The sequence below is a fragment of the Xenia sp. Carnegie-2017 genome, unplaced genomic scaffold, assembly GCF_021976095.1.
Source record: "Xenia sp. Carnegie-2017 unplaced genomic scaffold, XeniaSp_v1 HiC_scaffold_5, whole genome shotgun sequence".
In the NCBI taxonomy this organism is placed as follows: Eukaryota; Metazoa; Cnidaria; class Anthozoa; order Malacalcyonacea; family Xeniidae; genus Xenia; species Xenia sp. Carnegie-2017.
The window spans coordinates 375,616-494,847 of record NW_025813515.1 but is presented as its reverse complement, the minus strand read 5'-3'; the positions used below and the strand labels follow the sequence as shown (position 1 = coordinate 494,847).

Here is a 119,232-nt window from a genome sequence, read left to right as displayed (position 1 = left end):
TCCAGATATGTTAAAACCTAGTGATCTGTTTGCTAACGTGATATTTACATAAGATTTCAGATATAAAACAGAATTTTGACAATGAAATTCAAACGATTATACATCAGAAATTTAATGATCGCAAAAAATTTTAATCGTTAAATTTGATAAGTAATTTCTGAACTATAAACATCGCGAGACTGATTTGACATACCCTAGATCCGCCCCTGATTTAAATAATGTTAGAATGACATTAAAAATCAGACAAGTTATATGATACGTTTCAGAAATGAGCAGAAAATACATTGTACACAATGATATACTCACACTCCCTTGCAATGTGCGAAAATCGTCAGAAATTTAGTATTTTCAAAATATTATTAAAAAAATAACAAAAGTACACTACCGTTTCTCCAAAAATAGAAATACCAATGACGCTTCCATGTAAAATCATTACAAGTCATGTGCGTTTAGATTTATCTGTCGAGTGACAAAGGACCTGAGTTTCTATGATTTGAGCACGCGACCTTTAACGTGACAAGCAAAGTGTTGACATTCGGCAAGTGTATGATTCGTGCTACAGCAAACAGTGAGCATGAAGCACATTTTTGAAAACTTAAGCAGTTTTTAAAGTTTGATGTAAATTACTTAAATATGTATTACTTTTTGAATTATGTTCATTTTGTGACAACACATTTACCACGCTACCCACATGTACACACCGTACCTCCTTTTATAGTTTTAAATTTCATTTAGCAACACTTATTTTAGATCGAAAATATAGTTAGAGTTTATGGAATGAAAAATATTGCCGAAAAATACTCATAAAAAATCGCAGCAGGCAACAATTGTTCCTCACCCAAATCAAGGAAGTGCAACCAATGGTGCTCAAATTTCGTCGAACATTCGCTTTTGGAACAATCCACATGAAATATGGATATTATTCATTTCAAACGAGAACCAGCGAGGTTGCATTCTAATCTCTACAGTGTAGATAAGCTAGAGAACATTCGAGAACATTCGCCGTCTTCCATGAACTGTGTATAGTAAACAGATCAATAAGTCGCATAATCCACTAAGATTTACACAAATTGTTCGTGATTTTTCCTCCACCCTTTGTATCAAATATTTTAAACAAATATCGGAATTAATATGCCCTTTTTTATTGCAGGCTAATAAACAAGACAATGAAAATTGGTGGTTGACATTTACTATGTTTTGAAAGTTTAGCTATAATATTCAAACAAAATGTTTTCTTGCATATTAAACACGCCATTTCAATACTTTTATGAAATATATTATGAAATGGAGTCTTCAGAATTTTCTACTCTCATGCTTGAAGTTTCATGACATGCCCAATCCCCGTGGATAGGCAGCTGCTGCGAAATTTTCATTCACCATCACCAACCTGTATTACCTACTGCAGGAATAGTAGACTTTGAAAATTATATCAACCATCGTGCTTTTCAAAGTGCCTAATTATTGTAAGTATTATATTATGGGCAATTAGCATAATACAAATGAAAGTTGCGAATACTGTGATCATCATATTACATCATCTGTACTGGGGTGCACCAGTGGAAATAGATTTATCTTTGAGCAGAGACCAATACAAAACATTGCCTAGGAATATAACTTTGTCCAACTGATTATGTGAATAAAACAAACAGCAAACATTAAATGAAGCATACCAGGTACTGCATTCAATAGAGACATAATGCAATAGAGCATCAACGAACAAACCAGAAATTGTGGTTCAGAAGATACAAGTATCTTCAATACAAGGGCAGCCAAAGCTTGATAAATAAGGGCGCTATATTTATATATTAATATTGTACAATTCGTAATAATGATTGATTTCAATACAAAACAATACAGAAGTATGCGCATATATGAATATTATTAGCCCTAATATTCAAAATTATGTCAAAAGACTTGACATAATTTTTTCTGTGAGTTGCAACAATGCAAAGATGGAGCATAAATGAAGCTTTCTCTGTCCAGAGATATCCAAAGAAGAGAACTATTTTTCACAATAAAAATGAAAACTGATAAAAGTTCATGAATTCATTTATTGAGCCTAGGTACGGCCAAGATTTTTCTAAATAAAACCTTCAAAATGCAGACAATATCTCTGCCAAGAGTCGAAACTTCAAATACTATCTGGGGTAGTACCAAATACTATCTTTGGTACTACGCATGTCCCAAAACAACCCATTATAGTGGCTCACACATTCAGGACTCAAAATTCCAAAGTCAGATAAGGAAGTGGATCCGCCCTGGTTAGCTATAAGGTTAGGGTTGGGTTCAAGGAAAGCAAAAATTGGGTTTTAAAACAGGGTAGGAAAAAATTTGGGTTTTAGAAGTTTAGGAATGCATACACTAAGGATGGAACTAATAAAATGGATGAATTGAGATAAACAAAGAAAAAACAAAAGATGCACTGCATCACTTACCTTTTTGAGCTGACAAATTTCCACGAATTAGGGAAACTGCTGATAAAACTTGTTCCTGTAAGTAAAGCAGGAAAAAATATTTTATTGAATATTCAATAACAGAAAATGCCCTCAGCCATATTAGTTAGTCCCACAATCCTGTCAAAATCATATGAAGCAATGAAAAGGCCAGATTCAGCATTTAATTTTGTCAAAATTTAAGAACCACAGCTGATGTTTCTTTCAAATCCCTTAACACAAGGCAATCCATGTATTCTTGTTAATGTATTACTATTAGACATATTTTCTGTTGTCACATAACCTAGTTTTGCATTTTCACAAATATGTTATAACTTATCAAAGATTAGTGATTGGTTTCTCCAAAGAAAGCAAATTGCAATGACTCGTCAAAGTTAGAAAAATATTTGACCATATACAGGATGCACTCTTCAGAGCACACGTCTGAGCACTCCTGCATCAACTATGCTGCTGTGTCTGAATTCCATGTCTATTGACATTTCATGGAACCCAATGGCTAGGTCACATGACTTGACTCAAAGATTTTCTTACTTTTTGGTTACGTCGACTAATCCTTAAAATGAACAATTTTTATAAAATAGACATGTTTCAACTTTCAACTGACTTATGGCTACAGATATTTTGCCCATTGAAACATATTTGCAGGAATGTAGGATTTCGCTCCCATATAACGGCCAAGATTCCCCAAGCACCAAAGAAATCATAGCTAAAAGTCCTTCGGCAACAATTGTAGAAGCATCAATCTGCTTACCATACACCATATTAACATAAATCGCATCACACACTCGCATAATATGACTTTGATATATTACATTCATGCATACACTTCAGTTGTCCTTTACTTACGATTTTGGATATAAATTTCTGCTGATAAAACTCAAAACAATGTTGGCTTGCTTTTGAACATCAATGACTGAAATGTCGCTCGCGAGATCGTCTTTGCCAAGCATTTACAATTTATCCGTTATTTATACACCCTCTTGAAAAAATTCACAGTTTGGACAGCAGCATTCATGTCAATGTATGAATTTGTAAAAGATTTCCATAAATTCCATCTGATTGTAGTTTAGTTTCTATCATGCTTTAGAAAATTACTATGAAACCATCAAACATTCAATTCAGACAGAGAGCTTTACTATGTTAGTTCAGTTGGCTATCAGTCGAAATCGGTCAAACCAATCACAGTAAGACAAATATTTAAACGAATCAATTCCATATCGGTCCGGCCTCCCCGCTTATCAGTCGAGATTATTCCAGATCATCCACTGATCTGGCTATTGACCAGTAGAATGGCTTAAATAAGCATTCTTAAAATCCGTTATTAGTCGAACCAGTCGAGCCACCCCGCTTATCAGTCAGCCAGTTAATATAATTCTAGATATGTTTTTATCTACTGATCTGTTTACTAAGGTGGTATTTGTATTAGTTTTCATACATAAAACAGAATTTTGACGATGAAATCCAAACGATTACAGAGCGAAAATTTAAGAGTAAAAAAAATTGTAATCATTAAATTTGATAAACAATTTTTGAACTATAAACATATGTCGCGTGACTGATTTGACATACCCTAGATCCGCCCCTGATTGCGTTTATGGACAAGAACATCGAAAAACGCTAACTGACAATTTGATTCATGTTCAGACATTTAATTTAAAGAAAGGTGAAAAGAACAGAGTTTATGTAAAAATAATTGCCGATTTTTGTCGTTACGAAAAAGGCAAAAAGGTGACGTCAACGTAACGTTATACCAAAGCACATCTGGAGGATCCGAAGAGGCAAACATCTTACACTCATCATAGCCTACGAAAATATTAGAAAGTACTGGTCCAAGAGGAGAACCCATAGCCACCCCATCAATTTGTTTGTACATGATATCACTAAAACTAAATTTAACTCCTTTAGTAGCCGCTATCATTAATTCATTAAAAGCCTCCTTGGACATGTGTGGTGCAGCCATGTCCGTGTGAAAAAGATTATCAATACAGATTTCGATGATTTTGATGGTTTATTATTATCAATACAGATTTCCATTCTTTTTCATGAATTTATATGCGTAATCTGCAATCTCCAAGTCTGCAACTAAAAAATGTTAATACTTCAGTTTTACAATGATTTTTTTTCTTAGGAACTAATGTGATGACATAATAAGCAGAACTTTGAACATTAAGACGACAGTGTCTCCTAAAGAAAATTGGATGATCAAGAGTTTAAAAAACAAAACTCAATGGCGGATGATCAATATAGATGCTTAGTCGTTGAAAACCACTCCAACGTTATAATCACTGTAAACTATTACAAAGGTCGGTCTCCTTTTTGCAAGTTTCCGACTTCTTTAAAAACCCTCCAACCAACAGAGAATCATCGCTATCATCATAACGAATCATTCAAGTTTGAAATTTTTGCGCATATAGACAATAGAAATGAAAAGAAGCTTCTTGGACCCAAGAATTGCAACGATATTGAAGTGATAACTATAAATGAATCATTAACTTGTCAACGAAATACTGTAAACGAAAATGGCAGGCAAACAATCGGTCGCCACATAAATCGAGAAAACGAATTGCCCTCTGGAGACTTGTATGAACAACTAGGATTAAACATGAAAGAAGTTCGTAAAATGAATGTAAATGACTTTAAAAAAGCGGTAAAAACAGGATTTCTTAAAATGATGCTTATATGGCATCCCGACAAGCCTAATGGCAATAAGGAAATAGCAGAAAAGATAATTCACGCAAAGGAAATTTTGTTAAATGATGGATATCGAGCTCAATATCACAACCACTTTGACTATCAACAAGGATGGTTTTCTTTAAAACGGTGGAAAGCAATTTTTTTATCTGAATGCAGGAGTGTAAAGCAACTTAAAGCTTTTTGAAAGCGACTTGGTTTTCTTGTATTCTCTTCTTTATTAGCTGTCGGCGGGATCACCTGTTCTGTTTTAACGGCTGGTCTCGGTGCACCAGTTTTTGTAACATTAGGATCAATAGCTGGTGGAGCGTTATTCGGCGCCGGCTTACAATCTTCAGGTGAATGCCTAAAAGAACGATCTGTTATTGATGGAATGGATTCTGAGAAATGGATCAAAAAAGCGTTGATAGGTGGAGCTGCAGGTGTCTTCGTTGGAGGTGCGTCCGCTGGCATCACAGCAGGAATAGTAGGCATTGGAAACGCAGCATTATCGTCAAGTGCGGTTTCGATTGGTAAATTTATTGGAATGGGAGCAGCTAATGGTGGTATTGGTGGAGTAATAATGTCTTTGAGCTCTATTCTCTCAAGGAAATTAGTTGACAAAGAAAACATTGCTCTAAAGAAGGTCATAATTCACGCCCTATTGGGAGGATTGATAGGAGCGACGGCTGGTATAGCAGCAGGTGCAGTTACTAAACCTTTAGTTGATAGTGGTTCATCTGCGGCCGCACCAACGATTGAAGGTGACTTAATAGAGCAAGCTTTTACGTACGACTGGACAAAATACAGTTAAACTATTGCGCCTTGTTGGTAAAAGAGCTGCTATTTTGGCGTCGAGAGTTGCAATTGAAAAATCTTACGACGCTGCTTACGAGCTCGTAGATAGTTCGGCTAAAAAGCTAGATCTGACAACACTTGTAAGTGAGAATGAGAATCAAGACCAGGAGTTATTGCATCTACTGGAAAACGAAGAAAATTCATTTGGTGGAGAGGATGTTGACGGGTTACAGGAACTAATGCACGAGTTTTATCTAACTCAAGAAAACGGGGAGAATGATGATGAAACAAATGAGAATGAATTTGCGCGTAAGGAATTAAAGGAAAAGGAGAACAATCAGCGAAGAGAAAGAACAAAACAATCATACAATAAAGTGTTTGAAGAAACTTCAATTGATGAGTTACAGGTAGGAGCAAATGATTTTTTACTAAGTGAGAACAATTCAAACGTGAAATATGGAGCATCTGCAAAACCCCTGACACATAGCTCTCAAACAGAGAGAAATTTTTCATCAACAGTAGAAATCGATTTCAATCAAAGTAATTCAACCTGCACAAATAATGATAATTTTGCGTCAAAAACACAGCGACGCTCAATTGCCGATGAAACAAGCCAAGAACAATTGACCAAAAAAACCATTCAGTATTACTCCGAGGGATCATGGATCTCAAAGATGATCGTAACTTATTATTTAAACGAAGGAAAAGTCACAGAAGAAGTAAGTGGTAATGGAGAGAAAGTGATTATTTCTGCAAGCGCAACAAATGTCGAAGTGAGATTTAAAGTTATGCGTCCACTTTGGGGTGATGTCATGACGTACGACCGTTTTAACAAGACCTGGTTAAAACCATATACACCTCACATCTTCCGATACCAAAAAGCAAAAAATCGCACATTTACTCTTAGTGGTAATCTTTGTTGGGAGGCAGTTATGGGAGTCAGTAATGAGTATGGAGAAACAAAAGAAATGGGTTTTATATCAACTGACGAAATTTATTGCCCTCAAAGAAATTCAACCGGCTCAAATAATGAAAATTTTGCGTCAAAGACCCAACAACATTCAATTCTCGACGATATAAGCCAAGAGCAGTTGACCAGAAAAACCATTAAATATTTCTCCAAAGGTCCGTGGATCTCAAAGATGATTGTAACCTATTATTTAAACAAAAGAAAAGTCACAGAAGAAGTAAGTGGTGATGGGAAGAGAGTGAATATTTCTTCAAGTGCAACAAATATCGAGGTGAGATTTAAAGTTATGCGTCCATTATGGGGCGACGTCATGAAGTACGACTGTTTTACAAATACCTGGTCGAAACCGTATACACCTCATATCTTCCGATACGAGAAAGCCACTGGTCGCACATTTACTCTTAGTGGTAATCTTTGGTGGGAGGCAGTTATGAGAGTAACTGATGAATACCATGAGGAAACAAATGAAATGGGTGAAGTTTAGAAAGGTGAAGAACTTTCTATAATCAATTAATAACTGAAAATAACATTTGTTGTGTTTTGAAGTATAGTACATGCACCACCTAAATAATGCAGTAACTATATATTGTAATATGAGTGTATTCTCCGATTGTGTCAAGTACTGTCGATAACAAGAAACTACTCGATCTTTATCAATTCTATTGCGTACTGTACTCCATTGTACTTGGAATCATTTATAAAAGGTAATGAAAAAGATACGTGCCTACACCTAGATAATCGTAAAGATAACACAGAATATAAAATAAGAATTAACCAAAATAGCTCAAATAGGGTTAACTGCAAAGTATTTTAAAATGGAGATATGACTGCTGTAACTATTGTAACCGTCCTCTACTGAACGAAACTACATTTACATAGTTGAAATGACCTTGATTCTTCAATAAGTCTCATTAACGTTTTTTGAGTTTTTCAGATATCGCCAGCGGAAGTAATGATTGGGAAACGTTCTGTTAACATACATCAAATAGGTCATCGCTGAACTAAATGATAATTGACCTTACCTGAGATTAAGTGTAAATGTAAATACAACGTATGAATCATCATTATTCAAATGATGGAGACAGCAATGACTCTCACATAATGATTTTTAAGAAAATAGTTTTCTTTGGACAATTATCTTATACCAGTATGCTTTTGTGTATAATGTAATAATTAAATAGTAATTTTTTATTGCTCTTCGAAATTCTGATTTTTTATTATTCTTAGAAATTGTATTTTTTGATTGTTCTTAGAAATCATATGTTAAGGATACTTTCCAGAAAAGCAACAGTTAGGTCAATTGTAAATTAGGCGGTTCATATTCATATATGCATGATTTGTTGTCTTGAATTCATTTGAAATTCATTGTTTTTAACGAATTATATGACATGAATATGTGAAAATACCCACCTTCTGATTATCAATCTCTCAAAGCCCATGTCTTTATCATGTATCATAATAAAATGATGAAAGTTTTGCCCATAAATTTGCTTTGATGTAACCTTTTGTTTCATATTGGTTACAGTTGTAACCTTTATACCTCCCTGCATGCATTATAATCGTAAAAGGAGTAAATTATTTACAACTTGTTCAGGTCTAGTTGTGTTTGCGTGTATTGGGTAGATAGATAACTTGAGCTAGGGGTATTTGCATCGTCTAAGATTGTCAAACACAAAGTGAGTGTTGGAATTTTCAGTTAGTATTTTGTAGGTGTTTGTAAATGGGAGAGTATTTTTCGGGGGTTGTGGTAGCTGTAGCAGGCTAAAAATGGTAAAAACACAGGCTAAAAACTTGTGTTCTACACTTTACTAATTACAGGTACTAGCTATAAAATAAATTAGACAATATATTTATGCTATGTTACAAGTAAAAATTTACTGTAATATTATAAACATACTTTAGGCATTCGATCTTGGCGAATACGAATGTTTTATCCCCACCTGCATGCCCCCCCTTTCTTTAATCTTATGTCCCCAAACTCATGCGTCAGAAACATGAAATCCTACAAAAAAAAGCTTTAGTTTAAATTGAAACGCTCAGCTCAGCAGGTGTCAAATAAAACCAAGCGTTGACAAAAGAATAAAAAATACAGTCACCAAAGTGAACGAACCATGTGAAATGAGACACAAATATACAGAAAGAGAAATAGTTTTGTCGTTCATGCTTATTTTTACAGAAGGAACGTTAATACATAATCAACTTATTAGTGATTATTTCATTGCCATTTTCAAATGTTGAACTTTATATGCGCCGAATGCATTAAAGACAAAAGAAAATGAGATAAACTTCCTCTAAAAGACTGCAAAACCATAATTTGTATACGCACAAGATCTACACAGGAAATTGTGTACATCATGTCTCGATAATCTTTAGTAAGTCAATGCGTTGCAAGAAAAGGTAAACATCAAACCTAAGTACATGGACATCTCTATAGCGCTTAAAGGACATTGGCAACGAAAATTTTTTTCATACGTTTATTATAGATAGCTATGGAATACTTAATTTCGTGTTTTCGTGTCTCTTTGAAATTTTGACGTTGAGAAACCGCCATTTTGGAAAAACCTTATGCTGGCCATTAACGTCATTGGCTGGTGTCCACTGAATGACACAATATAATAAATATTATATAATATCACATTATTCAATTTTCTCAACTCGGCGTTGATTAACAGCAGTTATTCTTTTGGGGAAACGTTCAGCGCAGGGCGACATACGCGGTAAACCGAACACTGCGGCAATGAAATATTTCGGCCCTTCCCTGTGACAACCAGGCGAGTTCGTTGCCATAAAGATTCGTGAAAGATGTAGTTTTTATAGGTGGCCTCAATGTTTTGCGTAAGTTTCTCATAAAATGTCTGCGTGTTTGTGCACTGGACGTTCATTACGGAAAAACTTTGGCGGGCGGACTGGCAGGAAGACTCGAACGTATGGCTCCAGAATTCAAATTTAAGTCTTTCAGAATGTATGCGTATTTAAAATGTGTATAAAGTCCGTCTGGAGACGCGAAGCGTTTTCGTATGCTAGCATAAACACATGCAGGAAATGGTCTTCGATGTTTCTTCCCCAAAATTTGAAAAATCCATCTAGAACATCTTTGATAGGCAACTAATCGATACAGCTTGTGTATTCTCGCCAGCTCCTCATCAGACAGGGGCCAGTTTTCTTCAAGATGCCGACACACGTCTATCTTTAACACACTTTCTGACAGCATATTGTTCCTAAATTCTTGGTGTGTTGTCAAGCAATTACTCCTTGAGTTTCTATTTGGCCTAGCAAAGCCTCATACTCATCGTATTCAAGCGCGTTTTCGTGGCAACAAAACACTCTATTGCCTTTTGACAAAGTACAATGTCCACACTTACACCAACTAAGAGTTTGAAGGCGCAAAGCATTTGCTTTCTCAAATTCAGCATGTATTTCATCCTCCGACGAGGACAAGTCGCTCTGCTCACTCTCCTGTTCGGAACCGCTTTCTTCACAAGTTTCGGCCTTCACTTCAGGTTCATATTGATAGGGCAGAACCTCACCCGGTTGATTTTCGTGTATGTCATCCATTACAGCAAAAAAACCGTAAAATACGCTTTAAATGTGTTGTAACGCAGTCAATCACAAAGTATATTGTATTGTTGTTTTGACTGCTCACCAGCCAATGACGTCACTACCGCTCGAGATAATTTTATCAAAATTTTATCCAAGATGGCGCAGTTTATAAAACTTTTGCTGCAAATATCTCAGCAACAAAATATTTTTGAGAAAAAATTTTTCTATTTTAGTTGTTAGACATCACAAAGGTTCAAAAATATGCCATAAAAATTTTCGTTGCCAATGTCCTTTAAGTTAATTTTTTAGCACGACGCGCGGCTCCAGCATTACGATAATTTTATGGGGTTGTTTTGCGTATTTTACTTAACATTTTGGCATACATGCTAATAATCGTTTTTAATATAACCTAATCCTTTCCTGAGCTACAATATCTTTTTACTATTGCATCCTAATGAACGAAGCTTTCAATGTCCGAACTTTGACTTTGCTTACATTTTTAATGACGTCATAGATGCACGCTGCCGTAAAAGTGGTGAATTAAAGCGGAAAACAAATGACGGAAAATTACTTTTCACATTTAAACTGAAAAGACGCGAATTAGCTAAGCCAGAGTGTGTGTGTTATTATGTCTTATAGTTTTCTACTACAGCTTGACTATAGTTTCTAAAAACCATTCTCGCGCAAAATAACTAGTATCCTGCTACACGAAAAGCTTTGTTAAATTGCTTTATGTTGAAATAAAAGGCTGAAACTGTATGTTGTTCACTGAGATTGTTAAGTTATGGGAAATTATAATATAAATTTTGTGCTACCTTCAAAAGTAACAAATTTCAGTGTGGATTGTACATTTTAAAGTATGGCAAAAAAGCATATTATCTAAACCATGAAGCCTGGGAGAAAGTTAATCCAATACAAATCGCAGACAACCAGGTCTTGGATAGTATCAAAAACCATGTCCAGCCGACAATTTAACCAATTCCAGCCGACAATAATGTTCAGCCGTCACTTTCTTCGGAATTTGTTTTTTACCATATTTTGAATATTATCGTTCTATATTTAATCTATTTATGTCATTCTCTCTCAGTAAATGAATTATTACTTTGCTTTGCGGTTGAAAATTACTAGCATTTTATTACTTCCTAAAAGACATTCTTAGCGTGTAGTTATATCAAAATAGTAATCCTGTAATGTAATCCTGTCGCGTTTTGTGAAATCACTGAGTGAGTAGTGAAATTCAATCACGTAGTGAATTTGAAATATTGGAGTGGCAGCACTGTACATAACCATAACGGCTAGCACTATTTTCCACCCAGCAAACCGCCCTTTACTTTGAAATATAATATTTTACACAATATAATATTTTACACAATCTAATATTTTACACAATATTTTACACAATCGTCGAAAAACGACATATTTTCCAGCCTGGATTATAAGTTTATAACTTAAGGTGGTTGCATGAAAATTTGTACTGCAACATTTATCTGTAAATATTTTCATATATTGATATTAAAAACTGTATTATAAAAATATAAAATTACTCGCCATCTCAAAACGACCTAGCACCAGTGCATGCATGGTTTCCTTTTAGCTTTTGGTTCTTTCCCATTAGCCGCCATCTTTAATTTATTTCCGATTGTGTAAAGTAAAGGGCGGTTTGCTGGGTGGAAAATAGTGCTAACCGTACATAACAATCTAATGCGCCATCTTTTGTTTCAAACTCTTGTAATATCTTGAATATCAAGAAAACGAGATGTGCCTCTTCGGAATTTGTTTTATTTTGTAACAATCTAATTATAAAGCTATTGCGCAGTTCAAATTATCACATACAGACGTGATAGTTGGTTATGAAGTTTACCTTCGTGGAATGTTTGTCTGAAGTCTAAGAACTGTCAACAACAACAACGAGCATCTTTCGTGTTCAAGAAGCATAGCGTGACTAAAAACACGAAACATTCGTCTTCAATAAAAAACGGTGAGTTTGGATGACGTGTTCGTTGATTGTAGACATATTACATTGATTCCTAGAAAGAGAATTCATTTTTGAGAATAAAAACGTGTCTATGACCAAACTAGCTAAATTGTCATCTGTTTTATTAGACATTTTTTTGGATTTTGAGATCACATCTTGAAATGAAAACTTCGAAGACAAAAATGTATTCGTTTATCTTTGTATTTGAAGACTGTCATTCATTTTTGTTATAGCTCTCGACAGTTTCATTTTTAGATCAACAAAATTATTCATTTTACAATAACTATCTTATCTCACAACATTTGAATGTCAACCTTCTACTCCTTTCCTTGTGAACGAGACGAGTCAACTCAAATGTAGAAAGCCTTGGCAGGGGCGGATCTAGGATTTTTCAAACATCAATTATGGAACGTCGGAAGCGTTCTGCACCAGGGGGGGTCCGAGGCGTTCTCTCCTGGAAAATTTTGAATTTCAAAGCGTTGGAAATGCCATTTTCAGCGTTTTAAAGCATTACAAAATGTTTTTTGTGGGCATCATTTTGGCGTAAAAACAGCACATTTTGCTTATGTTTTTTTCAAAAAAATCCTGAAATGAACAATACTTGAATGTTTGGCCAAATATTTAGGCTCATTATCATGCCAAATATAAGGCTCATTAGCATGCCTAGGAACATCAAATTTTCTTTACAATAATGCTATTCCAAAAAAGATATAGTCTTTAAAAAATTCTACCAAGTTGCCAGGCATAGACCCCCCTAGAGACCCCCATTCACAAATCTATGTAATGAGTTGAGTTCGAAATGAGGTACTACAAGGGACAATTCAAATATGTGGAAAAGCTCAGACTTCAAACCATGCAAGTTTATTGTAAACCTTTACCCATCTCCATATACAGTGCCAGCAAATTCACTTTTGAGAAAAAACTCAAAATTTTTTTTTGCCAAAGATTAAACAAAGATTATTGGACTAAAAATTTGCGATTAAGGACAGCTTACTGCCATTAATGTTTATTAGGTCTTTCACTAGACTATTATCTTCTGTAAGTATATGCAAGGTGTGCTATATAGCAATTACCAGTAGCATTGTATTTGCCAATACAAACAGAATGTAACCAACATGCCTTTAATCCTATAATTACATGAATGTTAAAATTGGTTCACCTGTCATGCTTACTGGTCATGATAAATATCTTTTCATATGATCAGAACTAGTTTAAATGTAAATCTGAAATAATTTAGTTTAGAAATTATAATGATCATCAGAAAAATTACCTAGTGATCATGAAAATACTTTTCGGTTTTGCCTAATTTCAAGGTTTATCTGCATACCTAGGAACACAATTTTGTTTTGTAGAAAAGGCTTTTCATACATCAATAGCCCTTTGGAATTTATGGCAAACAATCTGGTATGAGCCGTAGATCAACACACCTTGACATCTCTACATGAGGTGTTCAGTTAGAAAAGGGGTCAATGTGTGACATGGGACAACATTTCATGTATGTGAAATACTCAGGTTTAATATCATTCCAGTCAAATTGTCAAAATAAAAAGCTTCATGGATCAGAAAGACTCATAATCACAGGTTATAGTAAACTGCTTCTCATGTAATCAATATTAGTTTTCTTAAATCTTGAACAATGTTTAGTATCACTGTCCAATCATTGAATGATCAATGATCATAAACTGAAAAGCCCCAAACATTTGTTTATAATATGGTAAATAATAGCATGGCACCCTATGGCTACAGATTTTTTGCCCATTGAAATACATTTGAAGGAATGCAGGATTTCGCTGCCATATAACGGCCAAGATTCCCAAAACATTAAAGAAATCATAGCTAAAAGTCCTTCGGCAATAACAATTTTAGAAGCATCAATCTGCTTACCATACGCCACATTGACATAAATCGCATCACATACTCGCATAAATTGACTTTGATATTTTACATTCATGCAGACACTTCAGTTGCCTTTACTTACGGTTTTGGATGTAAATTTCTGCTGCGAAAACTCTAAACAATGTTGGCTTGCTTTCGAACATCAATGACTGAAATGTCTCTCGCGAGATCGTTTTTGCCAACCATTTACAATTCATCCATAAATTTTTCACCCTCTTGAAAAAATTCACAGTCTGGACAGCAGCATTCATGTCAAAATATGGATTTGTAAAAGATTTCCCTAAATTCCATTTGATTGTAGTTTCAATCATGATTTAGAAAATTACTATGAAACGATCAAACATTCAATTCAAACAGTGTGCTTTACTATGTTAGTTCAGTTGGCTATCAGTCGAAATCGGTCAAACCAATCACAGGAAGACGAAAATATAAACTAACCAATCACACGATAGCATTTGGATTCCCTTATCCGTCCGGCCACCCCGCTTATCGGTCGAGATTATACCAGATCGTCCACTGATCTGGCTATTGACCAATAGAATGGCTTAAATAAGCGTTCTTGAACTCCGTTATCCGTCGAAACAGTCGTGCCTCCCCGCTTATCAGTCAGCCGTTAATATAATTCCGTATATGTTAAAATCCACTGATCTGTTTACTAAGTACCAACTTACTGATATAAGTTTTCATGTATAAAACAGAATTTTGACGATGAAATCCGGGAATGACGGAAATTTAATGATCACAAAAAATTGTAATCATTAAATTTGATAAATAAATTTGGAACTATAAACATCAGTCGCGTGACTGATTGGACATACCCTAGATCCGCCCCTGAGCCTTGCGCTTTAAAGGGGTAGTCTGACCTTAACACAACTTTCGCTCATATGAAAGTGTATATTGTTCTTACCTCTCTCACGAAATCGTAGGTTTCCAATTCAAATTTAACTCGAGAAATAATGCCTTAAATGTGTGTATTTTTGCCTCTTGTTCGATCGCCATTGTGTACATGAAGCGAAGCCGCAGTCCAGCGGTTTTCGTCGTGACGTCACTGCGCGGTGATCGTCAACATAAGACAAAATATACTAGCAAAGTAGAAATTACGCTGTCACATTCATCGTTGCATTTTATTTTCTGTTTTTAAATTATTTTGCGCAATGGATACGGATTACTCAAACGATTCCTCTAGTAATTATTCTGGAAGCAGTGTTTCAAACTACGAAGAAATGATTAACGATCAAAACATGATTCAACCATATGCTGGCGGAGCCGATTTGAGCAGACTCTAGCGACTGAGCCTATGGACGACTCCGACGAAGTTCAGCTGTTGTAACAATGAATGAAGACTCAGCAGCACAATTTGAGGGAATAGATACTCCGGACTGTATTACAGATAATCCTGTTTTCAGAAATCTTTGTTTAAATTATTGGGTATTACGACTGGCATGGAGTGCTAAACAAACACACTATGGTTCAAGAGCTGAAGAAGGACCTGAACACAAAAGACAAAGACATGTGGCTTACAGGCAACTGGTTCGATGGTGTTGGAATGTATTGGGCAAGAAATTAGAGTAACGACTACCATCTTTTGCTGTTAGCTACATTCGAGGCACATTTCAAACCACCAGGTCCAAGAGGACTTTGTTTTGAGGGTTTTAAATTCGCTGATGAATAATGGTAATGTAAACTATTATAATGCATATTTATAAGTATCGTTAATGATGAATTATTAATAAATAAAATATAAATTGATTTAGTAAATGAACAATAAATACAAATTATAATGGCCAAGCCAAACCACCTTTTATTTGTGCTATGCAAGGATTTTGGTGTACATAATTAAAAAAGTGCCTTGTTAATGAATTTGCATAGCAAAACAAAATTTGCTACTTTAACTATTAGAGATTCTCTTATTATTAATTATAAATATTATATATACATAACTATTTTTGGGGACTGTTTACCCATTTGTGTTTGTAAAACACTTTCTTTGTTTGGTTTCTATAGATGCAATATTTCTTGAATGTTTGCTTGTAAAGTTGTTATGTACATTTTACATTAAAACAGCAGACATCTTCCATCATACCTTGCACAAAAGAATATGACTACTTTCACCTCATAAGCTTTACCCAATTTTCTGCCTTTGGGAACCGATATTATATCACTTTTCCCCTTGTTGCTTTACATTGAACTTGTGCTTGCTTCTTTTCTGCCAGTGTTTACATTGTGGTCTATCACTGCCAACTCCGGTTCTTGCAAGCATACCTTTTATACTCAAAAAGACTTTAATAAAGTATTTTTTCCCTCCTTCCTCTTAGTGCTTATCATGTTCCCAAAGGGCTTAAAAATTGGGGGAAAAGCTTAGCCAATTTATGGAAGTAAGTCATATTCTTTTGTGCAAGGTATGATGGAAGATGTCTGCTGTTTTAATGTAAAATGTACAACAAGATTTCTTTACCAGCAAACATTCAAGAAATATTGCATCTATAGAGCAAACAAAGAGCAGGTTTCATACAATACATAATCAAGAATGGGCAACAGTCCCCAAAAATAGTTTATATATATCAATATTTATAATTAATAATAAGAGATCTCTTAATAGTAAAGTAGCACAATTTTTGTTTTGCTATGCAAATTCATTAGCAAAGGCACTTTTAATTATGTACACCAAAATCCTGCATAGCACAAATAAAGAATTGGTTTGGCTTGGCCATTATAATTTGTATTTATTGTTCATTTACTAAACTCAATTTATATTTTTATTTATTAGTAATTCATCATTAACGAAACTTATAAATATGGCTATAATACATTACATTATTATTCATCAGCGAATTTAAAACCCTCATAGACAAAGTCCTCTTCTAGACCTGGTGGTTGGAAATGTGCTCGAATGTAGCTAACAGCAAAAGATGGTAGTGGTACTCTAATTTCCTTGCCCAATACATTGCCTTGCCACATGTCTTTGTCTTTTGTGTTCAGGTCCTTCTTCAGCTCTTGAACCATAGTGTTGTTTGTACTCACTCCATGCCAGTCGTAATACCCAATAATTTAAACAAAGATTTCGAAAAACAGGATTATCTGTAATACAGTCCGGAGTATCTATTCCCTCAAATTGTGCTGAGTCTTCATTTATTGTTACAACAGCTGAACTTCGTCGGAGTCGTCCATAGGCTCGTCGCTAGAGTCTGTTTCAATCGGCTCATAAGCATATGGTTGAATCATGTTTTGATCGTTAATCATTTCTTCGTAGTTTGAAACACTGCTCCAGAATAATTACTAGAGGAATCGTTTGAGTAATCCGTATCCATTGCGCAAAATAATTTAAAAACTAGAAAATAAAATGCAACGATGAATATGCTTATGCGTAATTTCTACTTTTGCTAGTATATTTTGTCTTATGTTGACAACGATCACGCGCAGTGACGTCACGACGAAAACCGCTGCTGGACTGCGGCTTCGCTTGCATGCTACATGGCGATCGAAAAATAAAACACACATTTAAGGCAGTATTTCTCGAGTTAAATTTGAATTGGAAACCTAGGATTTCGCGAGAGAGGTAAGAACAATATATACTTTCATATGAGCGAAAGTTGTGTTAAGGTCAGACTACCCCTTTAAGTCCCGAACTTGTGACAAGTAAAGGTGAAAGGCTTATCAGAGATTAATCAACTGAATATTCTGGTTCATTTTTGTTTCGAATTCAATATTAAATATACAGTAACATATACCGATGTTAATGTTAGGCAATACATGATTTTCCTTCAGTGAAAGCATCCCGCATACTGAAAAAAAATGTATCTTATACCGATATTAACGTAGATTTTCATAAGCATTCCGCTTGCCAATATAATGATAAATATGAAGTTAAATAGTTGCAATGTTATTAAGAAACACAAAAAATAGCATTATGCTATGTTTGTGTTATTCAGTAGCGTTCCAACTATTTAACCTTACATTACTCATTTTAAAACGAAATTTTAATAAACTGGACTTTTTGATTGCTTCATATTTCATTGGGCTGTAGGAAAACCATATAAGGATAATTAAATATGATAGTCTTGATCGAAAAAAAAACCTTAAAGAAGGCCCTGTAAGCTGCATCTCTATTTTATAAATAAACATTTCATCCAAGTATTGGAGTGTTTTTTCATTGTTGCTAGAAACCTCCAAAGAGATTTTGAGTACTTATATTGCACAGAGTTTCACAATCTTGACAATGAATGATGTAACTATAGAGCTTGTGTTTTTATACATTCCAAATAATCTTGAAGGATTTAGGAGAATATTTTAAATTATTACTAAAATATTAACACGATGAGAATATGGGACTATGAAACATGAAAATTATGTTGAAATTACAACTCAATTTTAAACTTGCTTCATGCATTTATGATTTGCAGACATAATTCAAATGCAGTTCTCCCATTAGTTATTTTGACTTAGGCCCTGTTCACACGATACCGGATTCGTCTTGTACCGGATTCGCTGAGCAATCCGATACGAAAAATGCATTCTGTTCACACGATGTCGGATTCGTAAGACGATACATAAGTTTTTATATCGCCCCAGTACTTGTGCGTGCAAGCGATAACGATGATGGTTGCTAATTCAAATATTTCGTAAGAAAATGAGAATTTTTTTTGACCGATAACTAAGTAGAGTTTTTTCTTAGGCGTATTAAGGTTTTTTACGAATGGGCGCAAGGACTGGAAGAGTGTAAAGTCCAAATACGACCGAATATATGTTGCCATTACAATAATACTAGAAAGAAGCTTTTCACAGTACGATAATACATTGTTAAAAGCTTAAACATGCCATGTTGAAGATATATTATATTTGCTGGCGGATTATTCATTTAAAACATAGTTTGTATCGCTATGTTTGCTTTCATTTTTGAAAAATCGCACGGACTTCTTAGTTGCCAAAGTGGAACGTATCGGATTCGAACGTTCACACGACAACGGAACGTATCGGATTGGTTTTCATACCACTTCCACAGCGGAGTCAAATTGCTCCGGGAAAAACAATATAAAGCGTATCGGATTTCAGCGGAGCCGTATGAACGCAAGGCCTATCCTGTACGAAAAGTAATCCGGTATCTAACTAATCCTGTATCGTGTGCACAGGGCCTTAAGTATATACAGAAAAAGTCAGTGAGATCATTGGCGAATCAGCACATTTACAGATAAGTATAGCAACCAAAAGTTATTTGAAGATTTCTTTTTCAAAAAAAAACAAAACAAAATAAAATAAAAAAGCACTTTTGCTGACGTACTTAGACATAAGAGTGCGTAGCGCGCGGTCAGTTATCGTAAAATTCCGGATTGCTGCTACCAACCAGCGAACCTTTCCTCTAAGTCTCACCAATTTATTCAGGTCACGAACCTGACCAACATTATAGCGCTTTCTTAAATAATAAAATAGGGACTTTGTCGTGGGGACAAATTTGAAAATAATTCCAAAGATAGAGAACACCCTAGTGAACGGTATAAGTAATATAATAAGTTGATAGTTCTTAAAAGAACTGTTTTAAGTAAAGAGCACTTACCCAATAGTTCTAAATTAAACGACACGATGCATTTCGGCAGACTACTCCTCAGGTGTCAACGTCTGCTAAATGAAAATTTACAATCTACCGATATTTATAATGCCAAGAAAGGGTGTACGTCATCTCTAAAAGGGGAGATGACGCTCAAAACAGGGATAAATTAAAGACATAAACCTTTTGTCGGCAGAGGACGGGATTGGTTAACTTAATTAAAACAGCCTCCATGACGCGTAACTGAAAGAATGAACGGCATTTCTTAATGATTCTAAAATTGTCGTCTGGATAAGAATCAGCAAAATCGGAGTTATTCAAGAGATGTTTACCTATCGCGGAGTCACATGAAACTAAATTACTTTTCTTACAATCACGTTTTGGTTGTTGTCTTGAGGGGACCGTTCCATTTCTGATTGAAGTTGTTACATGCTGTTCGATCCTATCACCCAACCTTAGAGACGTTCTACCTACATAGCGAGCATCACACTCATATTTATATTCGTAAATTACATTGCTTAAAAGTGGTGCCGGTAGAGATTCTTTGTGGTAGGTGGTAGAATAGTTCTTTTCGAAAATAGAAAGATAGCATGGCTCGCAAAAAACAAATTCTCCGTAATATTCTTATTTTCTCTTTCAATATCATCACATCCATAAAAGTTTGATAAACACAGCCCTTACGAAAATTATCAATAGGAATTCCTATTAAAACTTTCTACAGGATCCTATTGGAAATTGGCCCATGAGCCTATAGGAATAATCTATAGGATGCTGTAAGAACCTATAGGAATTCCTATAAGAATTCCTATAAGAATTCTTACAAAGGAATCCTATTGGAATTCCTACAAGTTTTCCTACAGAAATTATTGCTATAAGAATTCTTACCAGATCTCCAAATTCCTATTAAAACTTCCTATAGGATCCTATTGGAAATTGGCCCATGAGCCTATAGGAACAACGTGTAGCATGCTGTAGGAACCTATAGGAATTCATATAAAAATTCTTACAAGAATTCCTATACGAATTCTTACAAAGGAATCCTATTAGAATTCCTACAAGCATTCCTATACAAATTCCTACAAGAACTGCAATACGACATCCTGCAAGAATTCCTATAAGAATTCGTACCAGATCTCCGGCGAAAATTCCCACAAAACTCTTAAAAGAGTTTGTAAAGAGGCTAAACTATAGCTTACAGATTACAACAGAATCTAATCGGATTTTTTATAAAATCTCACGTGAATTACTACATAATCTAATTGTCATGGGGAGTTCTTAAAACATACATAGGGAATTCTACATGATTTTAAATGACATAGTTTTGCCCCACAAGTTTCTATTAGACTCTCTAAAAGACTATAAATTCTTACAGGATCATAGGATTGACAAGTCATAAAAAACAGACACATTACTGTAGATGCCCGTTAAATATAATACAGAAAACTCAAATAATTTAATAGAACTTAAAAATTTTAAAACTTGCAACCGTTAATAAAATTGCAAAAATTACCAATAATACAAATAACGTATATGTATGTATAACTAGAAAAAAACATGAGCATAAACTATCAAAAATAAAATTATAAAAAAGAATCAGTTATCTGGTACGTTGTCACTTATTTTGAATTTTTTACATCTTTCGCTGTTGTTTAGCTTTGCCTTTATGAATCCTTTCACCATTTTTTTGTCAGGTAATCGAAATTTTTTTACAACCACATCTAAAATAGACAGAAATCTGTTTTAAAAAATTAGAAATCATAGAGTATACCTGGTGGAATGTCAAATTAAAATTATAGCTACTGAGCGGGACCGTATAACACTGTTTTGAGCGCTCATGTGGTAGCTACTTGGTACCTGGGGATTTCTAAATGTAGTAACTACTTTAGTGACCTTTATTGAACTGTCAGCTCTGTAAGCAGACGCGTTCATCTTTTCCGCCCCCAAACTAAGTTTTTTGTTGTTTTGAAACTGTCGGGTGATATCATGTACATAGTCTCTAGTTTTTTGACTACACTATAAAACAATTTAAAGTTTCATATAGTTTTTATTGGTTTTTTGGTATATGTCTTGAAACATGCTGCAATTCATCTCAAATTTACTTGTAACTACATCAAATATTCTATTAAATGTTGTAGTTTTCTAAAGGACCTATATTAATTTCCAATTTGCATAAAGCCATCCCACAAAAAATCCTCAAGGCTGACCGTATTAACAAACTGTATTATACATCTTAAAAAAAATAAAGGTTAAAAGCTTTACTTACCACACAGTGCAGCAACTTTTGAAGCATCCAATGAAGGCTTTGGTGTTTTATCTTTGTGAGCATTGGACGTTTTTCCTGTTAGGAATGTGTTGCCAACACATCTCTGGACCAAATCATGTCCATTAACGCATACGTGTAGTTCTTTGGATTTCCTTGTAAAGTCAAAAGATCCCTCTGCGAAGGCAAAATCTTAATACCAGGAGCCAGTGCTACCTAATAAAAAATTTAGAAGGCTTAAATTTCAAATGCATAGTGTTGAAAAAAGTTATATTACCCTTCAATTACGATTGCCATAAAGTGTTTTACTAAAACACGAAACAATTGACACTCCGTATAAAGTAAAGAATATTTATTCTAAACGTTTTGACAAGTGTTACATGTTACAAGGTATCATCATCAGTAGAAAATGCGGACATTTCGAAGATTACAAATAGAAAAAAATTAAATAGAAATAAATAACGTTTGGAATAAATATTGATTATTTTATAAGGAGTGTCATTTCTTTTTCCATTTAAATTTAATGCTTTTACCATTTGCTATAGCTATGAGTTTTTCTTCACATGCACGAGTTAGGTTCTAGGTTCCGAAAAAAGAGAAAATTTAGCAAGAATAAGATAATGTCTGCAACGTACTACGACTCTATAATTCATCAGTTTTCAACATGATAACATGGTTTCCTGAAACATATCAGGTCAAATTTTAAACTGCAATGCCGCTAGCAAAAAGAAATTGAAAGACAGCAACCAAGTCGCTCGCCTAGTTGGCTTCTCCACCTGTTGATCCAAAATAAATTTGTGAGATCCAGTTGAAGTTAAGAAGCATCTTCTGGATTGTTTTGGAATGCCTATTTTAAACAAAAGGCACTTTAATTGTGCTGTTAGTTGGCGTCTCTGACTACGCACAAAAATACCGATATGTTGATTGCTATACGGGTGTAGCTACCAAAAAAACTGAACAGTTAGGAAATTTTCGCTTAAGTAATCATATCCGCAAGATCAAAAAAGCTTTAGTAACACAATTTTTATTCTAAAAAGTCTGTTATTTACCAAAACTTTACCTTCAGATATAAAGTCTTATTTACTATTTTAACCAAGTGCTTTTGCAAATTTTTCACACTTACATCTTTAGCAGCGTTTTCATAACTGTTCCGTTTTTTTATACACCCTGTAGCTATATTCATATTCTTAAATTTCCATTACTGCATATAATGATATTTGCTTGACATTATAGATATACACCTTTTTTTTTACGGAACTGTGCTGAGGCATTGCGCATATAGACGACTTTTATTTTAACTAAGAAGGCACTATTCTTACCATCTCTTCCACTCCGTTGCCAGCATTATCATTTTCCTCAATCGTAGGTGCATCGCAAGAGCTTTTAAGGCATAAAGGGGACAGGTGTTTTGGTAAATCAGTGTTGACAGGTGGCGAGACTGAATGAATACTGCTTGACTGGAGTTCATTAATTAATGTTTCCAGGCTTTTGACAATAATGGGTAATTCTGAAAATGAAAGAACTTACATTTCAATTGTTGAAGACATTGCCAGTTCTTGTCACTATTCCAACATTTACCTTTCACAGAATTCATCAACGCAGCTAAATTTGTCGTCTGTATCTTTAAGTTTCTACATTCTTCGGAAAGTTCTTTTAAACGATTTTCGATTTTTTTTAGCTGTAAAAACGACGTACTGTCCTGTAAACAAAGCATTGTAGAAACAATAATTTAGGGCATTTATAATGACAATACCCTTTTACCAGCCAAATCTCGAATACGTTAAATAAGAAAGCAAAACTTACTCTATCTGGGCAACGTCAACTGCTAAGAACTGCAAAAAATTTGTATACTTACGGAACGATTCTCGTTTAAGTTGTCTTCTTCATTTTGCACTGTTTCAAACTTTTAAAAAAATCAGTAAAACATTTATATTAATCATAATGCTTAAGATTCCCGAGAAGATTGCCCTGCTCTGTGAAACGAGTAGCGACAACATATACTTTTGTTTAACTTATTTTATTTCAATGTTTAAATATATATTCTCACTCAGCGTATGAATTTATCCAAAAAAGTGCATTACGAGTACTCATACAATGCTCGCCTAACTAAAATAACATATTTGAACATGAGAAGAACACACATTAGCTGTAATCAATTGACAAAAGCTTATGAAACACGAAAATATTTCAAAACTCATTACTTCTAACTATTGTTGGCTGTAAATAGACGTAAGAATCACATCCAAAAATGGCCATGCTCCATTATCGAGAAAGTACTTAATGGATAAAAAAAGGAAAAACAACTTTTTTGCCAGTTGGCTTCTCGTCTGTGATTGGTCGATTTGATTGAACACATTGTTAATTGATCTTTTTGGAGTCGCGCGCTTTTTAATTCAAGGTTAAATGTCTTAACTCAGAGTTAGTTAGACCGTTGCTTGAACTCTACTTTCAAAAACAAAATTTTAACACAGGATTAGCTAACCCTATGTTAACAAATCAAACCCTAAGTTAGTTTTTAACATGAAGCTATGTCCCTTTAAAAAACAACCGGTCAATGATCCTTTACTCCTCGGGACATATTAATACTAATGAAGCATCAAGTAATTAATACCATATGAATACCTCTGTTTGTTTATATTTTTCTTTAACCATGGAATATAAGGAGTTTTTCGTTGCACTATCTTTCTGGACTTTTCTTTTCTTTGAAGGAGGCTAAATAAAAACAATCATATAGACAGTAACGCCTTTTTAGTACAATATTTAGCAGTTTCTACAAAAGCTGGAATCTAAAAGTGATACCAAAAAGATTGTAATCTCCAATCACGATAAAAAACATACTTTTTTACTTATATGTGAACCAAACTGGACTTCATAATCCTCCTTATCGGAGTCGGAATGGTATTTATAATTCTTTTGTGAGATTCTTTGACCTTTTCCTCTTTAGGAGTTGAAGTTTTTCCACTTTTCAGATACATCTCTAAGCATGAATCCATGGAGTCAAAGTCATCTAATAATAAAATGTAGAATGCTTTTATAGTTTTACGATTTTTATAGTTTTTATAATCCGAAACTTGTAGAGAAATTATAGATACTCATTCTCATGACAAAAAATGGTATATATCCAGCAATGCTTTTTTGAAAAAGTAAGTGTCCGCCATATTGTCACTTTCATTTTTTATAAATTTCGTTTATACAGAAACGATTATTCGAAATATTTATACGTTTTAAATTTATATTTTTGCAGTGGCATTTCAAAAATCAAAATCAAACGCCAACCTCCAAATTTTAAAATTCTTGCGGGATATCTTTCGCTTTCCGTTTTGGTTGTATCTTCATCAATTTTTTTTCGCATTTTTCGTTTCGCTGCATTGAAGTCTATGGGCCACTTGACAATTATTTCGTGGGTAAAGAGCCAGGATTCGTTATCAAATGTTGTAGAATTTTCATCTTGTATCCATGATGTTTGGCCAATATCAAAAGTATTGTCTCCAAAATCGAAAATCGCAAACTTCATTCTTAACTTTCACACTTGGTCACCTTTTCACAACAGCGAGCTGCAAAACGCTGAGAACAACTTGAACTTGATTACTTGAGTGGCAAGGAAATTTGCTTTGTCACCTTGGTGATGTGAGATCAGCACTTATGTTACTGTGGTAATGGCGGTAAGTATCAATAGGCCTTTTCAAATAAGAGTTGGGGACTAGGGCAAGTTTTAGCCCGCAAGCACGTCTGGGATTGTTAGTGGGGACAGCTTGTTATATTATTATAGTTGGAAAAAAAAAGTGAAGATGGAAAGCGCGTTTGAGTGTAAAGATAAAAGTTTTTCGCTAAATGAAAGTGATATTCCCGGAGCTAAGCTACCTAAGCCGATTGAGGAATGCAATTGTGCAATTTTACGACGATGGCTTCTTTGCAGAGGAGCAAAAACCTCTGGTAAACTCTCTGATTTACGACTGAGGTCAGTAATTTACTTTTAATTTTAAGTTTTTATTTTTATATAATCTAACATTCATTTGATTTATTTCGTCGTTTTTATGAAGGAATTAAAAATCGTTTAAAGAATAACTATATATTTTTTATTGCAGAGTCAAAAATTATATCGAACATAAACTGGCGGAAAAGTATCTACGTGACCCTGATGGAGGCGTTCATGTTTTGAAAAAGAAAGCACAAGCTGGTCTCCTACATCAGACATTGCCATCAGAAGTTAAAAGTTTTCCTACCACAGGATATAGTGCCGACCTATCAAATCTACCAAAAGTTACTTTTGGCACTGTATGGAAGTTTATGATAGACAGCATGGAATTCAAAAGACGACTTTCAACTGCTAAGCCTCTAGTGAAAGGCTATAATTTCTTTAAGTCAAACCATGTGCTGTGTTTGTATTATCTCCACAAGGATTCAAAACATTACATCAAAAGTCAGGTCTTGCCTTCAATGAAGAAAAAGATGGTATATACTTGTTACATTAAGCTTTCATCATTTGGCTTTGTATTGTCAGCCAAATGTGGGTGCCCAGCAGGTGTGGATGGGAGATGTAATCACGTCTGTGCAACTCTTTTTTTCCTTGACTCTGTTTGCAAGAAAAATAAGAAGTCATCTTCAGAAATTTCATGCACGTCAAAGCCATGTGAATGGAGTGTACCAAGAAAGAGAAAAGAAGAAGTGCAGCCAATTTCTGCAATGAAGTTCCAGAAATATGACTACAACAAAGAGAACAAAAAAGCAGAAGATAAATGCAAATACCAGGATGTCAGCTCCATTAACCAGGAAGGTTTAAATAGTAAAAAGTTACAAAGCATTTTTAACAAATTTAAAGAACTAGAAAATGAGGTTGGGAAGTCCATTGGATGGTGTCACATTTTACCCCAGGATATCCCAGTTGAGAAGTATGAGAATGAACTCATATCTCCCATAAAAGTTCAAGACAGCCCTATGGCAATGAGTGCCATTAAAGAAAGGATGGAAAAGATTAAGAAATGCCTTTTCATAGACTACAGAAAGGCCACAGAAATTGAGAAAGAAACTAGAGAGCAATCCTTTAATAAGAAATGGCACCTACATCGACAATACCGCATTACAGCATCTAAATGCTATAGAGCTGCTGTACTTAAACAAACAACCTCACCAACAAAGGCCATTAATGAAATTTTGTATGCCAAATTTTCAGCAACGAAGCAAATGATAAAAGGACTAGAAATGGAACCAGAAATAATGAAGCAATACATAAAGGAGCAACACAAACGTGGACATGACAATTTGTCTGTGTCACAGTCAGGTCTGATTGTTGGCAAGCATGATGATGGTTTCTTAGGGCTAGTCCTGATGGCTTGGTTTGTGATCCCTCGAACAATAATGAACCTTTAGGTATCCTAGAAATGAAGTTCATAGAAACATCTGAAAAGGAAAGTTTAACAGAAGCTGTCTTACGTAGCACATGTGTGTCAAGCACAAACTTGACAACAGTGGTATTACAATTAACAGAAACCACAAATATTTTTACCAAATACAGCAGGGAATGTATTTATCAGGGAGGAAGTGGGCAGACTTTGTGATTGCTGGATCTTGTTCACCTGGTATATATATTGAAAGAGTACCTTTTGACTCTAATTTCTGGTGCAATACTAAGGCAAAACGTAAGATTTTCTATGAAGAATTTATTATTCCTGAACTAGCATATCCAAAGATCAAGTATGGGCTGCCAAGAAACAATTTCACAGGAGATAATTAAATGGTGTAACTTGTAAAGATTTTTAAACATAAATTACTAAGGATAAATAACAGTTGAAAATTTAATCTCTGTCAAAATATAATTAAAAAAAGGGCTTTTTTGCTGTAAATCTGTTTTTAATCATGATACTGAATTTCTAAATTATCATTATTGAAATGGCTTGTTTTATTTATTTATCAATTTTAAACATGAGAATGAAGGCAAAATCTAACAAACAAGTGGTGGCAAAAAATTAGCCAATGCTGCTATGACCACAAGTGCATCTGATGCTAATGGGGCCATAGTGATAGGGATCTTTCTATCTAATATGTGCCAGTTTTTTAGTCTTTCCATTTGTCGTTCAACATGTATGCGCAGGCTAGCTATAGCTTTGTTCTTGTTAATTTCTTCTTGTGTAAATTGGGTTTCTTTTGGAAAGAAGGAGCTTCAAGAAATGCTCCAACTGATGCAAGTTCATCTTTTATGTTAAAGCCTCTGTCTGCCATGACACTATCTCCAGGGGAGAGAATGTCCAAGAAATTGCTTTTTTTAACTATTTCCAAATCAGAAGTGCTTCCAGGAATAACTCACTGATGTACGACAACACACCACTAGGTGTGATTCCAATTAAAACCTTCATTGTTGGTCTGCTTTTGTAAGAAGAATAACAGGCAGACTGATTGTTCAAAGCTGATGGCCTTTCCATCTCAATCTCTGTGCAATCAATTACAATAACTACCTGGGGGAAGAGCTGTTTGAATGCAGGGGGGCTGTAATATTTGATTGTATCTCTTTCTGGCATTCTGATTAATGACCCAAGTTTTGCACGGAGCAGTTTTATCCACTTGCGAATGATGTTCGAGACTGTACCAACTGCCACGCCAAATCGGTGAGCCAAGTCCTTTTCAAAAAGGCCCAATCTTAATCTCATTAAAACCAAAATATATTCTTCATAACAACTTAGTGCTCTTGGCCTACCAAGCTTTGGTCTTCTAATCTGTGTGTCATCTGTATTATCACCATTAATATCAATTCTTGACTCCTCAACTAAATTGAAACAAAATGTCAGCATTTTGTAGTTAGATAAACCAGTATAGAACTCTATATCAGAATCACTTGATTTGTATTTGTCAATATCAAATCTACTTTGTCGTTGTTGTTCTCTTGCCAGGTTGTTTTTGGTGATTTCAAGTAATTTTGTTAAACGCAGCAGTTCACTTTCGAGAAATATTTTTTCTTCTATAATTTGCTTTTTAACGTCTTGAAGTAGCAGGACATCGTCCTTAGCTTTGCAGAAACATGCCAAGTCTGTCTGAGTAGCAGAAGATTGAAGATGAGATGCTTGGTCGTTTTGTAGTTGTTCGCTTTCAATATCAACTTCATAATTTTGCATAAAGTTCTTTTTCTTGCGTTTGTGTTTACTAATTTTTTCCTGACTGGCTCTGGTTATCTCTCTGCGTTGTTCTTTACGTACAGTCCACGGAAAAACAGACGGAAGATGAGTTCTGCTCAATTTTTTCCCGCCTTCCCAGTGATCACAACAAATCCTTGTGTTCGGAGACGCCACTTTGAGGTTGTCGTTTCTTATAAGAACATCGTATTTTTTACGTAGTTCTAAATCCTTTGGCAAGCAATAAAATTTGAAATCGCGAGGCTTATTTCTGTGGCTGTTGCTACAACCTGGCACACAGCAGTTATATTTTGGCATTCTTGCTAAATCACATAAACACTTTCATCAACATATGTGTAAACACTGCACTTCTATTCGCGAGGTAATTTTGTGTCCCCGGTAACGATCCCAGAAACGCTTGCAGGCAAAAATCGCCTTAGTCCCCGCCTCATTTTTGAAAAGGCTTATTGTAGTAATTTCACCGCTGACTTGAACAAACGCTTGCTGCTTTCGTCGTGAGCAGTTTGTCATGAATATTCTTCAAAATTTGTCAAAATTTAGCGTTTTGATAAAACTTGTATTCGCGGTTTTGTAATTTAAGCTTTTCTTATGGGCTCAAGAGGGCAATACAAACGATATGCAGTTGATTCCATTGTTGATCTTCCAAGAAGAACAAAATATAGACGACGAAAGCAGTTGCGTGCTACGATGGAGATAGATCAAGCAACTTCATCTGATATGGTATGGAAAATTTCATTTAGATATTATTTCTGGTAATATTGTTTTGTTAGTGCTTCAAAATTTTATCCCATACTTTATCCACATTATACAATTAAATGTGTCTCCATTCGCATATGTTCAGACATTTGTGTAACATACCTCTTGCCTTTCCTAACATAATTGGCATTAATACATTGTAATTGAAGTTTTAATTTTAATTGTATTTCATGATACACTTATATCTGTGCTTCAAAAAATAATAATGGAACGTTTCTCGGTAATTTTGCAGTAGACATTGTGCTTTGTAATTTTACTTTTGTGTAAACTTGTAGCAAGAATCAGGAGCTCCTTTAATGTCCAGTTATAATTATGTCTATTAATGAATTCATACAATCAAAAATGATGCGAAAGTACTTGTCAAATAAAATTTGCATGTTGAAATTGCATTTTTACACTTTTAGCAATTGAGTGCATTTAAAATGAAGTTTCCCTGCCAATTAACCAAAACCAAATTCAACCAAGCTAAAACTAAACAGAGGGTTTTCCATGTGTTGTATCATATGCTTGAGAATGATTGTATTCTATTTAATTCCCAGTGGTGAAAAATTTAATTTTAACATGAAGTTGTTATTTGAGGAGTTCATTAACTGGAAAGGTAAAGGGCCTTGCTATCTTGCTGTATTCAAATATAATCTTAAAACACAATGTGTCAAATGCATGATTGTCTATAAAATTTTGATTTAAATTTTTTGATACTCATTGTTTGTAATGGCGAGTCATGCAATTTTGTTTGTTGTACAGATTGTAATATTGAATTTGGATGCAAATAGATTTAAAATAAGTATACATAGATAACGATATTAGATTGGACATTTCTTTGTATTGACACTATTCAGTTTTGTTGAGCTTTCAACTTGGTGCTTCAAGTCGACTTGCGTGTATTACAGTGTGCTCAATTCATGTAAATAAAAAAGATATTATTATTATTGCTATTGTCCAAGTCAGTTTATCAATGGTGTATAAGCCTATAAGTGCATGTGTTCTTACACATACATTATATCTTTCATTATATACATTATATCTGATAAATATACATTATCTCTTTCAACAATCTATGAGGTCACATAACATTACAGACAATGATCAAAGTGTTTATAAAGCATTGCAAACTGCATTTCATTGACCTCTTAAAATGTCTAAATTTTCATGTTAGCTAGCTTGTGAATGGTATAAAAGATGTTTCCGCCTTCCTTTTCTATGCAAATACCTATATCATCTTGTGACATTACATTGCATAGTCATATTTAGACTGCATCAGTTCTCAACACAATTAAAAGATTTATTGACTAGTACAAGAAAATAATCAATACATGGCAGATAGGAGTGTGAAAATTTGATGCACTTCAAAATATTTGCAAATCAAACGTTAGTTATGCAAAGTGTTTCATTACCAGAAAATTTGCATAATGAAAAAATTTCAATATCAGTGTAACAAAGATAATTATAAAATAAACATAATGAAACGTGTCTGCTGATTGGTCCAGAGCTGCATTGCATTAGCCTTTGAAAAACAATCTGCGCTCAGCCAATCAAATCAATCAATCAATCTAAAAGCTGTTGCAAGTCCATCATGAATACATGTTAAAAGAATATTAGAACGTTTTCTCTGTTTCGCATTATTGTTATTTTATAAAAGAAATAAAAGATGTTTTTCATGTTTGCACTGGCTTATGCAAACCTCGGAGACGTTTGTGAGAACTTTCGAGCAGGTGCAACCCTCAACGTTCAGTCTCGGGCTTGCACTGATCTGCACCCGAGTTCTCCCAAAGGTCTCCTTGATTGGATAAGACTATGCAAACACAGTAAACATCTTTTATTTCTTAACAAAAATAGTTTGTAAGATGCTAGATGAGCTTGAATAGTTATTGTAATGTATTTAGAAAACAGTCTGGCAAAATTTTGTTTCATTAACGCTTTAATCAATGGAACATATATTTTAAAAATTAGATTCAATTTCATCAAAATGATCAAGAGACACAGGCACAGGCATGTCAGGAGAATGGAAAAATTGATGTTGATTTCCAGCTTAATAATAATGGCCTTGGACATGAAGCACTGCAGGTGAATGTGAAACATCATACAGTACGTAGAACCAGGGTAGGCAGAAGATCAAGGATTGGGAAAGAGGGCTAATATTCACTTTTTTGTGTGTGTTCTATTTTATCGATTTCTTTTGAAATCCATTTTAATTATTGATTATGGTACATGAATACATGAATATATAAACATGAACTTCCTCCTCCCCCCATATAATAGCTACTACATTCCGATTTACACTCAGAATTTGTATTTAGGTTTTAAACATCGAAAATGGTGATGAACAAATATATCCTGGTGCTCTTATAACAAAGTCTCAAAGTGTTCTCCTGCTCGTCGCATTTTTATTAAAGAACAATTTAACAGATGCAGCTTTGACTGATCTACTCGACATTTTGAGTTTGATTTTGCCGAGCACGTTTCCATCCAGCAAGTATAAGTTCTACAAAGCAATTCAAGTGGAGGAATCTCAGGTAAAAAGAAAACTATCTTGAATTTTTTCTAATATGGTTTTCTTTATAACGACTTTCGACTGGAATACGTAGTTAGCTTCGTGCATTTAATATCTTAAAATTCAACTTTATTTTGTGCAATTTAAAGAAGAAAAGTGGTGAAACGATTCGAATTCTGCATATTTAGGGCTTGTATTCTTGATGAAAATGATCGAACTGGATTAGAACTAGCGGCAAATAACGTTACGGATTTACAGTTTATATCCCTCCCTGAAAAATTAATTGTTATACTTTGCAGGCTCATTTTTATTGCGAGTCATGTTTGTCGTACATTGGAACAAGCGCAGAAAGCACAAAGTGTGATGAATGTGATACACCTTTCAATCGCGAAAACAGCATGAAGAACGGCACCTTTTTTCTTCATATTCCACTAAAAGGACAACTTAAGCAGCTCCTGTCTGATCCCATTCTTTATGAATATTTAACCAACAGGAATTTGGAAGTTTTGATTGAATCAACTGTTATATCAGACGTAACTACGGGTAAACTATATAAGAGCCTGATAAGGGATAAAGCTATGGCGAAAAATGACATTTCTTTAACTTGGAATGCAGATGGCATTCCTGTTTTTAAGTCATCACAATACTCTATTTGGCCTATCTAATGTATGATAAACGAGTTACCACCTCACCTTCGTTCCAAGAATATTCTACTTGCAGGTTTGTGGTTTGGTGCGACAAAACCACAGATGAACACTTTTCTTGAAGCATTTGTGAACGAATGCCATGATTTGGAAAAAAAGGGATTTCTTTTACGTGAAGAAATTATACCTCGCAAAGTTTTCGCATTAGTATGTTCCAGCGACAGCCCAGCTCGTGCAATGTTGAGAAACTGCAAGCAGTTTAATGGTAAGTACGGGTGCGATTGGTGTGAACATGAAGGTGTGTCTGTTCTCCGTAATAGAGGTCCCCCAACTCGATACTATCCACAGCGTGGTCATCAAAGCTCAAGAACGTCACAGAATCAAGCAGAATATGCTTTCGAAGCTGAAATGAGAAAAGAAGCAGTTAATGGAGTAAAAGGGCTTTCGCGTATCGACATTCTTCCCACATTTGACACAGTAAGAGGCTTTACACCGGAGTATATGCATTCTGTGTGTCAAGGAGTAGTCCGTCAACTGTGCAATCTTTGGCTTGATTCGAGAAACCACGAAAAGAACTTTTATTTGGGAAGAAACGTCGAGCTATTAGATGAACGTTTGTCTGTAATATGCCCGCCTTCTGAAATAACTAGAGCCCCTAGATCAATAAAAGAGCGAAAATTTTGGAAAGCGTCGGAGTGGCGAGCATTTCTTTTTTATGGTCTTGTGGTTCTAAATGGCTTGCTTCCTCGTGAATATTTAGAGCATTTGTTTTTGCTAGTACATGGTGTACATACATTACTTGGTAATAGAATTAGTGATGAAATGTTATCACGAGCCAACGCATGCCTTGTTAAATTTGCAACTGATATGGAAAAGTTGTACGGTTTGACTAACTGTACATTCAATGTACACGTTATGACGCATTTAGCGGAAGGCGTAAGGAACTGCGGGCCACTTTGGGCTACTTCTGCCTTTGCATTCGAAGCCAACAACCACTTTTTGCTGAAAATGTTTAATGGTACCCAATATGTTCCACAACAGATTTGCGATACTTTTATACTGTCGCAGAAACTACCAGGTATTGGGAAAGAGTGTATTCGTGATGACGCATGTCCAAGAGTAAGGCACTTGTTCAATAAACTTTCCAAAGACAAAATTCCTACAAATAGTGAACGGGCTCTTACTAGAGCTGTTACTGGACTTGGAAATGGACAAGCTGTTCGTCTCACACCATCTGAGACCATTTCCGTGGCAAAAATGATTAACAGAGACGTTGCCAATCGATCAGCTACTTTTTATAACAGATTTATTGTAAATCATGTGCTATACACTTCGGAAAGTTATACAAGATCCCAAAGACACCATGATTATTATGTGCAAATCGACAGCTTAACTACCAAGTATGGTATCGTTGTTGGGCTTTACCGTGTACAGCCAGACTGTCAATGCAGCACTGCTGAATTACAGACATGCCAGTGCGAAGTATATTATGTTGTGATTGTGAAAAAACTTGATTTGTGTGGAAGAAGACCGCTATTTTCCAACAAAGAATGTGGTGTTACTTCACATTTCGTAAGAGAGTGTACAAACAGAGACCAAATTGTGGCTCTCAAACCTGACCAAATTAAAGACAAAGGCGTACACTTAAAACTACGAAACCGAGACTTTTTTTTTTGAATTGCCATGTAAGTTTTACGGCGATTAACTCAAAATAGAAAGGATTGCTGTTGTCTTTCATTTTTTGCAAGTTTGAGAATACTCGACTGGACAGATATTTTAGATACACAGTATTTGTTGCATGTTGTATATATGACGCGTAACTCAAAACAGATAACTTCTCGTATATCGTACAAAGCTTTGCTTATAATGCATGCCACTACATATGTTTTAAATTGTTTATAATCATTAATTTGTACTATAGCTCTTTTGGAATGTGTTGTTTTATTCATATCATACAGAAAAATATGTAAATTGCATTTCACTGTCGTAACAGTCAACAAGACATTCCCAAAACGATTTTTTTATTACAAATGAAAAAATCCAACTTCATCTCACAATAATTTTTTTTAGCTAATTCAAGGATGATTTAAGTTTGTTATTTTTACATTTTTCCCATAGCTTTTTGTGTAAGAATTTGAAAATATATTTTTCTATAAGTTTGCAAATTCCTGTGAATTTTTCTAAAGCACTTCTTATAAGAATTCTCTTTTTCTACGAGATTTCACATTGTAATAGGAATGCCTGAAAGAATCGCATACCAACTATAACAAAGCAAACAACTTAATTCAATGGTGGCGAAATCGAAAATCAATTCCTCTTGAATTGCATGCTGTTGGTGTTCGTAATGGTTGTAAAAACTCATTATCTAATGACTAAATTTCGACATGTTTTGTTGCTCTGCTTTGAGGAGTTTAATCAATGTCAGCTCGTAAAGCTGTTGTTTAAATTCTGGTAAAGTATTCAAACATCAGCAGCCTTTGATTCAAGAGATGACATTATCATTGTCTTTTACACAACCACCAACTCCATACCACAATGCTTCGTTTATTTCATGCATTAGATTTCTAAAGAATCTACCATAGTTGTAAATTTGGGGAAAAAATAGAAAACATTTCCTATATATTTCGATTGCTATATATGTTTTTCTAATAACATTTCCAGGAGAATTCCTATAGGAATTTTAATATTCATAAAGGTTTTTAATTCCCACTATTTTTTTAAAGGATTTCCAGTCGGAATTGCAAAACAAATCACCATTATGGATTCCTATAGGATTTCCTACAGGAATTCAAATATTCTTATAGGCTTTAAAATTGCCGCCATTTTCTTAATATATTTCCTATCGGAATCGGAATAAAAATGAATTCCACTCTGCCTTCCTATAGGATTTCCTACAGGAATTTAAATATTCCTATAGGCTTTAAAATTGCCGCCATTTTCTTAATATATTTCCTATCGGAATCGGAATAAAAATGAATTCCACTCTGCCTTCCTATAGGATTTCCTACAGGAATTTAAATATTCCTATAGGCTTTAAAATTGCCGCCATTTTCTTAATATATTTCCTATCGGAATCGGAATAAAAATGAATTCACTCTGCCTTCCTATAGGATTTCCTACAGGAATCTTATATTCCTATTGGAATTCTAATAAGATCCTATTGATAATTTTCGTAAGGGCTCCCCCACCCCACTAAAAGTTATAGTTTCGGTCCTCAAAATAGTGGTTCGTTCCACAATATCTGAGAAAACATGATACAGCCGTTGAGTTATGTAATCGATATTTCAGCAGCAGCATTAGTAAACACCACATCCCACTAAAATTTATAGTTTCGGTCCTCTATATTATGGTTTGTGCTACAATATCCAAGAAAATATGATATAGCCATTGAGTTCTGTCAGCGATATTACATTAGCAGCGTTTTTTTAACATTATCTCCCCCTCGCCACTAAAAGTTCTAGTTTTGGTCTTCTATAGAGCGGTCCGTGCAACATTATTTGAGAAAACATGATTCAGACATTGAGTTCTATTAGCGATATTTCATCAGCAACGTCTGTAAACACGCCTTCCCCAAACTACTAAAGTTATAACTTCGGCCCTCTATATAGTGGTCAGTGCTACAATATCTAAGAAAACATGATACAGCCATTGAGAGTTCTGTAAGCGATATTTAAGCAGCAGCGATATTCCTGCTCAATCTTGTGGCTAAAGTGTTAAGTGCCTTGAACTGATTCACGTGCATTTTTTTATGGAGGTTATTAAGCCAGTTGACAATCATTAAATAAGACACAGTTTGAATCATAAATGAGATTTTTGGACTCACTTGCTATTCTAATATAGTCCAAATAATTACATTTATTTATTTTGAGATCGATGGGAGTAATTTATTGAAATCAATGAATAAAGTCGTTGTTTTTATGTTTTGCGATTTGTAACGTTATTTGCAAGATTTTACCGTCATAATTAAAACAGATGAAACCATCCACAAATGTTACCATTCATTGTTGCTTAGACATGTCATGAAAAAAACTCATATATTTCATAACATTTGTTAATGTGAAAGGTTGATTGAAGACTGTATTTGAAGAAAACTTTTATTAGAACTTGGACAAGGTGATGTTTATTTAATTGTTTCAACACTTTCGATGCTGTAAACCAGGATCAAATTTTTATCTGGAGAAAAAGTTATACTCGGACGAATCTCCTGTACTCTAACAAACAAAATAATAATTAACGTAATCAAACACGAGCACTTTTAAAATGCAGAGTCTGATCTGTATGGTGTACATTATGTCAAGATTTATTTTAAAAGGTTTTAGTCTATTTATTATAATCCTTTTTCTTCAATGGAACTTATGAAATGTAGTCAATTTGAGCACTTTATAAAAAGAATTACGTCACTTTGCTGCTACGCAGTATTTATTGAGATAAACAGATACTTGTCAAGTTGTGCTGAGCACTGCCGTCTGGTACACAGTACATTTAAATTATTAGTCGTTTGCAAAAGGAAAATTTAAGTCATTGATACAGTATTCAACATACGTAATAAACGAACGTTTGGAGTCCGAAAGTGCAACACTGTATACGTACATCATGCATTTTACTAAATAATATAAATCTTCAAAAAAGCACAAAAATACCAATAAAATGGCTTCAATTACGATACATTACAAAGCAAATGTGTTAGTTGACAAAGAATACAAGAAAAAGCTTTCAGTGTTTAGAACATTTAACAGGACGAGAAAAATTTGCCCTAAATGTCCTGCCTCATGCTCATCAACGACGATATATAAAACATCAAGCGCAGAAGCTTATGTTCATGGAAATAAGACTTTCATTCCCCTTCGCTTAACTTTCTTGTACACTATTAATATCCTTACTATTACCTCAGGTTCGTTAAGTTCATTGGGAAGAGAATAACAATACAACACAAGTTCTTACCTTTATTTATCACGGCTCCCTGTGAGTTTTCTTCGTCGACATTCAGCTTCCACTTCGAATTTTTGTTTCCACTTTCTTTCACCTCCAAATATCCTTTCGCAGGAAAATTTACTTGAATTCTTTCAAAGTGATGAACAACAAAACCATCGTTATCAAGCGTTGAGATATCTATTTCAAAAGTGTATGAATCAAGCCTCTTTCCCTGAATATTTAGCTGTATTTCATGATTTCGATCAGTGTTGATATCAATGATATCCTCATTGTTATTATTCGCGTTGAAGTCTTTCCAATCTTTTGCCAATTTTGTCATTGGAGAATCTTCTAACCTTTCACGCACGAATGAGCTGACAAAGACAACTTTAATATCTAATGTTCCCATTTCTGATGATCTTCGATGGAAAACATATGCATAAGCTTGAAAAGAATGGTTGAGATGACATAAAATACGAGGAATAAGTGAAAGAGAAGCTTTGATGAAACTGTACCAAGAAAACTTTGAAATGTTTAACAAAATCCTTGATTCATTCAAATCAATGTCTTCCACCTGTTGCCATTCCATTTTTTGCTTATCATTCGAATAGGATCCATAACGAGCAACAATCTTTTCCAAAGCTTTTTCTGAGAATCCTCTCTTCCCATTGATGTTAATTTGCAATTGAGCAGGTTTTAAGAAATGTAGGCCGTTAGGAAGACATTGCAGATGACATATGCTACTTTTAAGAAGTTTCAAGTCCAGCAAACTTTTGATGTAGCCTGGATTGCTAACCTTGACCAACTTTATCATTGTACTGTCTTCTAAACAGCCAGGACCAACTTCAAAGATAACGTCCTCCATCATTAAGTTTCCACCACCAGATGTGACCAGTTTTTCCACTTTACAGCACGTCTCCTTTGAACCTAAAAATTTTATGTATTTATATTCTTTAACTCAATCCCATTTTAATGTTTTCAGAAGTTTACTAACTTGACAAGAGCTCAAATGAAACAGAAGGTTTAATATTAGGCTAACTGTATTACTTGAAAACAAAGAATCAAGAATCTAATAACTAATATATCAACATTGTATCGTATAGAACAAGACATTCACTTAATAAAGCTTCTTAACGTATGTTTTACATTTTCATTAATACACAATTACGTCAAAATTTAATTATTTAATTATTTGAAATTAGAAAATAGTTCTAAAGATATCAAATACCATAGTGAATGGTAAAAGTAATATAATAAGTTGTAAGTTCTTAAAAGAACTATTTTAAGTAAAGAGCACTAACCCAATAGTTTTAAATTAAACGACACGATGCATTTCGGCAGACTACTCCTCAGGTGTCAACGCCTGCTAAATGCAATTTACAATCTACCGATATTTATAATGCCAAGAAGATGACGTACGACAAGAGATGATGTCGGAGATGAAGCAGCACTCCTGGGTTCTGTTGAACACGATGAACAAGATGACATGATGGAAGAAAGCAAAGACGTGCAAGTCACATCAAAGAATTTGAATGTAGCAACCGCCCTTTGTAGGATGAGTGAAGCACTGACTGCAATGAGTGAATCACTCAGGTTAATGCAGTAAACGTCAGCATCCTCTACAGTAGAATCTACTCGTAAGAGGAAAGCAAGTGCTTTAATCCTTGAAGTCTTGTTAACACAAAACGAAGCATCTTCGACCAAGCGCAATTCTAAAGCAGAACAACTAGCAGTGGACCCGTTGCTGTAAGAGATTTTACAGACTCTAGACAAAACTGAGAAAACTTCACCAATCGTCAACGAGAAGCTCGCCTCAATTATCAACAAGCGTTAGCTGACTAAGCTGAGCGACGAGCAATTGAAGGAAAAACAGGCTAAATATTTTAAGGCCTAAGAAATACGATCGCGTTATTCTACCTAAGGTAAACCCCGACATTTGGGAAAATTAGACCGCACAGCTAGAGGGCGTGATTTACAATTGAGTGCCATTCAATCAGCCCTGACGAATGTTGGTCATATAGCAGCACAAACCACCAATGATCTGTTGGTTGCCCGCAATAACAACAGCGAACTGAATATTGATAGTCTTGTTCGTATGAACGCTGATTTCATAGCGATCCTGGGACATGTAAGTTTTGAATTGTCTCAACGACGGCGTGACGCTATATGTCCCAATCTCCATCGAAAATTTAGTAATTTATGCGCATCGCATGTTCCCCATTACGAAATATTCAATTACAAATTGTAAAGTGACAAGATTTTACTATCATGGTTAAAACAGATGAAACCAGCTGCAAATGTTACCATTCAGTGTTGCTTAGACATGTGATGAAAAAATTCATATATCTTATAACATTTGTCAATGTAAAAGGTTGATTGATGATTGTATTTGTAATCAAACACGTAATCCTTTTTCTTGAATGGAACTTATGAAGTGTAGTCAATTTGAGCACTTTATAAAAAGATTTACGTCACTTTGCTGCTACGCAGTATTTATTGAGATAAACAAAGACTTGTCAAGTTGTGCTGAGCACTGCCGTCTGGTACACAGTACATTTAAATTATTTGTCGTTCGCAAAAGGAAAATTAAACCCATTGATACAGTATTGAACATACGTAATAAACAAACGTTTGGAGTCCGAAAGTGCAACACTGTATACGTATATCATGCATATTATTAATTAATATAAATCTTCATAAAAACACATAATACCAATCAAATGACTTGAATTGTGATACAATTCAAAACAAATATGCTTAGGTTACGCAATATATATAAAATAAATTAGAATTGAAAGGGATACCTTGTTTTGTATTTTCAACACCAGGAGAATTTCCGACATCTTTAGCATTAGCATCATCACCACTTGTGATTTCTACGAATAATATTTTAAAACGCGTTATCCACACAAGCTGTGTATTTCTATTTTGACAACAAGTAAAAAATGAATTTACAGATAGCGCTTGAAAGGAAATAACACAAATAAATTGAAAAGTTTTGGATATTACCTTTTTAAAACTATATATTACGTTTCGTTTTGCCCATTAGCTCCAAAATCTCATATACAAATGTTATGTTTTACATGACTGACATTTTCAAGTAATAAAATGACCTTACAATTGGAAATATTGAGAGGGCAGTATATATTTTCACGTAATGAGCCAGCTTTCATTAGGCGTAATTTTACAAATAAATGCAGATAAACAAACTTCATGAATTACGACTGCCAAAGAGTATTTTAGTAAAACACAAGACAATAGACACTCCGTATATAGTAAACCTTATTTATCTACATTAAATATCTGACAAAACGTGATACAGCGATTGAGCTCTGTAAGCGATATTTCAGCAGCAGCATTATTAAACACCCCTTCCCCACCCCACTAAAATTTATAGTTTTTGACCTCGATACAGTGGTCCGTGCTACAATATCTGAGAAAATATGAAACAGCCATTGAGTTCAGCAAGTGATATTTCATCAACAGCGTTATTAAACACCCCCTCTCCCATCCCACTAAAAGTTATAGTTTCGGCCCTCTATATAGTTGTCTGTGCTACAATATCTGAGAAAACATGACACAGCCATTGAGTTCTGTAAGCGATATTTCAGCAGCAGCGTTATGCTTGCTCAATCGGGAGGCTTAAGTCGTAAGTGGCTTGGTCTGATTCACGTGCACTTTTTAATGGAGGTCATTAAGCAAGTTGACAATCATCAATTAAGACACAATTTGAATTATAAATGAGATTTTTGGACTCATTTGCTCTTCTAATATAGTCGAAATAATTATACTCATTTATTTTGAGATCAGTGGGAGTAATTTATTGAAATCAATGAATAAAGTTGTTGTTTTTAAGTTTTGCGATTAGTAACGTTATTTGCTTATCTATTTTGGGAAATTTTCTAGTAGAAAAAATTGACACAGCAACTTTTATTCTCTATGCAACTTTCAAAATGCAATTCTGAGTAAAAAGTATTCAAAATTTACTGCTAAGCTAAAAAATGATCTTTGTGCACTTTTGAATGATGTTCACACTGAATTGGTAATCTCCAGTATACTTAGCAAAGAGAGAGCTCAAAAAAACTTGTAATTTTCTGTAAATTTAGAATTTAGAAGATCGTTTAATAAATGTGCAATTTAATGCTACATTATTCATAATGAAAATTGTAAATAGCCTTCTTTTTATTGTGGAACTTTGAAAATTCACATCGTCAAATTTGCTCATTTTCCATATGATTTTGATGTATTTTTATTACAATGAACAAGAATTCTTATTTATTGAAGTATATCGAGCACGTCCATTTGATGGTGGCCGTTCTTTGCCTAATTTTCAATGTCATTAACTAGGTAGCGTATGCATGGTGGTGCAAACGTGAAGTATGACAGTATATCCAAAGGATAGTTTGTTGAGAAGTTTTTATGATTAAACAAGCAGAATACAAATAAACGTTACTTTAAAAGAATAGATTGCCTGATGTCATTATCACCTCATGTCTCATCTTAATTACAACTGACTGATAATGTGCTTCAAGTAAAAATTGTAAAGTGACAAGATTTTACTGTCATGATTAAAATAGATTAAACCAGCTGCAAATGTTACCATTCAGTGTTGCTTAGACATGTGATGAAAAAATGCATATATCTTATAAAATTTGTTAATGTAAAAGGTTGATTGAAGACTATATTTGAAGTAAATTTTTAATAGAACTTGAACTTGGTGATTTTTTTTTAAATGTTTCAATGCTGTAAACAAGTAGCAAAAAAAATTAATTTCTATCTGGAAAAAGTTATACTCCGACTAATCTCCTGTACTCTAACAAAGAAAATAGTAATTAACGTAACAAAACACGAGCACTTTTAAAACAGATGGTCTAACCTGAACACTTCTAAAATGCAGGGTCCACCTGTATGGTGTACATTACGTTAAGATTTGTTTTAAAAGGTTATAGTCCATTTATTATAATTCTTTTTCTTCAATACAACTTATGAAATGTAGTCAATTTGAGCACTTTACAAAAAGAGTTGCGCCACATTGCTGCTACTCAGTATTTATTAAAATAAACAAAGACTTACCAAGTTGTGCTGAGCACTGCCGTCTGGTACAAAGTACACTTAAATTATTTATCGTTCGCAAAATGAAAATTTAAGTCATTGATACAGTATTCAACATACGTAATAAACGAACGTTTGGAGTCCGAAAGTGCAACACTGTATACATACATCATGCATATTATCAAATAATATAAATCTTCATAAAAGCACATAAATACCAATCAAATGACTTGAATTGTGATACAATTCAAAACAAATATGCTTAGGTTACGCAATATATATAAAATAAATTAGAATTGAAAGGCATACCTTGTTTAGTATTTTCAACACCAGGAGAATTTCCGACATCTTTAGCATTAGCATCATCACCACATGTGATTTCTATGAATAATATTTAAAAAAGCGTTATCCACACAAGCTGTGTATTTCTATTTTGACAACAAGTAAAAAAATGAGTTTACAGTTAGCGCTCGAAAAAAATAAAACAAACAAATTAGAAAGTTGTTTTGGATAGTAGCTTTTTAAAACTATATAATTCATTTCATTTTGTCCATTAGTTCCAAAATTTCATATACTTATATTACGCACTGTTTTACATGAGTGACTTTTTCAAGTAATAAAATGACCGTACAATTGGAAAGATTGAGGGGGCAGTATATATTTTCACGTAATGAGCCAGCTATGAATTACGACTGCCAAAGAGAATTTTTACAAAATACAAGACAATAGACACTGTATATAGTAAACATTATTTATCTAGATTGAACAATGTTTACTATATACGGAGTGTCTATTGTCTTGTGTTTTACCAAAACTTCATGAAGCAAACAGCAAATGTTTTGTAAAACGAAAATAAAAACAAAACAAAAAACCATGGTATGAATGTAAGTCAAAAAAGAACACTCAAAAAGTGGGTTTGATTATCTAGGCGACACAATTTCAAACTACATATTTTCTGCTGGCAAAAACTAGTTGAATGAAAGCCAGTCCTTGAAAAAAAGAAAGGACGGAAAAAGAAAAGAAAGCTTCGTTTCAGGTCAAATGATACCATATAGCTAATTGACTTTTTATTAACCTCGCCTGCTCGGTCTTTATTAAGAAATCTCGGACTTCTGTTTTTAGCACAAACCTCGCCCTTAGGGGCTCGGTCAGTACAAATAACTTCAGTCCGATATTTCTCCGTAAAGACCTCACACTCGGTTATTAAGGGCGGTGTAATAAATTCAGAGATTGATAAGTGTTAACGAACTGTTGTCGCCAATCACTGTCGAGTATTTACGTAATTATAAGAAAAAGATGCTAAAGTCCGTTGCTGTTGACTGTCTATTTTGAGGATGATGAAACTATTACAACTTTATGCAAATTTATGCAACCTGTCAAAGAACGAAAATTGTAAGCAGACACAGACATTAACACATTTTTTAGCGTTGTTGTTTAATTACTAATGGATTTAAAAGAAAAGTTTGGAACTATTTTAATCATACATTATCGTCATACACAGTATACATATTTATTCAAAAGTTTCTTAAATATGACAGCACCCAAAAGCGTAGAAAATCGACGAATTTCATTCCTAAACAGAGCAAATGAATGGCTGCTTAATTAATAGCTACTTCGAAGTTCGAATTCATTTCTCGTTGATGATTCTTTCCTTTAATGTATATGGATAAAACTAGATAAAACTAGATCTCTACACTCAAACTAAATAAACCAATCCTCGCATGAAACAATTTGTATGTCAATGAGCCACTTAAATCTAGGACTTTAAATTCATTATGGCCAAATTTTTTTGTATTATAGTATGAAATTTGTATGTATTCTTAGCCACTGAAACATATTAAAAGCCATCAATAATCTACGGATTTCAAGTAGTTGGAGTTAGACACAAAATACATGAATTGTATTTGACATTAATATTATTGCCGTAGCCATTAATGTTCCTATTGATTTGACGGATGCAAGACTTTGTGCCAGTATATTTTCCCTAAAGAGCTGATTCTCCAGTTCAGTAATGTCTGTATATAGAATATGGTTAATAGTTACGATATTCTCAGCAACTCTGTGACCATTACAAGTTACAGCAACACCTGTGGACTAGACGTCAATGCAGAAAGCTTCATCGTTAAGAGTTACACATTTTCAAGCTTATTTTAATAATCGAAGTGTCCAACATTTAGGAAAAGAACGGCAGAATACATTTGATTACTATTTTTATTCATTATGCCTGTCAGCGTTAACAAACTTTGTTGATAAACTTTATGACAAAATTGCGTCCTCCAGAAATTTATTAACCAATACTTGTTTTTGATAGTTATCGTTTTGATACTTTTGCCAAATTTTGCGGAATAAAACGCGTTTTCCGACACAAAATTTAACAATATTGAGGCTCCATGCTGGCATTTGTTTATGGTAATCTAATAAACAAGCTAAGTGGGAACATCTTGAGACGTCACGATCCATTTGTATAAATTCACATCTGGTGGCGAAATTTAGCGTTAAAATCAAACAACTTATACCAAACCAAAAATGCTCAAACATACACCAAAATGTTTCTAAGAATCTTCATTTTTCATTTGGCAAAAAAGAAGGGGTGAAATTTGGCTGGACTTGCACTTTAACAAAATATAATTAACGCAAATGAGCCACCAATATTATGTTGTATATATAACATCTACAAACTTACCAAAATATTTTGATGACAAAGAAACATGAGCATGACATGGAACTGGAAATGTACTTTGACTTTTCTGAGACTCATGTTTTTCAGTTTCTTCAGTGACATGAGTATGGTCTTCACCTGCCACATTCAGTTTTCGAACTTCTAGAGATTTTTCAAAAATTCTTTTAGATTTGTCGTGTTTTCCTGTTTTATCATAAAGAAAACCGAGATTGTCTAAAGATGCAGCGAAATCATTATGATTTGGACCTAACGATTGTTTTCGAATTTCCAGAGCTTTTTCGTGAAAATCTATAGCTTTTTCGTAGTTCCCAGTTTTATCATACACCACAACAAGATTGTTTAAAGACGTAGCGACATCAACATGATTTGGACCTAACGATTGTTTTCGAATTTCCATAGATTTTTCGTAAAATTCTATAGCTTTGTAGTAGTTTCCAGTTTTTTCAAGCACATTACCAAGATTGTTCAAAGACGCAGCAACATCAATATGATTTGAACCTAACGATTGTTTTCGAATTTCCAGAGTTTTTTCGTGAAACTCTATAGCTTTGTAGTAGTTTCCAGTTTTTTCAAACACCAAACCAAGATTGTTTAAAGAAACAGCAACATCAACATGATTTGGACCTAACGATTGTTTTCGAATTTCCAGAGCTTTTTCGTGAAGATCTATAGCTTTTTTGTAGTTCCCAGTTTTATCATACACCACACCAAGATTGTATAAAGACGCAGCGACATCAACATGTTTTGGACGTAACGATTTTTTTTGAATTTCTAAAGCTTTTTTGTGAAACTCCATAGCTTTGTCGAAGTTTCCAGTTTTATAAAACACCAAACCGAGATTGTTTAAAGACCCAGCGACATTAACATGATTTGGACCTAACGATTGTTTTCGAATTTCTAGAGCTTTTTCGTAAAACTCAATAGCTTTGTCGTAGTTTCCAGTTTTATAAAACACCAAACCGAGATTGTTTAAAGACCCAGCGACATTAACATGATTTGGACCTAACGATTGTTTTCCAATTTCTAGAGCTTTTTCGTAAAACTTCATAGCTTTGTCGTAGCTTCCAGTTTTATAAAACACCAAACCAAGATTGTTCAAAGACGCAGCAACATCAACATGATTTGGACCTAACGATTTTTTTCGAATTTCCAGAGCTTTTTCGTAAATATCCCTAGCTTTGTCGTAGTTTCCAGTTTTATCATACACCACACCAAGATTGTTTAAAGACCCAGCGACATAAACATGATTTGGACCTAACGATTGTTTTCGAATTTCTGGAGCCTTTTCAAGGTGATTTTTGGCTTTGCTATACTTCCCAGTGTCATGGTATAAAAGACCGAGAGTACTAAAATACCAAGCTTTGTCATAACTACATTCTTCTGATTTAAATTTATCCAATAGTTCAAGAGCAAGATCGTATTTTCCAAAATGTCTTAATCTGTCAACAAAATATTGGAAAACTTGTAAAGTATTCATGTTGATTTTTGTGTTGTTGTTTGTCCTTAATAATTGAATAATTTTTTCAAGATGTGGCATCAATTTGCTTTCGTCGTCTCTCTCTTTAAACATGTAAAGTGCTTGAGCTATTTGGTCAACGTTTGATTGAAGGGAAGGCAAATTGCAACTTTCCTCTATTTTGCATTCTTTATTTAAGTGTTCAGATTGGTAAACAATAATTGCTTTGTGAACAATGCGATGTAGACTAATGTCATTATTTTCTGAATTCAAGAACTATGAGCAGTCCTTTAAACAAAGACATATATCTTTCTTTGAGTGTCTGGGATCAATTTCTTGAACATAAAAAACAATAATGTCACGTGGTATAGGATCAAAGGATATCACGGAAAAAAAGTTAATAACATTTGCCAATACTGAGGATTCTTCAGCACTTTGTCTGACAGCTAAAAGTGAAGCTTGTAACATATTTCTAGGATATACCGAGTTAAATTTAACAAAAGTGGCGTCCATGTTTTCTTCTTGTTCTGAAAATATTTTCTTTAAATATTGACTCCAAGTAAATAAACAGTTGACTTTTTTTACACGACTGAAATAATAACCAGCAGCAGCCAAAGCCAGCGGTTGACGATCTAATGCGTGTGATACTTCATTCAACAATTGATCATCAGAATGTTCAATAGTGTAATTCTTTAACAGTTGAAAAGATTCCCTATCATTCATTCCAATTCTGATAGAAATATGTTTGTTAAACTCATCATCTTGAGGTACAGCATCTGTGTTCTGGATGGTTACTATGATTTGTCCATTTATCCACATGGGATCACCAACTTGGGGAAGTAACGAAGAAATTTTGCTGAGCTGTACCACGTTGTCTACAATGATCAACCAACTTTGCCAGAATTTTAATCGTATGGATACTAACGATCGCAAATTCTTCACTTTGTCTTTGATGGAACAGTTTTGATCTTCAAATTTTTTAATCATAGACTTGTCACAGTTTAAACGGTATCCAAGTTCACAGTAGGTTTTTAAAAGAGATTTCTCATTTTTTCCATCCAGAGTCATTACAAATGATTTATTTTCCCAAGCACACCATATTTTTTCACAAACCTGCCTTGCAAGTTGTGATTTACCACTGCCAGGATTACCAGTGATGTAAAAATATGTCAGTTTATCATTGTTATCATTCCTTAATTTTTCAAGATCTTTGACGATTTCATCTCGTAGTTTTGTGCGTTCAACGATAAAATGTTTAGGTTTTGAAGGAAGAACTTAAAATGAATTAGAACAGTTTCGATGATTTTTTATTTTATTGATTTCCTCGAGAGACAATTTCAGATCTTGAAATGATTTTTCAATGATATTGACTACATCATCAAAATCATCATCTGAGCATTCCCTTTCATACCAATTTGCGTATTTGTTTCTTTCACAACGAAGTGCATGAACAGCATCCTTTGTTTTTTTGTCCAGATGCTTTCCAATTGAATTTGAAAAAATTATTGCATCAAATAATATCACACAGTCCCACTTACTGGTGTCTCCATCCTGATATTTTTGTCGCGTTTTTCGGTCTATTTTTCTTCCTGATTCCAAAGTGTAAAATTTTTTACCACTGTTGTGTGTATCATCCCATTCTCCATCAGTTGATTTGTAACGAGAGTTCCATTGTTTAATGAAAAACTGAGCAAGTTCCTTTTGTACCACATTAATTATTTGCTGTATGTAAGACAGATTTTGTTATTCCTGGCAATTCCATCTCTACAAAAATTTTGTATATATCAACAAGATAAAAATCAAGCAATTCCAAAAATTCTATTCAACCCTTATCAGTTTCCATTGAAGTCCGAATTTACATGGTAACGAAATCAAACTTATTTGTTAATTGATTTAACTTCACCAAACACGTACTACAATTACAAAAGAACCTGAAAACTAATAACGACAGAAAGCATGTATGCTACAGCTTTTATAAACTGCAGTATCCTGTCAAACAGCTTTTAGAAAAATTAAAAAACACGATATTTTACTTTAAAGTTTACGTTGCAAAACAGATATAAGAATATATATTTCAATAATTTGCATAGTCATTTGTGAATGTCGTGCATTTGTACGTAAGGATATGTTATAGTGTTGTAGCTAATGGCCTTTTTTAGATTTACTAAGGTTTATGTTTATTTCATTTTATAGAGACAAACGTATTTATTAGAACTTGACTTTATAAATATATTTATTTCACAACATGTTGTAACACAAAATCTTGTTTTTCTTTGGTTATGTGCGATATTTGATTGGCAATGGTAAAATTTTTTATTAATTTTAAGACCTTGAACCACTATAATAATATTAAGCAAAACCTGAAGCAAATATTTGAACAAATCTAATAGATTTTAATATGAAATGAGAATTTTTAATCTATGTGGATAAAGTAACGCGTTTTGAGGGGATCATTTAGGTAAACTCGAATGTTGAACATATCCTTTTGGTGGTGCGTGACTTTTTTAGAACGTGTAACTATAAATACAATAAAAGTTTTCAGATATAATTTTTCTGAGCTTTTACAAATACCTTTTAGTTCGCAAAATACTCTAGATCAGAATGTTCGTAACTTGTAACCCATCTCTATGGTATGCACCGACTGAAAAGAAAACTAAGAGATAGCAGATTCTAACAGTTTCGATAAGGGACAAATTAAAGATTGTTTTTTGTGATTGTGTGCTGCTGCGAACAGCATTGGCTATGTATAAAAATGCACCATTTTTCGACGTTATCGAGAATCATAAAAAATGAAATTACTTTTTTCATATTTGCCAGTGTTAAACACTATGGAAAAGGATGTTAACCAGCAAGTTTTATTCTGAAAGACAAGAAGAGAGGCTGTGAAAAGTCATAATGAGGATAAAAGGCAGAAAAAAGGAGAAAAATATTGACAACATTGTCTTTCTTTTGTTTAAATAAGAGCTGGCATTCAGAGGACATAATAAATCAAGCTTTAGCTTGAATAAGGTCAACTATAGAGAGCTTCCAAAGTCATATGAAAATTTATGTTTTGTCTTTGTCTTGAATGCCAGAAGTGACGTAAGAAACGGCTGATGCACAGTTTGTGTTTTCACTGATGTATCACGTGATGTCCAGAATTATTTCATTGCCTAACTGTATTGATAAAGTTAAAAAAATATTCAATATTAGAATGATAAGGAAATCAGAGAATTTCAGTTTTTCAACTTTTTATTTAATTCGAAGAAACTTTTCATAAATAACCTTAGCATGAACAAAAGACATTTGTAAAGCTACAAAGATTATCTAAAGGCTGCATTTAAAGTCTGGAACTATAAAATTTATAAAGAAATTAGGGCAACTAACTTAGAGGTTTTAGCAATGAAGATATTTCTTCTCTCAGTGGTCTGTTGTTTTTTTCTAACTCTAGGAGGTCTGATTACAATCTCAAGTTAACCTCAACTTTGAACTCAGTATTTTACTTCACAGTAACAGAGTAGAAACTTCTGCGCAACTTCCTAATCACAAACACTGACTACATCATTTAGCATATATCGAATTTCACGATCCCTTCGCCTTTTTTATTCTGATATATCTGCAGACGGCGTCTTGTTCGTCACTCTTAACAATTCAACTTCCTTATTTTCATGTATACGTTGCGTTGGTTTTAAAAATTGCTTCATGCTTGTGTTGGCTATTGTTGCAATATATAAACATGACGAATTATTTCATTGTTGCAAGACTGTCAAACATTTCTGCACATGCACAATTTTTTGTAAATTACTGCTTAAGTGTTTTCGTTTACTAGAAATGTTGTTTTTATTACGATTATTTCTAAACAGTTTTTTGATTTCATGAACTTTGTAAACAAAACTCATATTTCATTACGGGGACACTTTTCTTTGGTCACCCACTGTAGATGTGTCGTATCACTGTGTGTGACAACACGTCAAAAATAACAACATTTCTTACAAGTGTTGCCAAACAAAAGACATGTTTGGTGACATAATGACCAAAAGACTCTCAAAAGTTAAATATCAAACTTTACAAAGCTATTGGAAGTAGTTGAAGTCAAAGAACAATGATAGTTTTAAGTTTGTATCATGAAGATTTGTTATTTTTGTTGATATGACTAATAAGTGGGAGTGTTAAAAGGAATTAATAAGTTGTAATATTCATATCTTAGGACACGTGACACGAATGACATCACATATGTATGCTTCCTTTTACACAGATGTGCAGAAATGTTTGATTGCCTAGCTGTACTTATAAGGTTATCAAGTTGATAGGAAATCAGAGATCTTCAGTATTGTATTATTTAATGCGGTAAATTTGCACATATCAACCTTAGCGTCAACAACTTAGCATCGACGAAAGACAATTGCAACGTCATAAAGATTAGCAAAATTCTTTAGCCCCATTTAAAATGTGGACTTATAAAATTGAACAAGCGATACTATAGTTTACGACAAAGATAAACACACTTGCTGATCAATATATCTACTTCTAAAACGACTTAAATATCTAAAGTATTCAATGATGACATGCATGTGTCCATTTGCGAATTTAAATGTCCATGTACTTCGTGGTGAGTCATAAATAATTAAATATACTTTAAAAAAAGCCTTACCTTGTTTAAGATGGCAGTGATTTGAATTTGGTAAGCATATTGTTCTTGTTTGGAATTGTAACTTCGTTTGATTTATCTACAATTACAGAATTTACAAACTTCCATAGGTCACATTTATACGTCGCAGTCAAGCATGAAAATTCTTTGTTTTTTTGTCTTACAAACCTTTTACTGGTTAACGGCGTGTAGCCTTGAACAGTTGAACTTTTAGAAAGATTTAAAGTTCTGACAACTTAAGCATCTTATCTTCTTCCTTCGAGTCGATATGTGGAAAAGTATTTTGTGCTACGGAACTTAAAACATCTTAAGAATAGATTGTTATGTAAAGCAAAGATATGGTTTTATGATTTTTATTGTTTTTGTTCATAAGTTTGAATATAATTTGGATCAAATTGATCAATAGAAATAAGTATGAATTTTACTAAATTATACCGTTTTTAAGATATTTTGGAACTATGATCATAAAGTGGATGTATTGAAAAGAATTAAGTTGCAATACTCATATCTGTTTTTAAATTTATTGTAAGTATAATGCGATGAATTTGCATACATGAACCTTCGCAACCAAAGCTTGACGAAAGACAATTGTAACGTTAAAAAGATTAGCAAATTTTTTAGCCGCATTTAGTATGTGGACTTACAAATTAGTTTATCACAAAGATAACACACTTCCTGATCAATATTTCTACTTCAAATACGACTTAGGGGCTGTTTACATGATCCCGGCTAACCGGGATTCAGTGAGGCGTAAAATCAGTTCGACGCATTGAAAAGAGCCGAAACTTCAAGCGTAAAAATTACAACTGTTTGTTAAGTGCCGCAAGTAATGCCTGTTGTAATTCTCAAATTAGGCCAAATTTGTTGTTCGATTTTGAATGTTATGTGTGTAGTTATTAAATCAGAATATTGTTAAAGTGCTGAAGAACATTCATCTGACGATAAGTATTAAATCTTTTCCATTTGCCAAAATCATTTAACGCTTGGCTGAATCCCGGCTACCCGGGATCATGTAAACAGCCCCTTAAATATCTAAACTATTCAATGATGACATGCATGAGTCCATTTGCAATTTCAAACTAAATTATCTTCCGGATTCATAAATGTGATTTCATACTATCACAAGTATAATGAAATAACACATATTTTATAAATATACAGTCCGGACCCAAAGATAAATATAATTGCATGCGAGCAAGCAATTTGAATTTCTTAGCAAGCGACACATCACGATAAACACGCCTTCGTTTAGATGACAGCGATTTTTCGGTAAGCAAATTGTTTGTATTTGTATCTTTGTTTAATTGGTGTGCAACTACAGGATCACAAGTTGCTACGGGTATCTATGATGTATATCTTATTGTACTAGGTTGACACTAATATTTATTAAAAGTGTATTAATTATATTTGACGAACAACTTTCATTTAAGAACTCATTTATACATCGTTTACACACACGATAATTCTTTGTCTTTTGTCTTACAAACCTTTTACTGGTCGACGATTGAGGCTTTGAACGTTCTATCTTTCAAATCACTTAACGTTCTGAAAAGTTAAGCGTCAAATGGCTTTGTCCTTTCAGTTGATACGTGGCAAATTATTTTGTGCAACTAAATTTAAACCATTAAAAGTTTATTGTTATCTAAAGCAAAGATACGGCCTTATGAGTTTTATTGTTTTTATTAACATGTTTGAATTTTATTACCGTTTCCTTGGTATTTTGGAAGTTTGTTAAAAAAAACCTTAGCTCCATAATTAAGAGTTCGTCTTATACATGAAAATTTACAATATCAGATTGTGGAACTTTTGTTTCATTTGCTTGTTTAAGTTGATTCGTTGAATAAGGCAAAACAGGCGTTCGTTGGTTTAAATGTTGGGAAAAGTAAATCTCACGCCTTGATAAGATAACATTACATTATATTCTGATAAATTAAATGAAGGAAAGTTGATATAGAATTCTTATTGTAGAAACTATAAAGATTTGTTAAGATTTGTTGGTTGTATCATTTAGGTATATTTCAAGCTGTTTCCTGGTAATCAGAATTGATCCGTAAGATGGCAAAAGTTAAGTCTATTAAAAGCAAAATTCAAAACGACTTCACACAAAGAATATAAAAATTGAATTAACTAATTAGTTTATAACTAGTTGATTGGCATAATTTTAACCCAAAAAGCCTCAAACTAAATTAGTCAAGAACTGTAAACTGAATAAATTTTTTTTATATATAGACATATACACCACCTCCATGTGGTCCAAAAGCTTTGTTTTTATAAACAATGTTATACTCAGATATCTCAAGATTACAAGTATCATGTAAGCTATGTTTCTGCGATGAACACTACATCGGGTTTCTTGCTTGGCAGCGAAATCGCGAATTACTTTTAGCTTTTCTTTTTAAATGTGAAGCTAATTATATATGCAAAATGCACTTCCGGTTACCCACCAGAGATGTTATGTTAAGAGGCAGTTATGATCTAGAATATGTTTCAATGCGTAAAAATTGTGGTAAGTACCTTTATTTTATCATTCTTTATAATCTAGAGATTGTCGTATGTTACTTTTGCCGTGACTTTATGAGTCCGGGTATATTATTGTAGGAACAAACAAATTTACTAAGCTTAGTTTATTCTTAGTTTTAATTTCTATTTTTATTTTATAAAGATAATATTATCACTACACCTTGCTAGAGCATTTGGATAAGGTATTCATCAGTACGTATGGTTGTTATTGTCATAACATGCAGGGGCGGATCTAGGGTATGTCAAATCAGTCACGCGACTGATGTTTATAGTTATAGTCAAAAAGCATATCTGGAATTATATTAACTGACTGACTGATAAGCGGTGATGATTGATATTTTTTAACAAAGGGTTATGTGATTATGTGATTTACAAAATGTTTTTGATTAAGAATCACGTAGCCTTAAACCTTAAAATAGTTGTACTTTCTAAATTTTGCAAATCACAGCAGTTTTTAAACAGTGATATAATTTTACAAAGAGGTAATTGAATGTTTATTCATAAAAATGCATGGTTGCTTTATAATACTAGTAAGTATCGTTTGTCCAATTATTGCATTCAAGACAATATGTAGTTTACAACCCACTTTTTTATCTCTTAGATTGGTTTATTAACTTAGCCTATTCCTTTAGTAAGCTTGCAATGTCAGTTAAATTATTTTTATTTAGTTGCTTAGAACATTTTCCATTTGCTGTTGTTAGCAAGTAAACTATAATGTTATACTTAAAATTTTAGGGTTATGTATAAATTAGGTATGATAAATGCATGTAAAGAGGAGAATAAGTTACAAATGGTTGAGGAGACATATAAGTTACCATGACCTGTAAATGAGAATTATCATTTTTTTATTAAAACATTTTGCTAAATGTTGTTATCACCAGCACTTAGGGGGAATGGGTTGTAACATTAGGATATGTTTAAATCAATCAAAATAAATAAAGTGACAGTTACATTTTATTATTTACTTTAGTTCATATCGTAATAAAATGTGACCAGGTGCAATACAAAAAATACTGGATTATTGCTAATAGAGCTTTAAGATGCATTAGAACATTAATCATTTTAAAATCTCTTTAAATGTTGATGGGCTTCTTTTGTTTAAAAATTCTGCAAAAATGTATGGCCAGTGTTGTGTGCCATTTTGAATATCAAACCTGTTTTAGTGTTTCCTATTGTCCTAACATGTGGTGACTCCAAGCCAAAAGACTTGGAGTTTTTGGATGAGTTTATAGAAGATTTGAAGGGTATTCTAGAGACGAGAGTCCAAGATGGGGAAAAGGTTCTAACTGTTACAGTAAGGGGCATTGTTTGTGATGCTCCTGCAAGAGCACTTGTTAAAAGTACAAAATTTTGTACTGGTTATTTTGGTTGTGACAAGTGTACACAAAAAGGGAAGTGGCTTGGTCGAGTGACATACTCTCAAAATAATAATATACAATTGCGCACTAATATTTCCTTTAGAAAACAGATACAAGAAGAACATCATTGCTCTGTTAGCCCTTTCTGTCACTTGCCTGTTGATATGGTAAAACAATTTCCAATTGACTACATGCATCAACTGTGTCTGGGTGTTATGGGTAAAGTTGATTATGGTTTGGATGATGGGAAATGGTGCTGTTAAAATGTCAGTTGCCTATGTAGAGGCTGTTACTAAAAAATTAGTGGAGCTCAAACCATTTATCCCCTCTACGTTTGTACGAAAACCTAGGTGTTTAATGGAGGTTGACAGATGGAAAGCTACAGAATTCAGTTTCTTTTGTATACAGGCAAAATTTCTTTCAGCCGTCAATGTAATCTTATCAACAAAGTCTAGAAGTATGTACTGTAGTTGCAATACAATAGGCCATTGCTTTATTCAAAGGAGTGCAGTTTTTCACCCATTGCTACGTTTTATTTAAATGTAATGAGTGATTTTGCTTTTTAGATTTGCCGGTGTACAGCGAGCTGATCTCCCTTGCAGAAAAAGGTATAAGCGCTATTATAATCCTAGTACAAGTGGACAATTTTTTGACAGAAACTTACATGTATAAAATTTCTTTTATCATACTAATATAATGTTGATCTAGATTTATATGACGGTGAACTAGCACCAGAAATCCAAAACACAAAGCATCATGCAATAACTTCCCCATTTACTTGTAGGACACCATCTCAGCGTAGTGGTAAGTTTTCTGTCATCAGAACTGACTAATCAGCAACTTTTATATAATATGTCGTCTAAAATGTTGAAATAATTTTGATTGATTCTTTTTAAATAACTTTAACATTCGTATTGTACATTTACTGTTTTTCTACGTCCATCGTTGCATTATAGGGCTTATGAATGTTCTACAGGTACTGTAGGCGTTGGTCCTTTAAAATGTTGTAATTAGTTGAAAAAATGTTAGTTATAGTTAAAATTGCAGTTGTGTTCACCACGATTTAATCAAAATACATTCGTTCAAATCTAATTCTCAGCGTTTGCTATTAAACTACTAAGTGAAACTTTCTCGAGGTTTTTATTTTAGTCACCTTTCTGTTTCTGATTTTTGAAACTTGTAGTGCTTTAATTTAAATGACGTTCGTTTTATATTTTTAAGATATTACGTAGTTTATACATAAGTTATTCTATTATTTTCTTATCTATCCTGTAGGCTTCCAAAGATCAGTTCTCACCAAACTGGAAACATTAATTGATAAGCAAGAAGAAGCGTTGTCAATATTGCGTGCTCTGTTAAGCGCTACGAAAGGTGTACACGAGCACGAAATTTTGGAAGATGCTATTTGTAAAAAATTAGCATCTGGCTGTTTGTAAAAAATTGGTGGAGCTTAAACCATTTATCCCCTCTACATTTGTGTGAAAACCTAAGAGTTTAATGGAGGTTGACAGATGGAAAGCTACAGAATTCAGACAGTTTCTTTTGTATACAGGCAAAATTTCTTTCAGCCGTCAATGAAATCTTTTCGACAAATTCTAGAAGTAAGTACTGTAGTTGCAATACAATAGGCCATTGCTTTATTCAAAGGAGTGCAGTTTTTCACATATTGCTACGCTGCATTTAAATCTAATGAGTGATTTTGCTTTTTAGATTTGCCGGTGTACAGCGAGCTGATCTCCCTTGCAGAAAAAGGTATAAGCGCTATTATAAATCCTTGTACAAGTGGATAATTTTTTGACAGAAACATACATGTATAAAATTTCTTATTTCATCTTAATATAATGTTGATCTAGATTTATATGATGGTGAACTAGCACCAGAAATCCAAAACACAAAGGATCATGCAATAACTTCCCCATCTACTAGTAGGACACCATCTCAGCCTAGTGGTAAGTTTTCTGTCATCAGAACTGACTAATCAGCAACTTTCATATAATATGTCAACTAAAATGTTGAAATAATTTTGATTGATTCTTTTTAAATAACTTTAACATTCGTATTGTACATTTACTGTTTTTCTACGTCCATCTTGCATTATAGGGCATATGTTTGTTCTACAGGTGCTGTAGGCGTTGGTCCTTTAAAATGCATTAATGAGTTGAAAAAATGTTAGTTATAGTTAAAATTGCAGTTGTGTTCACCACGATTTAATCAAAATACATTCGTTCAAATCTAATTCTCAGCGTTTGCTATCAAACTACTAAATGAAACTTTCTCGAGGTTTTTATTTTAGTCACCTTTCTGTCTCTGACTTTTGAAAATTGTAGTGCCTTAATTTAAATGACGTTCGTGCGTTCAATAAAGATATATGTTAAACCCAGTACGTGTCTTCTCTGTAGATACAAGCAACGTCTCTTCACAAGGAATTCCTACAACTGGCACAACTAGAGAAATACATTCTCAACGAAACTGTGGTGTCTTAGGCAAGCTTTACTTACAGTTCATTATTGCATGTCTTGTTGTTACGTTTTCATTTACGTTCATTTCGTGTCGTTTGAAATGTTTTTTTTCCTTCACAACTAATTGCATCACGTGATTGCTTTGCAGATGCGCATGACCTTTCATCGCACGAAACGTCTTCGACAAGTTTTATGAACATAACACCTGCAGGAAGACGTTATCAACCAAACATTAATGGTACCTTTTCTACAGTATATAGTTTTTGAATAGCGTTGTTATTATGTATGTGTATTCAATTAGCAATTTGATGCGAGTTTTATTTGAATTTTCTTGTTAGCATGTTGTAAGGTTTTATATTTTTAAGATATTACGTAGGTTATACAGTACCGACCTCGAGTAACATGACATGACTCGCGAGTATCGAATGGTGAGTGGGCGAGCGACTGATCCACCGCTCTACCTGTTGAGCTAGTCAAATCTAGTATCCCGAAGGGGCGAGTTCAAATCTCGTCCAAGTCACATGTTTTTCATGTGCGTATTAAAACCGTGTTAGGATTAAATATTATATGTATTCTCTGATGATGCCTTTGTCATTAGGTCACGAGATATTGCTTCAAATGAATAGTCATTTTGCTCTCATATTTCATAAAAAAGATATAAATTCGTTGCCTTCAAAATGTTGAACGAATTTTAATTGTCACTACACTTAAGATTATGTTTGTCAATTTCAAATACTGGAGAAAGAAATTTTTGCGAGCTATTTTATCCACTTGCAAACAGCGAGTCACTTATTCACTCGCAAACTTCTCACACTATCGAGTGACTCGCAACTGCATCGCGAGTCACTCGCCCACTCGCCATTCGATACTCGCGAGTCATGTCATGTTACTCGAGGTTGGTTCTGTACATAAGTTATTGTATTATTTTCTTATCTATCTTGTAGGCTTCCAAAGATCAGTTCTCACCAAACTGGAAATATTAATTGATAAGCTAGAAGAAGCGTTGTCAATATTGCGTGCTCTGTTAAGCGTTACGAAAGGTGTAGACGAGCACGAAATTTTGGAAGATGTTGTACCTAATCCTTTAGATTCTGTTGAAGAACTTGAAGATCTATCCTCTAGTCTTGATGAAAGAAATTCCAGAAGAAAGTTGGTAAGTTTTGGAAAGTTAACCACACATGCGTATTTAGTAATATTTATTGGCACCGCCTTTTTTTTATGCATGACTCTTTCAAGTGTTACGTAAAAAAATGTGACAAAGAAAGGCATAGCTCTTCCCCTTTATCGGTTTGGAAACGTGAAAACGATTTCAAAGCTGGGAACAAATAATCTATGGTTCCAATATAGTTTAAAAGGCAGAAAGTCAAAGCGACCATTTCAGCACCTTACCCTATGCGAAGTTATAACAAGTAAGCAGAATTAGATGATAATGATTGCTGCAGCAGTACCATGTTTTGTCTCTTTTTTCTCGTTCATGAATTGGAAAAACAGCCATTTATGTTGCTCCTTGTCATAAGGAATATTGTTGCAAGTTTCAAAAGCTTGCATACATTGAACTGTTTTGCATATGTCAGTTTAATGAATTGTTTTTTATCATTCAGCTTACGAAAAGGATTTAGTGATTTATCTATGCAATTTATATAAAGTATGTCTTTTCTGTTAGAAGCCTGCCTTAGAGCTCATAAAGGATGCAGCGAGGCCAACGTTGAAGAGCAAATTACCGAATTTTTAAAATATGCTCCAGGCAAGCAAGGTGGTTTTAGATTTAAGGTAACATGTCATTATCATCATAGATTTCTGGGTAAAGTATATAGATGCCATTTTTTGTTTGTTTGATTTTCACAACTTAGACAGGGAGAACTCAACTTATTTTACTTCGTAATCTCATAGTTAACATATTTGTATTTTCTTATTTGTGTAAGTTGAGAAAAATACAAAATAACATTATTGGCATGTGCACTTAATGAAAGTGACCATGTGTCTTTCATTATCCTTCAATTATAAGTAAAGCAAAATGGAATGGACACATATACATAATGCGTACCTTTAAAAACGTTCATTTTAGTGCAGGTATTAGATTTGTGCAAGTTTTAAATTTTGTTAACTCAAACTGCATGATTAGATTTATAATATACAATTTGCTTTGCGTGATATTAAACGATTATTGAATGAAATAGTATATGAATTAAGACTTATGAAGGCCAAGGTTTGTTCAGTCTACTAACGCTGAGGCAGATAGAGCACATTGATGCCTTGATAGTTCTTTATATTACGTGAAAACCCAATTCAATAATTGTTTTATTATTTATATAAAAAAGACAGTGTTGGTTAAATGTGAAAAAGGTGCCGTAACGATTAAAGTCTTGTTCACTTGTTTTGTTTCTCGTGCGTATGAGATGACGTTGTAGCGCGAGATAATTTCTTATATCCGACGTACGTACGTAGTGGCATTCATATAAGTGGATTTATTCGATTGCTTTTAAGTGAATAAAACTAAAAAAATACTTTGATCCTTATGTTTATATAAATTAAATTGAGAAGATATACATACAGCAGACGATTCAGTTTTCCATTTAAATGACATCTTTTACAAACAAATAAGTCAATGTTGTTGTAGGTGGTAAGACATATAAAAATGATATGTAGACTACCATTTTTTAATAATCATATATGTTATTTTCTTGCAGGTCCGAAAAGGCAACTTATTGGAATCGACTTAATAAGCAGATTTTTGTTAATATGTATATTACAACACGCACAGCGAAATAGATGAATTAAAAGTTGATTATTTGGAAACTAGACTTTTGTTTGTATCATTGGAAAGGCTGTTTTATGATTTCACAAATAATGCATCATTAATTGTATGTTAAATGAACGTCGGATAAACGTCATGTAAACGTTGTATGAACGTCAGATGGACGTCTTATGAACGTCGGATAAACGTTTTATGAACGTTGCATAAACGTTGTATGAACGACGGATAAACGTTTTATGAACGTTGTTTAAACGGCGGGCTTAGGCTAAAAATACGTTACATACCAACGTTCATCCTAACGTCGCCACCACGTTACTACGAGTTCACAAAAAAACGTTCACTCAACATTTGTCCCCGACGTTGAGTGAACGTTCGACGAACGTTGGTACAACGTTGAGACAACATGATTTTGCTAGCTGGGAAGTCCTCGGAACAATGATCAAGGATGGGACAGTATATACTTTAATGACGTTAGAAAACACGAGACTTTATTTGTCCATCAATCCGTCTACATCACATACTACAATCGCAAATAGAACATGTTGCTCTCAAGCAATGCTTCCATCAGCTCAACTTTTATGTCCATAAACAAGTCCCTGTCCTATTGGAATATGACCAAGGTTATTGGACTATTGGACTATGGCAGTTCAAACGTTACTATCCTGGGTATTATATCTAACTAAGATACGATTTTCACTGGTCAATCCGCCAATCCTAAAGACATGCCAAATATATACGACGATATATCAATAATATGGTACGACTAATTATCTTAAACTATTCACAACAGCAAAAAATCCCGCAAATCCTCAAAGTCACTATCAATAGTTTTTCTTGCTTTGCAGATGATTAAAACCACGCCACCATCGACCAGCAAAATTTCGAAATTAATTAGAAATTTTTCCTAATAAAAACATGGAATTTTTTCAGCATGCAAAACAAAACCAAAAGTCCTAATTTTCTGACTATATGTCGATGTTTCCGCTTTCATGCCGTAGACGACATGCACAATTGTAAGAAATAGCCAATCTTGTTTCTGTGCTTGCCGTCGTCGACACGAAACCGGGGACGTTGTCAGGTAGCCTGAAAGTTGGATACGATGGATGTACCATCAACGTCAAAAATTGAATGATTTCACGTGCTCAGCATCTGTTCACTTCATGGTAATAAAGGAAAGAAAGATTCATCGTTCTTTCCTTAAACTTGGCAACGGATTCCTCGAAAACCGTGAGTTTACATTATGCTTTGTACGTAGTTTAGCCTGCTAACAGGCCATGTCTTTTTACAGAAAGGGCAAAAGCCACAACAAATCGTGGTGCGCAGTATATTCCACTATAGGGCTATTTTTTCAGTGCAGGTATAAAATTAAATAAACATTTTCATAGTAGTTTTTTCCCTGCAATTCAAAAATATCCTTCATTAAGAGGTTTTAAAAGTTTTCAGTTTAACTCGAAAAATTATTTGTGTTCGGTGCTCATTAGTAAAATTTGTGTCTTATTTAGTAAACGTGAAGTTGTATTAGCGGTAATTAGCCTGTTATTGACATGCATTTGTGTCGGTTTTACTCGATTTATCTTCGGAAGCTTCTTTGTGAATATAGGGCATTAAGAAGTTACGGATGCTTGCCGCGGACGTTGCCTCACAGAAGGATAGATAGGACAATATGTAGCTTAGATCAGAAATGCAAGTGAAGTTTGGCTAAAGAAAGACAAATTCTACTTGTGGTTAATGGGTACAAATTGTACCTTTGCGTAGAGGATGCAAATAGCATCTGTAAGAAGACCATAGGAGACTGGATCTAGCGAGCAAGACCTATTGAAGACAAAGGAAAGATGGTGGTTCTGGTGTAAAGGAAAATATCTCTCCCTTAGCATGGTAAAAGCATGCAGTCCTGGTAGTTGGCCAATTTCATGAACGGTTTTCTGCAGTGACTATTAAAGCACTCTTAGATCCGCTATAATGCATGAGTAGTACAACCCACCCCGGTTGGAGGTCACCCGTAGTTGCGACATGCACTAGGTTAAGTTAAGGGCATGATGGGTTACCTCCCTCAGGAGCATTCTTTTTCAGGGCGGAATTCCGGTGTTATGCGCAGGTAGAAAGTTTAGATAGTATAGGCATGCGCTGTAGTTACGGCGAGTAGTTGCTACGCTCAGATGACGAATGTGGGACTGGTATCTTGATCAATTTATAGGAGGAGCCCACTTTCGACAGACATGACTAAAATCCCTAAAATACCTAGTGGTTTCTTTCTGTTAAGTATTCTCCAAGTTCTCGTAACTTTGTGTTCGTTTTTGGTTTATACCATTCAGATTTTTCCATCAGGTATTTTTTATTTCGGTAAAGTCTAAAAAAATCAGTGACCTTAGCAAGGGACCAGAGTTGTTTTTTATGTTATATACAATCATCAAAACTAAAAACAGAATTCATTTTGTAAAAGAAGTTTTTAGAGTACGTGCTCCCGATAAAGTTAACGTCAACATGAACCATTTTTGACCGTCTGACAATCTTCGGAAGATAAAATTTCTGAATTATTTAATAAATCTATGATCTGTTTAATTTATTTCAAACAGCTTTGATTTACCAAAATGTCACACACATCTTTTAGGAGCGGTACAATTTAGTCTTTCGGTTCGATTCCCCAATACACTGTTCTTTTGTTAGAATTGCCCATATTATAGTTTGATTTTTTAGTCATTTTTGACGTAAACATCTCAAATTATACATTGTAATAGGAAAGGCATTTATGGCTATACATGTATTTAAAATAATTATATTCTTAGTTATAATTTTTTGGCAAATATATGTGATCCATTCTGAAAACGATTTTTTTAAAAAATCATTCATTTGAAAGAAGTCTTAAAAGTAAAGAAGATGATTTTTATGACGTATAGTTTATGCGTAGAAGAGAACAGCAATCTTTTATGACATAATAGTACACTGTACATACGAATGTTTCAATTTAATTTAATTAAATATTGCTTTCTGAAAATATTCATATTTGTTTATTGACACTTCCCTTCGATTTTGGAAGTAAATGGGATTACGATGTACGTTCGTTTCCCTGCAATGAAAGGAGGTCCTTTAGTGGATAATAAATTTCAGGAGGTGGTTTGTGTACCGTTGCATGAGTTATAAATCTTACATACTTACTAAGTTCATGCATATAGAATGTCTCTTACAATTCAGTCTGATGTTATACTTAGATTTCTGTGCGACTACGTATGACATTTAAAAAAGAATGACGTGTGTTATGTAAACGAGTACTAAATAATTCATAGTCTTGTGAAAATTGATGAAGACTTGTTACCATTGCAAACCAATCCTTGCAGCAAAAGTAAAACACGGTTGTGCAATCTAGCTATCATATGTTACAACTTACTGTAAAACAAAAACATTTCTAAAATCATACTTAAATAAAAGCAGGAGACTCTAGATTAAAAGGCAATAATGTCTGCCTTCGTCAATTCATAAAAAATCCTTGCACTATTATGAATTACATAAATCGTGTTGTTTTTAATGTTAGTAACGTTATGTTTAAATGGCTGGTGAAAACTGTAGCATGTTCTTTATTACTTAGTAGTTTACTACGTTCCTTTGTTATAATAGTATGTGCTATCTGCAAAGTTAAATAAGTTAACAAAAGCTAAATGATGCTATTCGTACAAAACTTTAAACTAAAACTGTCACACAACTATTACTGAGTGCTTTCATGTGACATTAATGTGCGGATACCTAGCAAATGATCTGGGGTCTGAGGTAATAAAATATATAAATCATGCGCATGCAACTTTAAACAACTCTACAACCTTTATCATCTACTAAACGTAGATGGATGTAAATGACATCGTATGATGTGTTCACGGTAGTTTGAGAAGTTTTGTGTAGATGTTGATCAATTTGTTTGTAAGCCAACGTGGGAAACCATGCCATGAAGCAAATTTTTTGATAAATATCTCTATTCTTCTTCAAATTAGACAGCGCAATCATATATTCTTTTGTTAGAGGAAATTCTATGGAATCAACCTTACACTATGAAAAAATTTGCGCAAGGCTTCATAACCCTACAAGTATGACGTAGTGGTCTTCAATGAATTTGTGATCTCCATTCAAAGTCAGACCATACAAGTATGACTTAATGGTCTTCAATTGTTGATGTCTATAATAATCATAAATATATCGTACAAGAAAAGAATATGACAAAGTTGGTAGAACTTAAATGTCAATGACAAGGGCAAGCCTCGATCCCACATCATAAATTGCGTTGTCTTGACTGTTACAGTTACCAAACGGCTACACAAGCGTTCATTGTAGTTAACGAAAAAAGTCGTAATGTTTTATAAAATAGTGATGTTGGAATTGCTACCGTAAAACTGATGATTTCAAAAATTCTTAATTTTTTGCATGTTTGGACATGTTCTTGAATTTCAAAAAATTTTTCATTGATACTACATCATTTGAATTGTTTTTTTTTCACGCCCTATCTTTGGTGAGAATATGGTAATTGGTCATATAAACTTTAATGACTTCCGTGTTTGGATGGCCGAATATTATTTTAATAGATGGCCTAATTCAAATACGTTGGAGTTTTTGTATCCATGAAATTTTACGAATGAAAATGCTGGAAACCCTAAATTTACAATTACTTACAGGTTATATTTTGCCTCAGGAATATACAAAGTTGAAACAGATTTGAACTAAGTGCTGAAACGCCGTGGCCTCCCGTAAACCTTAGGCATCAACTTGTTCTTTCAATTGACCATCCACTATATGATCGTGAAGTTGTCGAGAAAGTTATACACCATCATGTGATTATACATCATCCAAATACGTCGTGAAAAGTGTTTTGCTATTTTACATCTATAAAATAAAACCTTTAACTACCGTATCGTTGATTTGTTATTTGTTTTCTTGTCAGTAAACTTTTCATTGTGGTTCGCTTTCATTAAAAATTGAAAAAGTTCTTAAGTTCTGGGTTGTTTTTCAATTCGTCATTACATCAGACAGCCGCACGTACCCGAACTGGGATTTCAAAAAGAACTCCTTAGGATCATCGAGTTTATAAATGGATGGTTTTAGTTCTTGTCGCAATCAATCGATCTGTCAATGAAAGCCAACAATCAAAATAATCATATACGTAAAAAATTTATTTGTCTTTTCCAATCTGAGTAAATTCTATTTGACACGGTGTCTTTCCTGTTCACTTGCCTTTTCACAAACTGTTTTTACTGTTTAAAAACTGTTCATCTTTGATGTGGTTTCTTTTCACTGAAATTGAAAAAGTTCTTTAGATCTGGATTGTTTTTCAATTCTTTATTGGACCTCACAGTAGCATGCACTCGAACAGTGAGATTGGGAAATTTTTTGAGAATATACGCCTTGTGATCGCCAATCTTATAAAATGGTTCTGATTGAGGTTTTGGCCGTGGTCGATCGTTCCAATGTTGGTTAATATTTCGAATAAGTCTTAAACATTCTGTCCATGAAGAGTCATATGTAAAAATCTTTCCAGTCACCACGTCCGTTCTAAAATAATCATAAACATCACTGTCTATTTTACTTTTCCAATCTGAGGACTCGCTATTCAATTGTTTAACAACAATTGAGTGGGAATCATTTGTCTTAATTTGCTGAAGATTTCCAACTATACATAATAAGTCAAATTTCTCGTCATCCGACATAAGAAATGGATGTGTTAACGCCTCATTGGCTGATGGCCTGTCTTCGGGTTCTCGGTTTAACATCCACAACAAAAGGTTTTTCAGTATTTCATCCTTGATTTCGTCCAAGCCAACAGGAAGTCCATTTAACATATTGTCCAATCTATGCCGTTTAGTTCCAAACGGGTGTTTTCCTTTTGTTGCAATATAATATGTTACCATTCCTGCATTCTAAAAAGATTAACAATGTAATGATACAAATTGACTGTATACATGCATGTCGTGCAAATGGTTATATTCCTGCACCTACCATTACATCAGACTCTTTCTTGTACCGTCCTTTATCGACTGTATCTTTATCTTCACAATATGATTCAGGAGCAATCCAATACTCAGTTCCCGTGTTAGGCTTGCTTTCATATGTCGTACAATCATTATTCAATATTCGACTAATGCCAAAATCAGCTATCAGAAATTTGCCTTGTGAATCTCGAAGAACATTGGTGGGCTTTAAATCACGATGAAGAATAGGATTTAGGCCGCTATGAAGATCAGCTAATCCTTGCAAAATTTGTCTGAGAATTTCGGGAAGAGCTTTTTGAAGATCATGTAAAGTAGAAGATTCTACGAAACTCTCCAATGATTCTTCACATAAGTCTAATATCAAATATACATATTCTGTTCCAGTCTCTTCCTCTAGGAAAGAATAATTCACAACATATTTCGAATTTCTTGCGTTGAATTTATTCAAAATTTTCTTTTCGTGTAGAGCAAGCTGGCTGTAGCAATCTCGACGTATTTGTTTCACTGCTTTACCGTAACCATCCTTACCCAGTCCAAGATAAACACGTGTTCCATCACTTCCTTTGCCAATGCAAAACTCTTCTGAGAAAATTACTCGTACATTACCCACCACTTTAACCTCAACACTGGAATTGCGTCCATATTCAATCAACTTTAAAAACAATTCTCTATGTTTCGTTGATTCATCAATGTATTTCCACTCTTGCGACACCAATTCTAAAAAAATAGATAAAATATTACATTCAAGAGTGAAGGAAACGAAATTAATACGTCAAAATAGCTTAAACTTTCCCAATCAGGAAAGGATATTATTAGCTACCGCACATTTTTGAAAAAACCTATCAGCAACCATTAAACAAATCATAAGTTCTTTAATTGTACAATCAAATCTGGCAACATCTGAGGTTAGCTTATACCATACAATAAATCACAAAAACTTCTTTTTGCAGTAAATTCATATATTTTTTAAAGAAATAACCTTAAAATTTTGGAAAATATTAAATTTAAATTTCTAGAGCATATTTTTTAGAGTCTAAAATTTTTTTACAGCAGAAGATAACAAAACAGCTTCATTTAATTTTTCTTTCCATTCTCGACACTCACTATTTAGATACACTATCTTATGTTTGATATTAAATATGAACATTGAAGTTCGATCAACAGCAAAAAACCAACAATTATTCTCTCAAACTTTGTTTGAACATCGTTAAAGTGCCAATTAAACAAAAACTTTGCTAGTTACATAATATTTATATTGACCAGAACTTTGAAATGAATGCTTACTAAAACCTTTTATGTATGACTCTTTCATTCTAAAAATACTGAAGTGAAGTCCTTGCTAGTGCCAGTTTATCTAACTTTTGACATCATATTGCATGCAAAATGAGTCGCTGCCATGTTTTAAATACACATCATTTTCCTGACAACTTTAGGTTGATAATAGTAGGCAGTATTTTATATCATTACCACATCACAAAGAAAGACACTCTGCAAAGGTGAAGTAAAGTATTAGCAAATGTACCGAATAATTCTAGTTCTTATTATGCAATGTGACGTCACAAGATAGATGAATCGAACATAATAAAAGCTTCAATATCTTGAGAACGAAAAGAGATACGCATAAACTAGTAGAGAAGTTCCGTTGTCATATTAAAATTTCTACTCAAAAAAAGAATAACACAGGCTGCAAAATTTTCGTTTTATAGGTATTTTAAGCTGTAAATTATCTGACACGTACTGTTTCTCTTATTCACCTTGGTAAATTGAGCCTCGTTATCTTTATTTCTGCAAACTCAAGCCCTACCTCCTGTTTTTCTTATTCTCGGGCAACATTGCTGGTATTGTTTTCCTTTGCCAAATTGAAGATGGTTTTTGCATTTTTCAATTATTTTACTAAGCATATGATGGTTTATTTACAAGAAACAATTTGTCTGTCTTGTGTCTATTGTGCCAGGGTTTCCGTTATCGAGAAAATTTCTTTTTTGATGAAATTTTTACTCAGGTGGAAAAGGAATCATGCAATTCAATAAATATTTAACACCACAAAAAAAGTAAGCGATGTAAATTCTTATCACATCTTTCAGCCCTTTCGATAAGATTCTTGTCTGTTTTAGAAACATGTGACAGAAATCATGATTTTGTGGTGCTAAAGTATAAAATAATTGACAAGATAAACAACACAAACGATGCAAGCAAATGATCGAACTTCCGGCTTTGAATTTTGTAACATCTTTTTTGCATTTTATGTGGGATGCAGAACATTTCAATTTTCTTTGGCTACCACAATCACGTTTTACTAATTTGAAAAACTTTCTCGTATAATAGAACGCTCCTTTGGAGATCTCTTATAAATAAAGTTAAAGAGAGCAATTGAGCAAATCATTTCCATGCTTTCACATAAAATTTTCAAATCAATTTTATATCTAGCCATCTAACTGTCTATTTATTGGTCTATTTGTTTAACTATATTTGCATTATGTCAAATGTAGAATACGTTGGTATTCACAAGAAATAATTGGACCACAATTGAAAATATGAATACCCCCCTCTCCCACCCATTTAACACTCTAGTCTTGATCCTCTATACAGTGGTCCGTGCTACAATATCTGAGAAAACAGCCATTAAGCTCTGTAAGCAATATTTCATCAGCAAAGTTATTAAACACCCACTCCCCCAACCCACCAAAAGTTATAGTTTCGGCCCTCTATACAGTGGTCAGTGCTAAAATATGTAAGAAAACATGATACAGCCAGCGAGTTCTGTAAGCGATATTTAAGCGGTAGTGATACTCTTGCTCAATCGGGTGGCTTAAGTCGTAAGTAGCTTGAACTGATTGACGTGCACTTTTTAATGGAGGTCATCAAGCCAGTTGACAATCATCAATTAAGACACAGTTTGAATCATAAATGAGATTTTTGGAGTCACTTGCTCTTCTAATATAGTCCAAATAATTATATTTATTTATTTTGAGATCAGTGGGAGTAATTTTTTGAAATCAATAAATAAAGTCGTTGTTTTTATGTTTTGCGATTAGTAACGTTATTTGCTTATCTATTTTGGGAAATTTTCTAGTAGAAAAAACGGATACAGCAACTTTTATGCTCTATGCAAGTTTCAAAATACAATTTTAAGTAAAAGTATTGAAAATGTAATTCTAAGCTAGAAAATGATCTTTGTGGACTTTTGAATGATGTTCACACTGAAGAGGTAATCTCCAGTATACTTAGCAAGGAGAGAGCTCAAAAAAACTTGTAATTTTCTGTAAATTTAGAATTTAGAAAATCGTTTAATAAATGTGAAATTTAATGCTACATTTGTCATAATGAAAATTTCAAATAGCCTTCTTTTTATTGTCGAACCTTGAGAATTCACATCCTCAAGTTGGCTCATTTTCCATATGATTTCGAAGGATTTTTCTTACAATGAACAGGAATTCTTATTTATTGAAGTATATTGAGCAAGTTGATTTGATGGTGGCCGTTCTTTGCCTAATTTTCAATGTATTAGCTAGGTAATGTACGCATGGTGGTGCAAACGTGAAGTATGACAGTATATCCAAAAGATAGTTTGTTGAGAAGTTTTTATGATTAGACAAGCAGAATACAAATAAACGTTCTTAAAAAAAAATAGATTGCATGATGTCATTATCACCTCATGTCTCATCTTAATTTCAACTGACTATAATGTGCTTCAAGTACAAATTGTGGAGTGACAAGATTTTACTGTCATGATTAAAACAGATGAAACCAGCCGCAAATGTTACCATTCAGTGTTGCTTAGACATGTGATGAAAAAAACTCATATATTTCATAATATTTGTTAATGTAAAATGTTGATTGAAGACTGTATTTAAAGAAAATTAATGGTGATGTTTTTTCAATTGTTTCAATACTTTCGATGCTGTTAGCTAGGAGCAAAAAACATAATTTCCACCTGGAAAAAAATTATACTCCGACTAATCTCCTGTACTCTAATAAAGAAAATAGTAATTATTGTAATCAAACACGAGCAATTTTAAAACAGATGGTCTAACCTGAACACTTCTAAAATCCAGGGATTGATCTAGATGGTGTACATTATTTTCAAGATTTGTTTTAAAAGGTTTTAGTCTATTTTTTATAATCCTTTTTATTTAATGGAACTTATGAAATGTAGTCAATTTGAGTATTTTATAAAAAGAGTTGCGCCACTTTGCTCCTACGCAGTATTCATTGTGATAAACAAAGACTTGTCAAGTTGTGCTGAGCACTGCCGTCTGGTACACAGTACATTAAAATTATTTGTCGTTCGCAAAAGGAAAATTTAACCCGTCGATACAGTACTGAACATACGTAATAAGCGAACGTTTGGACTCCGAAAGTACAACACTGCATACATACATCATGCATATTATCAAATAATATAAATCTTCATAAAAACACAAAAATACTAATCAAATGACTTGAATTTTGATACAATACAAAACAAATATGCTTAAGTTATGCAATATATATGATATAAAATAAAATTGAAAGGCATACCTTGTTCTGTATTTTCAACACCAGGAGAATTTCCGACATCTTTAGCATTAGCATCATCACTACTTGTGATTTCTACGAACAATTTTTAAAAAAGCGTTATCCACACAAGCTGTGTATTTTTATTTTGAGAACAAGTAAAAAAATGAATTTACAGCTAGCGCTCGAAAAGAAATAACACAAATAAATAGGAAAGTTGTTTTGGATAGTAGCTTTTTAAAGCTATATATTTCATTTCCTTTTGCTCAGTAGCTCCAAAATCTCATATACATATATTACGCACTGTTTTGCATGACAGACATTTTCAAGTAATAAAATGACCTTAGAATTGAAAATATTGAGGGTGCAGTATATATTTTCACGTAATGGACCAGCTTTCATCAGGCGTAATTGTACAAATAAATGTAGATAAATAAACTTCATGAATTACGACTGCCAAAGAGTAATTTGGTAAAACACATGACAATAGACACTCTGTATATAGTAAAAATTTATCTAGATCCCATCTATTAGCGAGATGGCTTGTGAGAATAGAGAAATTCTGTCTGTGGATAACTCGCGAAAGTTAAAGAGATTTCGACAACAAAAGTCAGGATATTAGTTCACAAACGAGTAATGGTAGCTTGGCCGACTGATTTTGTGAAAATAATGAACCAAGTGATGAAGATTTCTATTTATTTACTGACATTTTGAACCATAACTGTTCTGGCTAGTGAAATATCAGACTCAAATTTAGTTGTAAGTATCCGTTGAGCTTTTAATTTAATTAATTCCTAGCAAAACTTGATAACTGTTATGCCGATATATATCATTTGTATATAATATATAATATCATTATATAATTAAATTTTACAATGAAATAATAAATGTTAATTTCCTTTGTGTAATTTGGAATAGAAAAGGGGGCTCTATTGATATTGACAACTGGAGTTAGGCATTCATTGCAACTTTTCATCTTTACAAATTGGTTGAGCACAACTACAAAAACTATCCAAGGCTGCAACAATGTTTATCAAATGTTAATATGGAATACTAGCACAAATTATTTATTTTTAATTTTTATTTTCTCATTTCTTGATTTAGGTAGAGGTTCTAATTGGTAAAGGGAAAGCAGAAAACATCCCAACAATGAACTAATGTGGAGAAGTTAAATTACATATTGACACAATAAAGAGTAGTTTGAACTATCCGTATGTATTTTTAACTTAATTGAATTTATTTACTTTATGGCTGTGTTTAACATAATTATGTGAGTATTCTAATCATGTTTTACGTACAGTTGTTGAAGAATTGTTACCTGAACAAGTTGTGTGTCTAAAATGCTGTTAGATTCCAAATCCATGAAGGCATATGACCCATAATTGGCACAATGTCCAGGCGAATCACATCTTCCATCTCCTCCAAGGTTAATGTTCAGAGAAAGTCTGATTGACTCTAGAAGATGCTTTTGGTGCATATGCGAAACACTTGAAACACTGGGTATCAAATACGCTGTTTGAATGTAGCTATATGTACGCTCTGACAGAAATTGTATGCCTGAGTGATGAAGGAATTGAAGAAATTTGCTGGGGCTACTACCACTAAACAAGATTCTGGCAGAAAAGACCAAGTTACCTAAAGGCATTCGCCCAAGCAGAGGTTTGCTATTCCAGTCTCGAACATAACCACAATGACATTTTACTAGTACGTTAATCATACTACCAGTCGTTTTCGTCACAATGGAACAGCTTTCACTACAACATGGGCATTGACTCATGCACTAACTTTCTCAGGCAACTATAAAACACTATGTATTTTCTCTCATTTTGAGCATCTTCCCTATAACATAAAAATTACCATCAGAATCAGAGAGATGAACGTAACGTTCTGAGAAACACATAACAAAGAAAAGCAATGTAAGGAATAGTCAGGTGACTGGATAGTTGGTACTAACGTCGCATTGTCACTGTCGGATTCTTCATTTTCGCTTAACTCATTTGAGCATTGAGAGTCTGATCCATTGTAGCTATTGCTCATCGTCGACGTGCTTTCTGTATCAGACCATACAGCGCTATCCTTAAAATGTTCAGTTTCACATGACGTCGTCTGTGTGTTGTGATTTTCGTTGAAATGAAGTCAACCTCTGTACCTTAGCATAAAAGTATCGTATTGCTGGATTTTTCACAAAAATCAAAACGGCCGAAATGGAAAGTCTGTACATCTACTTATCATATTTGGCACTTTTGTTTAAGTGGTTCTTGACCTTACATGTTTTTGCGGACAGATTGTTATGGCTGCTTGGCATTTCACATTGCGCTTCTAAGGTACGTTAAGGACTTTTCTATGAGTTAAAATAACACAGAAAAGATCAAACGACATTAGTCTGAATTAGTTACCACTGTATATGTTTGTGTTTCGCTGTCTACATATATTTTGACATCTTTTATCTTAGACAAACTTCCTTTGAGGTAAAACGCACAAACATTTTGAGCCCATGTCGACACATCGTGGTCGTCGCCCACAAGAAAGTCGTCATGTTCTACAAGAACATCGTCAATAATCTAATTGTCTTCAATTTGGTAATACTATATAGCTTAGTTTTTGATAAATGTAAACGAATATTGCTAACTATAACTATAATATTCACCTCTTGCCTTCTTCTCTTCTCAAATGCAATTCTAACATTTGTTGGCTGCTTCCTTTTAGATGCTACACTTGTGGGTTCCACAGAGTATTCAAAAATCGTGGGTACAGCATCCTTCTTAAGGCGAAGCCGTCCTGCTGTCCATCTTACTGATTGCATCGCTTCAAAATTTTGCACGAGGCACGAACTCTCGAAATGTTGCGAGCACAATTTTGAGCTCTTTGTTGGCTTCCAATTTTTGCGTCGGATTTTTTCAATCCAAATATCTCGTATGCGCTTGTTTTCGGGAAACGAAAAAAAAGAAAGAAACCTTTTGCTGCGTTTGGTGATTCTTAGAAGAACCGTTTTTACAAATAAATGCGGCTCAATAAACCATATTTTCAATGCTAAATTGTCGTGTTGTTAAGAAGTTACCAATATATTTTGAACGAAGCGCGCAATTGACCGCGTTTAGCTAATGTCAACTATTACGTCACAATGACCTTTTTCCAATCGGTAGCCGTCGTTAGATCGTCGGGCATTTTCAATACGTTATCAGTAAAGCAGCAACTTTAAACCTTTATATCTTCAAAAATATTTATCCTTTGAGTCTCAAACTTTGGTGAATTATCAGTTGGAGATATACCTTTATGTAAAGTACAAAAATAACAATCCGAATTTTATGTTGCATGTGTCTTTTAAGACAAGATATTATATTTACAAAAATATGTTAAATTACTACTAAAGGAGGCGATGTCAAATGGATTATATGATAAGGAAGTTAGGAAGTAAAATAAAGAGAAATTAAAAGAGGTTAAGTGGAATGGAGTTTCCTTATATTTATTGATTAGAAGGCTCTCATGAATGAAGAGTTCATAAGAATCGTTAGACGAGGAGATTATTTTAAAGTCGTCTAAGTTTGGGGTGTGTCCAGTTGCGTTAATGTGAGCAAAAATGCTTGATAACGCATGGTGGGAAACGTTGTTGCCTGTAAGGGGGGATATTTCCAAGTGCTCCGAAAATCTGGTGTGTAGATGACGTGTGGTTAACATAGATTTTAATGTCTTGCAGCGCACTCGTTTATAAAGTAAAGATCTGTAAAGATTAAGCTATAAAACTTTTTTCAATTTAAGTGGTAGGAATCAATAAAGGAGTTTTTTTGCATATCGTTTGAAATACTGATGTGCAATTGTTTTCATTTTAGCTAAAACGTTGTGCAAGTTGCACATTGCACACCATTAACTCGCACACTGGGCAGTATATTTTGTAAGTCATTAACTAACAACTAACTCTTGTATAAACTACAAATGTTCCTGAATCTTTGTTCTTGAAAGCCTGTTTCAACGTCACCTTTACATGACCTGAATGCATTGTAAACAAAAAAAAATTAGACAAAAATCCTCATCATCTTTTGTTTTCAATGCATTTGGGTCATGTAAAGTGTGACATTTGAAACACTTGTAAATGAAAATTGTAGTTTTTAGAAGAGTTAGTTTTTAGTTGATGATTTACAAAATATACTTCCATTACATTTTGTTCTTAATTTACAAGTTTTGTTCATACATGTTTCATATACAAGTTGTACATTTTAAGTGCATACGTAAAGTTGAGCATTTTATGTGTTTGACGTACATACTGTATGTTTTACGATTTTCAACTTAATAGATAACCCAATTACACACAAAAGGGTTGATTTTACCCTTCCATTTACTCTTAGTGAATTTTACTCCAAAAATTGGGTGATTCTGTGTAACATTAGTTTACCATAATTTTAGTGGTAATTTTTACCCCCAGTAAAATTTTACCTCAGTAGAAATATGGGACAATTTTTACCCCATATTAGAATTTACTCCTTTGTTTACCCCTTACTAGTGGGGTAATTTTTGCCCCCTGAAATTTACTCTGTGCGTCAATGTAGTTTCAATAATTTATTAGTAGCAAAATAGCAGTTAAACATTTCATACAGACCACGATTTGATATTATGTAGACACATGTTTTGTCAAGCCTTTGCTATCTTTATTGATCAAATCATTTATTTATGCTTTATCTCAAGCAAGTTGATAAAACTTGATCTCAGCAAACAAATACATTATAGGTCTAATTTTAACTTGTAATAAAGTTTCTACTTTCATCCTGTGATTTAAAAACTAAACGAAACTTACCTTAAGTTTTAGTTTGATTTGAATTCTACAAGTCATCAGCGTGGAGTGGAAGAGTTGTACGAGAGAGTATACGCATGCGCAAATAAAACATGGTTGTGTAATTTAGATATAATATGGTTAGAAAATAATTCTACATAAAACCATTGCAAATTTAGCCTTTCGTGCATAGAATTTAGGTGTAGTTTCTTTGACGTAAAGTATGAACTTATAGTTTCCTAATTATTTATACATAATTTCCCTTTTTTAAGTCACATTTGAGACAAAAATTGCCAGTGCTATGAAAAACAAACACCCTCATATTGATCACCAATATAATGTGTGGCATTTGTCTAAATCTGTCAGAAAAAACTAAAAAAGAAGGCTAACATTAAGGGAAATGATGACTTGACCCATTGGATTAAGTCCATTTCTAATCATCTTTGTGGTGCTCTGCAAGTTGTAACAAGAATGCCGAAGAATTGGTGGAAAAATCTATCCTTAACCAACAACAAGCATTTCTGGAGAGGGAACACATACTTTCATCAATGTTGCTACCAACAATTAACAGAAAGACAAACAAGCAGAAGAAGTGGTTATCTCCTACTTCACAAGCATATATTGCTGCAGAGAAGGTGATTTGTGACGAGAGGCTTCTAAAAGACCTGCGGAAGCTATCTGAGTTTTGTCACACAGGAGAGTTGGAGGTTTACCATTCCCTTTTACTGAAATACTGCCCAAAGCGAGAGCATTTTTCATTTCCTGGAATGGTAGCCCGAACTCACAGATCACAACAAAAATATTAACCGTGATAAAGCAGTCATTAAGTCAGGGACAAACAAAGGGCAAGACCGTTACACAATGATTTTTGCTAAAACAAAGAAGCAATGGGTTGTAAAAGCAATGAAAGAAAAGAAAGAATACCAGTACGTTGATATACTACTTGCAGAGGTTGTGAATGCATGCAAAACTGAGAAGATTGAACTTGTACATCATGGCGAGAACTTCCAAAGTACATTTCTAAATCGTGTCTACCCACGAAAGAAGTACTTGTAAAGGAACATCAGTCTAGATTTGCATAAAATGTCAGTGGTGAATATAATATGATGTGGCATTAGTGAAGACAACTTTTGTACATTCATTCTTAAATATTAACATAGCAAAACCAGCATAGTGGAAGCCTTCAAATTGAAATTCCTCTGCAGGGCCAGGTGGAGGAAATGTTTCTCTAATGCGAGTAACTCCACATGATGGCAAGACGACTCTTACTTCTCTACCCAAGATACCCCAGCACCATCTTGTCAACTGTCTATATGCAATATGGCGGTACAGTTTGTCTTCGGGCCCATCATATGCTACCTCATATTGCTGCTTGTACAGGTAGCAAGCTGTTTGTAAAACCCACCTGTTAAGACAAACAGGCTCAAAACCAGGATGTTGTGTAATGCACAAAGGGACTTCAGTGGTCTCGTTCGTTTCTACTGCCTCTACATTTTTGTCACAAATATTGCAAAACTTTTTACAGCATAAACATTCCTCGTTATTGTCCATTATTTGGAAGTTACCACATTGACACCTGAATATGTCAAAAGAAAGGATCTTGAAAAGTAAATGTCTATATTTCAAAAACGATTGTATCTTACAATAAAAACTTTAAAATCTGATGTATTATGTGTGTGTGGACGTGGTCAACATCAAAAACTGAAAACGTTTTTTCGAGATCGAAACAGTGGTCTAGAATAATATACATTTTATTACTCACCATTCAAGATTGTCGCGCCGAGGTTCATCCTCAATATACACAAATTCCTGTTCTTCGTTGTCCTCAAACTGGTGAGCTTCTTCGTGTTCATCGGCCAGCCATTCGGGCTCAAACTGATATGGCCGAATATTGTTTGCTGGATTGTCTTCCATTTCACTCTCGATTGGTGAATTAGGACGTGGTTCTTCCAAAAAAGCCATTATAAGCGATTGTTTTGTTTTTTGTGCTAGGCTGTGCGTTATCATTTTACTTTGTTGTAAACTGTAAATCGGTTTGACGATACGACGTCAAAATAATTTCCGCTGACGCTTTCTGTGCCCACGCTGCTAAACCACAAAACAGGTCAAATAGCGCACTCGAAGACGCGATTTTGTCAAAAATAAAATAGCTGATGTAAAAATTTCAAAATATAGTAACCTTTGCAGAAAAATGGAACTTTTAAGACGAAAATTATGTGAGGGTGGAGTTCCCCTTTAACCAATACTTGTCTTGATAGTTATCGTTTTGATACTTTTGCCAAATTTGCAGAATAAAACGCGTTTTTCAACACAAAATTTAACAATATTAATGCTCCATGCTGGCATTTGTTTATTGTATTATAATAAACTAGCGAGGTAGGAACATCTTATGACGTCACGACCATTTGTAAAACTTCGCATCCAGGGGCGAAATTTAGCGTTAAATTTAAACAACTTATACCAAACCAAAACAGCTCAATCTTACACGAAAATGTTTCTAAGAATGTATATTTTTTATTTGGCGAAAAAACGATGGGGTGAAATTTAGTCGGAGTTGCACTTTAACAAATTATCATTATCGCTAATGAGCAACCAACATTATGTTGTATATAATACCTACAAACTTACCAAAATATTTTGATGACAGAGAAACATGAGCATGATTTAATACTGGAAATTTACTCTGAGTTTTTTGAGACTCATATTCTTCAGTTTCTTCGTACATCCTACGAAACTTGCTCAAAGACGCAGTGGGATGAGTATGGTCTTCACCTGGCACATTCAGTTTTCGAATTTCCAGAGCTTTTTCGTGAAACTCTTTAGCTTCGTCGTACTTTCCAGTTTTTTCAAAGACCAATCCAAGATTGTGCAAAGATGCAGCGACATCAACATGATTTGGACCTAACGATCGTTTTCGAATTTCTAGAGCTTTTTCGTAAAACTCTATAGCTTTGTCGTAGTATCCAGTATCATAATACACCAAACCAAGAATGTTTAAAGACGCAGCGACATCAACATGATTTGGACCTAACGATTGTTTACAAATGTCTAGAGCTTTTTCGTAAAACTCTATCGCTTTGTTGTACTTTCCAATATCATAATACACCATACCAAGATTGTGTAAAGACGCAGCGACATCAACATGATTTGGACCTAATGATTGTTCTCGAATTTCCAGAGCATTTTCGTAAACCTCTTTAGCTTCGTCGTACTTTCCAGTTTTTTCAAAAACCAAACCAAGATTGTGTAAAGAGGCAGCGACTTTAACATGACTTGGACCTAAAGATTGTTTTCGAATTTCTAGAGCTTTTTCGTAAAACTCTATAGCTTTGTCGTAGTTTTCAGTATCATAATACACCATACCAAGATTGTTTAAAGATGTAGCGACGTCAACATGATTTGGACTTAACCATTGTTTTTGATTTTCCAGAGCTTTATTAATCTTCTTGGAACCAAAAGTATTTTACAATCACTTTTCACAGCACTAAGTAACTGTACAAATTTTCAATTTCACACAAACTTTGAACTTCATACTACAATTAAATATAGTTTATTATTATTAAATCATTTCTTCATTAATTCTTTTATAGCCTGATGAAACAGTTCAACTGATACATTCCACACAACCAGAATACAAAAAAATTTTCATGACAGATGACGTTTAAGTCAAATTTCAGGCCAAAAGAAAAACAAGTTTGCAATAAGAAATGACTTTTTATCTGGTATTCACTGCAACCATGTTTGCACAAAAAATACATGCTCAAAACAAAGAGTTTTACTCAAGATAACACTATTAGAAATGCATCCAATGTTAAGGCAATATAAACTTCCTTTATGAAAATACCATGAATTATGAACATTTCCAAAGACTAAAGTCTCCCCAATCAATGGACTATTCTAATTTCTTCTAATTACTTAATGCTACCTCCGCTATTCATTGCAAAATTAATTTATTAAAACGACGGTTACCTCCTCAGCTAAAAGTTTCATATGCTGATCAACCAATTTTGTTCTTTGAGCATCATCTAATGTCACTGGGTTGTTTTTTATGTCATAAGCTTTCAGTATGTATTTATTTTGCTCAGATTCTCCAAGACCAATCCATTTGACAGAAGCCAATTTATTTTTTTCACTCAGGTCAGACAACCCCTTTACTTCATCTGCAACAATGGATAAATTTGTCAAGGCTTTCATCATAGCAAATTCTTGATGGGTAACAATCCTTAAACCCTTATTGATGATACTAATGTGATTTTCATATTTCATTCACTTGATTTAAAAAATTCTGAGCTAAATAGATTATATCCGTGTGACCCCCGTAATCTGGGTGGTGGTTTGGGGACTTTTGGTGGATTACATGAGGGTAGGGGTGACTCTGAATTATTAGATTGATATTTTCTTTTGACAGAAGCAACTTTGTTGCTTTTCCATTTCTGAAAAAAGCATAATGTCAGTTGTGAAGAAGCTTTTGAATAATTTCAAAACATGCAGTATCAGACATATTTTTTGAAAATTTTACAGACATTATAACATCAAGTGTTACAATAAAGCAGCACCAATTACTGTGTTTCACAGCCTATAACTCTGTACATAAAGGATGTCTATTGTATATCACAACACATTATAAGAATGTCATTTTTGAAAAAAAGGAAAGTTTAAAGTAGAACTTCATACTGTGGAATAGAAATACAAATTTAGGGATGTGATTGAGATACGTATGGCTTTGATTTGATAGCGTTGGTTTCATTGTTGGTTTACTGCTTACAGAAAAATTTTTAAAAGACGGCTGACAACTAAAGAAGAGGTCTTCTCACCTTGACTTTGTCCGCAGGCAACGACGTTTCTTCGGCGGCTGTTTTTATCAGCTCAAAGCAAAGAGTAGATTTCATGCCATTCTCAAAATAGTAATTAAGAGCATCAATTTGCTCTCTTGAAAATTTGTTGTATTTTTCAGGTCTGTTGTTCATTGTATTTAAATAATCCTTGGTATAGATTATTAGTGTATGTCTGGAAACAAAAATGGCGACGATCTCAGATATTATTATCATTATGTGTAGAACAGTGTACAACAACATCATACCGCATCCATTATTAGATAGCACAGAAAGAAATCTAAGTTGGCTATCTTCCGCACTATAAAGTTTAGAACTCTGAGTTATACACATTTAGAATGAGCGAAACGAGTGCAAGACCAGACTTTTAAGCTGCGTGTTATACCGGATTCACTCTTTATTTGCTGAAAAGGCTTCGTTTGTTTTTTAATTGCCTTTGTTTAGTCTCTTCAGATAATTAATGTTTACTAAATTCAGAGCTTAAGTCCATTTAATTGTGCTTTTGGCATTAACCATTATCACTGCCTTTTAATACTCTAATAAACGGGATCTTGGTAATATTGAAACTCTAGAAATACCATTTACTATCGTATAAGAGTTTTATTTTGTATTTTATAAAGTTGACTTTAAATGTCATGCGTCTTCAACAAAAGCAATTGAGAATAAAATTTAAATAATCAGATATTATATCATTCAATAATGTAAGCTAGATGCAGAAATGTGATTATGTATCATCCAAATACGTCGTCAAAAGTGTTTTGCTACTTTACATCTATAAAATAAATCCTTTAACTACCGTATCGTTGACTTGTTAATTGTTTTCCTGTCAGTAAACTTTTCATCGTGGTTCGCTTTCATTAAAAACTGAAAAAGTTCTTAAGTTCTGGGTTGTTTTTTAATTCGTCAATTCACCAGACAGCCGCACGTACCCAAACTGGGATTTCAAAAAGAACTCCCTAGGATCATCGACTTTATAAAATGGATGGTTTTTGTACTGGTCGCAATCAATCAATCTTTCAATGACAGCCAACAATCAAAATAATCATATACGTAAAAAATTTACTTGTCTTTTCCAATCTGAGTTAATTCTATTTTACACGGTATCTTTCCTGTTCACTTGCCTTTTCACAAACTGTTTTTACTGTTTAAAAACTGCTTATTTTTGATGTGGTTTCTTTTCAGTGAAATTGAAAAAGTTCTTGAGATCTGGATTGTTTTTCCATTCTTCATTTGACCTCACAGTAGCATGCACTCGAACAGGGAGATTGGGGAATTTTTTGAGAATATACGCCTTGTGATCGCCAATCTTATAAAATGGTTCTGGTTGAGGCTTTGGCCGTGGTCGATCGTTCCAATGTTGGTTAATATTTCGAATAAGTCTTAAACATTCTGTCCATGAAGAGTCATATGTAAAAATCTTTCCAGTCACCACGTCCGTTCTAAAATAGTCATAAACATCACGGTCTATTTTACTTTTCCAATCTGAGGATTCACTATTCAATTGTTGAACGACACTACACAGGGGATCATTTGTCTTAATCTGCTGAAGATTTCCAACTTTACATAATAAGTCAAATTTCTCGTCATCCGACATAAGAAATGGATGTTTTAACGCCTCGTTAGCCGATGGTCTGTCTTTGGGTTCTCGGTTTAACATCCACGATAGAAGGTCTTTCAGTGTTTCATCCTTGATTTCCTCCAAGCCAACAGGTTTTCCATTCAGCATGTTCATCAGTCTATACGGTTTAGTTCCAAACGGGTGTTTACCTTTTGTTGCAATATAATAAGCTACCATTCCTGCATTCTAAAAAGATTAACAATTTAATGTTACAAATTGACTTTATACATGCATGTCGTGCAAATGGTTATATTCCTGCACTTACCATTACATCAGACGCTTTCTTGTACCGTCCCGTATCAACTGTATCTTTATCTTCACAATATGATTCAGGAGCAATCCAATACTCAGTTCCCGTGTTAGGATTGCTTTCATGTGTCGTAGAATCGTTTTCCAATATTCGACTAATGCCAAAGTCAGCTATAAGAAAGTTGTCTTGTGTGTCTCGGAGAACATTGGCGGGCTTTAAATCACGATGAAGAATAGGATTCGGGCCGCTATGAAGATCAGCTAATCCTTGCAAAATTTGTCTAAGAATTTTGGGAAGAGCTTTTTGAAGATCATGTAAACTAGAAGACTTGACAAAACTCTCCAATGATTCTTCACATAAGTCTAATATCAAATAAACATATTCTGTTCCAGTCTCTTCCTCTAGGAAAGAATAATTTACAACATATTTCGAATTTCTTGCGTTGAATTTATTCAAAACTTTCTTTTCGTGCAGCGCAAACTGGATGTAGCTATCTCGACGTATTTGTTTCACTGCTTTACCGTAACCATCCTTACCCAGTCCAAGATAAACACGGGTTGCACCACTTCCTTTGCCAATGCAAAACTCTTCTGAGAAAATTACTCGTACATTGCCCACCACTTTAACCTCAACACTGGAAATGCGTCCATATTTAATCAGTTTTAAAAACAATTCTCTATGTTTCGTTGATTCATCAATGTATTTCCACTCTTGCAACACCAAGTCTAAAAAAATTAGATAAAATATTACATTCAAGGGTGAAAAAAACGAAATTAATACGTCAAAAAGCTTATAAACTTTCCCAATCAGGAAAGGATATCATTAGCTACCGTACATTTTTGAAAAAACTTATCAACAACCATTAGACAAATCATAAGTTCTTTAATTGTAAAATCAAATCTGGCAACATTTGAGGTTAGCCTATACCATACAATTAATCACAAAAACTTCTTTCTGCAGTAATTTCATATATTTTTTTTAGGAAATAACCTTACGTTTTTCGAAAATTTTAAATTTAAATTTTGAGAGCATATTTTTAGAGTCTAAGAATTTGTTTACAGCAGAAGATAACAAAATAGCTTCATTCAATTTTTCTTTCCATTCTCGACACTCGTCTTTTAGATGGACTATCTTATGTTTGATACCAAATATGAACGTTGAAGTTCGATCAACAGCGAAAACTCAACAATTATTCTCTCAAACCTTGTTTGAACCCCATTAAAGTGCCAATGAAACGAAAACTTTGCTAGTTAAATTATATTTACATTGACCAGAGCTTTTCAAATGAATGCTTTCTAAAACCTTTTATGTATGACTCTTTCATTCTAAAAATACTGAAGTGAAGTCCTTGCTATTACCAATTTATCTAACTTGTGACATCATATTGTATGAAAAATGAGTCGCTGCCATGTTTAAAATACACTTCATTTTCCTGACAACTTTACGTTGATAATAGTAGGTAGTATTTTATATCATTAACACATCACAAAGGAAGAAACTCTGCAAAGTTGAAGAAAAGTTTTAGCAAATGTACCGAATAATTCGTATTCTCAATATACAATGTGACGTCACAAGTTAGATGAATCAAACATAATAAAACTTTCAATATCTTGAGAACGAAAAGAGATACGCATAAGATAGTAGAGAAACTTCGTTGTCATATTAAAATTTCTGTTCAATTAAAGAATATAACAGGCTGCCAAACTATCGTTTTATAGACATTTTATGCTTTAACTCTAAATTATCTGACACGTACTGTTTCTCTTATTCACCTTGGTAGAGTGAACCTCATTATCGATATTTCTGCAAACTCAAGCCCTACCTCCTGTTTTTCTTATTCTCATGCAACATTGCTGGTATTGTTTTACCTTTGCCAAATTGAAAATGGTTTTTGCAGTTTTCAGTTATTTTATTAAGCATATGATGGTTTATTTACAAGAAATAATTTGTCTGTCTTGGGTCTATTGTGTCAGGATTTTTGTTATCATGAAAATTTTCATTTTAGAAACATGTGAAAGTAATCATGAGGTTGTAGTGCTAAAGTATAATATAATTGACAAGATAAGCAACACGAACGATGCAAGCAAATGATCGAACTTCCGGCTTCAATATCTGAGGAAGCATGATATAGCCATTAAGTTCTGTAGGCGATATTTCATTAGCAGCGTTATTAAACACGCACTCCCCCATCCAACTAAACGTTCTATTTTCGATCCTCTATATAGTGGTCAGTGTTACAATATCAGAGAAAACATGATACAGCCATTGAGTACTGTAAGCGATATTACAGCAGCAGCGTTTTTTTAACATTATCTCCCCTCGCCACTAAAAGTTCTAGTTTCGGTCTTCTATACAGCGGTCCGTGCTACAATATGTGAGAAAACATGATACAGCCCTTGAATTCTGTGAGCGATATTTCAGCAGCAGCGTTTTTAAAGACCCCCCCCACCCACCCAACTAAACGTTTTATTTTCGTCCCTCTATATAGTGGTCCGTGCTACATTATTTGAGAAAACATGATTCAGACATTGAGTTCTATTAGCGATATTTCATCAGCAACGTTTATAAACACGCCTTCCACAAACTACTAAAGTTATAACTTCGGCCCTCTATATAGTGGTTGGTGCTACAAGATCTGAGAAACAATGATACAGCCGTTGAGTTCTGTAAGCGATATTTAAGCAGCAGCGACATTCTTGCTCAATCTTGTGAATTAAGTCGCAAGTGCCTTGAGCCGATACAAGTGCACTTTTCAATGGAGGTTATTTAGCCAGTTGACAATCATTAATTAAGACACAGTTTGAATCATAAATGACATTTTTGGACTCACTTGCTATTCTAATATAGTCCAAATAATTACATTTATTTATTTTGAGATCGATGGGAGTAATTTATTGAAATCAATGAATAAAGTCGTTGTTTTTATGTTTTGCGATTTGTAAAGTTATTTGCAAATAATCATAAACTACTTAATGATGAAATCGAAATCTGTTAAGATTAAACCTAAAACTTAATAACAATAATCACTAAGTTATCATAAGATGTTGAAGTAAAGCTGTAGGAGGTGAATAAATTATGATGACAGAGAAGAAAAACAAATTTACCCCACCTCACTAAAATTTATAGTTTTGGTTCTCTATACAGTGGTCCGTGCTACAAAATCTGAGGAAACGTGATACAGCCATTGGGTTCTGTGAGCGATATTTTCAGCAGCAGTGTTATTAAAAATGTTCTCACCCACCTCACTAAATGTTATCGTTTAGCCCTATCTACAGTGGTCCGTGCTACATTATCTAAGAAAACATAATACAGCGATTGAGTTCTGTAAGCGATATTTTAGCAGCGCTATTAAACACCCCCTCCCCAAACCCAAAAAAGTTATAGTTTTGGTCCCCTATTAAGTAGTTCGTTTTACAAAATCTCAGAAAACATGATACAGCCATTAAATTCTGTAAGCGATATTTTCGCAGCATCGTTATTCTTACTCAATCGGGTGGCTTATGTCGTAAGTGGCTTGGTCTGATTGACATGCACTTTTTAATTGAGGTTATTAAGCCTATTGACAATCGTCAATTAAGACACAGCTTGAATCATAAATGAGATTTTTCGACTCTCTTGTTTTTCTAATATAGTCCAAAAAATTATATTTATTTATTTTGAGATCAGTAGGAGAAATTTTTTTAAATCAATGAATAAAGTCTTTGTTTTTATGTTTTGCATTAGTAACGTTGTTTGCTTATCTATTTTGTGAAATTTTCTAGTAGAAAAAACTGATACAGCAACTTTTATGCTTTATGCACCTTTCAAAATGCAATTTCAAGTAAAAAGTATTCAAAATTCAAATCTAACCTAGAAAATGATCTTTGTGGACTTTTGAATGATGTTCACACTGAAGAGGTAATCTCCAGTATACTTAGCAAGGATAGAGTTGGAAAAAAACTTGTATTTTTCAGTAAATTTAGAATTTAGATGATCGTTTAATAAATGTGAAATTTAATGCTACATTTGTCATAATGAAAATTGTAAATAGCTTTCTTTTTATTGTGGAACTTTGAAAATCCACATCGTCAAATTTGCTCATTTTCCATATGAGTTTGATGTATTTTATTACAATGAACAGGAATTCTTATTTATTGAAGTATATTGAGCAAGTCGATTTGATGGTGGCCGTTCTTTGCATAATTTTCAATGTTATTAGCTAGGTAATGTATGAATGGTGGTGCAAATGTGAAGTATGACAGTATATCCAAAGGATAGTTCGTTAAGAAGTTTTTATGATTAAACAAGCAGAATGCAAATAAACGTAACTTTGAAAAAATAGATTACATGATGTCATTATCACCTCATGTCTCCTTTTAATTTCAACTGACTGATAATGTGCTTCAAATATAAATTGTGAAGGGTCAAGATTTTACTGTCATGGTTAAAACAGAAAAAATCAGCCGCAATTGTTACCATTCAGTGTTGCTTAGATATGTAATGAAAAAATTAATATATCTTATAAAATTTGTTAATGTAAAAGGTTGATTGAAGAATGAATTTGAAGTAATTTTTTATTAGAACTTGGACTTGGTGATGATTTTTTATATGTTTCAACACTTTCGATGCTGTAAACCAGTAGCAAAAAAAATTAATTTCTATCTGGAAAAAGTTATACTCCAACTAATCTCCTGTACTCTAACAAAGAAAGTAGTAATTAACGTAATCAAACACTAGCACTTTTAAAACAGTTGGTCTAACCTGAACATCTCTTAAATGCAGGGTCGACCTGCATGGTGTACATTACGTTAAGATTTGTTTTAAAAGCTTTTAGTCCATTTATTATAATATTTTTTCTTCAATACAACTTATGAATTGTAGTCAATTTGAGCACTTTATAAAAAGAGTTGCGCCACACTTTGCTGCTACGCAGTATTTATAGACATAAACAAAGACTTATCAAGTTCTGCTGAGCACTGCCGTCGGCACACAGTACATTTAAATTAGTTGCCGTTCGCAAAAGGAAAATTTAAGTCATTAATACAGTATTGAACATACGTAATAAACAAACGTTTAGAGTCCGAAAGTGCAACACTGTATACGTACATTATGCATATTATCAAATAATATAAATCTTCATAAAAGCACATAAATACCAATCAAATGACTTGATTTGTGATACAATACAAAACAAATATGCTTAGGTTTTGCAATATATATAAAATAAAATAAAATTGAAAGGCATACCTTGTTCTTCTGTATTTTCAACACCAGGAGAATTTCCGACATCTTTAGCATTAGCATCATCACCACTTGTGAATTCTGTGAACAATATTTTAAAAAGCGTTATCCACACAAGCTGTGTATTTCTATTTTGACAACAAGTAAAAAAATGAATTTACAGCTAGCGTTCGAAAAGAAATAACAAAAATAAATTTGAAAGTTTTGGACAGTAGCTTTTTAAACCTATAAATTTCATTTCGTTTTGCCCATTAGCTCCAAAATGTCTTATACATATATTACGCACTGTTTTACATGACTGACATTTTCAAGTAATAAAATGACCTTACAGTTGGAAATATTGAGAGGGCAGTAAATATTTTTACGTAATGAACCAGCTTTCATTAGGCGTAAGATTACCAACAAATGTAGATAAAGAAACTTCATGAATTACGACAGCCAAAGAGAAGTTTGATAAAATACAAGACAATAGACACTGTATATAGTAAACATTATTTATCTGGATTAAATGTTTACTATATACGGAGTGTCTATTATCTTGTGTTTAACCAAAACTTCATGAAGCAAACAGCAAGTGTTTTGTAAAACCAAAATAAAAACAACACAAAAAATCATGGTATGAATGTAAGTCAAAAAAGAACACTCGAAAAGTGGGTTTTATTATCTAGGTGACACAATTTCAAACTATTTATTTTCAGATGGCAAAAACTAGAGGAGTTAAAGCCAGTCCTTGCAAAACAGAAAAGATAGAAAAAGAAAAGAAAACTTCGTTTCAGGTCAAATAATACCATATAGCTACTTGATTTTTTATTAACCTCGCCTGCTCGGTCTTTATTAGGAAATCTCAGACCTCTGTTTTTAGCACAAACCTCACCCTAATGGGCTCGGTCAGTACAAAAAACATCAGTCAGATATTTCTCCGTAAAGACCTCACACTCGATTATTAAGGGCGTTGTAATGAATTCAGACAAGTGTTAACGAACAGTTGTCGCCAATCTCAGTCGAGTTTCTTAGTAATTATAAGAAAAAGTTGCTAAAGTCCGTTGCTGTTGACTGTCTGTTTTGAGGATAAGGAAACTATTACAACTTTATGCAATTTTATGCAACCTGTCAAAAAACCAAAATTGTAAGCAGACACAGACATTAACACATTTTTTAGCGTTGTTGTTTAATTACTGATGGATGTAAAAGAAAAGTCTGGAAATATTTAATCATGCATTGTCGTCATACATAGTATATATATATATTCAAAAGTTTCCTAAAGAATACGCAAGCACCCAAAAGCGTAGAAAATAGACGAATTTTGTTCCTAAACAGAGCAAATGAATGGTTGCTTAATTAATAGCTACTTCGAAGTTCGAATTCATTTCTCGTTGACGATTCTTTCCTTTAATGTATATTGAATCCTTTCCGAATCACTCAATTTGTTCAGAAGGCTGCCTTTCCTTACGGAGTCGAGGCAATTAAGAGAGTTCGGTCAAACATTGAAATTTTATCGCTATATGTGGCTTGTTTACTCCTACCTAGGCGCTATACTTTCATTAAACAATCAACTCGTCGTCGCAAATTATTATCAGTTATGAAAAGAAGTTGAACTGTATTCCTGGAAAATAGATGAGCGTAAGGAATAAACAAGGGAAGAAGTGATCGAATTGATTGAAAAAATCATGTGCAACACCTTTATACATAATGACTGTAATTGCTATAATAATATTTGGCATCAATGTCAGTCACGCTATGTCAATGTAGTTTCAATAATTTATTAGTAGCAAAATAGCAGTTGTACATTTAATACAGACCACGATTTGATAATATGTAGACACATGTTTTGGCACGCTTTTGCTATCTTTATTACTCAAATCATTTATTTATGCTTTATATTAAACAACTTGATAAAACTAGATCTCAGCAAACAAATACATTATAGGTCTAATTTTAACTTGTAATTAAATTTCTATTTCCACTCCTGTAATTTAATATCTGTGACATGTATAAACGACATAAAATTTTCTTGCTGCAAAAAGTAATACACTGAAAATGGCATAGCATGCTGAAATATGTCTGTTTTAAAATCATCCTGATTTTATTCTAATGTTTGTCAATCTTTCAGTTTATGATTTTTTGAATACATAATTTTCACAGAGCTGGGTTTGGTGGAATAATAATTTTTCTAAGATGTCAAATACTCAAGTGTGTTTCATTTTTGATACCTTTATATTATAAGATGATCTTTAAAATTTTAAATTTATTCTTTAATTCTATGAGTCACTTTGAAATAGACACCAGGTATATGGAATATTTTTATCTCTAAATTGGTGCAATGTTGTATTTGAATCTTACAACTAACAATAAGTTTATAGCTGTTATATATCTTGAGCAATGTTTGTTTCATTAAAATGTTTTGTTTCCATCTCACTGTTCTTTAGAGCGGGATTTATGTACATGTTTTTAGTTTATAGGTAGATTTTTGAATTATTCTTTTGGTTGATTAATGTAAATATGAATCCCAACTGCGTTTTAATTATTGCTTTGGCTCTTTTCTTTGTCTACAACTAAAATGAATAACCCAGTCTTCACATAAAACAATTTGTATGTCAATGAACCACTAAAATCTAGGACCCTAGATTCATTATGGCCAAATTTTTTTGTATTCTTATATGAAATTTGTATGTATACGTAGCCGAGTGAAATATATTAAAAGCCATCAATAAACTACGGATCTCAAATAGTTCGAGTTAGACATAAAAAACATGAATTGAATATGACAGTAATATTAATGCCTTTGTCATTTATGTACCTTTTGATTTGACGGATGAAAGACTTAGTCCCAGTATATTTTCCCTAAAGAACTGATTCTCCAGTTCAGTAATGTCTTTATATAGAAAATGGTTAATAGTTACGATATTCTCAGCAACTCCGTGAATATTACAAGTTACAACAACACCTGTGGTCGAGACATCAATGCAGAAAGCTTCATCGTCAAGAGTTTCACATTTTCAAGCTTATTTTAATAATCGAAGTGTCCAACATTTAGCACAAGAGCGCCAGAATACATTTGACTACTATTTATATTCATAGCTGTCGGCGTCAAAAAACTTCGTTGATGAACTTTATGACAAAATTGCGTCGTCCAAAGATTTATTAACCAATATTTGTATTGATAGTTATCTTTTGGATACTTTTGACAAATTTTTCGGAATAAAACGCGTTTTTCGACACAAAATTTTAAAAAATTGATGCTCCATGCTGGCATTCGTTTATAGTAATATAATAAACTAGCGAGGTGGGAACATCTTATGACGTCACGACCCATTTGTAAAAATCGCATCCGGTGGCTAAATTTAGCGTTAAAATTAAACAACTTATACCAAACCAAAAATGCTCAAATATACAACAAAATGTTTCTAAGAATCTTCATTTTTTATTTGGAGAAAAAAATATGGGGTGAAATTTGTCTGGAGTTGCATTTGAACTAAATATCATTATCGCAAATGAGCCACCATCATTATGTCGTATATAACACCTACAAACTTACCAAAATCTTTTGATGACAGAGAAACATGAGCATAACTTGGAACTGGAAATAAACTCTGGGATTTCTGAGACTCATATATTTCAGTTTCTTCAGTGACCTGAGTATGGTCTTCACCTGGCACATTCAGTTTTCGAACTTCTACAGATTTTTCAAAAAATTTTTTAGCTTTGTCGTGTTTTCCTGTTTTATCATAAAGCAAACCGAGATTTTTTAAAGATGCAGCGACATCATTATGATTTGGACCAAAGGTTTGTTTTCGAATTTCCAGAGCTTTTTTGTAAAACTCTCTAGCTTTGTCGTAGTTTACAGTTTTTTCAAGCACATTACCAAGATTGTTTAAAGACCCAGCAACATCAACATGATTTGGACCTAACGATTGTTTTCGAATTTCCAGAGCTTTTTCGTGAAACTCTATAGCTTTGTAGTAGTTTCCAGTTTCACAAAACACCAATCCAAGATTGTTTAAAGACGCAGCGACATCAACATGATTTGGACCTAACGATTGTTTTTGAATTTCTAGAGCTTTTTCGTGAACCTCTAAAGCTTTGTCGTAGTTTCCAATTTTATAAAGCACTAAACCAAGATTGTTTAAAGAATCAGCAACATCAACATGACTTGGACCTAACGATTGTTTTCGAATTTCCAGAGCTTTTTCGTAAAACGCTATAGCTTTGTCGTAGTTTCCAATTTTATAAAGCACTAAACCAAGATTGTTTAAAGAATCAGCAACATCAACATGATTTGGACCTAACGATTGTTTTTGAATTTCTAGAGTTTTTTCGTAAATCTCCATAGCTTTGTCATAGTTTCCAATTTTATCATACACCACACCAAGATTGTTTAAAAACATTGCGACATCAACATGATTTGGACCCAACGATTGTTTTCGAATTTCTAGAGCTTTTTCGTAAATCTCCATAGCTTTGTTGTAGCTTCCAGTTTTTTCAAGCACATTACCAATATTGTTTAAAGACCCAGCAACATCAACATGATTTGTACCTAACGATTGTTTTCGAATTTCCAGAGCTTTTTCGTGAAACTCTATAGCTTTGTAGTAGTTTCCAGTTTCACAAAACACCAAACCAAGATTGTTTAAAGACGCAGCGACATCAACATGATTTGGACCTAACGATTGTTTTCGAATTTCCAGAGCTTTTTCATGAAACTCTATAGCTTTGCAGTAGTTTCCAGTTTCACAAAACACCAAACCAAGATTGTTTAAGGACGCAGCGACATCAACATGTTTTGGACCTAACGATTGTTTTCGAATTTCTAGAGCTTTTTCGTAAATCTCTATAGCTTTGTTGTAGCTTCCAGTTTTATCATACACCACACCAAGATTGTTTAAAGACGTAGCGACATCAACATGATTTGGACCTAACGATTTTTTTTGAATTTCTAGAGCTATTTCATAAATCTCCATAGCTTTGTCGTAGTTTCCAGTTTTATCATACACCACACCAAGATTGTTTAAAGACGTAGCGACATCAACATGATTTGGACCTAACGATTGTTTTCGAATTTCCAGAGCCTTTTCATGATGATTTTTAGCTTTGCTATACTTCCCAGTGTCATGGTATAAAAGACCGAGGATACTAAAATACCAAGCTTTGTCATTACTAGATTCTTCTGATTTAAATTTATCCAATAATTCAAGAGCAAGATCGTATTTTCCAAAATGTCTTAATCTGTCAACAAAATATTTGAAAACTTGTAAAGTATTCACGTTGATTTTTGTCTTGTTGGTCTTTAATAATTGAAGAATGTTTTCAAGATGTGGCATCAATTTGCTTTCGTCGTCTCTCTCTTTAAACATGTAAAGTGCTTGAGCTACTTGGTCTACGTTTGATTGAAGAGAAGGCAATTTGCGACTTTGCTCTATTTTGCATTGTTTATTTAAGTGTTCAGATTGGTAAACAATAATTGCTTTGTGAACAATGCGATGTAGGCTAATGTCATTATTTTCTGAATGCAAGAACAATGAGCAGTCCTTTAAACAATGACATATATCTTCCTTTGAGTGTTTGGCATCAATTTCTTGAACATAAAAAACAATAATGTCTCGTGGTATAGGATCAGACGATATCACGGAAAAAAAGTTAATAATAATTGCCAACATTGAGGATTCTTCAGCATTTTGTCTGACAGCTAAAAGTGAAGCTTGTAACATACTTCTAGGATATACCGAGTTAAATTTAACAAAAGTGGCGTCCATGTTTTCTTGTTCTTCTGAAGATATTATCTTTAAATATTGACTCCAAGTAAATGAAGAGTTGACTTTCTTTACACGACTGAAATAATAACCAGCAGCAGCCAAAGCCAGAGGTTGACGATCTAATGCGTGTGATACTTCATTCAACAATCGATCATCAGAATGTTCAATAGTGTAATGCTTTAGCAGTTGAAAACATTCCCTATCATTCATTCCAATTCTGATAGAAATATGATTATTAAACTCATCATCTTGAGGCACGGCATCTGTGTTCTGGATAGTTACTATGATTTGTCCGTTTGTCCAAATGGGATCCCCTACTTGGGGAAGTAATGAAGAATTTTTGCTGAGCTGTACCACGTTGTCTACAATGATCAACCAATTTTGCCAGAATTTTAATCGTGTGGATACTAACGATCGCAAATTCTTCACTTTTCTGTGATGGAACAGTTTTCATCTTCAAATTTTTAATCATATACTTGTCACAGTTTAAACGGTATCCAAGTTCACAGTAAGTTTTAAAAGAGAATCCTCATTTTTCCATCGAGAGTCATTACAAACGAAGTTCTATTTTTCCAATCACACGATATTTTTCACAAACCTGTCTTGCAAGTTGTGATTTACCACTGCCAGGATTACCAGTGATGTAAAATATGTCAGTTTATCATTGTTATCATTCTTTAATTTTTCAAGATCTTTTATGATTTCATCTCGTAATTTGTGCGTTCAACGATAAAATGTTTAGGTTTAGAAGGAAGCACTTGGAATGAATTTAAACAGTTTCGATGATTTTTTATTTCAATGATTTCATCGAGAGAAAATTTCAAATATTGAAATGATTTTTCTATATTATTGACTATCTCATCAAAATCATCATCTGAGCATTCCCTTTCATGCCAATGTGCGTATCTGTTTCTTTCACAAAGAATTGCCTTAACAACATCCTTTGTTTCTTTATCAAGATGCTTTCCAATTGATTTTGAAAAAAGTATAGCACCAAATAATATCGAACAGTCCCACTTACTGGTGTCTCCATCCTGATATTTTTGTCGTGTTTCTTGGACTAATTTTCTTCCTGATTCCAAAGTGTAAAAGTTGTTGCCACTTTTGGGTGTATCATCCCATTCTCCATGAGATGATTTGTAATGAATGTTCCATTGTTTGATGAAAAACGAAGCAAGTTCCTTTTGAACAACATTAATTATTTGCCCAATGTAAAATAGGTTTCTTTTTCCTCTTGATTCCATCTGCAAAAAATTGATATATCAACATGATTAAAACCAAGAATTCCAAAAATTCAATATACATTATATATAACGTTTAGTTGAAGTTGAGAGTTTATATCATGAGGAAATAAAAAATGGGCGTACGGGTCCAAAAAATGTTGGGGGTTCTGACACATTTTTGCCCGACGAAAACGAAAACTGCCCAACGTTAAATTCATTGATATAAAAAAACACTATAATCCTGATTTGAATGGCTATTGCATATTTTTAAGATCAAAAATAGCGCTAAATTGTCTTTATACTTTATATTTGTCTATGTATTGCTGGAGTACTTCAACTTTTACCAACTGATATCGTACCTTAATTAGTAAGTTATTTGTAGATAAAATATTTTATGCATTTATATTAATCTTAAATGTCAACGATTTGTGCTCATTTCGTTTTGGTGGGAATTATATTTGCAAAAAAGCGACAAAAAGAATGCATGTAAGAACGGAAAAAAGCTATAATTTATTGCGAATAATACCTCGAAGTCTCAATGGTTAAAAAAGAAGCAAAGAAGAAGCAGTGACATTGGAAAAGGAAGGCCCGGGAGCCAAAGCTTACTAAAAGATTTTGTCACATGATGCATTATGTGACTATGAATTCATTATTCAAACATCACACAAATAAGAGCAGAACGAATTCGTTATCTCTGATTATCAAATAATTACTAAAGGGTTAGGAAAATATAAATATGTTCATCCTTTCAATTCCAATTAATGTTTTAATGCATTTCTATGTAACACGTTAAAGGCATTTAACCGTACTGGATGTTCATCGATCAACACCTCAGTTTCAAAAATTATGAAGAGACCTATGCTTGACAGTTCACTGAAGATGGGCTTTGGTATCGAATTAAAATTTAATTATTGAAGAAAAATCTATTTAAAGTGAAAGACACAGCCAGTCTTTACAGTTTTTTTGTCATTATACGACGCTCAACTGTAAACTTTTTCGACAAATATTTAATTCATATTAAACGTGAAATTCAGATAGACATACGTAATTAAAAATGGCAATAATTACCAGAAAAATTTTAAAGTCATGCTACTGCAAAGCCATTTTTTTAAGAACAACAAAAGTGGCCATGAAGCGACATAATTAGAATGAAAGCCAGAAAAGAGAAGAAAGTAATTTTGATGTTGTCTTGTCTAAAAAAGAGCGAGCATTTAAAGGACATAATAAATCCAAGTCTTGCTCAAATCAAGACAACCATAGAAAGTTTTCAAAACCATTTCGTAAATTTTAGTCTGTTTTTAGTGATTCCTTGCATGCCAGACTACTTGAGTAAGAACGTGTTTTCAATAATGTATCAGGTGATGTGCTAAATATTTAATGTAGATTGTCTATATTGAGGAAGTTATTCAAGGTGAGATTGATTGGAAATCAGGGATTGCCTGTTTCTTTTTATTTATTGAGATGAACTTTGCACGTGACTTGAATAACGTCACACATGACTTATTATTTTCACAGGTCACGGACTAGGAGACTTGAATGCTTGTCTGGAGCGTTGTTATATGTATGTTGAAGTGTATATTTTTTAAAATAAGTCGTTGAATTAACTTAAGATTAAGTATGGCCTTGTTGACGAATCTTTGATGTAAAATACCAAAGTTAAAAGAAAAAATAGTAGAAATTTAGCATTTAACACGCGTTTGTATCAGGAAAGTATTAATTTGTTTGATCATGCGGATGGATTAGATGAAATCCTACAAGAAGACTTGTCTCATCAAGTGTAGCAAGCATTTAGAATTGCTTCGAGGAAATGATGGACGTACATTTGTTTGGGAGTCAAAAAAGATAAGCAAATCAATGTAAGGGATACACATACAGCGAAAGAGACATGGGATATTTTGAGAAATCAGTTTGCTACAACTTTTATTTCAAAGATTGTCCTTCTACGACAACAATATAATTCTTGCTGATTGAAAAGTGTAGAAACATAATCGATCATATCAACAATTTGAAATCTCTTCACAACAAACTAAATGAAATGGGAATTGTAAAAGTAATGATAAGAAATTAGCAAAGACCTTTCTTGCAAGTTTGCCGGAAGACTACAAGCCGCTCATAGCTTTAGATACGATTGGAGAAAAATCTTATCAAAGCTTTAAAGAAATTTTACTGAATGATGCAGATCTAATACCAAATACCAAAAAAGATGGAAAGGCTCACGCTGCTCACTGATCATTTAGGGTGAAAGGAAAAAAAGGACAACAGCAAAAACAAAAGTGAACACCATTATTCTTGTAAATGAATATGTCACTAATGAAGACACTTTACACGATATTAGTGTGATTTAGCAAACACGACGTTTTGTCGAGTTTTTTGTAGGTCTTTATATTCCCGTCTAGACAAGTCATATATATGAGGTTATTTTCTATATTAAGGCTAATTTATATTTCGTGCGACAAGTGTCGCGCCCCATGTCGCATGAGGAATATGACGTCATATCACCAAAACGAAAGTAACATTTGACGTAATTTCACCGTATTGTCGCACACGTGCGCCTCGCAAATAGTTGTTAATTAGCCTTAAGACGTCGTGAAAATGGCGTGGCATGCGCCTTTTACTTCCGGTTCAATCTATGACGTCAGTCGTGTTGTCGACGACGACGTGAAAACATACAATTTGACGTCGTATCGACGACGGCTGAAACAAGCTTAATTTTTGGACAAAATAAGGAAATATCCTTGATATTTGCATGTTAGAAGATTATATACGCCTACATATATTCATTTGAGAAAAAATTGCGAATACTTTTTTCCAAAAGCGAAAAACACAAACAAATAAACAACGCAGGATCTGCTCTAATTTCGGGGGTTTCCTCGGAATCAAAACAATTTTAGTCCCAAAGCCGTAGGTGGATGATTTTGCTTTTATTTATAATTTTATTGAAATGAATATACTGCAGTACATTTTTGATTTGAAAAAATTAGTTTAAAATTATCGGAAAACACAATCCAGCAGGAAAAGTGCCGAAATAGATGAAACTTGTTTCATACTATCATTTGACGAAGTCCTTAAAAAGATTTGTTAAATCATAAATACTTTACAACGTGTGGCGTCCTAGACCCAGATCCCTCGCAAACATTTGACGACGTCTTAGACGAAACGTCGTGTTTGCTAAATCACACTATTGTCTACAAAGAAAGAACAATTTAAACAGTTATTTTCACTTCGAAGGAAAAAAGTCAGCACATTGTGCCAAAAAAGATTATCAAGAAAATACTGATTAGGTGGCGTTTATCATAAATAAAAAAGGATAGATTTGATTGGACAATTGATTCTTGAGTCACTTAGCATATGACGTTTGAGCATGACTATTTATCGGACTATGAAGAGTTAAGAAAGCCAACGAAAGTAATTCATGGGAATGAACGTTTAATATTGGCTTATGGGAAAGAAACTTACCGTGTGGCCATTGATTTATATAAGTCACATCAACGTAGCGTAATCTGGGGCAAAGTGCAATATTTCCCATTAAAAATGAAACATCTGAGCCGTTAAACGAAGCTTAAGCTTAAGAGTCAGTCAGTGGCTTTTCCGTGATGTATGTCATATAAGAAAAGTAAAATTTAACATATTTTTTTGAAACGGAAAAATTATGGCGGCCGTCAAATGAAGACACTTTGCGAGCAAATTTTAATTGGTTCCACAAAGTTCTGTTGGGTAAACAGATATTTTGAATATTTTTTTTTAATATAGGTGGGGTCAGTTGCATGCTAGGAACACTCCAGGGAGGAAGCAGTCAGCTACCACTGAAAATGGCGCTAAATATACACACTTTAAAAATGGCGACCAAAGCCTGAACCGAGAACCTAAGGTGCGAGTCATGTTTGGGGAGTCCGGGGGCAAATGCTCCCAGGGAAAATTTTTTATTGAGAAGCTCTAAAATGCCATTTCCTGTACTTTGGTGTGCATTTCTCACAGTTTTTGTTCATTACCTACGTTTGCGCAGGCTATAAAACTACATGTTTTACTGCAAAAAGCAGAACACCGACCGACCGTCTTCCATCCATCTCATTGATCTCCATACATATGTTAGCATTGCATGCAGCTAGCATGAACAATTTCTACAAAAACAAAACATTGTTTACTTTGTGCGCATGATCAGACCTCTCTACAAAACAACGGAAGATATCAATATATACAAGCGCTAGCTTTGAAAGCGATCGCAAACATCATGGTTAAATCTCATTAGTTGAGCGAATTTTGTACTTGTATAGTTGTATTTAGCACACTTTGGACAAACATTAAGTTTTGCAATTCACAAAAAATCGTGGTAGATATAGCAAAAATAGATTATGGTATTGTACATATGAAAATATTTACATTCAATTTAAGTGGAAAAACCAAATTCAGTCCTGCAATCCAATTTTTCTGTCTTCACTCACTGTAAAAACAATAAACTTCTAAAGAAATGGATAATGATATTCTGAAATTTACATAGAACGACCTGAACATGCTGACTGGCTACATTACAGTGATACAAGTCATATATGACTTGAATTATCAGTTCGATGAACGCTATCTCATACAGACATACACGTCGATAAAAAGTTGTTGAAAAAGCAGTCTTAGTAAAAACGGTTTTCAAATACAATGGCAAACAATTTTTCTTGAAACTCTTCAGAAATCATAAGGACCACATGATTTGAACAAGGGATAAGAGTCACGTGACATGTACTCTAAGCAAAGAAGATCAGCAAATGCAAATAGGGTTATGACTGAGCGGGGACATTCGACTGAACAGTGAGAAGAGGGCATATTTTTGAAATCTCAACAAATCTGCGACGCCTTTGAGCATTCAAAAATTTGCGGAGTGTTTAAATAAGTGAGCAAAAAGCATAGGTTTTGAAAAATATTGCCACGCTCAAACCCTAAAAACATTCGCGTTTTTCTTATGCAAAGAAATACATTTGAATGTTGAAAAACTGCAAAAATATAGTTACATAATTCGATATTAATGACATGTATTTGTTTTTCGTGTTTTTTATTTACTTATGAGACATTTACGGTTTTGTGAAAAAGCTTGTGTTAACGGTCGGTAGTTTTGTAGTGAGAGTTGCCTACCTTGTTAAAATATAAGATTAAGGCAAAACATACGTGTAAGCCACGCGAGATCGCGTGAGTGACAAACATTGCACACGATTCGAGGAATGTATTTAGTATTTACATAAATTGATTGCATAAAAAACCTACACAGGTGTCACAGCAACTGATATGTATATTTTATTGGATAACGCATCCATGTATAAAATACAGTAAGATAATTGACGCAGGAAGTTGGTTCATCCCACTTTACAATACTTTTGTATTACAAAATCAACAGTTTTTGCGTTTTTATTCGTTCTACAAACTTTTGATTCGAGCAAAATTTTTTTGAAAGGGACACAACAACCGGCAAAGATATTTAATCCTAAAAAGTTTGTCTTCTTGGCTTTATAATGGCAGAAAAATTGAGATGGTACAAGGTCGACCTGCATTGCTTTGAAACAAACTGGAGATTATATGATGCTGCTGCTTCTTCAAAAATGCAGAAATATTAAAGAATTATACTACTGCTACCAAAATTTCATCTGCAATGATGTTTATGGAAGATTGCTATAAATTACAAACACGCGACAAACACACCCACGGGCATCAACGCCACGCCCAAGATCGAAAAGGTCAGACGACCAACCATATCCGCGGCCGGGTCCAGTGAGGAATGGACGTATTTCCAAACACGCTGGCAGGATTGTGTCAATGCCAAAAAAATAACCGGCAAAGACAAAATCATCCAATTACTCGAATGCTGTGACGAAACGCTTCGTAAGGACTTCACCAAAAACGCTGGCGCCACCCTCACGAACAAACCCATCGACGACGTCATGGCTGCAGTCCGCGAACTCGCTGTACGAGAGGAAAACACGATGGTGGCCCTTATCTAAATACACATAATGCGCGCCAGGATTGTAGCGAAACCATTCGCAGCTTAGGCGCACGTCTTCGTGGACAAGCCACCGTGTGCAAATTTACGATTAACTGTCCGAACTCAACAACAGAAATCAACTACGCGAACAAAGCTTCCGCGATACACTAACTGTTGGGATCGCCGACATCGACAACCAACTAGACCTGCTCAGTGATAAAAATCAAAATATGACACTGGAGGAGGCATTTCTGTTCATAGAAGCCAAAGAAGCTGGCAGACGTTCGGCCACCAACCAACTCGACAGCCAGGGCGTCGATGCTACCAGAAGCCAATATCGCCGCGACAAACAAAAAAATATAACCCAGGGCGTGCAAACCAATAAAACCGGACCATGTTCTTACTGTGGAAAACATGACCATGGTAGAAACGCCACACCCGACGAAAAGCTCGGCTTACGGCAAAAGAATGCTCGGCTTACGGCAAAACATGCGATAGCTGCGGACGTCCTAACCACAACGCTTCCATGTGGAGAAGCAAAGACATGGCTAAACGTCGGGACGCGAAACACAACGCTAACTGAGACCAAGAGGACGCAGTGTTTGACAGCCTGTGCATGACAAACAACCATCAGCATTGCAACAATGGAATCCTGCCAGACCACCATACTTACAATGACCTCAAACACCGCTGGGTGAAAAAACTGTCACAGCCCCAACCATTCCTCCATATAAATGCGAAATGTCACCCAGAGGACAACACAGCCTTCGGGTACACCCTGCATCGTACAAGACCTCGGACAGCCACATTGAATGCTATGGCGGACACTGGATGCAAGAGCGGCCTTGCCAGCAAGCATATAATGAAACAACAAGTAATACGCCAGAAAGACCTGCTTCCGGTCAATATGCGTATGCATGCTGCGAACAACAATGGCATCGATATCATCGGTGCAGCCATCGTGAGATTCTCTGGTCAATCCAAAGACGGACAGGTATTGTAGGGCCATCAAATTGTTTATGTCACTCATGACTCAAATAAACTCTTCCTCAGTCGTGAGACATTCACCGCCTAGGAATCATCCCAAACAGCTTCCTCACCGTGGGAGACACAATGACAGTAGACATACATACAAACCAGTATATTCACGTTGTGGCAGAACACCCATCATAGCGCACATGTCCTTCCCTGCACTGCACTTCCCTGCAACCGAAGAAAACTGAAAAAATATAGAGGACTGGCTGCTCCATCACTACAAGTCCAGCACGTTTAACACTTGCGAGCAACAACAACTGCCACTCATAGAAGGTCCACCAATGCGACTCATGATTGACCCAAATGCAAGACTTAAAGCACACCATACACCAATCCCAGTCTCTCTACATTGGCATGACGAGGCTAAAGCTGGCCTTGACCAAGACGTGGCCGTCGGCGTGATTGAACCCGTCCCAATCGGCGAACCCGCACCTGTTTCCCCAGGATGTTCATCTGTGCAAAAAGGTACGGTAAATCACGACGAACTGTTGACCTACAGGCAATAAATGCAAATGCCACTAGGGAGACCCACCACACCCAAAGCCCTTTCCACCAGGCGCGCTCTGTTCCTAGTGCCAAAAAGAAATCAGTGTTCGACTGCTGCAACGGTTATCACAGCGTTCCCCTTCACCCAGACGGCCAGTTACTCGGGCCGGTTCGATGAGATTGTATTACACATTCCAAACAAAACCAAATGCATTGACGATTTCCTACTTTGGGCAAATAACCTCACCCAAAGTTTCATCAGGCTGTCGAATGGCTAGACATCTGCGGTCGAAACGCATTATCCCCAACCCAGAAATATTTGTCTTCAAATCTGATACAGTCGAGTTTCGCAGGGTTTGAAATCACATCAAACTCTGTTCGCCCAAGAAGGAAATTCATGGATGCTATTCGCTATTTACCAAAACCGAGCAGTATCAACAATGAAGTCTCATATGCATTTGGAGCCACTGAACGTATGCTACCGTTTAGAAAACTACTAAAACCCGGCACATAGTTGTTTTGGGACAAAGAGCTCAACACACTGTTTGAGGAATCCAAATCAGTAATCATAAATGAAATCCACGAGGGCGTTTGCATCTTTGACAAAACACGCCCCACCTGTCTTGCCACTGATTGGTCAAAACACGGCATCGGCTTTTAGCTACTCTAAAAACACTGTGAATGCTAATTAACTGGACCACTATGCTGCTACACCGGGTTGAAGATAAGCCTGGTTGGCAGCCGCTTCACACATGCAGCTGAATCTCGATATGCACCAATAGAAGGGGAGGCACTGGCAGTCGAAGACACCCTCGATAAATCCAGGTTCTTCGTACTCGGTTGCAACAACATCACAATTGCTGTAGACCACAAACCTCTGCTCAAACTATTTGGTGATCGGACATTGGAGAATATCCCTAACCCCGCCTACGCAATCTCAGGGAGAAGACACTGAGATACAGGTTCCAAATGATCCATATCCCTGGTATCCGTCACAAAGCCGCCGATGCGATCTCCCGAAGAGACCTCCCCACAGGTCCAAAGAACCCAACCATGCTTCACCTCCAGGACGACATAGCAGAGTTGAAGGACACCCCTACACACACTGGCTTTGACAAAACCATCGCTTCACTCGCTTTTCTAGCACTTACAAACGTCGCCACAACCTGGGACAGGGTACGCATGGCAACTGCCAGCGACACCACTAATCACGATCTCATGAATGTCATCAAATCTGGCTTTCCAGCTTCACGTAATGACCTCCCATCACCATTACAAGAAAATACAAGTTTCGCCACAGCCTCTACCCAGTAGACGGCGTCATCGTGTACATAGATCGTGTGGTTATCCCACCACTGTTACGCAAAAAAATCCTGGAAGTGCTACACTCGGCACACCAGGGCATATCATCTATGACATCCCGCGCAGAGAACTCAGTCTTCTGGCCAGGAATCACATCAGATATCGCAGCAATACGTACGCAATGCAACCACTGCAAACGAATAGCACCATCCCAACCCAGCGCACCACCTACACCAACCATCTCACCAGCGTACCACTTCCAGTGGGTCTGTGAGGATTATTTCCACTACAAAGGATCCAACTATCTCGTAATCGTAGTTCGTTACTATAACTGGCCTATTATCGAACGAGCCAAAGACGGTTGCGACGGACTAATCAATTGCCTATGTCTCGCCTTCACCAACTTTGGGATCCCAGACGAATGCGCTACTGATGGCTGACCAGAATTCACCGCCGTCAAAACACGGCAGTTCCTCAAACAATGGGGGGTACACCACCGCCTCGTCTCTGTTGCATTCCCGCACTCAAATTGCTGCGCTGAGGTTGTCGTTTAAATTGTGAAACGCCTCATCCCGAACAATAACGGCCCCACTGGTAGCCTCAGCATAGACGCCTTACAAATTGCTGTTCTACAATATGGTAACACGCCCGATACCGATAGGAAATTATCACCGGCCCATGCGTCATTGGTAGACCTATTAAGAATTTCATACCAATTTCCCCCGACCGTTATAGGCCACACGCAACCTGGAGCGAAACACTTGATGCTCGAGAGGAGGCTTTACGAAACCGCCACATGAGAGCAGCGGAACGTTGGTCAGAACACACAAGAAGATTACCACCTCTGTCCATTGGACATCACGTAAGAATACAGAACCAAACAGGACCGTACACTACGAAACAGGACAAGACTGGAACAGTCATCGAAGTCCTTCAACACGATCAACACCGCGTCAAAGTCGACGGGTCCAACAGAATTACACTAAGAAACAGAAAATTTCTCCGGCAATTCACACCTGTCCAAGAGCAGTCACCCAAATGTGCTATTGATACGGACCTGCTGCTGATACCAAAAGTCTCAATGGAGAACCTTACTCCCAACAAATTGACACCAGCCAACAGAAAACTAACATCGTCATTACCACGTCTAGGACCGACGACACAGACTGATACCCCGGAGCCAGCACCACTACCGAACATAGAAACCGCAGATGGAACTTCACCAAACGCAACCAAGATACCTAAAGATGCCAGAGAACCTACACCAGCGACCACAAATCCTAGCAAGAAAGAACCACTAACTCTACGCAGATTACTCAATTTCAACAAGAAAGGGCAGTTAGAAAATTGAGAGGATGAACAAATATCAAAGAACAACTTTATATTACGCTTTTCTATACTAGAAAGGACTTAGGGGATAGAGCATAATGGGATAATCGTTGATTAATAAGGGGCCTGGACCCAACTCTTATAGTTGCTTGTCATTCGTAAACGAATGATCTCTGTATTTCGTCTCCCATTATATATTTTACAAGATCCGCATTTCGTGAAATAGAATTAGTCTTATCTAAAATATGCGTTTTTTTGCTATAATGTTGAGAAAAGTAAATCGCACAGTTGGATAAGGTGACATTTCATTATATTCTGATAAATCAAATGAAGGGAAGGTGATAGAAAATTCTTGTTGTAGTCTTGTAAAAATTATAAAGATTTGTTTGCATCAAGTTCAATGTTAGGTTGTATCTTTTCGGTATATTTAACTACAAGCTGTTCCTGGTAATCTGAATTGATTCGTAAGATGGCAAAAGTTAAGTTTATCAAAATCACAAGTCAAAACGATTCCACACCCAGAATACAAAAATGTTAATGCTGTAATTGAATTGAATAATTAATTTATCATTAGTTAATCGGTCTAATTTTAACGAGAAGAGCCTCAAACGTGGCATAATTATATAAGAATTTCTGTTGTACACCACCATGTGGTCCAAAAGCTCTGTTTTTTCGAATCAGAAATCAAAGATTTTCAGTTTTATTTATTTAATGCTATGAATTTGCTTGTATCATCTTAGCGTTAACAGCTCGACGAAAGATAATTGCAACGTTACAGAACGACAAAATATTTAAAATATTCACTGATGGCATGCATGAGTCCATTTGCAATTTCAAACTAAATTTTCTTATTGATTCATAAATGTCATTTCATACTATCACAAGTATAATGAAATAACACATATTTTATAAATATACCGTCTGGACCCAAAGATAAATATGATTGCATGCTAACAAGCAATTTAAATTCCTTAGCAAGCAAGTACATTATGATAAACACGCCTTCCTTCAGATGACAGTGATTTTTCGTAAGCAAATTGTTTGTATTTGTAACTTTGTTTAACTGGTGTACAACTAAAGGATCACAAGTTGCTACGGGTATCTATGATGTAATATGGGTATCAAGTGCTAGGTTGAGACTGATATTTATTAAAAGTGTATTAATTATATTTGACGAACAACTTTTATGTAAGATCTCATTTATACATTGCTAACACACACGATAACTCTTTGTCTTTTGTCTTACAAACCTTTTACTGGTCGACGATTGAGGCTTTGAAGATTCGATCTTTCAGATTTCTTAACGTTCTGATAAGTTAAGCGTCAAATGGCTTCGTCCGTTGAGTTGATACGTGGCAAATTATTTTAGGCAACTGAATTTAAAACATTAAAAGTTAATTGTTATGTAAAAGCAAAGATACGGCCTTATGGTTTTTATTGTTTTTCCTTATAAGTTTGAATTTAATTTGGATCGAATTCATCAATAGAAATGAGAAGTGTAAATTATATTACAATATACCATATTTAAGGTACTTTGGGAGCAATTGGTAAAAACTACAGCTCGATATGTCAGTTTTATTTTTATACTAGTGGTACTCTTGCCTGTTGAATAACACAATATCATTGCACAATTATAAGTCATGAACGTCTAATTGTGCTTGTTGAAATCTTTAGTATAAATGGTTTATTGATAAACATTTATAAAAAAGCTACATTTCCAAAATAATAACGTTGCTAAAAGGCGAAAACGCCTTTTTATAAACATGAATTAAAGTACAATTAAACACGTCATGACAAACACGCTATATTTTAGATGAATGGCAGTGATATTTTTGGTAAGTAGTTAATATGTTTGTATTTGTAACTTGGTTTGATTGGTGTACAATTACAGGATTGCAAAATGTTACGAGTATCGATGATGTATATTGTATAGTACTTGGGTGTGACCAATATTTATCAAAAGTTTATCAATTAAAGATGGCGAGCACTTCTTATTTAAGATCTCATTTACAGATCGTTAACACACACGATAATTCTTTATCTTTAGTGTTACAAACCTTTTACTAGTTGATGGCTCAAAACTTTGAACATTTGATCTTTCAAATCACTTAACGTTCTGAAATGATAAGCGTCAAATGGTTGCGTCCTTTGAGTTGATAAGTACATCGGGTTTCTTGCTTGGCAGCGAGCTTTTAAAAACAAAAGCTTTGAGCTTTTGTTTTTAAATGTGAAGCCTAATTATATATGCAAAATGCACTTCCGGTTACCCACCAGAGATACAAATTACTATAAAAATGTATGGCGGATAACGTTTACAAACAAGGATTTTCGAATATTTAAGACATTTGGCGACGTTTTACTTATCTCAAATATCTGTCATGGATAAATAAAGTTATTTAAATCAATTTGACATCAAAATTATTTCGATACCTGTAAAATATCGGCGTTTGTGTTCATTTGAAGATGGCTCGTTCAAGAATCGAATTTGCCTAATAGTTGTCAAGACAGGATAATTCACAGCTCGCTTTCCAAGTTTAAAGGCAGTTATGATCTAGAATATGTTTCAATGCGTAAAAATTGTGGTAAGTACGTTTATTTTATCATTCTTTGTAATCTAGAGATTGTCGTATGTTACTTTTGCCGTGACTTTATGAGTCCGGGTATATTGGTGTAGGAACAAACAAATTTACTAAGCTTAGTTTATATTTAGTTTTAACTTCTATTTTTATTTTATAAAGATAGTATTATCACTACACCTTGCTAGAGCATTTGGATAAGGTATTCATCAGTACGTATGGTTGTTATTGTCATAACATGCAGGGGCGGATCTAGGGTATGTCAAATCATTCACGCGACTGATGTTTATAGTTCAAAAATTACTTATCAAATTTAATGATTACAATTTTTTGTGATTATTGAATTCCTGATGTATAATCGTATGAAGTTCATTGTCAAAATTCTGTTTTATATCTGAAATCTTGATCGTGACTAAAACACCACACGAGTACATACGAGTACACACGAGTACATACGAGTGACATACGAGTACATACAAGTACTTACGACTGACATACGAGTACATACGACTGACATACGAGTACATACGAGTGACATACGACTACATACTGGTCACAAGTTTATATATATATATATATATATATACAAAGTGTATAACAATGTGCCGTCCCGGCTATCACCATAGTAAAATGGTGACTCCTGCACTTGAGATACAGGACGTACGGTTATCGTACGTCACTAAAACATAGTGACTAAAACACCACACTAATAGGTCAGGATCGTGACTAAAACACCACACTAATACCTACAAGTATATACGACTGAGATACGAGTACATACGAGTGACATACGACTATATAGGTTTAGGGTTAGAGTTAGGGTTAGGGTTATATATATATATATATATATAAGTTTGAAAATTGGTAATCAGGCATTTAATACATAAAGATAAAAGTTTCTCCATTTAAATGATTTTTATTGAGCTTTGACTGTTGCTTCCAGCCTTCATCAGAATGAGGATGAAGGCTCGAAGAAAAACTCAATAAATCACTTAATCAGGCTTTATCTTTATGTATTAAACCTGAAATTCAAACTATATATATATAACCCCAACCCTATATGGTTGTATGTCAGTCATATGTACTCGTATGTCAGTCGTATATACTTGTATGTATTAGTGTTAAAAAATCTGGCATGGATTACATGTACTTTTTTTTGTTGAATAATTGTTAAAGCACTTTCAAAAGCATCCTTGTGAAACAGTTCAGAAAAATAATCATCTTGAGGCTTCCTTTGTTTAGAAGATTTCTGCAAAAAATGTATAACCAGTGTTGTGTGCCATTTTGAATATCAAACCTGTTGTAATGTTTTCTATTGTCCTAACATGTAGTGACTTCAAGCCAAAAGACTTGGAGTTTTTGGATGAGTTTATAGAAGATTTCAATGGTATTCTAGAGAGGGGAGTCCAAGGTTCTGACTGTTACAGTAAGGGGCATTGTTTGTGATCCTCTCCTGCAAGAGCACTTGTTAAAGGTACAAAACTTTGTACTGGTTATTTTGGTTGGGACAAGTGTACACAAAAAGGGAAGTGGCTTGGTCGAGTGACTTACTCTTAAAATAATAATATGGAATTGCGCACTAATATTTCCTTTAGAAAGCAGATACAAAAGGAACATCATCGCTTTGTAAGCCCTTACTGTCACTTGCCTGTTGATATGGTAAAACAATTTCCAATTGACTACATGCATCAACTGTGTCTGGGTGTTATGCGTAAATTGATTATGGCTTGGATGAAAAGAAATCGCGCTGCTAAAATGTCTGTTGCCCATTTAGAGGCGGTTAGTAAAAAATTGGTAGAGCTTAAACCATTTATCCCCTCTACATTTGTGCGAAAACATAGGAATTTAATGGAGGTTGACAGATGGAAAGTCACAGAATTCAGACAGTTTCTTTTGTTTACACGCCAAATTTCTTTTAGCCGTCAATGAAATCTTATCACAAATTTTAGAAGTAAGTGCTGTAGTTGCAATGCAATAGGCCATTGCTTTATTCAAAGCAGTGCAGTTTTTCACATATTGCTACGTTGCATTTAAATCTAATGAGTGATTTTGCTTTCTAGATTTACCGGTGTACAGCGAGCTGATCTCCCTTGCAGAAAAAGGTATAAGCGCTATTATAATCCTTTTACAAGTGGACAATTTTTTGACAGAAACATGCATGTACAAAATTTCTCTATTCATCTTAATATATGTTGATCCAGATTTATATTACGGTGAACTAGCACCAGAAATCCAAAACACAAAGGATCATGCAATAACTTCCCCATCTACTAGTAGGACACCATCTCAACGTAGTGGTAAGTTTTCTGTCATCAGAACTGACTAATCAGCAACTTTCATATAATATGTCGCCTAAAATGTTCAAATAATTTTGATTGATTCTTTTTAAATAACTTTAACATTCGTATTGTACATTTACTGTTTTTCTACGTCCATCGTTGCATTATAGGGGTTATGAATGTTCTATAGGTGCTGTAGGCGTTGGTCCTTTAAAATGTTGTAATTAGTTGACAAAATGTTAGTTATAGTTAAAATTACAGTTGTGTTCACCACGATTTAATCAAAATACATTCGTTCAAATCTAATTCTCAGCGTTTGCTATCAAACTAACAAATGAAACTTTCTCGAGATTTTTATTTTAGTCACCTTTTTTTTCTGATTTTTGAAACTTGTAGTACCTTAATTTAAATGACGTTCTTGCGTTCAATAAAGATATATGTTAAACCCAGTACGTGTCTTCTCTGTAGATACAAGCAACGTCTCTTCACAAGGAATTCCTACAACTGACACAACAAGAGAAAGACATTCTTAACGAAACAGTGGTGTCTTAGGCAAGCTTCTCTTACAATTCATTATTGCATGTCTTGTTGTTACGTTTTCATTTACGTTCATTTCGTGTCGTTTGAAATGTTTTTTTTTTCTTCACAACTAAATGCATCATGTGATTGCTTTGCAGATGCGTATGACCTTACATCGCACGAAACGCCTTTGACAAGTTTTATGAACATAACACCTGCAGAAAGACGTTCTCAACCAAACATTAATGGTACCTTTTCTACAGTATATAGTTTTTGAAAAGCGTTGTTACTATGTATGTGTATTCAATTAGCAATTTGATGCGATTTTTATTTGAATTTTCTTGTTAGCATGTTGTAAGGTTTTATATTTTAAAGATATTACGTAGGTTATACATAAGTTATTCTATTATTTTCTTATCCATCTTGTAGGCTTCCAAAGATCAGTTCTCACCAAACTGGAAACATTAATTAATAAGCAAGAAGAAACGTTGTCAATATTGCGTGCTCTGTTAAGCAATAAGAAAGGTGTAGACAAGCACGAAATTTTGGAAGATGTTGTACCTAATCCCTTAGATTCGGTGTATCCCTTTATAAGTGAAAATGCCACACGTTTTTATAAATTTCTCAGCCCAACTCACCTCCAATTCTTCGTGTGTACCAAACCATTTACACTCTTCAGATGGACAATGTAATTGAATCCTTTTTAACTCACGCTTCGTAAAAGCATCCGGGAAAACCTAAATGGATCCATGGAAATTGATCTTTTATGAAACAAGATTAAATTGCACTAGACGTTAAATGAAACAGTAACGTAAATTTCTTACAAGAACTGTTGGCAAACTTTTTTGAAATAGAATTCACCGACGCACTAACGCTAAGTGCAAAGGCTCTCAATATGTAGACTCAACAACGAGCTCAACATGTTCAACACCGTGTTTAGGAGAGTTGAGTAGTAGCTATTAAGCGGTGTTGAGCGTTGTTGAGTGAAGTTTAAACTTGCTCAAAATTTCCACTCAACATCACTCAACATTTGCTTTGTTCCATGGTCACCAAACCGCACCTCAACTTTGTTTATAGTGCAATGAAACTTCTGGTTTTTAAAACAGCACACTCAACATGTTGAGCGAAAGCATGCACACTACCTGTGCAGCTTATATTGTTGTAATTTACCTGGTCACTGAACAGTTAATGTACCTGTATATACGCTAATGCTAGGCATGGTGGAGTATTTTATCTCATGATCCTACGCGATATCATTTCAAGACTCAACATGTTGAGAGCGCTTGCACACATCGCTTAGCATCACTCATCAAACACAAAACAATGTTTAGCGCATGTTGAGTCAACATATTGAGAACGTTTGCACGTAGCTTTGATAATCCAAGTTACAAAAGGATTTTCTATGTCACAAGACTTGACAATATACGTAAATCGATGTATAATTTTTTAGAACTCAAAGAGTAATTATAACTATAGTTGTTCAGCCAACATGCTTATTTAGTCGTGCTATGCTAATTTTTCTTTGCTCATTAACTGACATGCCCTGTAATATGGAAAATATTATGTACTAACATTTACAAAGCAAGACTAAACTTGCGGGATGGCTACGCTAATGATCGATAGCAACAAAACTATAATTGAATTTTCTGTCAAATCTTTGCAATATTTTAACCTACATTTTCGTTGGTCAAATTTTCTTTATCTTCAGGATATTTTGGATCAGGATTTCTACACATTGAAAAAAGACAAAAACTACTAACAAGAATGATCAATTTTGAAGAGTGGATGGCGTAACCAGTTCGACAGTTAAATAGAGGGGGGGGGGGTCAATATTTGTACATGCATGTTTTGATAAATTACGTTCTTAGGAAAGCAGCTGTTATTTAGGATTATAAAAATATGAGTAAGATGAGCTCTCCCTAGTCGCCTACGCAACAGTTTTTAACCGAAGTCGTATCAAGAGATCTAATAAACAATTTTGACGCCCTACCAGCTAGTCACCAACTTAATTGAACAAGATGATACGCAGGAATACTTTGGGATATGTGATACGATATTGGGATGAATAATCAGGGCGTCTATTGAAAGACCATGTATGACAACTACTATAACTTTTTATAAATGATTTGTTACATAAAAATTTACGTTATCCAAAAATAATGTCAATACAAGATTTACAAAACAAAAACCATACGAGTTCTTCATTGGATTGATAAGAAAGTGATGACAGTAAGTACAAATATACTTCGCGGCGATTTTTTCTCGATCTTCATCACGGATCTTGATTCCAGGCATCGTTAACAAAGTCAAAATCTGTTTTAAAAGAAAAAAAAGTTTAAAACACGTAACTAGCATACCGAAAAACAAACGCAAACACCACTTTTCTTTAAGTACCAAAGAAAAGGGAAAACCATATACAGTTTATTGAAAAATAACAAAACTTTTGGGCAAATACACCTTAGGTGATCAGGATTTCAAAATATGTTTAGATGTCTTGATTTTTTTGCTTTTTCCTTTATTTTTCACTTTCTTAACGCTATTGTACCAACAATAAGAAGTTTAGCTGTCACAGTCAGTGACAGCGGAAGACGCTTTGTATTGGAGGGGGGGAGGGGTAGGAGCGGAGAAAACAAGAAATGTCGTAGCGGGCGCGTGGCATTCAGATTATTAGTTTCAGCTTCATTATGTCATTCTGTGAAACATTAAAAAGCTCTTTGTAACAATGAATATTTGAATAATGGGAGGGGGGGTCTTAGCACCTCCATCTTAATCATTTCAGAGGGTGCAACCTCCTTAGCCACCTATACCCCTACCCTTGGTCACAGTTTAAATTGAAAGTCATGGTTTGTTTGATTGTTGGTGACTGGTCAATACTACTATCTTCTTCTATAGTTACATTGAATTATCTTAATTTAACCCGGGCCATATAATGTGTATATTTGTAACATAAAGGAACTGACCTTTAACACAAAATATCTACAAACAGAAAATCCTCCCCAGTGACGTTTGTATTAACACCGTACATGATTCATTGACACTCAGCAAAGAAAATTGCCACTCGACAAATGCAAATCACAAAAATCACTGGAAATGACCTGTATGTAAATATTCTGTGGCATTACTGTTCATTTTAAGGATGAAGGCATGAAACAACTAAAATATGTAATGGTTTTCACCATAATTTCAGTTAGCCTGGTGATGAGGTATATTTATATCAAAAAATGAATGATAGATAACTTTGTAAATATATAAATTGCATTGCCAAGTATGAAAAATAATAATAATGTAACAGAATAAAAACACAATAGCATCCAACATATTGCTATCTCCCAGTTTGGGTACATTGTTTTTTGTCATGCACTTGCACATTAATAAATTTCCTGTTTTTTTATTTTGGTATAGAAAACTGCTGACTGAGAAGAATTTCCTAAATGGGCTCATATGTTTGTTTACTGTTTTAATTTATGTATTATGCATCCAAACTGATGCATAAAAAAGATTATCAGAAGCACCTGGAAAAAATGCATTTGTCTGCCAAATAGTTTGGTCTTTATGGTAGACAAAATTTTTGGAATATAAATATTTTGAAATTAGTAAGGAATTAACTGACCTTAAATTAAATGAAACTTGAAACAAAAATGCCTTCATAGTTTTTTCTGGTATTTCATTTTTCTATAACCAATTCTGTTTTTCAGCCCATGCAAGAATATTTTATGTTAATCACTTCAATCTTAATTTGCCAAATTCTGTTGTCTTTATGTATGACTATAGATCAACATCTTTACTCAATAGATCAAATTTTAGAATCAGACAATTCATTTAAAATAAAACCAGCAGCCAATATTTCAAAACTACTTCCAAAATATGTGATTATATAAAATGTCAAAAGGTCTTGGGATACTTCTGAGGGCTCAGTATCCTTTCTGTTGGGTTTTGTAAGCAAGCTCATTGGAAAACAGGTTAACCAACATGATATGTGTTGATAAATTTGTGTAACAACAGGAATAGCCTTCATATCTTCCAAGTTTTGTCATGAAATCTGGTTAGAAATGGTAACTACTTATCAACATTTCTGTCATGGACATGAAAAGGGCTTAATTTTTACAAACCAATGCCATCAAACTTGATCAAACCATGGGTAATTGCTCAAAAGCAATCACCAAGATGCAAGCTGTTTTTTAACTCTTTACAACTGAACTGATAAAAAGGAGCAGTTTTGCTGTACTGATACGAATAGCAGAAATTATACTTATCTCAATCATTTTTTACAATAAAATATCATGCAGTTGCTATAAAAGCTTTTCAAATTTTGTGGATGTTCAATGCTCACTATGTGATCACATAAAATAGTCAATTAATGAAACTGCTTGATATCAGTTATTTTGATTCAGTTTTCTTGTTTTATCTACATCATGTCAGATTGAAAGGTTTTCATTGATATGAAAAGTTTGCTAACCTGTAAATATATGGCATTCAAACATCATTAACTTTAAAGCAAAAAGCCAAAATTGCAGGTGTTTTTACTATAATGGATGGACACCCACATTTCAAATGAACATGTTCTCTGTACACATACCCTGATACCATGGTCATGACTAAAATTTTGTTGCTTACAATTCTAGCAAATGCCAGCATATTTTACGTATGTAGACTTATGCATGATAGTGGTATGGTGCCTAATCATGCATTCAATTTCTTACAATCTGGGTGATGTTTTATCTATTCTATTGCAAGATTAACTTGACTTAATAGTATATATAGAATAGAAAAGGTAACTTACCACTTGAGTCCTGGCCCTGTATCTTACAAGTTTTGTGATTGAGTTAGAACACAGAAGGAATCAATCTTTCTTTGCACCTTAATAAAAAACACAAAATGTGAAATAAGAAACTGGGGATAAATTTAGTGCATTCACTTTAAGACAGGGATGGATCAAGGGGGGGACATGAGGTGCTTTGGTTTGGATTAGAAGTTTTTGGATGTCATTGTGTCATGATGGGCTTTTATGTTAAATTCTGTTATTCATAGCATAAATAACCTAGTGGGAAATATTTTTGAAGTGTGCTCCACAGAGAACAAATCATAATTGCTTTTTTCTCAATTCCTTTGTATATTAATAATTTAAAAGAAAATTCATACAACTTGTAGCCAATGCTAGGAAGAGTGCCTATAACCCACAGTAAATTCATCTCTGCTCCAAGATTGACTTAAAACTTTTAGAGGGCTTTGGTTGTGGCTTTTTAAAGTTAGAAAGCCTCTCTGCCTCAATTAGTTCTCACCCATCAACCCATTCAGAAATTACCCCATCTAAATCTCTCAATGTAAGCAAATCAAAACTGGCAAAAAATTATTTTCACCAGCATTTACACATTTAATGAATGTTTTATGAAGTGCGGTATTTGAAATTAAATGAAGATATGATCTTCGCACTTTGCTGGACAATTTAAGCAATCGTCTCAGGACCTGAAAAAATCAGGTGACTCAACGGGATTCGAACCCATGACCTCTGCGGTGCCGGTGCAGTGCTCTGACCACTGAGCTATGAAGTCACACAGTGGTGAGCAGGTCAATATTGTTGGGCTCATATTTTCTCGTGAAATGAATGTCATATGAATGTTTTATGCAGTGCGGTGTTTGAAATTAAATGAGATATGATCTTCGCACTTAGCTGGACCATTTAAGCAATCGTCTCAGGACCTGAAAAAATCAGGTGACTCAACGGGATTCGAACCCATGACCTCTGCGGTGCCGGTGCAGTGCTCTGACCACTGAGCTATGAAGTCACACAGTGGTGAGCAGGTCAATATTGTTGGGCTCATATTTTCTCGTGAAATGAATGTCATATGAATGTTTTATGCAGTGCGGTGTTTGAAATTAAATGAGATATGATCTTCGCACTTAGCTGGACCATTTAAGCAATCGTCTCAGGACCTGAAAAAATCAGGTGACTCAACGGGAAACATGCATAAAACATTCATATGACATTCATTTCACGAGAAAATATCAGCCCAACAATATTGACCTGCTCACCACTGTGTGACTTCATAGCTCAGTGGTCAGAGCACTGCACCGGCACCGCAGAGGTCATGGGTTCGAATCCCGTTGAGTCACCTGATTTTTTCAGGTCCTGAGACGATTGCTTAAATTGTCCAGCAAAGTGCGAAGATCATATCTTCATTTAATTTACACATTTAAGCAATTAAAGCATAATACTTTACCTACATAAAAACAAAAACTTGATGAGAAAAGGGATTTGAACGTGTATGTCTACAGTCTATTTAAGATAGCTGTCAAGTTCAAAATCCATCACACGTTCTTATTTCAGGCGAAACCCAAACACATTTACAAGCAAAAGAATTTATTGACATTCGTAATCTTCACCGAAATCAACTGGAAAGCTTATCCTGAACGTTTAGAATCATTCCTTGAACTCGAACATCTAGAAGACCAACGTACTTCAAGTTGCAAATAATAAAGTGAACAGGTAGCACATATTTTACTTTTTAAGCTTTTCAAAGAATGAAATATGAATTAGAACGCCATAACCGACTCTGCCAAATGTTTGAATTCAAACAGTACATACGAAGAACAAGAAGTTTAAACAAGGAGTTCAGTTTCGAAGTGTTCAAGCAATGCGTGATGAATCGCAATCACAAAATTATTCATCTTTTATAATTAGATTTAATTATGAAAGCATTGATAAATACGATTAATTGATAACAGTTGTATCAACAAAGTAGTGATAAATACGGATATTCAAGTGTAACATGAGAGATATTGTATTATCACCTCGCGATCGCATGTTTGCCTATACAAATAGCTAGTAAATTGAAAGCGATAAACTTTTTGATTCAACAAACAATCAACAAAGCTCATAAGTTTTAATTAACCTAAACAATACAAATTGCATGCTCAATCTGTTTTATAAACGCTAAATGAATGGGTTAATTGAAAAAGATGATTGCAAACTCACCTAGCGTGTCCTTGTCGACAGCATTTGGCAACGTCACATGGATATGAGCAATATTAATTGCTTGTTTTATATGTAGCGATCGCTCATTTATTGTGGAAGAGAGCGATTTCCCGATGAAATCGATTCACACAAATCGTGTCGCAAATTATGGAAATTATGCAACTCATGGCTTATCCCCGCCCGTCGCCACAATAATACTGCGCATTATGGCACATTTATATTGTTAAGAATCAATACTTTCAAATCGAAGATTCCTTTTGCAACTCGAACAACTCTTTATCGAATCAAACAGACGTACGCACATTTCTACAAAGCAAATCAAATGATATTTTTCATATCGACCTATTACTTTCCGGGTCAAATCAGTTATTTATTTCAAAAATTACAAAAGTATATCTTTCGTTTTCCGACATTTTGAAGGACGGATTTTATTACGATTTCGCTGTTTTTCATTTACATTTCACAGTGATATGTTCATCACACGAAGCAGTCTACGACGATTTATGTAATTAATTATTGAAAGCTTTTTGTTGAATTTGCACAGGCAAAGTACAAACGGCATCTACGTACCTCCTTTTTGTGTGCAAAAAAAAGAATTATATACGTACTGCTGATTGCTTAGGAATCAAAGTCATCAAAGCATCGAAAATCTTTGGAAGAATTTCATCGATAATTAGGAATTAAAATATTAATATTTTTGTTATAGATTTATTTGACAGGCATCATTTCAATAGGTTTCTGCAGAAAACTTTAATACCATTGCATGAACAACGCATGCAGCATGGATGGCCAGGAATAGTGTACGGTTGTGCACCGTTTACTCAAGTTTATATCCGGCTATTTCATTTAGAATGTAAAATTTTGCAACAAGACATCATTTTATAAAATTTCATGCTATGTTGCTTAAAAATTTGCGTACGACAAACCATAAAATATGCTGAGTACTATATTTCCGTAATTCTGTCCTCATAAATTTTTAAAAGAAAATTAATAGCTAGTCAATGAATTCTGTTGATAGTCATTAAAATTTTATGTGTTTTACAAAAAAGATCCAAAAATGCATAGCAGTAACCAGAAAGTTTCAAGGGGGGGGAGGCACATTTTAAAAAAAAGGAACTTGTAGACCACACAACTATATTTTTATAAAATTTAGTATTACTTTAAAGCCTTACATCAATTCCTTTACGTGAAATTTAAAATAAAGTGTCAAATTGCAATCAACAACTATGCTTTCTTGAATTAATGTTTATTGCTTCCTCTACGTCAATTGAAAATGATCAAAGGTAATGTGAATGTAAAAAAGCAAGGCTGGTTAATCGTGATTGGTTCATTAGGGTTCTTATGTAATTATTTAGCTCGATATTGTTTATGCTCGCTATGAAATAATGGCATCAACATGGCCACGTGATTGTTTTTATTGTAGCGCATGCTCTGGTGCTAGTCCACTTTTTATTTGAAGCTACCGGAACAGGTTCAAAAACATAAAGATCATTTTCATTTTCAATAATGTAAAAGACATTATATTGTTCATTATTCTTTTATTTCTGTAAAGCGAACTAGCGTAGAAAAGCGGACCTTTTTAGTTATGGGGGGTTGGACGTGCACCCAGTGTGGTTACGGGCCTGAAATAGAAAGGCGCCAAAAGAGATTTTGTAATGGTTAAGCAAACAAAGTCAAAAGAAGCTAAAATCCGAGATACTCACCTTCAAACTGTCTAAAAGTACAAGT

At 34.2% G+C, this 119,232-nt stretch overlaps 6 protein-coding genes and 10 long non-coding RNA genes across 25 annotated transcripts; 8 read left to right on the top strand and 8 right to left on the bottom strand.

The window, feature by feature from the left end:
• Positions 1–21,482: 21,482 nt before the first annotated feature.
• LOC124456468 lies at positions 21,483–22,181 on the bottom strand. Its single transcript, XR_006952276.1, has 2 exons — positions 22,105–22,181; positions 21,483–21,559 (listed from the first exon to the last, which is right to left on the bottom strand). It is a non-coding gene; the product is annotated as an uncharacterized LOC124456468 (long non-coding RNA).
• A 1-nt stretch (position 22,182) lies between these two features.
• On the bottom strand, positions 22,183–25,615 carry LOC124456447. Its single transcript, XM_047006892.1, has 7 exons — positions 25,378–25,615; positions 24,940–25,037; positions 24,724–24,813; positions 23,957–24,004; positions 23,680–23,800; positions 23,421–23,608; positions 22,183–22,317 (listed from the first exon to the last, which is right to left on the bottom strand). Exons 1-7 carry the CDS (start codon positions 25,613–25,615, stop codon positions 22,183–22,185), a joined length of 918 nt encoding a protein of 305 aa, XP_046862848.1.
• A 638-nt stretch (positions 25,616–26,253) lies between these two features.
• On the top strand, positions 26,254–27,468 carry LOC124456446. Its single transcript, XM_047006891.1, has one exon. It carries the CDS (start codon positions 26,389–26,391, stop codon positions 27,466–27,468), a length of 1,080 nt encoding a protein of 359 aa, XP_046862847.1. The 5' UTR covers positions 26,254–26,388.
• An 896-nt stretch (positions 27,469–28,364) lies between these two features.
• LOC124456444 lies at positions 28,365–29,519 on the bottom strand. Its single transcript, XM_047006890.1, has one exon. The coding sequence runs from the start codon at positions 29,517–29,519 to the stop codon at positions 28,365–28,367; it is 1,155 nt and encodes a 384-aa protein (XP_046862846.1).
• Positions 29,501–33,134, top strand: LOC124456443. Its single transcript, XM_047006889.1, has 4 exons — positions 29,501–29,942; positions 31,929–32,042; positions 32,276–32,491; positions 32,769–33,134. The coding sequence occupies exons 1-4, from the start codon at positions 29,811–29,813 to the stop codon at positions 33,132–33,134; spliced, it is 828 nt and encodes a 275-aa protein (XP_046862845.1). The 5' UTR covers positions 29,501–29,810.
• Positions 33,135–33,599: 465 nt separating this feature from the next.
• LOC124456461 lies at positions 33,600–35,157 on the top strand. The gene has a single exon (XM_047006906.1). It carries the CDS (start codon positions 33,615–33,617, stop codon positions 34,788–34,790), a length of 1,176 nt encoding a protein of 391 aa, XP_046862862.1. The 5' UTR covers positions 33,600–33,614; the 3' UTR covers positions 34,791–35,157.
• A 4,219-nt stretch (positions 35,158–39,376) lies between these two features.
• Positions 39,377–58,533, bottom strand: LOC124456490. Its single transcript, XR_006952310.1, has 3 exons — positions 58,428–58,533; positions 49,211–49,212; positions 39,377–39,387 (listed from the first exon to the last, which is right to left on the bottom strand). It is a non-coding gene; the product is annotated as an uncharacterized LOC124456490 (long non-coding RNA).
• Positions 40,829–43,442, bottom strand: LOC124456471. Its single transcript, XR_006952283.1, has 2 exons — positions 43,386–43,442; positions 40,829–40,900 (listed from the first exon to the last, which is right to left on the bottom strand). It is a non-coding gene; the product is annotated as an uncharacterized LOC124456471 (long non-coding RNA).
• On the top strand, positions 54,313–60,890 carry LOC124456470. 4 transcript variants are annotated; one of them, XR_006952281.1, is made up of 4 exons: positions 54,313–54,345; positions 57,428–57,469; positions 57,571–57,666; positions 58,045–58,156. It is a non-coding gene; the product is annotated as an uncharacterized LOC124456470 (long non-coding RNA). The 4 variants fall into 4 exon arrangements; XR_006952282.1 differs by lacking the exons at positions 54,313–54,345; positions 58,045–58,156 and adding an exon at positions 60,864–60,890 and having other exon boundaries at positions 57,369–57,469; XR_006952279.1 differs by lacking the exon at positions 54,313–54,345 and having other exon boundaries at positions 57,369–57,469.
• On the top strand, positions 55,432–56,487 carry LOC124456480. The gene is made up of 4 exons (XR_006952299.1): positions 55,432–55,653; positions 56,173–56,174; positions 56,284–56,325; positions 56,426–56,487. It is a non-coding gene; the product is annotated as an uncharacterized LOC124456480 (long non-coding RNA).
• Positions 60,891–66,123: 5,233 nt separating the features above from the next.
• Positions 66,124–91,990, bottom strand: LOC124456460 (serine/threonine-protein kinase/endoribonuclease IRE1-like; the record flags this gene model as incomplete). The annotated part of the gene is made up of 5 exons (XM_047006905.1): positions 66,124–66,822; positions 66,902–67,611; positions 71,416–71,487; positions 88,080–88,154; positions 91,609–91,990. Coding segments are annotated over 5 exons (1,887 nt in total), but the record flags the coding sequence as incomplete, so codon positions are not given.
• On the top strand, positions 73,684–74,037 carry LOC124456493. Its single transcript, XR_006952313.1, has 2 exons — positions 73,684–73,715; positions 73,844–74,037. It is a non-coding gene; the product is annotated as an uncharacterized LOC124456493 (long non-coding RNA).
• Positions 80,273–81,152, bottom strand: LOC124456492. The gene is made up of 2 exons (XR_006952312.1): positions 80,968–81,152; positions 80,273–80,313 (listed from the first exon to the last, which is right to left on the bottom strand). It is a non-coding gene; the product is annotated as an uncharacterized LOC124456492 (long non-coding RNA).
• A 2,935-nt stretch (positions 91,991–94,925) lies between the features above and the next one.
• Positions 94,926–107,334, bottom strand: LOC124456469. Of its 2 annotated transcripts, XR_006952278.1 has the most exons (5): positions 107,215–107,334; positions 106,408–106,530; positions 99,424–99,484; positions 99,036–99,164; positions 94,926–95,067 (listed from the first exon to the last, which is right to left on the bottom strand). It is a non-coding gene; the product is annotated as an uncharacterized LOC124456469 (long non-coding RNA). The 2 variants fall into 2 exon arrangements; XR_006952277.1 differs by lacking the exon at positions 94,926–95,067 and having other exon boundaries at positions 98,717–99,164.
• A 114-nt stretch (positions 107,335–107,448) lies between these two features.
• On the top strand, positions 107,449–110,522 carry LOC124456472. 6 transcript variants are annotated; one of them, XR_006952287.1, is made up of 7 exons: positions 107,449–107,739; positions 107,896–107,990; positions 109,065–109,207; positions 109,329–109,512; positions 109,794–109,835; positions 109,935–110,030; positions 110,481–110,522. It is a non-coding gene; the product is annotated as an uncharacterized LOC124456472 (long non-coding RNA). The 6 variants fall into 6 exon arrangements; XR_006952286.1 differs by having other exon boundaries at positions 107,900–107,990; positions 109,065–109,512; XR_006952284.1 differs by having other exon boundaries at positions 109,065–109,512.
• Positions 110,523–110,693: 171 nt separating this feature from the next.
• Positions 110,694–112,019, top strand: LOC124456474. Its single transcript, XR_006952290.1, has 2 exons — positions 110,694–110,779; positions 110,961–112,019. It is a non-coding gene; the product is annotated as an uncharacterized LOC124456474 (long non-coding RNA).
• Positions 112,020–119,232: the final 7,213 nt, after the last annotated feature.

What these genes read in the sequence shown, in the direction of transcription:
- LOC124456447 (XM_047006892.1), bottom strand. Translation starts at nt 25,615, where the DNA reads ATGAAGTTTGCGATTTTCGATTTTGGAGACAATACTTTTGATATTGGC. An exon ending in ACTTAAACGAGAATCGTTCC is followed by an intron (nt 23,801 to 23,956) that starts GTAAGTATACAA and finishes CTTTGTTTACAG; the next exon opens with GACAGTACGTCGTTTTTACA. An exon ending in GCAACGGAGTGGAAGAGATG is followed by an intron (nt 22,318 to 23,420) that starts GTAAGAATAGTG and finishes ATTTTTTATTAG; the next exon opens with GTAGCACTGGCTCCTGGTAT.
- LOC124456461 (XM_047006906.1), top strand. Translation starts at nt 33,615, where the DNA reads ATGCATTCTGTGTGTCAAGGAGTAGTCCGTCAACTGTGCAATCTTTGG.
- LOC124456444 (XM_047006890.1), bottom strand. Translation starts at nt 29,519, where the DNA reads ATGCCAAAATATAACTGCTGTGTGCCAGGTTGTAGCAACAGCCACAGA.
- LOC124456446 (XM_047006891.1), top strand. Translation starts at nt 26,389, where the DNA reads ATGATAGACAGCATGGAATTCAAAAGACGACTTTCAACTGCTAAGCCT.
- LOC124456443 (XM_047006889.1), top strand. Translation starts at nt 29,811, where the DNA reads ATGGGCTCAAGAGGGCAATACAAACGATATGCAGTTGATTCCATTGTT. An exon ending in TTGGACATGAAGCACTGCAG is followed by an intron (nt 32,043 to 32,275) that starts GTGAATGTGAAA and finishes ATTTGTATTTAG; the next exon opens with GTTTTAAACATCGAAAATGG. An exon ending in TTCAAGTGGAGGAATCTCAG is followed by an intron (nt 32,492 to 32,768) that starts GTAAAAAGAAAA and finishes TATACTTTGCAG; the next exon opens with GCTCATTTTTATTGCGAGTC.